The sequence below is a fragment of the Xiphias gladius genome, chromosome 19, assembly GCF_016859285.1.
Source record: "Xiphias gladius isolate SHS-SW01 ecotype Sanya breed wild chromosome 19, ASM1685928v1, whole genome shotgun sequence".
Classification (NCBI taxonomy): domain Eukaryota; kingdom Metazoa; phylum Chordata; class Actinopteri; order Istiophoriformes; family Xiphiidae; genus Xiphias; species Xiphias gladius.
The window spans coordinates 6,052,311-6,196,489 of NC_053418.1; the positions used below are offsets into that span (position 1 = coordinate 6,052,311).

General features: G+C 40.7%; 1 protein-coding gene and 1 long non-coding RNA gene across 2 annotated transcripts; one reads left to right on the forward strand and one right to left on the reverse strand.

Annotated features, from left to right (window-relative positions):
- The first annotated feature begins 22,245 nt into the window (after window positions 1-22,245).
- On the forward strand, window positions 22,246-64,255 carry rtn4r (reticulon 4 receptor). Its single transcript, XM_040154527.1, has 2 exons — window positions 22,246-22,765; window positions 62,263-64,255. The coding sequence occupies exons 1-2, from the start codon at window positions 22,744-22,746 to the stop codon at window positions 63,642-63,644; spliced, it is 1,404 nt and encodes a 467-aa protein (XP_040010461.1). The 5' UTR covers window positions 22,246-22,743; the 3' UTR covers window positions 63,645-64,255.
- LOC120804848 lies at window positions 34,193-87,867 on the reverse strand. The gene is made up of 3 exons (XR_005709487.1): window positions 87,759-87,867; window positions 40,191-40,321; window positions 34,193-35,708 (listed from the first exon to the last, which is right to left on the reverse strand). It is a non-coding gene; the product is annotated as an uncharacterized LOC120804848 (long non-coding RNA).
- Between the last annotated feature and the right edge of the window lie 56,312 nt (window positions 87,868-144,179).

Below are 144,179 nucleotides of genomic sequence, written 5' to 3' on the forward strand. Positions count from 1 at the left end.
GGTCATCAACTTTAATTTAAATAGAAACAGAAGAGGAGTGTAATCAGGAACACATAGTTAAAGCTGAAAAGCCAGCAGCTAAATTTCTCAGAGTAAATAACAAGCTCTGATAAAAGAAAAAAATATATATATATGTTTATCTTTATTGAAATTGGTTGACTACAGGTTTGGTGCTAAATTCTGTGATACAATGTGGAAATCTATGCTGCATTAACACTCAGTTAACTCTAGTCTCATCCAACCAGACCTTGGTCCTATTGGTTGTTCCACATTCTAGGAAGGGATCTGCCATCTCAGGCTTCACTCTGACACATAGCATGGCGCCAGGACGAATACCACAGCCCTGTCGAGAGGGCAAGGAGACGAGAGAGCTCAGCATTTCAAGCGGCTGATTAGAACCTGAGCCCTCAAATCTACTGGAGCCTTGTGTGGGGAAGAGTGACAACAGATCGATACTTGTGATTAATTAACTTCTAATGAGTTCATCTGAGCGTTGAGAGACACAGAAAGTTGGACACATCCCATCATCTCTCTCTCTCTCTCTGACCTATGCTGTCCCTCTCCCTTCCTCTCCTGCTCTGCTGCATCTATTGATCTAATTTGAAGGCAAATGAAGATCATCTTTTGGTTTTATTTGTGATGTCAATACTTCCTTTTTTGGACTCTTTGTTATCGAATAGTTAAATAGAAATATTTGAAATTATAAGGAGTGCAATAACCTGATATGGATTATTGGTTTCCAATTCAGGGTCGATAGCTGTCTAAGGTTGCATTGCAGGTACCTCATTGTTAACCATTGCTATTATTGTGCATCAATAACAAATACCACATTGAAGATCGAATGCAATTCAGCTGACCTGATTTGCTCTAGCTACTAAAGTTAGAGCTGCGTATGCCGTGGTAAAGACAGTGCAGCAGTGGCAGACACCTAGGTTCCCACATGTGATTACCCCGGTAGTCATTATGATACTTTGGAGAGTGGGACTGAAAGCTGGGAGTACAGAAGCAATAGAGATGAATGGTCATGTGAATAGGGAAGTGGATTGGGGAGCCAAGGCTCCCCTTGTAGCTGGGTCTGCCATTTTCTATCTCCATTTTTCAGCTCTGAGGGCCCAGAGTTATTTGTCTCGCAGTGAAATTAGTAATCGTGCCTCCATCCATCATGGGTTGACCTGCTATTGATCGCCAGTGCACCCTCTCTTTTCAACTAAATTATATTACGAAAAAAGAATAACAGATGCCTGCACACTGAATGGTCCACACTTTTGCGTGCCTCAGCAAAAGACCCAGAAAAAGAAAAAAAAAAAAAAAAGCAACGACTTTTTCTTTGTGTAACGTTAGTGAGACATGTCAAGCAGTTCTATGATGATGATGACAAGTGTGGAACACGTTTAAAACGACAAAGAGTGTGAAACGGGGGGCCTTTCAGCTAGCACAGCTTGTTATACACCAGTGACACCTCAGTGACAAATGCTGTATGCTGCTCCCTTGTCCTAAACAATACACAGAGTGGAACATGCTGATGCAAGCATTGACTTTTAAATGTTTCAGAGGTGAGGTACGTGCCCTCTCCTTAGAAAGATTTTTGCACATTCCGTATCTAAATATAAACTTTCAATTTCAAGTTAAGCTATCAAAATGTACTGCAGTGCACCAAAATGAGGTCAGGAGGAGGATTTTTTTGTCTGGACTTTTTCCATTACACAGTCAATAACAAAGACAGGCACTGCGCTCACGATTAGCCTGCTATTGATCACTGATGCTGCGTGACTACCAAAACACAGTACACAGAGGTCGCTTGTCCCTGCCTATTCACTCGTGTCCCTTACAATGGTATGCCTACAATAGGATTTGTTGCTGTGAGTTAGATTATGAGCTCAGTGGCTTGCAGACAGTGTATGATACAAATACTGACATGATGCAGACAGACTATTAGAGGCTGGCATGTGTGGGAGAGAGCTATACACGGCACAAAGACAGAGAATGGAAATGTCACTGCGACAGAGAGGCCCTTTAAAGCAGTATCAATTACAGCTTTCTAATTGCAAACAGCGAAAGAGATTGTGGGAACATATTGGTAATATCTGGTCGCAGCTTCCAAAACCTGCAAAGAGGCAGATTAGAGAAACTGAGATTACCATAAAGTACTGTTTACCAGGAAAGGGGTTAATACCTAGTGGTGCATGACACACAATCTCTGCATTAACTCTGTGTATTTGTGTGTGCACGCATGTGTGTCTGTGTGTGCAAAGCGACTGGATGGGATGGAAAGGTTCATGTATTAAATCCCCCTTAGGAGCAGATCAACACCAGGGCAAAGCACGTGAGTTACACGGCCATCTACACAGAGGTCACTGTTTCGCATCTGACCAACAGGCTTCACTCACATTTACCTATTTACAAATCCCTAATCCCTGAACCTAGAAGTGGAACATTTTAGCAAAATTTCCCGCCATATAATCACAATACAGCAAGCTGTCATCTCACAGGCTCCACGTTCTCTCAAATGTTCTGTACATGTGTAAAAAAAAAAAAAAAAAAAGTTTGTCTCACAACACAACTTATAAACCTTGATGAAAAGATGGTACTCTTTTTGGCTTTCTGTCTCTTGAGCCCTCTGACAGTCCGCGCTCTGCCAGACACGTGAACTTTCTCCCTTATCTCCTTCTCCATCCTTATCTCAGTCCTTCCATTCCTCCTCACCGTCCCAACCCTATATCCCCATGGATTCTTTCACGCACACTAGATAGCCTCTCGCACATCCAGCGTCGTCTTCTTCAAATGTCTTTGCGCCGGGGACTTTGAACTGTGGATGCTCAAGGCACCCTGTAGAGACCTGAGAGGGCTTGCGGTTTGGCCTCCAATCTATCCTATCTCGCCTGCAGCTATGAAGAGACAGACTCCCTCGAACCAGCACAATGTTATATCACTGCACACTAACACACATCACGTGTATTGATCCCATCAGCAGGCCACTGAAGCCCAGGGCTTCTAAGAATGCTGTCACATTGACCTTCTGTTTCGAAAAAAGACAATGTGACACCAAATCAAAAAAGTGTGGTTTGGCCATGTGGCAAATCTGAGGCAGCATTTATCAGTGTTTTTGGAGTTCCTTGAATCAGAAGCACTAAATTGGAATTCCTGAATTTATTTTAACAAAGGATTAAAGGATTTGCTTTTCTTTTCCAGGTCATTTTAGCATTTCACTGGTTAATTATAAATGAACCAAGAGCTGTAAACAAAGTCAAGTAAGTCATATGGACTGACGGCTAATTCATTTACTAAACAGGTTTGTCAAGTCATACTTGTGCTTTTAGGTACTACCCAAGTTCATAAAAGACTACAATGAAGTATGTAAAATATACTTTATATTAAAATAAAAGATTTAGAGGATGGCACAACCTCATATGAAGACAAATATTTAATTATTCTGTGCGTGAGAGCTGTTGTAGCTCAGAAAGCTGTATTAGCTCAACTGATTAAGAAGCAGGTTTGCAAACACAGGTTGTGGGCTTGACATTACATTCCAACTTTACATCCACGCACTTGTCTCTTGCAATTCTCAAACCTCTGTCAGCAAATCAACTCATTGTTAACAATTACACTGCTCCCTTTCAGCACTGCATGGAAATAAAGCCTTTTTGATATTGAATCATTCCTTTTTTTAAACTTTGCTGCTGGTAGAATCTCAGCTCTCCCTGAGCGATGCCAACTTGACCACTATGCTTTCAATTGTATTCAAATCTCTTTTGGGGGTCTGAAAAAAAAGTCTTCCTGAAGAGACACCATCCTTCCCCCTTTCCCCCCTTTCAGAGGATGGCTTATAAATGGTCTGAAAACCTCCATTAGTATCTGCATGCGTGATTTATTGAGCCCGTCGAGACTTCCGCTGAGGTCTAATGTAACAACTGGACAGTCAAGGCCGTATTTAGCCCCGATATAATGGATAACTACAGCGAACAGCAGTCAGAAATCTGCTGAAAAGCAAGAGATTAAAATGCAAAAGAAGAAGACAGTGTTCTCCAGGAGAAAGAGCGCTTTCATGTCAAGTTGTATACTCTATGCTCCGAGATGTACAACTTTTTCATTCCCAGCCAGTAACTGAGATTGTTATATATAAAAGTGTTATTGCCATGTGAACAATGTTTTAAGGTTTAAGTGTCACCTTGACATTTTGTGCCCCAATCAATCACATGCTAATTAACATAATACTCCAGATTTATGCATCTGTGAAGGTTGGCTTGCCCTAATCACAAACTCCCAAAACTCTGCACTGCTCTTCTGATCATCCATTCTGGAGGCAGTGCTGGGCATTTGAACATCAGCTGCCCGTAAACCTTCCTGACAGGAGAATGAGGACATATTTCCCTCGTCTGTCCGCGTATCCCAGGTGATTGTCTGGGAGGATGAGAACATCATCAATAACGTAACGTTAGAAAGCGGGTGGGTGGCTGTCGCAACCGCTACAGAAACCTCCCACTGACACCTCCACGGGACGCAGTGAAATTAAATTGCTTAAAAAGGAATCACTTTGCCCCTGATGCTAGTGCACACAGAGTCTCTCTCACACAAATGTAGCATAATAATATTACACACACAATAACAGAGTCTGGGACAGGTCCATCTGGTCCTCCTGCGTTCACTCTCCAGTCGTGTGTTGTAAAAAAAAAGAAAGAAAGCGAGAAGCGCCCTCCAGTTCCTGAATTCATCAACACAAGAGCAGGATCCATGTCTTTCCAGTCTCCATATATGGACGAGTGTACGTTTACCTTTTCAGGGCATCCTCTGAGTCAATGCCGGCAAATTACAAAGAGAAAGAGAGAGGCAGCAATTGAAGGCTTAAACCATTAATTTCCCTGGAGAAAGTGCGGACTCTGCTTGGAGGGCCAGAGTGACCTTTCACTGACAAGACAGGAGCGGCAGAGACAGGAGCAGTGGACAAATGAGATATTAGAATACAGCAGTGAGAGGGGATGGAGGAGAATACAGACAGCTGGGCATAGATACATAATCACTGTTAGCATGTCGTTTGGCTCATATGTATCCAAGGGGAATTAATATCATGTTTTTTTTTTGTGTGTTTGGACTATATCACTGCTAAGTTTCCGTTGCAATATGTTCACGAACCTGATGAATAAATATTAGCTGGCAGACAAATTGCCTTTCATGCTCTTCTTTCACTCAGAAGCATTTGACTGAAAACAAAGAAGCTTTATACAATCTCTCTACAAATCAAATTTTGTGGTGTTTGCATCGCAGCGCATGCCATACTGTATGTCAATCACAAAGCCACTGAGTGTGCTCAGACGGCTTTACAGCTTTGAACAGTACAATTTAAAAGCAGCAGATGGAGTGTGTGCTTGCCTTTTTTTTTTTTTTTTTTTTTTTTTTATGCACTATTTTTCTGGTGTTGAGAACAAGGTTTTTTGAAACTCACTTAAAAATGTATCCAGCAGTACTGATGGCTTGTCACTCAGCATGATGAAGAAGCTGAATTTAAGTTGTCAGCCCAGGTCGTACTGAATTTATCAGCATTAATAAAAATGTAATTGCACTGCTGTATGCATCTTTTTAAAGACCACTCAGCCGTTCACTCCAGTCTGGACCAAATTGGGTGTTTCTGTTTCTTTTTCTATTCTTTTCTTAAACTGGTGTTTTTCTTTTGTTTTTCTTTAACATTTTTGGTTCAAGATAATTGTCGGAGGATGACTTAACTAAATGCATTTAGAGGAAGGGAATTTATTTTCCAAGTTCAAGAGTTATTTCCTTTTGAGGCAAGACACTGACTGAAATGACTGTCTAGTGCTCCCGAAGAAATCATGACTGTTTTGTCACAGTCTTGGTCAACTTAGTTCCAACCCTAGGTTCTCTACCCAGCTCTCCGGTATGTTGTAAATTGAGCTTTTATTTATGTAAGCATGTGAAAAAGATAAAACACAAAAAAAAGGAACAGATTATGCAGGAGAGATAAAAAAAAAATAACCCGAGGGGGTTAGAAAATTTCCACACCTCAAAATAAACAGACACCCACAAGTTAAAAAAAAAAAGCACGATGATAAATAAAAATACACCCCAAGTTGGAGTGCAACCACTGTATGGCTCAAGTTAGAAAAATAAGACAAGTAAAAACAGTGCAGCCATATAGCTGAAATCCGAGCCCATGACTGTTTCTTGGACCATGAAGCAATTTTATGATTGCTTCATTTTTCCATCAAAATGTGTCAATTTGAAGGACAAGGTCACCCTAAACATCATGCGAGTCTGTTTCCAGTTTCCTTCAGTTTTCTCATGGGGAGCTCTCCTGTGAAATTTATGTGTACTGTTTGCTTTGAGACCATATTTACCTGGCAGGGCTGAAGCCGAAGAAAAGTAATAAAGGTAAGAGGCAAGGAGCCATTGTGAAAGTTATAACCAACCTGTGAGTGTGGGCAGAGCTGTAGCTCTGGAGTCTGGTCTCAAAGGTGGTGTCTAAGACGTCTGGTTTTATTTGGACATTTCTTGATCTCAGTAAATTTTGTAAAAAGTGTCATATACTTGCACAGTAAAGGGAAATTATGGTTTTATGCAGTCTGGGTTTTATTTTCATAGTTTTGGCCATCATTCCTGCTGGTGATAATAATACTGGCCTCAACAAGTTAATTGCTGAGATCTGTGAACATGGTGGCTTTGCTAAAAATCAGTCCGACCGGGGGAGAAACATGAACACTCAGACAATCACTGATGTTTTAAACAAACGCTTTGTGAGCCAAACTTATTTGGATAAGAAAATGAAGGCCAATGATTAGACTTTTAGTTACAGACCGACTTCCTGGTTCAACTTTGACTCAGCTGTGCATGCGCGCAGTGCACTGGGGGATTATTACTGACATTTTGGGTGCACTAACTTTCAGTTTCACTTACTGCAAATAATGAGATATAGATCCCAGGGTCCAAGGATATGCCTGAGGGGCCCCTTGATGACAAAAAGGGATGAAAGGGGAAAGGAAAATTCTTCAAATCTTTGTTTTTCTTATCAAATACTGGATACTTTCACTCCTTCTGGCCTCTAAAAATCTTTCAAATGAAACAATCTCGTTGAACAGCGTGCAACTTGTGTCCACACAAAGGCTGTGGTGAGAGGTCACGAGCAGACACTGTGTTGTTTATAGGAGACACAAACCAAAAGGTTGGGAACCACTAGATAATCTTAGCTTGTTAACAGCCTGTCTGGTTGTTTGACAGCTCTTGTAGGGATGTCGCCTTTTTCTCAAATCTCAGCAGTTTCTTTGGTGAGTACAAGGTTATCTCAACTGAAAAGAAATAATGGCCAAAACTCTGAAAATAAGGCTCAAAGGGTAATGATGTAGAATTTTGATTGCTTACTTTACATGTCTCTTGGTCCTCAACACCAAACCTCCCCTATTTTGGGATTTATTCCATTAGCAGACCAAAATATTGATGATGATGATACTTACGTATGTGATACATGACATGCATAATTGCATCGCGAAAGCTTATGTATCTCTCACTTCACTTCTCCTTCAATGTACATCGCTCACTTGTGAATTTTAATTCAAAGACATGAATTCACCTTTAAATGCTGATGGAGGTCTATGGCCAAAACATAGCCTCTGTAATAATCACAGCACTGACAGTGTTCAAAAACCCACTACTTTCCTTTTTAAGACGGCAAGTCACAAAACTTCAGGAGGCTAATCAGACAAAGAACTGTCACATTAAAAGTACCTGGTTCAAGGGTACATTAGAGAGTTTTCATGGACTAAAAATCCGCAAGCTTTCAGCAAACCTGAAGTCCCGCTTTAATTATAACTGTGACGATGTGAGGATCAGGGCAGTAATCTCGTAATATACATCCCCTACCCACACAGAGAGAAAATCCAAAAGTAACCCCAGCAGTGACTAATGTTTAACACCCACTTGCTTGGTCTAAAGAACAGAGTAGCCACTTCAGTTCAGTGCATAAGGTGCACTAATACACATTGCTATGCTGTGTATTGGGAATATATAACAGGCATGTGCAATGGTAAATATCTGAGTGGGTACTCAGGCCAGAACGTCTAAGGCTACATAGAACAGAAATCAATTGGAGAGCAAAAACACAACAGTGCCATAACAAGAGTGGGAAATTATGTTTTTGGTCAAACGGGCACAGCAGCTCGCAATTACCTCGGATCTACCAGTCACTCATGTTTTTACCATTACATCGATTTTGTTCGTCAGATGTTTTTGACCAAAGCGCACACAGTTACTGGGAGCAATTTAGTGTTCATCGTCTGACGGACACTTCAGGATGTAGACTGGAAGAGCCAGGGATCAAACCGTTGATCTTGTTGAATAATATAATCTGACCTGCTCCATTTGAGCTACGGTCACTCAGGTGCATATAACACAAATTATATGTATTTTTGAAAAGGATTGAATCTTTTGTTTCAATACTTCTTATAGCATTCACAATTATATTTAAGGAGAATACCTCCACACTGATTTCCTCATGGTTATGTGAATACCATGAGGGAGTGTTCCCTATTAGAGGTTAGAGAAAGTGTGCATGTGACTGGAAAGTCACTAGTTCGATTCCCAGACCAGCAGACTGTGTCTGGGTGGTGAAAGCGCTGAAAGTGCGGTGCTTGTCATTAGAGAAATCTGTGCCTCAAATTTACCAGCCAATTAATGTTTTAATAATGTTGTCATTACCATCGCCGAGGTGCACTTGAGCAAGACCCTTAACCTCTGACTACTCCAGGGGAACTGCGCAGTGGCCAGTGGATTAGACTGTGTTTGTAGTGGGAAGCCTCCAAGTGTGAACATGTGTAGTCTACTGGTGAGATGGCCCTGGGTAAATACATATTTTAAAAGCGACCTCTCCAAAATGTCCGGAAAGTGTTTTTTACAGGTTCCCTAGACTCACTGTTCATGAAACAATGTTCTAAAAACCATCTTTTTAAAAACCACCATGAGAACATCAAAAATTATTAAAGGGCACAACAGCAGCCATTAAACATTTTCTTTGTTGGACTACAAATCAATAGTGACATACTATACGTAGATTATTAAATGAATAAAGTAGAAATGCTCTGAAAGCAGCAGCATATACTGTAAAAGAGACTGTGTTATCAGATCACACCTCCGCACGTACATATTGCATGTATGTCAGTTGTATGAAATACTTATAAGAAGGCAATGAGTATACACCTCTGACTGTGTTCAGGAAGGAGCTTTTAATTGGGTCGGAGTGTATTGACCACTGCCTGCGTTATGGGCGGTTCAATACTAGTAGTGGTCAGAGGTGAGACAACCTGCCCTCCTGCCAACATCCTCAGTTTCATGTTTCTGCCTCTGTGTCATGGGTGAGTCTGTCACTCATGAGCAAAGGTACAGGAGTCCAGTGAGTTCCCTTGCGAAGTGAGACCGCACGTGTGCGGCCGGGCCGGTTGAGTTCTGCAGCATTTTCTACATCAAAAATTCAGTTAGGTTAAGCATGAACCAACTGCTGATTGATTTGCACTTAAATGCAACGCTGAAAAAACAGATACATTTGCTCATCTGACTTGCTATTAAATGGTGAAAGTTATACCTGGATCCAATAAACAATTGCAAACATGTTCAACCAATATATTTTCCAGATTTTGCACTTTTAGATTTAATTTTGAACTTCATTTAAACATTTCAGAAACTGTATTTTGTAGAGTTTAATTGATGAGCAAAGTAACATAATCCATCTGCAACGTCTTTTGAAGTTGTCAATCTGAGAAAAGCCTCCCAAATAGCAGTAATTCTTAGATTTGCATTCCTTAATTACAATTGAATACAAGAGAAAATGCTCCAGTTAAAGAGCACACATTCCACCTAAAAAAGCTGTAGGTTGTATTAATTAAATGCAATCACAGGAACACGATACACCATGAATGTAGTCGTCTGTGACACCCTGTCTACAAACATTCAAGATGTTGCAGACATACCTGTGAAAATCTCGGCATGTGTTAACATACTTCTTTCTTTGATGTCATGGAAAAAGATCACAAAGCTAGCACTGCTGTTTACTAGCCCTAACAATTACATGGAAATGTGCTTCCTCCATGTGTTCAAAGGGGATCTGAACTGCCATTTTGCATAGTATCACAGGAAAAAAAAAACAAAAAAAACCACTGCTTACATGAATATAAAGTAAAGACCTTATTTTACATTAAAAAAAAGTCCTTAATTATGGGATCTGCAGTATGACATCTGAAATGTACCAAAACATGCCTCACATGAAAAGACTACCATGACAGGCTGTGAGTAGTCACCATGCTATGGTAGTCTGTTTTTGTTTTTGTGCAAGAGGTTGCCACTAAAGCAGGGTTATGTCATCTTGTGTATCGGCACATTTAAGCAGCACATTTCTTTGCTCAGCTGGTGTGAATCCCGCCTGAAATAACCTGTTTCATTATCACAGCTTAATTGCAGTCAACGACATAGCATGATTAATCAAAGTGTTTTTCTGAACCGGCTGGAATTGCCTCTTTCTCATTTAGAGGAGCATATCCAATCATGACATCACAGGCACATCACAACAAATTAGACGGGGCGGTTTCCATCTAATGATGTTCATCGCTTGATGTGTAGATATACGGACTTAATCACATTTCCTTCACTTGGTGTGAAACTAAGTGTTTATCCTTGAGCCGGGCTAACACGTTTGTGTTTAGTGATGCTGTAAGTGCATCATGACTGGAAAGTTATCTACAGAGGACGTTCAATTACATCCTGACAAGAAGGGAGGTTTTTCAAGCTCCACGCAAATGCTTTTCTCCTTTAAGCCAATTAAGGGCTTTTGACGAAAACACTTCTTTCATTATTCATCAAAAAGCGTGTCGGCCTTGTCAAGTAGGACTGCTCTTGCGCTGATCTAAGTTTTGTTAAACACAGCACCGCTGTGAATAGTGAAACGTGTCAGAAACACAAAAACTGACCCCGGGTGTTACCAGTTTGTTTCCACCAGCCCCTGCCTAGGATTTAGTCCTGTGAAGATGGCCTGCCGAGCTGACGGTAATTAAACTCCACATTTCCATTGATCTCCTTCATCTCTTCTTACATCCTCCCTGCCTCCTCCCTCATTCCCAATCTCATCCTAAGGAGGGATCCTGTATAAATAATGCAGGTTTCCAAGTGTGGGTGTGTTAATTGGCCTGTCTTTACGAGCCCAGAGGGTTTCTGCTGACCTTTTGCAGAGATAGCCAGTAGCCCAGGCCAGACGCCTGCGGAGATACAAAGTAAGAACTGTTAAAATTGTCATAGATTGTGTGGAGAAACCTGCCCAGATCCTCTATTCTAACAAGATAAAGTCAGGCCTTTGAGCTCATTACTCCAAGTCTAATATCACCGTACCTGTCATCATCCCATGATATCTATGATCACTTCAAGTCTAAATGGCAGCCATATTTATTTGAATCTTTATTTTTGGCTGGACTGCAACAGTGAGGTGTCCCATTAGTCGTTGCTCTTTCAAAATGGATAGATGCAAACCAGTTTCTATTACGTTATCAGGGGGGCCGTTTACAGGCAGTGTTGCCAACTTAGTGCCTTTGTCGCTAGATTTACCGACTTTTCAGACCCCTTTAGCGATTTTTTTTTCAAAAAAGCACCTAGTGACAAATCTAGCGACTTTTTAGACAGTCACCAGTATTGACCGTGAGCAGGAGGGTTGGCTTTCCCGCATGGCAGCTGACATAGACATGAATGACTTTCCAACTTTCTTTCTGAGTGATCATTTTACGTGTAAATATAGTCGAAATCCCAGCACAGCTGTTGTCTTTACCTTATCTGTACAGTGATTATATATAATCAGGATTTTAGCAGTAATCAATCATTGTGTTTTTTTGATTAATGCAACAAATGATCAGTACCATCTTTTCAAGCAGTAAATGTTCTTTAAGTGCAGAAAATAGTATCCTTAAGGTTTGCTTTCACTTGAATTTCCAGCATACTGATGTTCTAAACTTAAATCTTGCTACTGATGAATAATGCCTATTCTTTCTTACTAAGTTGAGATGTTACAAGAAATGCCCCCAATGAGACACAGAAAATTCTAAGAGATGGCCCACCCCTGTGTGGTGCCTTGCTCTCAGATGGCAGGTTCAAGGGTCAAATCTGTTACTACAGGAAACATGTCACAGGCTGACATGTGAGCCATCAGTCACTTATTAATTCTTCAGAAATTGTTTGAACATTAAGAGGTGGCAATAGACTACTAGCTGACCCTAGGATATTTGGACCATTTGTCATTGTTTTTTTTGTTTTTTTGTATCTTTTTTGTGTGTGTGTGTGTGTGTGTGTGTGTTAAATTGGCACAAGTCTGTCCATAAATACTGGTGCCTGTTATGAGTAATGTAATGGATTCAATCCTTTGTCCATTCATTTTTGTAAGTGCCTTGTGTTCAGCTGATAGAGCGCCACGTTCTCCTTGAGAGATCATGCTAGCATGGGTAGGAGTCATTATTTCACTTAGAGTGGATTGTGTATTGGTTTTTAATGTGATAGCCATATCAGTCTTCGGATAGATGCTTATGCCCACTGGGAAAGACATTACCGCTGCCTGTTGTGAAATGTGTACTTGACCAACCAAACTTGATCAGCAACATCAGTAAGCTTCTACTTTAAACCAAAACTGAATTTGAAAAGAGACCTTGGATTTACCACCATCTTGTTTCTTGGTAGTAGAGAATCCTCAGACTAAACCCCTTGTGATTTTCCATCAATTTCATAGGCAAAGCTGGGAAAGTAAGCAGATGCATCCTGCCAGGCTCAGGGCCACCCAGCTTCCTCTTTCACTTACTGCTCAGGGCTACTTTGAAGCCCCTTGTACATGGGCAAGTTCCTTTAATCAAATGGACCGCCTCATCTGTAATTCATTTCTGCTGAGTACCTGTGAAATGGATAAGGAAGATTTAAACTGTATTTCTAGGAAAACAATGTATATTTATGTGTTCCACTAAGAGGCTTTTAGAGGGTTTTTTTGCAGGCAGAGGAGATTTCTAAAGAAAATGAATAGTTGTGCAAGCCAGACAGGCAGATTACTGACAATCTGAGAAATATAGCATGTTTTTTGTGGTTAATCATTGTGCAAGGGTCATTCTTTTAGCGGCCATGGGGCTGCAATCTTGATGCTCATGTCTTATCGTCTTTTGTAAGCTTAGAGAAAAAAAGATTTAGATTCTATGTAAGATTGATTTATACATTCGCACAGAATCTCAATATCTCACAGGAAACCATATTATTCTAAAATATTTAACAGCAGACCAAATTTAAATTCGAACATGGACATGCCATCAGACTGTACCCATCTGATTGTATCACTGTGCAGCACATGTATACCACACATTACTGATGTTGTAGTATGATACCATCTATACATCTGGGGAGTAAGAAGATCTCATTATATGATTTCACATTATAAATTCAGTAACTGTGGCCAGGGACTGCATTTGAATTTTAATGTTGAACTCCAGTGGATTAAAAGATCACCAATTGATAAAGCTCTCTGAAATGACTTTGTGGCATATCGCGTAACATTTACTGAAAAGGAATGACTTTAGATGGCAATTGTCATGAGGAATACAAAAAATCTAATTGTGCTGGGAAAAAGCACTGCATCACTGCATTCCTTGGGATGCTTTTCCCGAGACTAATACAATGGGAGAATGGAAAAAAATAGACTAAGCTCATAATCCAATCTGCTTTCATTTAGTTTATGAACAACAGAAGCCCCAAAACAGCCTGGAATTTGGTGGTAAAGCTTAGACTCGATGAATAATTTGATAGGTGGAACTGAGGCAACCGTTTTAACCAGTTTCCATTAATAGTACGTAATGAGTGTGACTTGAGCTTTTAGAAGATAACTAGCTACTGTGTCTGAATTAACAAACTCTGGGCATATCCCCAAACTGTCAGGTTTCAGGTTCTAAATTTGATAATAAAGGAAAAAGATCAAGTCAAGTGAGCGAGCAGTTGAAGTGAGGTTGGTGGTGGAGATTACACTGAATGAAGTGAGGCAAATTACCTAATTCCATTTAGAGACGGTGTGTAATCGGCTTTATCTACTGTGGCGATGGTATTAGACCCCTAAATAATCTGGAATGAGAGGGATTTAAGAAATAAAGAACTGAGAAAGTAGTGCCTGAGCTTGTGCCTGTCAGCTCACCTTGTAGGTTTTTAATCTGACCTGCATCGACCTGGAATCCAAGGCAGTGCAATATGGCCTCTTTATGTAAGACTCCACTGTTCTGAGTTGTTGCGTTGTTCAGGGCGAGTCAGGACAAACTGTTCTGATGTATGGCTGTTACACAAAGCAGACCGCATAAAAGGCAATTTTTAAGGGTGGTTGAGTTGGCTGTTTTTTAAAATGCAATGACCACACACTCCTAAATAAAAAACAATAAATCCTTCCCCTGTATGAATAAATAATGTGGAATTTAAGAGAGCCTTTCAAGTGACAAAAGGAGCAGACAGAGATATGTGCAAAACAGAAAATTTAGCAGCTATGGAAATTGCCCTTCCAAAATGGTGTTTGTTTATTGTCTTGCTACAAAAGGGGGGCTAAGGATGATTACTATGCATGTATGTCTGCCAGTCAAGGCCACAGACGTCCAAACCAAGACATTTTCATTTCGGAGATGTCTTAGGCCAACATTTCAATTCTTAACTATGCTAGCACCAGTCTGTTGGTTCGTCAGTCCACCTGTTGGTTTGTCTGTTGGTCCAGACCGATATGTCACAAAAACTACTGGATGGGTTGCCATTAAATCCATCAGTCTCAGCTGTACTTTGTGTTTAGTGCTAATTAGCAAACGTTAGCACACTAAACTAAGGTGATTAGCATGATAAACATTACACCTGCTAAACATCGAGGTTAGCATTGCCATTGTGAGCATGTTAGCATCCTGACATTACCATTTGGCTGAAAGCACTGCTGTACCTAACTACAGCCTCACAAAGCAGCTGGCATGGTTGTAGACTCTTACGTCATGTCCATACTAACAATGCAGTATATACTACGTACTAATCATCATTACATGCTGTTTAACAGTTAGTGTGGAAAAAAATCAACATGCTTCACCATTTCATACCAACAGGAAATGATGCAAATTGCACAAAATTAGACGTCAATCAAACTTTGAAATACCACAGCCGATTAAACCTCAGAAATCAAAAATAAAATATCTTAAAATTAAGGACTTATTTTTTGCTTTCCAAGATCTTTCTGAAGGTGTCTCACCACAACCAACAATTTATTTAAATGTTTTCCCAGCTTTGAGCTCAGTATTCATGCTGCATGGTTTGAGCGTTAATTTTTGTCACTTTTCCAGCGTGAACACACCGCACACCACCATTGCTATGAAACTTACTGAGCACATTCATGCTCCCAAGGGAAAAAAAAACACCGGTGTTTAAATGACTCCATGGCCTTCCATCCCCTGTAAACCTCAAGAAAAATGTAATAGTTTAGCCCTAAGGCAAGGTAAGAATAGCAAAATAATGAGTGTGTCGTTCCAACCTTACTGCACCTTTGCATGAGGGGTAAAGAATACTGCACTCTCTGTGAACTGTTGGACCTTAAGCCTTTTTTAATCCAATACAAATTTCGTAAGTTCCAAAAAGTTTATTTCAGTAACACATATATCCCTCATTAAGAGATTGCTTACTAACTAAAAGCCACCCAGAGATGGTCAAATGTCTGCCAACGGTGAATTACTCTTAACTGTACGACTGGAGATTTGATTCTAAATTTCAAATTGATTTATTGATATCTTCCTTTTTAGAGCTCCCTTTTCACTTGGAGTTTGGAATCAAGGGGCCTGCTTTTAGTAGATCTGTGGAAATAACAGATCTGATTAAATGTTCCTGTGTCCAAAGCCTTAATTTATTTGCCAATGCATGTAGGTTTTTGAGATGTCTTGCTGGCAAACAGAGACGCAAACCAAAGTGTGAAATCATGATCTTCTTGCTTCAGGTAATGAGTTGTCATCAAATACAAACCCATATTTCTCAGTCAACTGAGAGTGAGATAATTTCCCTGAAATGATGCGGTCATATGTTCATGAATTGATTCTAAAGTAAGTTGGGAATCTTGTCCTACATAACTTTTGAACATTCTCATTTATTTCAGGGGGAAATTATGTGCGGTTACACTGCTGTGGACTGAAAAAGACAGCAGGAAGGAGTCTTGGCTGACATCTGCTATCTGTGTCCCTATCATCCAGTAGACAAGACCAAATCAAATCCACATGAGGCAGATGCACAAAGCCTGTGTTCATCCAAGCATCACTCTCTCTCTCTGTCACTCTATCTTTCTCCTGTTTTCCCTCTCTGGCTCTCACTGGGAAAGACGGAGAGAGAGAGAAAAGAAAAAAAAAAAAAAATCAAGGTCAGGCCACCAAACACGTGAAGTTGCAGGAGAATAAATTTCCACATACTTGTCCTTTCCGACCCACTGACAGTCTCAAGGAATGTAGCCTTGTCAAGCCAGGTAACATATGACTGGTGAAGACGTATGACATGTTTGCATGTGCTCCTCCATTACTGTCTACCTTCCCCTTCCTATCTCATTTTGCTCTGCTCTCACACACACACGACACGCAGATCCATATAGGAAGTGATGGGTGGGTGGGTGCTTGATCCATGTGTCAAAAGCAAGTCCACATTGTCAGTTTTTGAATGGAGGAGAATCTAATTAAAATGGCAAATAGAAAGAGAAGAGAGAGTGAGTGAGAGATGGAGAAAGTGAGTGAATCCGCATAATTACAGCTTAATGCAAACAACTCCACATTGTCTTTATTCCAATGAGTTAATGAGGTTACAGACTGGAAAAAACAATTCCATCACTGCTATTGTCTTCTGCAGGCCACCAAGGAAAATGAGCTGTCACCCGATCTTAATGGCAACAGGGTTTTCACCCAGGCCAGAATTAATATCTGACTCCCAGGCCTAATGAGCAAGAGCTGGGAGAACGGAGCGAACTCTTTGTCCTGCACGTTTGGAGAAGAAAGGAGGGGAAAAGCAAAAAAAAAATAAAAATACGAAATGGATGGTGTATAGAGTAATGGCACTTGTGGGGGAATACATCTCTCTGATTGGATTCTCGTCCTCAAGGGCAATTTCAATTCAAAGCTGCCCTATCAGTGTGACGATCGGAAAGTTAACCATATTCTCAAAGTGTTTCACTTAACACTGCAAAACTATATACAAAGACATAATTAGGTGGCAGTAGTAATACAGCTGATTACAGCTAATTTCACTGTTGGTGTCCAGCACCTGCCCCTACTATCCAGTACGTGTAATATATATACTTTAACCCTGTTTTCACAGTATAGTTATCCATGCATACACATCTATTCACCAGAATTGTACTGTATTGCACACTGCTAATACTTAGGTGTAAGGATTTAGGGTGGTATCATATGACAGCCGATTTCTCTCTGAGCTGATGGAGCAGCTGAGATCTTCCCGTATTCTCACTTAATTCATACGATCTTTGTTTTGCTTTTAGGTAATTTTGCCTCCTATATAAACATCTCAGTATTGATATGTTTACATAGTAGGCAGGAAACAAAAAATGCTGCAAGTCTTCTATGTGTCTTTACCCTAATGCTCTGTTTGGGGTCCTGGGATCCTGTGCCCACTTTAACAGCTCAAAAATACTTAACTTTTTTTTTTCACTTTGACACTTGATGGTTTTTCCTAATATTATGATCATTTCAAATAAACACGCATTTAAACGCGTTACATGTTTCAGAAGTCTGCCGCAGAATATGACATATTAGGTCTGTTTTGGGCTCTCAGAGGCCTCAGCTGTAAAACAGGGTATAATTATAGAGGATATTCATCTGGTGTATACCTGTGGCCGGTGTTGACAGTCATTTTTATGCAGTACTTCCCCTCCCAAACTCCCAAAAGTCTTTTAGGGTTATTGGAGTTTTTATTTAGAGGTCTAAAAGGAGAGTAGGCCTCACTGGGATCTAACTGACCCCCCAAATCAGTCACTGTGTAAGATAATATACCGCACGATGTTTTTTTCCAGTGGGTCTGTAGGACGCAAGTGAGCAAAGTAAAGAACAAAAGGGCTAATTGACAATGACACACCTACTTTATCTATACCTGTACCTATGGATGCCTATATTTCTATTCCGTTCATTTTAGGTAACGCCCCATTAATACAATTACTCTATACAAAGGAGTTCTTTAAATGTGTCGTGTTGCTTTTGTCTCTTCTCGTCCATTTTAAATAACACTTTTGTGTGTCTGTTGCGTGTGTGTTTGTTTTGTTTAATGTCGCCTACAGGAGCGATCCACCAATTTCTTTACTACGTGCAGAGTTACAAGACCAATATAAAATAACTGTTATTACAACGGTTAGTGTAAAAAACTACAGTATTGCTCTGAACTGGTTTTACCTATGATACTTCACAAACACATACTGAACTAAACCAGCAGGGATTCTCTCCCCGAGGAGGATTTGCATTTTATCTCCTTTTTCTTTACACAGGTTTTTGATTTTTTTTTGGTTCCTTTTATTAAATTAAATCTTTTTATTTTTTTTATTTTTTTAATCCTAGGCACCCCATGCTGCGTGTTTGGGTAGAAAGTTGTAAAAATAGTTGTATTGCCTGGAGAAACAAATGTACTATTCCAGCTCGGTTTTGGACCAGCAATGCCCAAATGCAGCAGAGAATACAGTATGCGACAGAGGCGAATGCTTGCATCTTTTGTGCCATTCTTGAATATTTAGAAATTTTGGAGGGCTTTGGAAAAGATGAGGAATGCTCAGGAGGAAAAATGAATATGCCAGAGTCATTCCTGATGTGAGTGTGTGATGGATTTATGGATGGGTGACCCCAAGGAACCTTCATGACTTTTAACAAATAGATAACATGGACCCCCCCATTATATTCTGCCTTTTTCATTCTGTAATCTAAACTGAGTAAAAGCCTTAAGTTGTACCTTGCATTCATACACTGTAATTAACGCTGGTCCCACTGTAGCTCCCGTGGCGGTGGAACACCTAACTTTCCCATTACCAAAGGAAGTCATTTATGCCCCCGTCCTCCTTTTGATCCATCAGACTCGTGATGAAAAGAATAGTCGAGCCTCAGCCTAGGGATCTGTTGCCTTTGAGACTCAACAGCTTGACTCATTTCATTACTGTCATGAATTAAAGATCCCCAATCTCCTTTTTTTCCCCCCCGTTCGCATGGCAATGATCCGCCCTTAGTTAATTTATAGTCGCTCGTTGTGGAAGGCCTCCAGCCTCAATCTTCCCATGACAATTTACCTGTGTCCTTTTCACTTGCTGGCGCATATCATTGTGATATACCATAATGGAATGAGTGGAGGACTCGGGAGTGGGTAAGGATGTTGTATAATGAGCTGGGGGAGGTATAGTAATCAGTTACAGTACACCCTTCACTCCCTGGCACAAGGAGGCATCTTAAACAGCCAAATGAGTGTTTTTCTCGCCGGGGATATATTTAGGAAGGGTTATACTGTGGGAATGCCTTGTTGTGGCCATTTTTTTTTTTTTGATCATGTCAACACTGTGCGCTGTGACTTAATTAAGATCATTTTTATACGCAACTCGTGCTCTTGTCTGTTTAATGATGGTTCTGTTTTAAGCTGAGAGTTTTTCTTACCACATCCAAAAAAAGTTATTTCATAGCAAGAATGTAAACATGTCTACAGAAGTGGGTTACTACAAAATACATTATCTTTAGTCTAGAAATCTGTGCAAGATATACAGTGGATTACAGTAAATATAATAGAATGGCTAAAAAAATGCAACATTTAAATGTGTACGCTGTCTGTTACCCTCCACCCTTGTTAGTAGTGGTGGTAACAGCTCATCATTATTTTTTTCTCTTTTGAAAAGCCCTAAAAAATAAAAATACGGCACAGGAAATGCTACTTTGCCGGTTACAGTACATTCCAGGCCAAACAATCAAACAGCATTCAAATGCATGACAGGATAATGCAGACACATGAGTTTGTCCTCGAGAGACAGAGACGACTGCGAGAGGTGACAACATTTCCTCTTTTCCCGGGGTGACCTCGTTCTCAGTGGGTTGCTGCGGCGGCTTTGGACTGTGTCTCTGCCGGCCATCTGGCCCTGCCGGTCCCCACTGTGAGCAAATACCGGCCGAGTGGCTCTCTGACATATTCCGATGGTGTGATTCAATATTGGTGGTGGTTGTAAGCCTGGGATTAGCCCGCTGCACATACCTCCATTTCACTCAACTACACCAACCACCTGGCCGCGGTTTCCATTCACCTGCTCCCTATGGTAATCTCTTGGCTTTTTTCTTTCTCAGCGTACGTACTATATTGTAATTAATGCAAGCATTGGATCCCGTGCCAGTGTGCCTCAGAATACACACAAGCTAGCGCTGTCTGTATGTGTCTCTATTCAACGGCTAAGCCTCTATTCCAAGTGGAAGATTTAGTGTGCCAGTTGGAAACTTTCCCATATTTCATTATGAACGTACATGCCGGCAGATGGAAATATTCCAGATTCCCTTATAGAAAATGTAATGTGTGTGTGTGTATATATATATATATATATATATATATATATATATATATATATATATATAAATAAATATATAAATATATACACACACACACACACACACACACACAATGTAGTCTCAAACAGTTAAAAACTATGATTCAATGCTGTCTCTTAGGGAGAGCAGGGAATCATCTTCCACAGATGAGGCTTCTCTGTCTCAGCCCATAGTGCTGAAAAGCTATTTTTCATGTTCACCGGTAGGGGGCGTGTGGTACCTAAAGATAACACTGTGAATCCAGTCCCCCTGGGTTTTAGCAAACCTAGCATAGCTGCAGACCAGAACGGGGATCGAAGTGGTCTCCGGGCCGTTCAGCATTGCCAGAGTGTTTCTTTGCTGCTCGGTCGCCTCGCCACCTTTTCTTTTTTTTTTTTTTTTTTTTTTTAAAAGCAACCACTATCACATCAAGGACATCCTTTGCTTGCAGGCACTTTGGTTTTCCATGTGCAGAGAACACATAGACTGTGTTCAACATGGCTGTGTTTAGAGAAGATAACAAAATTAATAATAATGAGAAATAATAAGAAGAATAATAACTAGAAAAATGCAGTCAGGAGAGGGCAGACCTCTGCCAAGGCCAATGTCAAACAACATTCACCAGACTTCAGAAGGGGGTAAAAAAAAAAAAAATAAATCAAATTCATAGTAAACGATCCGGTTCTGCCCCAAGATTTACTGGCTACTTCTCTGGATCGTGCCTCGTACCTCAACCGAGTTCGGTGCAAATCGGTTCCGAACCTTCTGCGTAATCCCGCTGACAATTAAACCAACCAACAACCCAACAGACAGAACCCCCCCACCCCCCGTCGGGGGTAATGATGATGGTGATAATCTAAAATGCAAAGTTAGAACTGTAGTGGCCGGACAATGTCCAGGTGCGAGAAAAAACCCCAACAGACCCAGGTCTCAGGTCAGTCCTAGGATTTAAACTGTTGTTCCGTCTGCCCAGTTGCCCAAACCCGAACTGAAATGTTTGTTCTCAACAACCCCGCCTAGGACACCAGGGTGGCCGGACCCGTCCCTTCCCCGGGAGGAAGCGCGGGGTCCCCACCGGCGGGCCCGCGCTTCTTACCGCCCTTGGTCCGGGGGTGTCTTTCGCATGCATGTGCGTGCCTGGCCGTGTCCGGTCCGAACGGATTCGCCTCACGTCACCTCCCGATCCCACCCAGCCACCCGACCACCACCACCACCACCCCCCTCCACCCGCTGCACATAAAACATTCATTAGAGTGCAGCCCTGCGCTGCAAGAAATGTCTGCCTGAATAAATCACCAAGTCTCAGTGTTGCTCTTAAAATCTTGAAAGTCCATCAGTGATGTGAAATTACTCCTACTCTTGTTTGTGTTGGGGGTTTTCTATTAATAACTGTAGGCGGTGAGAAACCAGGCAGACAAAAAACCAGCAGGTTAAATAGATCAATAGTGTTTTGCTTTGCCTGGACCGAAATGAAAGGTGCGCTTTGAGATTTAAAGGGAATATTTCTTGCAGCGTGATACAGACCCATGAAACATTCATCTCCGAATTCTCTCTCTCCCTCTTTCTCTCTCTTTCTCTCTCTTTCCGCCGAACGCCCCCCGCTGCCCCGCCCTCCCCACCTCCCCGTGGCAAACGCACACTGACGCGCGCCAGTGCGGCCGACATCCGTGCGCATCCGCCACACACTTTTTTTTCTCTCTCCGCGTACTTGGGGGAAATATACAGCGGGGGCAAGTGATCGGACTGGATATGTGCTGCGATTTCGAACGATGGATCCAATTCTGCTTCTTCGCCTGTGGCGCTGATCCTCCACTTCTGCCTGCACACTTCTGAGCCCTTCTCCGGAGCCGTCTGCTCGTCCTGTATTCTGGGGAGCCGTCGAGTCCTCTGATCCCAGTTTGGATGTTTATTGATGACTATTTTTGAATCCCTCGTCCAAATGACTGAGCTCGGGTGCAGCCGGAGACGTGGCTCCCCACTCGGGAAGACTTACGGCTAAAGTTTGAAGGGTGCGGGGGTTGCTTTGGGCTGTCCGTCTCCCACAGTGCACCGGATTTTGCAATTACCCAGAAATTGCAATAAACAGCGGATATCCTATCTGTCTCCGCGCACGCACGGATTCATTCGACTTGGATTTATACAGCTTCTGGATTTCAGCCCCGTCTAAATCATGAAGACCGTTATTATTGATGGTGAGTATGCACTAGACAATAGGACACCTTTGTAAAGTTTTCATATCAGGCAGACGGGATGGTTCTGCCGGGCTGCTGCGCACCGATTAAATCAACATCGGGCAGCGCCGCTGCTCTGTGGAGAACAGACAGCCGAAGATAAATCACATGTCCTGATGGGAGTTACTCTGCCGGCTCCTCCGGGGCTCGGTTGAACCGGTAACACGGCTGACGATGTGCGCAAAAATGCACTGAATCTGCACAGTATCAAATTATTCCTCCTTTATTTTCCGAGCGGACTAACAAGCAGAGTCGATGTCGGTCCTGGATATTGCGGCTGTTAACGACCTTGACTCAGTGGCTCTTAATTGAGTCATAATTCAGAGCGGATTTTGTGCGTGCCCTTCTCTCTCTCTCTCTCTCTCTCTCTGTCTGTCTATGCCTGTGTGTGCCTCGCTCACGCGCGCGAGAGACCGTCTAGTGTTTGTGGTGGCCAGTGTGCACTGCATGATATCGCAACTTAACCCGGGGCGTGCGCTTCAGCCCCCCTGGACGCTGCAGGCTGAGCTTTTGATGAAGTCCGCAGATGGTCCGCTTGGCGGCCCAGTGCTACCGCCTCTCTCTCTCTCTCTCTCTCTCCAGCTCCTTGGCTTATAATTGGTGTTTTTCTTTTTCCTTTTCTTTTTTTTTGTGTGTGTGGCATCGCCCCACTCAGAGTGCAGCCAAAGTGACAGGAAATTGGGCCTCGTAGCTTTCACCAATTGGAGGTGGACTAGCTATTCTAATGAGGACAGGGATGCGCTTCCATTCCCGCCGGAAATGGCTTTATTTCTTGGCAGGAGTACGCTTTAGGCCCTGTGCGTGTGTGTGTGTGTGAGAGAGAGAGGCGGCGTGCGCGATTGTGTGTGCGCCTGCGTGCACGAGTAGTTGGCGGGAGGAGGGGCCGAGGGGAGGAAGCACCTGGCGTGTCAGTGTTTTGTGTAAATATGTTTAATGCAGTGCAGGGAGAAGAGCACTGACACGGAGCGCGATGCCTGATAGGCAGCGCCACGATGAGATAAGTGCATGTATGTAACATCCAATTTGTTCCATCACGAGTTAGTGGAAAAACCCTCATCTCCACCCTGCCCCACCCCTGCACACACACTGCCTCAGCGCGCACACACACACACACACACACACACACGCACAGTCCTTACGCAACATGCTGTACACACTCCCTCTTCCTCACGTTGTTCATTACTTGGCTAAAACCACAGGATTATGGTAAGAAAGCTGCAGATTATTGTGGGGCCTACAGAGTAACTTTGATTTTCCTAGTTGTGAAATGCAAAGAGGCAAATCTGCCTGTGCATACGCTTTGACATGTGGCGTGGTGATTCACATTCAAGTGCACATCCCTTCGTTGGCACCGAATGGCTCTGGGTCCCATGGACCCCACAGGCAGGTTTTCATCATCCAGCTGCTGGTGTGATTTAGCACCAGTCTCCTGACACACATCTATGTCTGATTTTTTCCTTCTTCTTTCTTTTTTTTTTCTGCTGCAGCAATTATAATTGGTATCCATCTCTCAGGCTCCTGATTCGGTGGAGAAAATACGGCCTGTCGTGTCTTGTGTTTAAAGTGTCGGAGTGAGGTGGGACTTTAATTTACACTCTTTTTCCACCCAGTCAGCATATGATCAAATGCCTCTGTGGGAAAGCTGTTGCTCGGGGATGCCGTCGCTCCCTGTCTACTGCCAAGCAAAGCCAATAAAGCCCAAATGAATGGATAAGACCATTATGGTGGAACTGAAAGCTTTCTCTTCGGGAGTTTTTAAACCAATACACAATGAGGGCCTTTTTTCAATTAGTTAACATTGTTATTGTTTTGGCGGTACCTTGCCAAAATCTCTGCCCTATTTTCGAAAACAGGCCACAAGATGCAGCGTCTTAGGTGGCGAGATAATTGTTTAGGACATATCAAGTTGGCATGCAAAAAAAGAATAACAATAGCCGATTTGCATGGCAGCATTAGTCGGGATCTAACATCATGCCGCAAACTGGAAATGAGACGCGGCGTCTTTCCGCACTCTGAAAGGGAATGTGAAATTGATCCATCTTTGTGTTTGTATGGGTGTGTATATATATATGAGCACAGAGGGAGGGCTGCGAGGGATAATGCGTGTGTGTGGGCGTAATGTTCTGTGAGTGTAAGGGGAGGTCTGAGGGAGGGAGAGGCAAGTGAAGGGAAAGAAAGGCAGAGAGAAAGGAAGAAAGAACGCATGTAAAATTGAGAAGTGGGAAGATTATGCACCTTATCTCGCCGGCCGTTTGTCTGACTTGCTACCAGTCAGGGTGTTTCATCACCTGTCAGCGTGTCAGCTGCACGGAAGCTGCAGCAAAGAGAGAGAAAAGGAATCAGAAGGTCGGCCTTTTTCCTTAACAATGACTCAGTGAGGAGTGTTTACATTCTTGTGAGCGCTGGTCGAGGTTCGTTTCTTCTTAATTGGCTAAGATCAGCAATGAGACCAATTAAAGCACAACAACTCTACTCTTGAGGTATTCAAGGGGAAATAAGTGGGATTTTTACATCCCCATAGCAATAATGACTATCATATGCCCTGTAGCTGGGAAGGTTGTTGATCGATACAGCTGATTCATTGATTACTCTGCCAGGTGCAGGGGTTTCTCGCTTTTCTGTCTAGGCCTGAATTTCAAGACACTCCCAGTGTCCCCGGTCTCATTTATTCACTTTTTCCAAGTCTTTAACAATTGAGGATGGTGCTATATGCAAGACCTTCTAACTATGAAGACTAATAAGCCTCATTAACTGTGCCAGAGACTTGTTCAGCTCCAAGAAGAAGAGATTATAAACTCTGCTAATGTTGTTGCAATTCATCCTGGTCACCAATAGAGGCCGATAACGGTCACAGATGGGGTTATTCCACCTTTTGGAGGGCATCAGGAGTCGGCAGAGCCAGCACGAGTGCAACATGTGGTTTGTCTGCAGCCCAGTTTTATGCTACCCAAGAGCAAGTAGCATGGAGGGAGGTAAACAGGGGAATTTTGCTTGGGAATTCAGTTGTGTGCTGCTATGCATCAGCTCTGTCTACTGGACTGCCACCGGACCCAGGAGTCAGTTGCTGCAGTCCAACGCACACATTCAGCCTTGGTTCCACTGGTCTTATCTGCGTTACACTGCATTTTTTTCCCCCCATAGCAGCAGAATCTGTTCATTTCCCTCACAAGCCTGTGATATTCCCATCCAATTACACATTCACCTGTTCACCCAGATTCATAATTAAGGTTTCTTAGCAACAACATAGTGTAATAACTGTTTGATAATGGTGGTTAAAATTTTTGCAAAGAGATTTGATTCTTCCTCATAAAGTATCCACAGTGTAACTGTTCCCTTCATGTAATGCACTCCTGGAGGATCTAATAATGTCTGGTGCGTTGTTCTTGTTGAATTTAAATAAGAAGATATAGAATTTACATGTAATTATTAGAAATTTTTTGTAATGCATGACCGCTTTTGCGATAATGCTGTATATCATCAATATAAAATAACATTTTATATTGATGAGTATCACATTTTAGTCTAATGACCCATTTTATGGACTTTTGATTACAATATGGCCTTTTTTGTTACCAATGTATTATTTAGATATTATTTCAAATTTGGGTTTTGTAATGATGATTTCTCATTCAATTAAATTAGGGCTATATTTGGATTCTCGGTAACAACACGTGCAAGATACAAGAGTTTGTGCAAAAAATGTGAGTTATACACAAAGTGTTTTGGATTCCATATACTTGTGTGATCCTGTGAGACAGTGTATTCCTGTTTTACTGACTGCTCAAAGTTTAAAAGATGAAGATATCAATATTTCATGCTACAGAGCTGTGGTGGTATTAATGCCTTAGTTACAGTGACAGACTGCAGCAGGTTATGTGAGGGTGGATCCGTTATGTTCACTGCATCCTGATTAGCACACGCCTTCTGGGGCTTCTTTTAATTGGCCGCGCCCTTCAAGTAGCACTGCATTTGTTTATACAGTACATGCTCACACACAAACAGACGCACAGACACACACACACACACACGCACACACACGCACACACACACACACACGCACACACACGCACACACACACACACACACAGACACACAGAGATTCCCATTGATACACGCACAGGCTTGTTGGCCTCAGATATCCTTGGAACCATCCGCATTAGGTTATCCCAGTCTCCCAGCTCTTCACTGCTAATCAGCAAGACAGAGGAACTAAGTGGATAAACGAGTAAAATTCTATTTGTTTAGACAGAGGAAGCTGAGGGGCGAGAAAAAATACAGAAAGCAGTAGAAATAGAATACACTATTCCCCCAGATTACCAGTCCTTAATCCTCTTTGTGGGTTATTATTGTGCTGTCAGAATATTTGGAGGGACAATGAGCATAAAACACGCTGTAGATGCAACCCTACCCCAACCACCATTCCCTACACTGCTTTCCTAAAATAAAAAAAAAACAAAAAAACCCAAAATAAAACAATAAAAGTTGGCTATGGTCTTGAGGAGGGTATGGGCAAAGACGGAGTAACCAGGTGAATCAGCATTATGACCCTATAGTGGGGCAGTGGGTTGGGTGGAGTCTTTATGGGGGATTTATTTCTGTGTTTTTACAGACACTGTGACACTGTATCGTAATCTTTGAAAGGCGCCGACACATGACAGATCAGAGCAACTCTTCAACGTGCCTAAGCTCAACCCTTAAAAATTTTTTTTTTTTTTTTTAAATGTAAAATTTGTACACAATATGCAGTTGCATCAGCGCTGCGTTCACACCAGAGTTTTGATACAGACCGCCCGGCTGAGCGGGGAAGCATCACGAAAGCCTCTCCCCCCTCCCCCCGGGGGAAAGAATATGCATCTGTTGATGCCTTTAACACGGCAAAAGCATCATACGGCTGCAGCTCCCAGAATGCACCAACAGAGCTGGCTAATTTGTCGAGCAAGTTGCCCGTCTCACTCCACCGCACAGTGTCATCTTTCAATCTGGGGTTTCACAGTTGTTCTTGTTGTGTCCTTGGAACTCACAGTGCCCACTTTTCTGTCTGCGTACCCATGAAAGTTGCATGACTGTTCTAACCCTATTGTAGATGCGGAAGCATGCACCGAGCTCCCTGAACGTTGATGACGCTGATTATACCACAATAGGGAGGCTGACTGATGGTCTACTAAATTATTAATTAGACAGAGCAGAAGCCGCTCTTAAATTAGACGCATGAATGGAGCCGTTGTCATCCTTATAAGTCGACCCTGGTCTGCTCCTCTTCTTCTCGCAGGCTGCAGTGCCGCTCAGATAGATAATGCGGCCGACTGATCCGAGTCGCGAGCCCAACTACATTGTCATTGATCACAGTGTTAAGTGGAGGGTTAACGCAACTGTGCAACACAAAAAACATACACAGGGAGATAGATAGACTTCTGCAGTGCGCCAGAAATATTCATTGGGGGTCAAAACTTCTGGAGATAGATAGACAGATAGGTAGATGGATGGATAGATGAATATGAAATGATATCATGAGATATCATATAATATTATATGTTATGATATCCTACAAGTCTAAAAATCTTTGGGAAAAAAAAAGGTTTTTTGGTTTGAATGGAGGTTGAATTTTTGAGTATCAGTGCTGATTCAGAGAATAAAAAATGGACTACTTGTGATATGAAGAGCATTCAGGTCATATTTAGACTGCCATTACATAGATATAAAGAAAGACTAAAAGGTCTATAGAGTATACAGTATCGATATGTACGTGTATAACAAAAATTCTGTTCTCGTAGATCTACAGCAGGGAGCCTGATTACAGCAAAGAGGCAGCTCCATCAATACTGGGCTTCAGTAAACACGCAAGACAATTTGGTATAATTAGCCACATTTTGCTAACCTACAACCTGATCTTAAGGCTGCACTCAGTCCGTTTTGGCTGCTGCGATTTCAACAGCAGGACTGTCAGATGCTCAGCTGATTTTTTCTAGAGGGAAGATATCCTGAGTAAGGACCTCAGATTTTTGTCCTCGTTGGATGGATAAATATTCTCTGTTATTTTTAGCCGTCTTGATCTCATTAGCGTTAGTGACGCAAAACGGACTCCCTACCAATCCTTCTGATCATCCTCTGCTAGTCTGCCTGTTGTTGTGATTAGTTTCCAAACTCGACAGATTGGAGTTGGTGTTTTGATGCTGCGTCTTACTCAATCCCTGGCACCGCGTTGTTGAGGCATTTTGAGCCTAGGGGGGGTCACCTTTCTCTACTGTATGCACTGTTGCATACCATTCTTCTCATTATTTATCTTCTCTGAAGGCAAAGTTCTAAAGGACCACTTCAGAGGGACTCTGTGACTTGCATAAATAGCTGCTTATATGGGGGTTTTTTTTATGTGAAGGACAAATACTGTATGCTGAATTCAGAGACTGCATATTTTAGCAAGCTTTTACAGTGTGGGGATGAAAGAAAAAAGCATGGATTGAAATGATGGAGTAAGGAGCTCATTTGATGACAGAGAGGGCGGTTTACTCAGAAAGAAAGGGCCATAAATTAGAGAGACTGCCATTGATATATTTATCTCTCTGGCATCAGAACCCTACCATTACATCCAAAAATCTACTTAAATGAAACAAAACAAAACAAAAAGAATTGCCAATATAATCAAGATTTTTCCTTCGAAGGACCCTGCACTCAGAAATGTGCTTTGCTCATTTTTTCTTCAGCTGGATGTTTGACCTTCATTGTGCAGAGAGATGGGAAAAGTTCATCTGTGCTCGCATTAAATCAGAGTTTAGGATGTGTGCTTACACACATGAAATTTGTGACTCACAACCGGTTTTGAGGGCAACCGTGGTCTCACACGAGTGTGATGTGGAAACCTGAGACCTCCAGCGTACACCCACTGAGAATAGACCTTTCATTGATGTAGGAGAAACCTTGTGTCCAGCTGTTAAACTTTTGAAATAAAAAATATTCATAATTTCAAGATTATTGAATTCTAAGTTTTTTGTGTTTAAAAAAAAAACCATATCAGACAGAAATTATTATGTCTAGCAGAGCATTTTTGTATATCTAAAACATCCAGTGGAATTATCTGACTTCTTTGGCAGGATGCATGAGCTGAAAAAAGTGATTTTTTTTCTTGTTTCTGAGAAGAATCGAGTCAAAATTTGGCAGTTTTCTGTAGTGTATCAGAAATAGTCATTGGGGGTTCAAATTTGTGTAGGTAGATAGATAGACAGATGGATTAAATCCTGAATTTTACATTGTGCCATGCTCCAATTAAAGATTGAGGTAGAACAAAGCCTTTCCGAACCTCAGTGACAAATTGTACTTGCATACAGTCACATTGCAATACATTCACAACAGTAACGTGTCTCTCTCTGAGCTTGGTCCGTAGTTCACAGCTGAAATATGTATGGGGAGCCCTTCAAAGGAAATAGGTCGTCACTCCCTGGCTCAGGGGAAATTGATCTGTTGTGGATGTGAAAGCTTGTTCCGTAGGTGCTAAACATATATAATATGTACAGTACCTGTTCTGGTGGCTTTATACAAGAGTTCCACAAATTTTAGGGGGAAGATAAAACTTTCTTTCATACACAAATCAATGTCCTCAACTGCAGGTGGGAGTAAAATGATTTTCCTGAGCAGGAAATGCATAAGCCTGCAAGTGCTGCAGGAGCAAAGTAAGACATCCTAAACATTCTCAAAAGCATAAAAGTGGAATCAATGGAGATCCTTCTTGTCTGCTACAGTAAGAGTGCCCTATAACCTCCACTTTGAAAGAACAACGCAGTTGTTTGTCTGCATTTAATTGGACGGGGCTACCCCCGCAAAGCAGAATACAGTATGAAGGATAGGCAACTCTCTCCAAGCTAACATGGAACATCTGTGTTCAGGGACATCCATGTGAATCAGGTTCTTCTCTCAGTTATCTCAGGGGCCAAAAGTAGGTTATTCTTATTAAAATTCAAATCTGACAAGTGTGCTACATTGGTACTCTCTTTTTGTCCCAGTGGATTGTGTGCCGAATACATATTCCTCCTGAATCTTTACAATCTTTCCTTCACTCTCGCTTTCTCCTACTCCTCTCACATTGCGTTGGTCATTCTTTTCGCTCTAATTCTATTACTGTCTCACCCACATAAACACTGTCGCTCATCTTTCTGTCTTCACTCTCAGGTGTAAATGCTGATTATCTTGTGTAGATATCAGACCAAGGCAAATTAAATGTGACCGCAGCTAGCCTGCCAGGACATCCATTATAATGATATCTGTAATCTACCGTCTCAGGGGAGGCAGTGGGGAGGGCCGGGAAGATGGAGGGATGATGATGGCGGGGGGTTCAGTATGGATCCGGTGGCTAGCAGGAGAGTAGCGGACATGGATTTTCCACATCTGAGGAGGCTCACGTGGACTACCTGACCATATGTCAACCAATGGTTTTAAGTTCCCCAAACCAGGCTCTACCATCCGAGGCTGCAACCGCGTCCAAAGCTCAGGCCGTGAACCTGCTGCTTGAATCACAAAATGCATCACTTCCTCTTCCCTAGAGGATTTTTCCCAAAGAGGATTTAAACTGGGTGTTAAGAACAGCAAATATACTGTAAATGCCCTTTTCTTCCTAATATGCTATATCAATCAGTGACAAAGTCTCAGATTGGAAATCTATCCACCTGATAATATGGAGGATGATTGTATCAGGGCACTGTGCAGGATCGAAGCAACAGCCTTTGGATCCTGCAGTGCAGCATTTTGACACGGCTCTCAGCGTATTAGAGCAGGCGGAAAACTCATGTAAAAAAATTCCCATTGAATCCCTTTGACATTCAGGATTGGAGAGCACAAAGGAAGGACTAATCTGATGAGCAAAAAGATTGTGGTGGCGACGTGTCGCTGTCGCGGACACGTCACCTTGGCTCGGTTTCTAAAACCTCTAATCAGGAATGGTGCTTGTTTTCACATGCCTCTACGTGTTCTCAGCAAAGCCTATCATCACAGCAATTACTCCAGTGAGGGAGATGAGCACTGCCAGCACTCCATCTCCGAGCTGTAAACAAATTATGCTGAGGGGTCTTGATGATGTCTGTGTGAGAAATTAAATAGTCCGATACCAATTTTGATGGTCCTGCTGTACGGATCTTGAGTCCTCAGCCAGCAGATACTCATTGGGTGAAACTGTGGCGCCACTGGAAGGAAGGTGGTCACAGTGGTGCCTCCCAGATGCATGGTGTATCTGTGATATGTTTTTTTTTTTTTTCGTTTTTTGTCTCTCCAAGCTGTATTTACCAATTTTGCATCTCTCATCAAAAGTACAGACCCCGCTCCACTTGTTTGGATAATGAGTTTTGATAGATTAAGCTTTTTCTCTGTTAGCATAAATCAAAGCCCGGAATTTCCACCTGGAACTTTCAAGAAATAATTAAAGATTGGATAATTACAATTGCCATATGCTTCTTTAAACATGATGTAATTCAACTTGTTGCCATTAAGTCAGAGGAGGTTAATTTTACTGACATGATTTTGTAATTAGTCAAACACCTGGTTTCTTGTGTTTTGATCTATTGCATGTTTAAGCTCTTTTGTCTTGTGGAAATTTCTGGTGGTTTTCAATAAATCTTTCAGCGGTTTTGCCGCGGGTAATTGACAGGTTATGTTTTCTCGCCCTCGATCGCTCCCTTGGAAGGCATTAGCATACCGAGTTTCGTGCCTGACTGTGAAGCGATTCCCACCATGGCTTTAAAAGGCATCGCATGAATAGGCGGCACATTACACTGCAGAGAAATATGAGACAGGAGAGAAAGCACACTCTCCCTCCACTTTTTGTCTAAGCTCATATACACTTCAGCTGGACGAGCTTGACACCCGTGCGCCCACAAACACACACGCCAGCTGCTAGAGCCCCCTGCTGCTTGCTGACTCACAAAAGGTTTAAGAGGCGATTTTCAGGAGGGGCGGGTACATGTTACAATCCCATCTCCCACAGTTAACTCCAGGGAAACAGCCTTGAAATAGTTATACCTCTCCCTCTTAGTCAAAGACACCTGAGCCCGTCCGGATTTTCGCCTACGCTAGCATGACGGTGAAATTAGTGCTAGAAACGCCGCAGAATCTGATCAGAAGTTCAGAATCGCACCTAGGAATTCACCTGGACTGCTGGAAACACAGAAATCTTTTCCTTCAAAAGTCAATACCGGATTTGCGATCTAATGTCAAGAGCCCAGGATACAATGAAAGGCTTTTCTGAAACACCCGATTGATAATCTGTAATCTCACGCAGTATTTATTTCATTAACAACCTTGATTTTTAAGGTTTTCACTCACATACATATATAAATAGTAGGACCAAAGAAAATCTTGGTCGACTGAAATCGTAGCTACTCTTCAACCAATCGATTGGTTGCAGGGGGAAAAAAAATCTGCATGTTATCACTAGATTAACTAAATCGGCCACAGTGCACTGAGTGCACTCTACCTGGCAGCCTTATTAGCCTACCAAGCCTATCAAATCATTTTAACCTAATTATTTTATACTGAAATGATAAAATCAGACTCAGAGCCGACGAGCGTGCACCTGCCGATATTCATATGATTTCCGAAAATAGAACAGTATCAACTGGTGGTCCCGGCACAAGAATATACACTCAGTTATATATTGGGGAATACACACTCAGTTGACAGAGCATCCTTACGCAGACAAGTTAGCCTACCGTTTTTGGGTGATATGCCATGTTGGTTGTTGAGCTATTTGCACAGTTTACGCACGACCTTTTTGGTGATCCGTCTTCACCGCAGACTTATTTGACATGGAGCCGACTCCGAGTAAACATTCGGAGAAGGAATTTGGTCGAAGGAGAGCATATCGACCAACCAATGGACCAGTCGACCGGGAGACTACATCCCTAATAAATAGAATGCATGAAGAGGTCAAGAAAGGCCTCTAATGTTCATATGTCTACATTACAGCTATTCTAGGAACCAGCAGGTAACCAAAAAATCACATAACAAAGATTATAAAGTATAAAAACATGGTTGCATACATTTAAATGGATTAATAAGGGACAAGAGAGTACGAGGATGCTTCACAATCAGGATCACAAACACACATCTAATGTGCAATATTTAAAGTTAAATAGCTGAAAAGCAAAAACACTTCGGTTTAATTGTCCTTTAAATAAATGTATAAATCAATGAAATTGAAAATCGGGGTAAAAGTTACAGGGCAGAAAATATTTGGATGTAGGCATTTAAATAGATATTTAAAGTGAATACAATAAGGCGTTTCAAGACCTCGCTTTCGACAGTTTTCATTCAGTAGTTTCTTTTTCTGAACATAGAAAACACCGACAAGTAAGACATGGTTTAAATGTTTTAAAATTGTTCTTCAAAACATTCTGAAGTATACAACAGCATTGTTCGTTTTTCTTCCTTTTGTATTTCTATTTTCATCTTTGTCCTTGAAAAAGTTCAGATCTTTATTTCAGATTTTCTCCATGGGAGCTGGTAATCTGTGTTTTCAAGTAGTCCCGTTGCGTAAATTTTGATGGAATCCGTGTGATATTACAGTTTAAGTCAGCTGTTTTTAATAGATCCCCTTGATTCCTGTTCGTGACTGTTGATTGGGGAGCTTTGGGGGAAGAAGATGATTCCTGTTTGTTGCTTCTTAAAGAGGTATATTGTAACTATGAGCACATCCTCCAGGTAGCCGAATTTCATTGGGAAGTACTGCTCCGTTAAAAACCGTTGGTTAAATGAGTTAAGACATATACATCCAGAAATTCTACGAGGTCATTTGCGGTATCACAGTATTTCCTATCAATGGATTCCATCTGCACACAACGTTGTAATAGAGACCTGGTATTTCAAAAGCTATAGCATCATGCATTAGAGACCATAAACAGCCTTCAGTGTGAGAGCACTGCACTTCACCACCAGCCAGGAGAGGCATTATTCAGCAAGTGGAGAGACTGGAGACTGGAAACTCTATTGGGATGAGAGCAGAGACGGTTTACTGACATGGACTTTATGGGCCTCACTTCCTCAAAGTAGCCTCATTTACTGAATCTGCAGGGTTTCTATTGGGGAAGCGTTTATTTGGCAAACATTGTCAACTAAAGCTGAAATAACAATGATGTGTTTGTGCTGGCAGTATCATTTCAGACATCTTTTAGTCTGGAAAGACTGGAGGAAATAGGCTTATTGTAGCTTTTGTTATTTTTTTCCAATTTTGCTGTATCCATATTTCTTTCCACTCATCCCCAGGACATGTCTGCTTTATTATGACAGGATGATGACTCCCTTTCCATCTGCTGACAATAGACCCAGTTGATGTTTCATCTGCTCCAGTGGAAACTTTCTTTTAACATTATGTAACTGACATTGAAACAACTCCACTGTGAGGACTCCTCTGTCAGTACAGCAGCACTCTAATTATGTCCTTTTCATATCAGAGCAGTGAGTGAGTACTGCCTGATATAGTTGTGGAGTATGCGATACCTTCTTTATTACTGAAAGGGGTTATCCAGCCCGCCCTCTGCCATTGCTGTGCAAACTATCCTCCTGTGCACCTCCTTCTCAGTGAGATAGAGTTGGAGCTGTGCATATTGGGACTGTAGAACAGTATCGGCTCCTCATCCACTTAACGGGAGAATCAGCTCCGTTTACGACTAATTAAAGCCATTAAAGGGGGCACATGCTAATGCATTTTTGCACAGATAACATAAACACGGGCGGCGGTGGCAGCCGGGCTCATTTTACCGGCAGGTCAAGATGAGAGTAATTAATTGGGTATTAAAGTCGTAGCGTGACGTGTTTGCCAGCTCTTACACAAGACAAAATGGAGGCTTGGGTGCAGAGTGCTGATACGGATGTCATCAAAAGTCTGGCGGATTGCTTCTCACACATCACAGTCTTTAGTTCAAAAGCCCTCCTCGAGGATCCACGGGAAAGAAAAAAAAAAAAAATCCATGTCAGTAATGAAACACAGAGGTGCACAAAATGTTGTGCTAATGAGAGTATTAGATGAGAGGAACTCTCATAAATGCAAAACTTGCAGCAGGTCAGTGTGGAAAAACTGTCGTATTAGGCATCTGAGGAAGTGACAAGAAGCAGTTTCCAAAAGGTATTATTACTACAGATGCAGCTAGACACTCATTTGTATTACAATATTTGCTGAAACTCTGCCTCACTTTGGAGCAATTCTCAAGAGCAACTCTTGGGAAAAATTATAGGTTACATCATCAAAATTTACATAAAATTGTCTGGCGATTAACTGAGTTTTGCACCACAGTGTACCAGGTTGTTTCTACGTTATAACATTTTCATTATCTGCAGTTCTAATAGAGGATTATACAGGTTAATGCATGAAGGACTTGCATAATGGCTATGACTGCACACACGTAGTCATTATTACTCTGCAGCCATTATTCCAGAAACAGTGGTTGACAACAGCCTGCAGCCTACGAGCAGAAAGTGTTCTACTTCCCCTACTTGATAAACACACATTCCCGTCACATAAACTGTGGTGGCGGTTAAGCTATACCTTTGAAAATCCAGCCAGACAGGTGCAGTCTGTGTCTCTCTGCAGGGAAGGATGTAGGAATACGCAGAAATTACGTAGATAAATATTCAGTGTCCAGATGTAGATTAGAGAAAAAAGACAAAACAAAGCCTGGTTTCTGCCACAAGGAGCAAGATGAAAGCAGAGGGCTTTAGGAGTTCCTCCACCTAAGGTAAGCTGTTGCTAAGCTGAGTCTGCAGTTATCTCTTATCCACTGTGCTGAATACAGGAAGAGGAGAAAGGGAAGGGAAAATAAGGGCCAGGCATTCTGTTGCCAGATTGACTCCATCTTCAAAGAGATATTAACATAGCACCAGTTTCCCTTTTATCTTCCTTTAATTTCAAGGATGCCAGCCCAAATTAAAATGCAATGCGACTGAAATGAACCTAAAATATCAGAGATGCAAAGGAAGGAGAGACGGAAGGAAAATAAAAAAAAAGAAGACATGCAGGTTGCAAACACTGATCTGCATGAAAGACAACATCTCTCCCAGTCACTGCACCATCTCAGGTCGTATTTTCCCTCTAACCCATTCTGGTACTGGTCACGTTTTATTGCATTACACCAGAAATGTGAACCCATAATGTAAACATCAAATACCAATAGACTCTTGTAAATACGGACTGATTACAGAGAAAACAAATTTTTAAACCATGCAAGCTACAGTAGTTGCAGGTTTAACAAGTCAATCATGGTACTCTCAGGTTCATTAACATTCAACTAGAATAAGATTAGATATTAATGAAATTTGAGACATGCTTAATGGGAAACTTTGAGCTGTACTGTTATTATTATTATTATTATTATTATTATTATTGGTTGCTTAGAGAAATTTGTATTGAATTTGTGGTGATAGCAGCAGGTAGTAAATCTAATAACACTCTAATAACACTGAATTTCAATATTTACCAGAGCGAGCTGGTTTGTGAATTTGCTGGATTCCCAGGAGACAGTGCTATTTCATCGGTACGCAAACTGGGCTCCACAGACACTCCAAGTAACTGCTTTGATGACTGTTTTCCATGTCGGCGACAAAAACTCCTGACTTGCAGCTGTTCCCCACTCAGTTTGTTAAAAAAATGAGCCTCTGATGAGGCAACGCTGCCACCCAAATGCGTGGAAATTAAAAAGAGTCGAGCCAAATGCAACTTGTTCTGAATACCAAATAGAGCTTTTAGATTAAGTCCATACAAGTCAGCACGGGTCTCCTATGGGCTATTCAGATCGGCAGGGAAATGGAAATACTCTATTCTAGTTTGACTTCCATACAACAAGTACTGTGACTGCAAGACAAAACCCTCTCTCTCTCTGTCACCCCAGCTCCATATATATTTCATTGGCTTTGCGTTTCTTTGAAAGTCTCTTTGCCCGCTGCGTTTGTATCCCGAAACTTGTAGTAAATTTTAACCGTGTCCCCTTGGCAGGAGTATTCATCTTTCTTCCTTCTCTGCAGAGCCAGCGAGCAGCATAACGTTAGAGATCGAGTGTCACAACTGCCTCCTTGGCTTCTCAAAAGAAGATTTCAGCTGCTCTCTCCCTATGCGACATCATAACCATGCTATGCCAGTGACATAGCATGGTTATGGTGTCGAAATAAAGGATCTTGGAAGATGATCTAGCGGGGCTGGTGATGGCACAGAAGATCAAACTGCATTAGAGAAATCCGAGAACTGAGAAAGACAGAGAAGGAGAGGGGGAGCATACTAATGCTGTCCTCTGCATTCTTCTCTCTCTTTTTCTACTTTGCATAGGGGGTCTTTACTTCAACTTCAGAATTCACTGTCTTCATGCTAAGATGCCTCCTACACAATATTCCTGTTTCCATATAACTCGCCCCTGGAACACTCATGAATCACCAAACTGAGGCTCTTTCCATTCTGTGCTGTCAAACTGTCATCCTGATTCGCATGCAACTGCCTTGACCTTGGTGTCAACCTCGATGGAGGTGCCCGCACTGCATAGAAGTAATATACCTATGGTGTAATGTGGGTAATAACTGACACAGCATATTGACCAGGCTAATTGACTTGGAAATGATGGTAGTAAAAAGATAAATGGCGGGATATCTGTAGTATATTTGTGTCATTAACTTCGTACTGTAACACAGTGAATGCCCGAGGAGGTGCTGAGACGGGTTATCTGTCTGAGAAAAGGTGATGAAAACAGATGAAAGGGACTGATGCTTGCATTCTCTAAGCATGGAGGAGAGGCAGAGATATAAGGGGTGAATTTCAAAGGCCCATATGGCCAACGTGGCCCCGGTCATATGTTGAGATACACTGCAAAGGAAAATTTTGATCTCACGCAGTTGTGGCCATCAATCTTGGTTTTAATAATAACATGGTACCCACCAAGTAAATTGCCGAGTTCTAGGGAAAAGAAGGAAGAGGGGTCAAGACACATTAGCAGTCAGACAGTTACGCAGGCGCGGCGAACAGTAAAAATGATTGCCCAAAATGTCTTGCAAACATCCATCACAGTTAACAGATCAGCTCCCCGGTTCAACTTTGAGCTGCCGTTCTAACCGTCGTATGCATGCACACGTTTTTCCTGTGCGCTGAGGAATTATCGTAAACGTTTCTCGTATGCACACCTTTGGTCTTCTGTCCAAATGAACTGATGCCTCGTTTACAGCCTGTCTGATCCACTGACGGCTCTTGCCCTGTCAGGCTGTGTGGTAGCAATGTTGCCATAGCCCCGGAGCTCAGCAGTTAACTTTGCTGAGAGTGTCAGTTGTTTCTTATGGTGGTGGTGTTGGTGAGTGAAAACAAAAAAAAATGCCCATCACAATTTCCCAGAGGCCGCAGCCCATCAGACATCTTGTTCTGTCTGACCAGCAGAACAGAGCAAAACCTGAAGATATTCAGTTTCAATTTACAATAATATAGTCAATTTATAATGTCGAGAGATTGAAAAGCAAAATATACTCACAAAAAAGATGCTGGAACAATCAAATGTTTGTCATTTTTGCTTAAAAGATGACAAAGGATTACTCGGTTATCAAAATCAATCTGGATTAATTTTGTGTTGAAGGACCTGTTAATGAACTCTGATGATCACCATGACAGCATCAGGGCTGTTTTTTTCCCCCGCTTCAGAGCCAAAGAGGACATTGTTCCACTGCTTTCACAGGCTGAATAGTGCTCCTCATGGCGAGTTAACTAACCTTGGTAAAGTTAAATTAGTGGTGCACACCTTTCAGCCTAAAAAGGTTTCCTTTTCTTTGACACACTTTCTGCAGCGCTGCTGGACTGACAAGAAGAAGTCATCACACTGAGTAAATACCAGAGTTCTTCTTTTATCCGGTATTTCCTACACTTAGTAACTTTTGGTTCATCTTGAAATCTCTTGGCTTTTAAGAAGGTGGCACACGGCATTAAGATGGTATTTTTAAAGAAAAATGTGCAGTGTGAAAAGATTTGACTTGACTTGTGTAAAATACCAAATGGCATTGTTTCACTGCAGGGTTCGACGTTGGACAGAAAATGTCAAAATACGGTTCTGAAAGGGAAAGTAGGTCAGAAGTCGGCATGGGACCTCTGTCTAAATACATTCGCACCACCAACAAAATGCCTCAAAACAAGTTCCAGGATTCCCCAGTAATATAAAGACAGTGTGCTTCTTAGTAGCTCACTGACATGTGTTCATATTTCAGGTGACATCCGTAGTCAACAAGTGCCAGAACACAACAGCTGCTGCTGCCGTTACTTGCCTGCTCTGAAGTTGCCCTGGGGAGCCCGGTGCCAAAGCTGGTTTGGGTTCATCGCGCACCTCGTTTCGCATTTCTGCAAAGTTTGTTTCGGCAAAAATGAGACGTGACAATGAAAAGGCTGAGGGGAAGTAGAAGTTACCTTGGGAGGGCGAGTGAACTTGTCTTTTAATCTCTTCCTCTTTATTCCGGAATGCGCATGGCATTTGGGTTCTTTCCTGAAGGTATGGGCAAATCTTGCTGAGAGAAATCCCTTCAGAAAGCTCAGCATGCCTGTAGTGAGAGTGATAAAAAAAAAGAGAAAAAAAGAAATGAAGTCAAAAACAAGGCGAGCTCATTTCAGTATTCACAAAGTGTTTGGTTCTAAATCAACACAGCAGTGAAAAACCCAAAAGTTCTTCAGGGTATAATGACCTCTTGACCTCGATTAGAGGGATGGATAAGGTCCCCAGTCGGCTCCTTTGGTGCCTATTTAAGGAGCTGCCAGTCTGCGCTCCCTATTTTATATGAGCCACAGTGTGGCTATTGGAGTCCACATGATTGATGTGGTCTCATCTCTCAGGCTGTCACGCTCTCCTGATGAGCAGATACTTTATTGACTCAGTTTTGGGGAGTGTGTCTAGTCTCACTACTCACAAGGAGGTATAAGCTCTTTTAGGGAATAGACTCCAAATGGTAACCTCAGCCCTAATCTTTAAAGTGTCGATTTAAGTGTAAGGTCCCATCAGATAAGTTGTAATGATAGGATATTAGTCTCGAAAAGAGGGCAGAAATCAGCAGACTGTTAGCGCTCGGTGCCAGATCCTGTTGACAGAACAGGAAATACTGGAGATTGAATAATGGCATTAGCTAAGGTGACAACAGTCCATTGATGTTTGCTTTGGATCTTAAGTCTTTTTTCACCCTAACTTTTGGCTCCTTTCTGCAGCCAATAATGTCGAGCTGTCTCGCTCAAGTTGCAGCGAACATCAATCCTGCAAGCTTCTCGGAGAAATAAATCCCTTCGCGTTTGCACACATATGGAAATGTCAAAGAAGAAACTATCTCAAACGCAAACAGGCCTGATAGTACATTTAAAAGTACAAGTGGATTTCCTGCTGTTGTTTGCTTATCCCTGCTTTGTGCTGTGACAGTCAGTTTAGGAAAAAAAATATATTAAAAAACTGTAATCCACCAAGTCTCTCTTTCCTTGCAATAAGGTGATGGCTTTGCATTTTCTCTCCTAAGCTCCGCTGGCTGTATCAGAGGGCAGCCTTCACAAAGGAGATTGTACAACCACATGTAATAGGCTACTTCGGTTATCAAGGGCAGGTGCTTAACTTGTCCATATAGAACCTTTGGTCATACTGATCTGGTGTAGGGACATTGGGTCATAAACGGCATGTTCAGGATTGTGTTGTCCGACCATCTCCGGCCTGGGAACACACTCTCAAGTGAAAATCCAGGGGAGATAATGTGGAAGAATCCATTGTATGAGATGCTTTCTTTTGTGAGAGAACTGTGCTTTTCTTCCCGTGACCCTTTACACGTTTGTGTAAGGGACACGGGGTTAAGACAACCAATTTGTTCCAGTAAAAGAAGCAGAGATGCTTAAATAATAGGTCTATATATCAAGAGGTTGTCAGTGTAGTTTTTCTATGACCTGTTAACTGATAACGAGAAGAATTGTTAAATCATGCACCCAAAATAAGCAGCTTGTTTTAACACGCACTCCTGGTGCATGCAGGTGTTTCCTGCCCTAACCAAAAATCAGCCCTCAACAAGCACGAGTTTTGACTGGGAGCCAGAACTGTAGACAGGCAGGGTTTCCAGTGTTACGATTCCCAGGCTGGAAAGCCTGGGAAAGCGAAGAAGAAGAAGAAATAAAAAACACCAAAGGGTAACACAGTAATAACACTGCAACATTCAGGCCCAAATGCATATGTGTTAACGTAGAATAATATATAATCGAAATATGAAACTCTGAAAGAACTGACAGATGATGTGCATTGGTTAAGTGATGAAATTATTAGACAACTAGCGGATTAGTTTATTGAAAATTAATCACATTACTCATTTGTCAAAGAGAAGTGCCAAACATCATCTGGTTCCACCTCCTCAAATGTGAGGATTTGTTCCTTTTCTCATTCTTATATCCGTTAATAAGCTGGATGTCTTTGTGTTTTGGACATTTGGTCTGTGAGAGGCATTATTAGCTATTTTTGACATTTTGGACTATGTGATTTATCAATAAAAAAGAAAAAAAAAAAAAACAACAACTCACTATTGGACAGATTAATCAGTAGTGAAAGTGTTCATTACTTGCTTCTTTGCACTGGTCCATAGCCAACATTTTATGTTAATACATTTCCTGCCACCATTGTTTTCTTTATGATATGTCATTTTTTTTTTAATCCTTTTTGCTTCACGGCCTAAAGCATAAAGGGGTAAACTTTGGTTCTTACACCAGATATATATGCGGTTTCTCCAGTGCATCCTTGACATACGGTAAATTCATGTAACATTTGAAAAACAAATAAAATCCATGCCATCTCATAGCTTGGCTTGTTTTTTCAAGCGACTTTTTTCTTTACAAATAGACTATTGATCAGGCTTTTGTCCTCTTGTGAGCTACTATAATCACCTAACCGGAGGATAAATTCTTTATTGACAAGGTGTTGATTATAGGAATTTACCTTAATTTGGACTATTGACACTGTTCACTGATTTATTTATTTATTTAAAAACACCAATGAGAACCATGTCAAGCTGATAACGGCAAAGCTGCTACAGTCACTTGCTTTTTAGACCATCGGCTACTCGGATTTGAAGTCTCAAACTGCAAAGAGATCCAAGAGACAAAAGCAGTTTAGAACATCTCTTTGGTGTACGGCATGGACACAAGGGCAACATTTCTCATGAATAGAATTATTCACACACACACACACACACACACACACACACACACACACATACGCGGACACACGGACAGATATTGCCTGGGCAGCTGGAAAATGTTAACAAAGGAGGAGATGGACTCCATGAATACTAAGAGCACTGCAAACATTTCTCTGCAGGGTTTGCTCACTGGAGATGATCACAGTTTATGGTGATACAACAAGTCCCTCCAAACTGAATGACCATGCAGGTCGTTTGTTCCCCGCCCTCTGATACGACCCACAGGAGTGTCTCCTGAAATAGCACCGCCAGGGCAGCGGGCGTAGCGGACTTTCGTCACCACGGTTACACTGATAAACATGTGGTTAAGCTTATGGGACGGTTGCAGTTTAGCTACAAAAACCACTTGCTCAGGTTTAGGAAAAGAAAAGAAAATAAGCACTTCCTTAAGGTTAGAGGACACTTGTCGTTATGGCTGCAACAGTAAACACACGGTTAAAATTGTGGAACATCCTAGTTTTAAAAAAAGCAACAGTGACTATCGGTTTCACATGGGAAACGAAGAGCAGTCCATCCTTCTAAGCTCTTGTCCTCCTAAAACATAACTATGGGTTGTGATAAGCTGCCTGCGCAGACAATCTATAGGGAGGTTTTTTTACATGAGGACAGCCTCGCTGATATGTTGTATGATACGAATTTTTGTTCAAATAAAGTTCTGGACCCACTAATTCAGTGTTGGGCTGTTTTTCATGAACTTCATGATTATGGTAGTTGAATACTAGCAATCTTACAGTGTCTCCATCCGATTTTCATTTTCATGAAATAACTTTATGTCATTTCCTTAGTTCAAGAATGTTAAATGTAAATGGTTTTGTGTGTTTTCTTCGTTTGGCTTGCCTGGTGCTGGCATTTCAGTGTTGAATCATTGCGCATTATTAAATCAAATCTGCTGCTGGCAATACAAAATGGAGAATTTCCAGAGCCGAGCAGAAAAAGGTCTAGTTAATGGGTTGCATTCTTTTTTATCTTTCAAATAATGAATCTTTCTATTAAAGTAGTGCTGACTTTGATGTCGATCCACAGGCGTAAAAGCCATTAATCATGAAGCTGTCTACTTTTATTTTCTCTTTTTTTTCCTACTGTAGGACATCCTTTTTACATGGCCTTTGTTGCCAGACTTCTTTATTATTCATCAAAATACTTGTAATGCAAATATTCATACACCGGATTCCCTATCTGTCTATCTATCTATCTACACAAGTTTGAATCCCCAATGACTATTTCTGATACATTACAGAAAACTTCCAAATTTTGACGCAAATTCTTCTCAAAAACTAGAAAAATTCACTTTTTTTTCAGTCAGATAATTCCACTTGATGTTTTAGATATACAAAAATACCCTGCTAGAAATAATAATTTGTGTCTGATATGTTTTTACACAAAAAACTTAGAATTAAATAATCTAATAATTACAGCCATTCCTCCCCCCTCAATGAAAAATTCAGAATCTATCAATATGCAAACATTTTAACAAGTTTAACAGCTGGACACAAGGTGTCTCCGACTTCAATGAAAGGTCTATTCTCAGTGGGTGTACGCTGGAGGTCTCAAGTTTCCACATCACACTTGTGTGAGACCATGAGTGCCCTCAACACTGGTTTTGAGTCACAAAATCATGTTTCCTTGAAAATTCTTTTTGTTTTGTTTTATTCAAGCAGATTTTTGGATGTAATGGTAGAGGTCTGATGCCAGAAAGATAAATATATACAATGGCAGTCTCTCTAATTTATGGTTTTTCTAGCCTCTCTCTCTGCGTAAGCCATCCTCTCTGTCATCAAATGAGCTCCTTACTCCATCATTTCACTCCATGCTTTTTTCTTGCTAAAATATGCAGTCTCTGAATTCAGCATACAGTATTTGTCCTTCACATAAATAATAAAAAAAAAACATATACACAGCTATTTATGCACAGAGTCCCTCTCTCTCTCTGCCTGTTTGTCAGGATACCCTGTCTCATTTGTGAAAATACCATAGGGCAATGTATATTCTTGTGACAAATACAGTAATTATTAAAATAGGAGAAATGATGTTTTACCAGATAAAAGAGATCTGAACATGCAAATTATTCTATGAAAACAGTAAAAACATTAATATTATCACTTAAACTATTAAAACATTTTAACCATTAAAGGCAAACAAAGCCCCAATGAGGCCAAATAGAGCTTGCATTATTCCCAATGCAGCTCTCCTTGTTTAGTAAAATGTATTGAAATGAGCATCACTATCTTGAAACAAGACTAGAAAAAGCAGATAGCTGCATTAAAATCAAGAGCATGACACTAGGTTAAAGAAAAATATTGAAACAGTGTGCGTGTGAAAACAGGTTAAATATTAATACCACCCTATTTACAGAGCTTTTTGTGCTTATGTTACGAAAATGAGCTTTTAGGCTGTTATAACAGACGCAGTGGAGAGGGAGTCCTTTGCACTGTGTTGCTCTGTTGCCATGAAGGGCTGGGATGAACACTAGGGGGCAAGCTTAAGCCTTTCTCTCATGCCCATAGCAAATATAGGCAATTAGATCTCCTCTCTCCTCCTCCATGCTTCAACACTTTGAATTGCGTGTATGTGTTTGCTTCGCAGTGGTATACACCTGTGACAGACGGAACTCACATATTGTTCATATTTGTTCGGGGCTGGGCTTGCATGTGGTGAGCCACCCCTATTCGTCCAAAACTAACGTTCATGGGGCTACTTAGCATTCCGATTGAGGCGAGTTGTGTAGACGTCTGGCATCTCGGATTAAAAATGGATTGCATCTGTAAATCTTTCCCTTTCCTTCTATCTCTCTCCCCTTGCCTCCTATATACCCTGTCAAGCCCCTGTCGTTGCAGGCTGTCTCTTTAGATACACTGGCCTCTCTCTCTCTTTCTACTCTACCCTGCTTTTATGCTCTGCGTTGACGCTCCCTCATTGTATGGCGGCTACATTCTCTTTCTTTCTGTCTCTCCTTCGTCTCTTGCCCAAGCCCGTCGTCTCCCTTTCTCCCGCTGCCTCGCTATCGAGTCTCTCTCATCAAGGCGGCTCCTTTGCAGTGTCTGCCTCAATTTGCCTCATTCCTGGGAGTGCAGTGTCAGCTCGGGCCTCCTGATCAAATCCTAGCAAATGATGACTGCTTTCATCCCACATTTAGCTGCCTTGCGTCTGTGTAGCTGCCTCCCTGTTTCCCACAATTCTTTGCTGGTGCGGGATTGGTGCCCGCCTGTGTGTGCTGGTGTGTCTACTGTGTTGGTCTGTCTGTTGTTTGTTGCCGGGGATTGGGGAACAGATGGTGCGCTACGTTTCCCCCTGCAGAGGGTGAGTGCTACAAAGTGCAGCATCATGCAAGATGGGTTTTACTGCAGAAATGACTACCACAGTGGATCTCCTTTATTGTGTTAGTTAGTTAGATCCTCATAATGCCTTGCTAAAAGTTTTCACACCAAATTAAAGCTGCAAGATTGAAAGGATTTTTCTTGACTGTTTTCAATGGATAACTGGTGAAATATTAAGAGCTTTGTTAGGAGACCTCTTTGCACTATAGTAGTCGGAGATCCACAGATGTTTGACAGCTCTTGAGTTCTGTAGAGATTATGGGCTTCAGCAGAACCCCATGGGCATTGCTACTGTAGCTAGAAATATATTTGTAGGAAACTAGCACCAGTGCAAGCGAGTAGGCAGCACAACCCCCCGGGTGGATGAGTCGGCAAAGTACGGATGATACTTCTCAAGAGACCCCTCTTTTCTAAAATATTAACAAGATGGATGAATTCATTTCACATAAAATACTTAATTGAATTCATTGCCCATGAGTGTCGCCGCTGATATTACCACAACACATGAATTGGCAGATTGGGTGGGAAAAACCTTGTGGCCCCCACCATGCAGCGCTAAATTGTGCAACTCACAGAAGAAGTGCATTTTTAACTGCTAATGAATCAGTTGTGTTTGGGCCAATGCCAGACACTCAGAGGCCAAGATTAAAACTCTGCTCTTGCTGATCATAACAAAAGCCATGGGATTAGTCACTGGAGATAGAGCCAAGGTCCTTGCCCACACAGCTAATTGAGCTCTTATCTTAGGCCAGCCGGTAATGCCATTAATCATAAATGGCATGTCGTGTTCATGAGGAAGCGTGGAAGCTCCATAAGCTCCTGGTGAGCTCTGAAAGTGCATAGTGCTTTGTTTTCAAAAGCCCGTGCAGAGCTTTTTGGATACAGTATCAAGATTAGCCTATTAGATTGTTCTGTAAATTACCTTTGACTCCTACAAAAAGGTATTAGAAACATACTGTGATTTATTGCTCTTCTTTATGACCAAATCTGTGTTCAATTCATTGTGGCAAAGGCCTCTTGTGTTGCGTTCTGCTGGGTAGTGAGACTAATGATAATCTGCAGTGTGATTTGTTGCTCAGAGCAGTTATAGGCCCTTTATTTTCTTGTTTACTCTACTTTACCGGAGGCAGTTTACCATAGCTATAGCCAACAAAAGAGGAAGAGCAAACATAATCTATTGTTAACCACTGCAGTTGCTGCACAAGTGCTATTTCAGGATGCCCTGTAGAAATGCACCGGTATACTTGTGAAGCTACATGTAGCTACAGTAGTTCTCCTTGCATTCTGTATTATCTGCCTCTAAGCTATTTTACTCTTTGAAACGTGTGTATAACCAAGCACTCTTGTCTTATGACCTTTGATTGAGCAGATTTTCCCCAGGAGAGAGCAAAATTATAGTCGTTTGTGCTCCAGTTTCAAATTATGCATAACTTTAATTGCTAACTCATGATGGGGTCTATGAGAAAGCTCTAAAACGTGAGTGCTCACATGAGTGTGCACTAGTAAATTAGTATGACAGTGGCGGGTGGCTGCGTTGGGAGTAAGGGGAGGAGGTGGTGGAGACGGGGTTACGAGCTCAGCAGAATGACTGAAATCCCTGCTGTCAGGTGATGGCTGCTCAGGTGATGCGGCACAACGCCAGCGCCTCTCCAAGCAGAATGCAGACGGAGAGGGAGGACTTAAGATGTTTTCATATGAGAAGGGATCAAGAGGGATTTGGTTCAGTGCTGTCTGTTTCTTTCTTGTTTCACATCAAGGCCGCGTGTCACATGCAGCCTGGATACGTCGACGCATAATGTGAAAAGTCACATGTACCAACCGCCAGCTAATACAAATGCATCGCATGGACAGAAGAGTATACGTCCCGTCGTACATATTAACACAAATAATCAATCAAGGATGTTACATAGAAAAGAGGATTAATTTGGAGGACTTGATGGCTTTTTACGACGAGTGCCTCGGATGTGTCCATGCCAAGTAAGCAATATGTTAGAGGTATTAGAGCTGACCTGAATATGTGAACAACTGAGATAACAGTGACCAAAAAGCTTTAACAAAGTGGATGTTGATAAGTGAACCAGGACAAGGAGTAGAATTTTTTCTTCTCAGAACTGTCCTACTCATTTCAGGATCAAAGATCTTCTATCCACTCAGCTAATGATATATTTTACCAATGGCTGAAAATAACAAAGTACATTTATAAAGTTAAATTCCATCACTGGGGTTTTTCCATTTTGTGCTCCTTTTCACTTCTATTCTATTACATTTCAGTGGGCTCCTTCAGAGAGCTATAGTTACTAGTTACTTCTTGACATAATTTACCTGCCACTTTTAAAGAGGCACAGTATTTGTTGTAATCTATAGTTGTGTTTCCTTTATTCTTTTGCACTATTAATCACTACTCAGATGCTTGTCCAGTTCTGTTTAGCTCCTGAAATCAAGACACTTGGGTAAATGGGAAGGAAGCCTTCTCACACTTAATACTAATACTATTTCCCTTTTTTCAGCATTCAAAAGATTTGAGTGTTATAACTTGACAACACACTAATATCACCAGTCTACTGCTTAGTTTCTGAACTCGCACGTATACTGTATGTGGTTGCATTGTGAAGCACATTAAGTCTTAATCATTGCATGGACGGACCAAGAGTACCATCAAAAGCACTGTAATGCATTTGTATTATTCAGACATATCAGGACCATTAGTACAGGCACTAGAAATCGCATTCATAATACAATCCACCAAGAGCTTACAAACTAGAGCTCTGGGGAGAAAGGAACAGCTGAAGGATGCAGTTTAAAAATACTAGATTGTTTTTCTCCAAGGCTGGGATGACTCATTACTCAGGCAGCTAAGCAGGAAGTCTTGTCAGTTGGGTCGTCCCACAGTACAGTGACACGCAAATTGTGCCAGCGCATCACTTACAGTGCTACAGTTGTTTTGGGACTGTGACAACAACAGCGGTACACACATACAATTGTACACAACTTCGCATAAACACATACACCTGTGCTGGAATCCAGGGAAGGGATGTGTGCAGATTGGAGGATATTTTTGTTTTCTGGGAGGTAGGGGAAACTCTCAGGTGGCTGCCATGTGCTGACGTGTTTATCCCGTCTTCTCATCTCGTGGCTTACTTGTTCAGAAGCGAGGTGTGTTGGGAGATAGCCCGACCAACCCATTGCTCAGATACTACAGCCCCGTGACAACTTGCCACTATTGGATCTTTACTCTGGTCTTATCTGATGGCCGCTTTGCCGTGAGGTGGTGCGAAACCCGCGCTCATGCGTCACCAGCTCTCCTCCTATCTCGCTGGATGCAGCCCAAGGAGGTGAGAGGGGTGTTGAAGGAGTTAGAGGGCATATTGGGGGCAGACTGGCATGGCACTCAGCCTTGGATCATCCCTCACCTGGGAGATAAAGAGCAGGAATGATGACTCCCCAGCATGAACTGAGCTTTGGGCCGGTGCTCGACCTTTCCAGTAAGAAAGGTGGCTGATCCGTGGAGGCCTCTGATGTAAAGAACTGCCCTTATCAGGCCGACGGGGAGGAAGTGGAGCAGATAGCAGACAGGCTGGTGCGAAGAAATTTAACTGATTCTAGGCTCGGCTGGGTGGGGATGCTATTAATGTGTCTCTGTATTCATCCCCTCCTTTTCTTTTTTCTATCCTTTCTTTCTTCTATCCTTCTTATCGGAGCTCCTCTGCAGAAAAATCCATTTTCCTGCAGTAGCCCGCTTTGTCTGTGCAGGATGCAGTGGTACTGAGGCGGGTGGTAAATAATGCACAAGTCATTCTCCTTTCATTCTTCCAAAGGAGTGAGCGCTCACTATAAGACCCTCTCTGAAGTGGGCTTATTAAACCAACAGGCAGGGCTGCAGCGGGGGTTTTTTTTTCCTTTTTTGTCAGTGACAAGAGGAGAAAGTGAGAATGTCTCTAAAAAAAATATCTACTGCGATGGTCCATTATTCCACTCCCTCAACCATTACCCATTGAAACTAAAAGAAGAATCCAAATGGAAGATACACAGAACTCCCAAAGTCACTGAGTGTGCCTTTGCTGTGGTGCAATGCAGAGATCCTGCAGTCGAGTTGTGCTTGATCCCTTGCTGAAAGATAAGATGGCCGACCTGCTTGTGGATTCTCAAACAGTGCGTCGCCTTGTGAGTTTTGGTTTATGACATTTACAACAGAACATATTAAAAAGTGGTGCAGATGCCCATTGTCTTATGGACAAGATTCAAAGCAAAGGTTGAAGTATTTCAAGTTTGGAAAGCTTGCTCACCTTTCCTGACAATTAGCACCGTAACCTTGATATGAAAGTGTTGAGGCTTACTCTGGCATGTGCATTTTTGGCTTTTCGTCCCTCCTCTGAGTATCATGAGGCTTTTTCTTTTACCTTATTTTCCATTTGTTCGACATCTAAGAGATAAGTGGTTTTGTTGTTCACCTCCTACTTTCACCCAATTCTGTAACTGCACTCCGGTGGCGTTTCATTTTCAGTCAAGATGCTGCAAGGTTGTCATTTCTCTTTAAAGCACAGCGGAGAATACAGACCTTTTAGCGTGCTTGAAGGTCTCCTTTCTCTGCTGTGCTTTAAAATATACAGTAAATAGTGAGTCGGAAGCTGTCCAAATTCAGTTTCAAAGCTGCAGCTTCACATGCTTTGGGTTTAAGTGGAAGGTCTGGGATAGAGAATGAATCAGATGTATGCGGAGGCAGGGAAAGATATAAGATCCTATACCTCACTAATGTCAAAAACCCACCTACATAGGCTCACAGAGAGTATTTCAGCCTCCACAAATATTTACCGGATTTTCAATAGTTTTCATTGCGCAACAAATCCTAACATATCCCTCTAACAACACTATTTTGGAAAGAGAGGCCTGTAAAAAAAATCCGATGTGATGGGAGCAAAACACTGCTGAGAATACAGCTCTTGTTACAGGGCAGAGCAGCAGAAGTAGGCCTCGTGTTATTGGCCCTAATACATTTGCTTGCAGGAACTGACTCGAAAGATGAAAGGAAAGGAGAGGTTTGTCTTTTTCAGGTCAGCATGCCTCCAGGGCTGCCCACACATCCAAAATAGATGGATCTACAGGAAAGCTGGCCAGAATTAGTTAACGCTTGCACAATGATCTATCTAATTTATGTATTTATTTTATTCTTTTCATTTTCTGCTAGTCTCAGGATGTCCTTCTTCTTCTGGCAATTTCTTACAGATGCTCGTGGGCACATTGTGTCTCTGTATTCCTTCCACTGTGTGTCTGATGAGTCATGCACAGGGACCGAAAAGGAATTACACAGTCTTAGTTTGAGATAATGGATAACTAATGGCTACCTTATGAGATGACACTTTAGAGCATATGTGTGGTGTGAGATGCGTTAATTGAATGCGCTGTAAATGAGTTGAGAGATTACACACGCTGACATTCTGATGTGATGAGACAGACCATGTAAATAACACCAGCACGACAACAAGCCAGTCACTACAAACTGCAAACTGGGCGCCACCTGCCCACCTTATCCCAGTTATCTGTCCCATTCATCTTCTTCCACTTGAGATCTCATTGACTTCCCTTTCTTAGACAGCAATCCAGCCGCTCTCTGTCATAGACACATCATTAAAATGTCCAGTTCTTTTAGGGCTGTATATCCCACGAGATTCCCTTTTCATCTCCTCCAAATGAATCCTCTCCCATATGTCACGGTGTGGCTGAGATGCTTTGTGGCTAGCAACGGAGATAACAGCTGGCTGAGCACTGTGCCGCACTGCATTTCAACTCATGGTGCGCTATGTCATTCTATCTGTCTGAACTTTTATTGTAAAATATAACTCTGCAGCACTAAGTCTGTACTTTGTTCAACCATTGCGTTTCTCAAAGAAATAGAGAGGAGAGGATTTATGACCTAGGTAAATATTAAAACCTACAAAATGAGAACAAAAACTACAAATCCTTCTTTTTGACAAAGCATTCTGGCTGAATAAAGTGCAGTCTACATTTGCTTATCTTGTTACATAAACTTGCATTAACTGATGTTTAATGCATTTTTAGGACAGGTGATGTCCTATAGTCCTTTCCAAACTACTCTGTTAAATTAAAAAATGTCTGGAAAATCATGCAATGCTAAATGTAAATGTGGATGTTGGGGTTGGAGCTCCAATCGCATGCTTACATTTTTTAACCATACGGACCTGTGTGTGTGTGTGTGTGTGTGTGTGTGTGTGTGTGTGTGTGTGTGTGTGTGTGTGTGTGTTTGCGTGCCATAACATATGGTCATTGTATGAATTGTATCTACTTCAGAGAAGATGAGTTCAGTGATGTTTGCAGTTCTTCCAAGACACACTTGCTGGTTAAAGCATGTCTTTCTTGGCTTGCCCAGTCTCAGTCAGGTCTCCTGGTTTAAGGTGATTGCAGATGACACATTTGTGGCCAGTCTGCATAGTCAGTTGGCCAATCGGGCAGAGTGCAATATTGCGAAACTGGAGAAGACTGAGGAAGGGTAAATGACACATTATGACGGTAAAAGGAGCGTCAGTAATGGTTTTTCTTGTGAAGTATTCTTAGGCTCCTTTTCACTGCCTCTCGTCCTCAGGCAGTAGATCATTGATATCTGTATCATCCATTGCATTTTCACATTGACTGACAAAATCTCCCTACTCAAAATACCTCTCTGTGCTGTACAGTACATTCACCTATGCATAATGTTGGGATGACTAATGTGTGTTCTTGCATTTGTTTCTATCCTGGGCAACAAAGGCTTTGCAAGGTTAAATTGAGCGTCCATGTCAAGAACAAAGCAGCAAAGATGCTGGCAATTTAGAAATCCTTTTTGGTTTCACCCACAGCTACTCTTTCCTACAAAGCAATTCTCTAAACCAACTAAATGGATTACTCACAGAAAGACTTTGGTTTAGTCTATGCCAGTCAAAGATTAAATGCTCGTTTGATGTATTTTTTCCCCACTTCATCCACAGCTAGTTTATCTTCAATAAGCCCAACAGGTGCCGGTCTAAGTTCCAAACACGGGAATTTTGCAGTAATGAAGCTGTCAGAAAGATGAGGAGTGGCTAATGTTTGCATCGATTCTACTTCCAGGCCTGGAAAACAGAAGAGACCGTTCTTTGAAAGCTCAGCTATGCCTACAGCAAAGACAGGCTACAATAACATCAAACTAGCATCAAACTGTGTAACCACCCATTACAGCATATTCTCTGCTCAGACCACCTCAATGTGTTTTCTCATCGTCATATTCCCAGATATATGCTGCCTGTGGGTGTTGTCATTGCTCTCTCCCTCTCCAGCTGACACTTCACACGAGGAGGTGTTAGCATTATATGAAGCTATCATCCAGTGTTTACTGGGGCTGTTATCCTTTCTGGGTAATACAGCAGTGATTCATTAGGCCTCATCTGCTTTCAAGCCAGGGCAATGCATTGATTGCAAGGGCTCGCAATCCTCACTAATTTGAAATTGTTGATATGAGGGGCCCAGAACTGAACGAGAGACCATGACTCCGTTTTGGGGGTGGTGAATCATGTTTTGTTTTTTTTTTAGAAAACCTGAGTAAAAACCTCATTCAAAATACGTTACAGCTGTTCTTCTGTAAACATACTCAAATGGGAACGTACATGTACATATATCTGGAATCCACTTACTCTTTCAAGTGGTACCAACATCTGTTGACAATTAATGTCTCTAAACAACCCTGTTACCTAGAAATTACCTTCATATACAAGTAAACTGTTTTCCCAGTTACGTTGTGGTGGCCATGCAATTGCTGGCTGGATCTGGATTATGTTCAGAGTCGACTTTTTTTTGTACATTTGTACATTTTTTAACAGCAGCAGAGTCGCCAGGAGTTGGTTGGGGTGGAGTTGGCGTGGGGTTTTTCCTATGTTAAACCAGACCACAATCTTTTCCCGAACCAGGTGCCGTGAACGCCTAAAAATTACCATAGAAAAAGTTTAATGCTGTAGTCTAGTCTACATGTGAATATTGTACCGCAAGGTTGGATGTTTTAGCGAAAAACAAGCACGTGGTCCGTGAGCATTTTACTGATATGTTCACCATCAACATATTTGTAACTTGCCAAATATGTAAATTTTACAAACATATCCTCGTTACATTCGTAGGAAACGTAATTTGGTCACAATTACATTTTCTACAGAACATTTTCTATTGCAAACTAGTTGTACACAAACAGGGTTGCACTGAATCAATTTATAACTAAATTTATTCATTGATTATGGAGAAAAAAAGAATTGCCAGTACGTAATGCAGACTTCTATGTTGCAAAATGTAAACAAATATAAGCAAAAACAGGGCTCAGGTATAGCCCACAGTTAACTCAGTGATTCCGAGGCAACATCATACTTTCTGTTTAAATTACCCAAAGCATGTTGGGGACTGTAGTGAGAAAACACAGAACATACTCAATGGAAATAAGAGAAGACAAAATCAATATAGTGGATGTACAGAAAAAAAAAAAAAGTTATTTGTAGTAGCATTCACATGCCAAACAATGACATTAGTAGCTGCCTGAAAATACTCATATGTGGCACATCTACCAAGGACACTTAGTAGATGTAACTATGGTGTAAGCCTGTAAATAAATGGAGTGAAAACACAGTCTATAATTCAATCAAAGCAGTCAGTGCGGATATGGATTCAAACCTGAACTGATTCAATGTTGTTTCCTCACACTTGTGTTATTCTTTGCAGCGCAGATTTTTATACAACCCTCTAAAGAGGAGGAAGACACTTTCTGTTTTAAACGAGAAAGGATGCCTCCTAAAATGTTGTTAACACCTGTGCTAAGGTCTACCTGAGAGCTAAGCAACAACTAGACACATGGGACATGTAATGTAGCAGCTACCCTCATTTATTTACTCTCCAGTCACGTGTAGATAAGATAAAGCCTTATACACTCTGTTAAGCCAAAACGCTTGGCTGCACACTATTGGCAGTCCGTGCAGCAGAAAAGCCAAAGTAGGGCATTCTGAATTTTTGCTTCTCTGTGGCTTGAGCAGTACATCTGGACACCCCACACACTCATGCTCAGTGGATGCCTGCATTATTTTCAGCTTACATTATTCGAATTATGCATTATGCATTTTACATGGTTTCACATGTGAGAATTTGCCCATGTCTGTGACGTGTGGAGGCGGGCACAAAGCTGGGTTTGAGCCATTCTGCAAAACCGTATGGTTAGACTTGACTCCAAACGCCTTCCATGAAACATTTAATAGTGAGCTGTGGCAGCACTGAGGGCAGCTTTGTTTGCTGCCAACTATACAGTAGAGTTGTGAGGAATGTGCCATTTTTGCTGTCTAATCCATTAACACTATGCCACCACATTACAATTAATCCACTGAAGGGGCATTAAAGCATACCTAACGCTATTTAAGCTATCCTTAATGCAACTAAGAAGAAAAAAAAAATTGCCATTTTAGCAATTAAGTTGATTGATAGTTGCAGGAGTGCTGCAGTCACCGGTCTAAGACGTATCCATCCTTGACTAAAAAGGGACACTTAACCAACTGTACATGTCATAGATTATTTAATAGTAACGAGGAGTCCGACACAGCCTGTGAAAACAGTTGAATAATATTTTCTGTGGCTCTGGAGGAGCTTTTTCAAGTCGGAGAAAACGATTCAGGTGACAACGCTCGAGTATCTCCACCCCGGCTTTTAGACTACAAATTTGTAACGGAAAGCCTGGAATACAAACTGACATGGGGTTGGTAAGACATGGGCATTTACCAGGCAGGAAGGATCTAATAAAGGATAGATATCGATTGGCAGTAGTGAGTGTGGGATCAATCGTTTGTGGAGCTTGATCGAGGGACTAAATGTCAGAATATCTTAGCCTCTGCTGCATCCACTTTGACCGCTGTTTTTATAAATCTTTCTCAGTCCCCCACTGCAAATTTGATAAAGGAACTAAATCACCAGTGTACTTAAAAAGCATTAAAAGCACTCAAAGTATCGAAAATACCCATTATACAGGCAGAATGTCAGTGTTAAATTACTATCGATTAGGAATTAATATGCAAGCAGCATGTTGCAGCTGGTTAAGGTGGAGCTAATTTGAACCATTAGTTTTCCTTTAACCTATGTTAATAGGTAATTTAAGGATTTAACCATAGCTGCCAAAGTGGAGTAAAAAGAACCATTTTTGGCTATGACATGTTGTGAAGAAGAGGTCTTAAGTGACACAAAATTAAAGTACAGTACAGTACAAGTACTTAAAAATGTTGCTTAAGTATAGTACCTGTGTAAGTTCACGCTATCATGTACTTTTCACTGCTGTAGACAGTAACGGCAGTTTGTAAATGTTGAGCACAACACAGTCTAGAATGATAGCCCACTGCGCAAGGATTTGAGCAGCTGGGAGGTCAGTACATCACTCAAGGGTCGATGGTAATTTGATTGGCAGTTGTAGCAAGGGAGAACTCTTCACTTCCACTTTCCCTTCCAATTGTTCACCAGTCGAGCAGGGATTTGATCCGACAGCCCTCTGATTGCAAGCTCATTCTCTCACTGTCAGGATATTGCCAGCCCACTGCCTATTGTTACTGTTGTCACTTCTCAATAGTATGACATGACAACCTATCTGCCTACCGCAGTTGTGCCAAGCCAGAGGTATTTACTGTATGTACACTGGTACTGATTTAATTTTTCTCACAGACAAGAAGAGACCTCCATGTATGTGCACACACATGCGTAGTCTATGTACACTGTCTTTTTCCACATGCACACACACGCACACACACACACACTGTGTTTTTCCTTCTGCCAGACGACCTCCGGTTCCTTCAGTTATTCATGAGCCATCTGCTTGGGCAAGTGCTGTGTCAGATGTGTGTCAAACAGAACCTCATCTGTCCCCCCGTTCGTCTTCTAATTGTGTCCTCGTCTACATGCTGATGATGCCCCTGCAACACTCCATGGTCAGCCGAGGGACTCTAAGCTGGACTCGCCTGTCCATCGTGTCCTAAATAACCTGTTTGATCTGATGTGTGCATCTTTATTTAAGATCATAGCATCTGGTTCATCAATGTTGTTAGGGCAAGCAAAAATCTGTCTTTGTGTGCTTCTCTGTTTGTTTTGTTTGATTGTGCACCTTCTTCTAGGAAGTGGGTTGAAAATGAATCAGGTCTGCAAATATAGGCAACTTTTTCAATAATAAACATTAAATCTTCTTCTTACTTAAGCCAAAGGTAAATGTTACAGTCTTTATTAAAACCAGAATCATATCATAGTCACTAGGACACGGATAGGAAGTGAAATTCGACATCATCGGGTTGAAAAAGTACTGAAATGTATAAGCGAAGAAATATTACTTGACCTAGAAGTAAGAATAACTACGCTGAAACCAGGTAAAAAGAAGAAAAGTAGCTCTTTTGAACACTATACTCTAAGTGACAAGGTAAATATAGTTGCCATAAAAGGACCAATGTGGCTTTCTGATCACAACCTTTTCCATATCAATATGCCCTACCAACCAATCCCTCTGCAATTCAGTGTTGCTCTTGAAAGTCAAGACCGTTTCCTCTCTGTAATACAACTTTTTCACAGGCTTAGGAGGGAAAAGAGGTTCAAAGCAAACTTAAATGGAATATTCTCCTGTTCTGCCATGACAGTGTAACTGTAGGCTACTGTGTGATCCTTGGCTTTCAAAAGCTACATAAGTGAAAGTAGAAGTGCTGATTTTAAGATGTACTCAAAAAAAGTTAAAAACAAAAAAGGGATTCTTCTATGGTAACCAGAGTACAAGTAATTATTGCTTTACATCCAGGACAGCGTCACTCAAACCCCATCAAGGTGAAGGCTTTGAGAATCACTCAGGAGTCGGGAACATGAACCTATGTCCATTTTCTCCATTTTTCAATTTTCCACTGTGCCTCATAAAAGAGTGCTGGACTGTCTCTGTGTCAGTTTCTACAATGGATGAAGCCTCAGGAGAAATGTCTGACGTATCGCACTTATATGAGAATGAAGTTAGGTTAAAATGCTGGTATTCCGGTTGAGTATGAGTGAGGAACATTTTTACACAGCTAACTACCTGCTTTATGCAAAATGTAAAAGTATTTAACTATTAGCATGTAGCTCAATAGCTAGTTTAACCACGTCACGTTTGCTTCTGGCGGAGAAGGGCAATGAGCACCAGATTGGAGAGCAGACGGAAGCAGAATAGTCAGCCATTGATGATAGGCTTGAGATAGAAAACAAATAAACAAATTCAACATAGACAAAAACAGTGGGCTACTATAAATGATTCAAAAAAGGTGGTGGAGTCCCAGTCACCAGCCTGTCTAGCAAAGGTATACAGTAAATGCCAAGCTGGAAGTCAAAGAGCAGTTTAAAAACAATTTTAAAACAACATAAAAAGGAGAACTTTCTAAAAAAAAAAAAAAAAATCTGTTCTTAGTGGTAGAGTATAATCTTCCCATTTTTGTATTCTTGCTCATAACAAAGTTGTTTCTGTGAGTTTGTGCTGCACCAAGTTATTGCCCATTATTACCCTCGGCTTGCAAAGTCATTTATAGTATAGCTGCATAGGCTGTGTTAAAACTGGGCTTCATACAACTGTCATATCCTATACAGTTTCTCTAAGTTATTCATTCCAACATGATATGAAAATAATTTTTGTATGCATGGACGGATTCACACAAGATACATGACCTTACAGAGAGGGATCATGGCTATATTAAATGCAGGTCCGCCTCTTAGCAACACAATAATGTATGATTTCAGAAAGAGGCCAGGAGGTCCCTCTGGAGAACTACTGTGATTCATCTCTGACAGAGACATCACTTCCACTTTGGGCCAAGGGGATAAGACTGTCATGTTAGCCGTGCCTGCCCAATCCCCAGCCCTTCAAAGTAAAGCCACCGTGATGAATCTCAGACCCACTGAATGCGCTGTCCCGACATGCCCTCTGTGTTCTTTGCAGGTTTCAGAGCTTGAGGATGGGTTTAAATGCATGTCGTATTTTTCCCAATAAGACAAATGAGTGCTGAGAGTTTGGTTAGAGCTCCAAACATGCCAGGGACAATTGCAAATGAGCAAGGATTCTGGTTAAGTGATACGCTCATACAATAAGCAAACAAAGCTGTCTGTGCCCACTCATACCACTCCTGTGGGCATCTCTCTGTTTTTGCAGCTGAATGCAGTGTCCTTCAGCTACTACTAGAGCGCTGATACTGATATTTTTGGACTGAAGTTGCTGTTAGCTGTTATTATTTGTCTACAACACTGGCTGCTTTCATGCCCAAATTGTTTTCTCAAAACATTTAATTTTCCTTTTTGACCACAGAACAAAACTTTACTGAAATCTATAGTAATGAAATTCTCTTAGGTAAGCTGTTAACAGGTTTCATTGCAGGTCTTACAGATTGTTATGCCTGAGGCTGGCTGAATGAAGTCATATCTTCACCTTCATTGGACCAGCAAGGGAAACTGAGAGGCCAATAATCAATTTTTGGTAGAAGACCAATATAAGCCCACTTTAATGCCCTAACCAGACTGCCTTCAGCTGTATCACATGATTTTGGAAAATCTGTTTTGACAGAAAATTGAATTAGTCAAGCAAAGAAGCTGCATCACCAAAGAAAACAGATCAACTTCAGTTCACTTCCCTCCCATATATTGTCAGGCTCCCATTGTAAATAGAACGGCTTGTTTTGGAGGGGGGGGGGGGTTAAATGATGTACTTTACTCAAAGCTGAAGGGGCCACAGTGTCAGTCAGAAGGAAACAAAGAGGCTTGTCTGCTCTTAAACAGAGTGATGATTGCTATTGTACAATAACATAGCTCTCAGAAGAGAGGCCACTTGCAGGGTCTGAAACAGGGAGGCAGTGCTCAGAGCCATGTTTTGACACAGCAGATAGGGGAAGATTAAGTGTTGAAACCAAAGCTGGTAGAGGACGATAAAGAATGGATTTTTTTTTTCACAACCTTGTAGTATTTTAAGATATTAAAGTTTGTGTCAACAACTTAGAAACAGCTATGAGGACAAACAGTCAAATATTAGTTGCTTTTGGTGTAATCTTTGCTATGATTTAGATTTGAAGCAAAAGTGGAAAGACCAGCATTGTTGGTTGACCAATCAATAGACATGTTGAACACATCTCTTACATGAGCTGTATATAGATACAGTACAAGTCTCTAGAGTGGAAGGTGAGAGGTCTAACTGTGAAGCCATGCAGAGGTTACTCAGAAATGTGATTATGGAAGAGTGAAATGGTGCAAATAAAGCCACGACTCCAGGATTGCTGTTTGTAACTTAAGGTAATGCCATCAGTGTGATGCAGATGTGAAAATGCTGTTAGTGAGCAAAAAATAATTGGGATGGAGTTGATGGCATTATGTGGCTTATGCTGTCATTCAACAGATGGTTAGAAAGACAAGACATATAACGCCAAGAGTTGATGAAACTAGGCTTTGACATGCAACGCGTGGGTGGAAATAGCCTGTCAATGAATAGACAGCAGAGGGGGGAAAAATGAAGTTGGCGGAGGAGAAACACGAAGCGTGCTGTGCGATAAAATATTGCTATTGTTAGGCAGTGCTGTGGGAAAAGTGCTGCGATGCAGAAAGAGCGGAAAGTCTTGACAGCAGTCTGACGGCTAAGTAGGAAGATCGGAGCGAAAGTGCAGCAGAGGGCTGCTGTCAGGCCACACCAGAGCTCAGTTTAACAAGGTCCAGAGATGAGCTGCACCAAAACACATTGCGGGGGAATAAGAGGAGGGAGAGTTGGGATAGAGGAAGGGCTGAGTGAGGCTCATGCATTTTTCCAGAGCCTCACTACCTGTCATGCCTGCGAGCCTGGGATTCCTTACATGTGCCTGGGAGCAGAGATTGGAAATCTTCACTAAAGACCAGAGCTGAAGAGAATTCATAGATTTGGATGAGTACCTGCCATTATATGGTGAAACCAGACATTCCTACAGGAATGACATTCCTACACGAAGGAATGTGTGAGCCCCAATACATACACTTGATCATTCACATGTGGTAATCCAGCCCATTTCACTTATCATGGTACTGTGCAGCAAGATGATCTGAACCATGGCAGAGGACAGACAGAAATAATTAATGTGAGCAAATGCAGAATACGCCTTATTTTAAACATGGATGCCTTCAGGGGAAACACACACAAGAATCTTACAAGCCCCACTCTGAGTGCTAACATACCTCTTGTATATCTCATCTTCATGCTGCACTTAGAAAAAATGCTTCAGTCATGGCCGCACAGTGGAAACTCTAGCAGGGCCTCTGTAGCCCTCTTTCCACCTTGGCCCTAGGCATCAATCTCTTTGCCTGGCATGAAAGCTTATCTCCCAGCGCCAGGCTAAATGTCAACCTCAGGAACGCTGAAACACCATTAGTTATGTCCGCCCTATTAGAGCAAGCTAATTCCACATAAAAGCCACCCACCCAATTCTAAATGAGTCTGCCTTGACAGGGCTCTCTTCAGCTCCTTAGGTCTTCACATCAGCAGAGGCAGCAGAGAGGAGATGTACCCCCAGATCCTAAAAATACCACTGTTAAAACAAATACTGAATCATTGTTATGAAGAGGATTCCCTGTTCTGTCGTAATATGATAAACTTTACAATTTATGGATTTTTTGGATTTTGTCTTTTTTGTAATTACATAGTGTGCGCAGTGTCATTGGCTTAAGTTGTGAATTTAACTATTGCTCATATAGTAACCTCATGACTGTTTTAAGAAACATCTATTTCATCTATAGTTTTCATCTATAGTTATGGATAGCTATACCCACACGCTCTTATATTAGCCTATTTCTCAGTTCTTTTAAAGGTTTATGCATATAAAATCCTGACCTGAATTCATCCATTTGTATAGATTTCTGTGACTGTATTAGAACTGTGACTTTTAATATCGACATACATTATTTACTTATCAACTGTCTTGTTTTCTGTCTTCTTAGGGGGGCGACTCCTGTTTCTGGTGATGTGGCTGAACCTTGTGCCTCAAACTGACAGCTGCCCTGCCAAGTGTGTGTGCTACAGTGAGCCCAGGCCCACTGTGGCCTGCCAACAACAAGGACTGTTTTCCATCCCTACTGAGATCCCTGTGCGGAGCCAGCGGATATTCCTCCAGGCCAACAAGCTCACGGTGGTGAGGTCCACCAGCTTCAGCTCTTGCCACAATCTCACTGTTCTCTGGCTCTACTCAAACAACATTAGCTACATTGAAGCTGGAGCCTTCTATGGCTTGGAAAAACTGGAGGAACTGGACATTGGAGACAACAGCAACCTCCGCACCATCAGCCCTACAGCCTTCCGGGGCTTAACTAAGCTGCACACCCTCCACCTGCACAGGTGCGGTCTGTCAGAGCTCCCAATTGGGGTTTTCCGAGGAATGTTCTCCCTACAGTACCTTTACCTGCAGGACAATAACATACTCACCCTGCATGACGACACTTTTCTGGACCTTGCCAACCTCACCTATCTCTACCTTCACAATAACAAGATCAAGATAGTAACGGACAACATGTTTCGAGGCTTAATCAGTCTGGACCGGCTACTGCTACACGAGAACCGGGTTATCTATGTCCAACCCAGGGCTTTTAGTGATCTTGGTAAGCTGAAATCCCTGTTCTTGTTCTTCAACAATCTTACTGTGTTGTCAGGGGAGACCATGGACCCGCTGGTGTCCCTCCAGTATTTACGTTTAAATGGTAACCAGTGGATCTGTGACTGCCGGGCGAGGACCTTGTGGGACTGGTTCAAACGTTTCAAAGGTTCCAGCTCTGAATTGGAGTGCAATGTTCCTGATTTCCTGGCAGGAAAGGACCTGAAACGTCTTAAGAGCGAAGACTTGGAGGGATGTGTCGAAACACCTCAAATCCAGACCAATCTCTTCAGTTCCAAGGCACAGTCTGGGAAATTCCCTTCCACCGAAAATCCCTTGGGGGACACCATCCCTAGGTGTTGCCTTGGAGATAACGATAAGTCCTCTATCCTGTCTGGCAAGAGCCGCCAAATCACTAACAACCCCCTTAAAGAAAAGGAGAACATGTCCAAGACTAAATTTAAGGAGCCGGAACGAACAAAAAACGAGACCCAGAACAAGCAAAATGATGGACCACTGGGAACCTTGTCCAACACCCTGGACAAGTCTTTGGAAAATCTAAACCCTGACCTCATAGACAATCTGGAATCATCTACAGCGTCAAACAAAAAGAAAAAGAAGTGTTCCAAAAAGCCCAAATCAGACGCCCACTGCATCAAAGGCCGGGGTTCTACTTTGCGAGTGCTTCGCTCTCTCTTCATTCCCATGATCTGGATATCTCTAGCCATGTCTTAGGACTCCTGATCTCACTCTGAATACAGGACTCAAGATTGCTGATGCTCATGACAATGATACAGAAGATGCAGTGACATCTACAACAGGCAGTGACTGAAAAGCGAGGAGTCTCACTGACCCATCGAGGGTGAGGACAAACAATAATGAAGACGTTAGAGTACTTTTATCAAAATGGATGCCTTTACAGAACACTACAGATTTAATGTATATAATGAATTGGTGCCCAAAATTGTTTGTTCTCTATGTACTTAACTGTACTCTGTCTAAGCTACACTTCTGAGATTCCTCCCATTTTCCCTCCCAAAGCTTTTACTGCTTAGACAGACCACCAGAAGACTAAAAAAAAAAGAAAAGACAAAAACAAAAAAACAAATATAGGAAATCAGAGACAGAACGCACACAAAGAATGTTGGGTCCGTTTAATGAGGATAAACGATCTCCCCCTATTATTTATTCAAAGTGATGCATTTGTTGGGTAATGTTATGTTTTTTTTATGTTTATAAAAACAAATGTTTTATCTCCCCCAGTTTCAGTTCTATTTTCATGACAGAAAGGGTATATGGGTAGCATTTACCAAAAAGAATGCTGTCGGTTTGTTTATGAAAATTGCAAAGGAACCATAGATATGCATTTTATTTTACTTGTGTACAAGTATGAATATATTATGAATAAAAGTTCTTATTTCGTATATGTTGTCGATATTGTGTGATATTTTCCAAGAAGACAGAACACGTGGACTTCACAGCTTCTCAAATGTGAAGTTTTGCAGCTTTTCTCTGTTTTATAGATTGTAAATTTAATGTTTTTAGGTTTTTAACTATTGTTTAGGGAAAAAAAATAAATGAAGACTTTCCTTTGGGTTACTGTAAAGTTTTTATGGACATTTTCACCATTTTCAGACATTTTACTGACTGAGTAATCAAAATAATAATCAATAGATTACTGATTAATGAAAATAATTATTTGTTGCTTCCCTTGTACCTCAAGAGAAATAGTGAAGAAAATTACCAGTCTTCTTGCATGCATACTCTCAGCTCATGCTGATCTATTCTGCTCTGTTGCTGGTGTGCTGTTTTAATGAAGTGACTAAAAACTAAATTAGAGGGGACTTTATTTTAAGATTGTGTCAGCAAAACTGTTCTAAATGAGTACCAAAATGCATTTGAATTTACAAATAGCATTTGCATTTAGCATTAACAGCAGCTCATATTATATCCCACTAACCATATTGAGAGCCAAACAACATTCCTCCTCCTAAACAGATGGTGCGTCCACTGTGGCGTGTTCATTGTTTTTCAGGATTGTTGGGCAAGTGATGACCAACTGTTTAGTCAAATCTGGCCTCATCCCAAACCTCAGACGTCCAGATTCTGTTTGTTTTCCTCCTCAGCCTCTCCAGGACATTGGCATCACAATGCTTGGGACACTACAGAGAAGACCTGCATGAGCTCAGTGAAATAAAGAGCAGAAATAGATTACCCTTTCATTGATATGCATTTTGAACTTTTCACCTGTGCTTTTCAACTGATGTAGCCAACTGTTTTAACTTTGATCTTAATTTGGTCAAGGAACCATTGGTCTAAGAATAACTCATTTGGGAATTAAATTATCAGGCCTTTGTTTGATCTTCAGTGGTTACAACCCCCGTTCTTGGTGCAATCTCCTTAGGCTTTAGGAAAGATCAAACAAATCAATGATTATGCGATAATATGCAATTTAAAAAAAGGTCAACATCCCACATCAACATCCATCTATGCAGTATATTTACAAGTCTTAAGTGACTGCTGCAGTATGATGATGTTGAATGAAATGCCCCAGGCAGCTTAACAAAATTCTGCATCGAAGGACCTAGTTATGTATATTACAAACACAGCCACATTCACCATAATTTTGAGTGAATTATTAAACAGCGTATGAAAATGTTGAGGGAATATTTAAAAACTGACTCTTCAAATCCCAACCTTGACTTTGAGAGCTTTAAAATGCCCTCAAGGCATCATATTAAGCACTGTTTTGCTTTCTTGACATGAGAAATACAGTATAAAACCCTTCAATTCAAAATAATTTTAGCTTTGAAATGTCACCTTGTCATAGGGTGTGTTGTCTGTGCTAGGTCCATGCTGTGGCGTGTCCACAGGCCAGGATAATGCAGGAATTAAATTCTGCAGCAAATTAAGTCAAGATCTTGTCAACAGCCCTCAATATATCTCACACAAAGTGAAAGGATTAGAAGGCAGGGTCTCCACAAATCCCCAGAGCTTTCCATTGTTGTCGATTAACCCTGAAAAGTAAGAGGACTGAAGGGGACCTGAGAAGATATTGATCTTTGGTAGGATTCAACAGAGAAAATAAACAAGGCCCCTCCAACAGAGTTGAACCACCCTCTGCTGATACACAAGCAGCTTCAGACTGAGAGGATGCAAGTGATGGTGTCTGATTCAGTCAAACCTCTTATGTATATACTGTATCTGCTCAGACATGCAGACAGCCACTATGGCCATCACTTTTTATTTTTGTTGTATTTTTTATTTTTGTATAAACAGTCCTCTGCTCCTACTCTTCCCCAGTCACATTAAACTTGATGAGAGATGCCTGAGATGTTGTTAAAACCTGCAGAAAAAGGCTAGTAAGTGAAGAGTTGAGTTGACTTGACTTGAGTTCAGTTACTGTTTTATACAAGTCGAGAAATATATTGCTGGCGTACAGCAGAAATGACCAACCATTGTCTTTCAAAAAGAATTCCTTTGTATTTTACATGTATTGAAAATGCAAATATAGGAAAAATGGTTCAGGTCATTATTACGGCTTCAGAGTCTGCTTTAGTTCAGTTTGCTTTTTAGTTTTTTTTTTTTATTGCTTTTTAGCGGGATAGCTCCAAATATTCTAAAAAAGACTTAAACAAAATTAATAAAATTTGGTGGAGGGTTGTGGCATCGGCCAACAAAAAAGTGACTTTTTTTTCTGCCATGATGTGTGTTTTAGTAAAGGTCCGAATATGAATTCAGATTAAACATTTGTAAACATTTCCTGCTGTGACAATAACAGTTTTGGTACAGCCACATTTTTTGACCAAGAAGTTAGGGTCTCAATCAAAAAATTAATTTCTTGTATTGTTTCCACCAGGCTTAAAGAACAATTTCAATACTTTGTCCTGCTATCACTGCTCATGCTACCATGCCATCGTTATCCTTCTCTTAATTTTAAACAAATCACTGCTGGTGTCTCTCAGTAAACAGAAATCAGTTTATGCTATCACAAACACAAAACTTAATCTACTGGAAGGAGTCACCTTTGTGTTCTGTGATACAAGTACTGGTCCTGGATTATTAGTTAAAAGGCATTCCTGCGATTAAAATATTAAGAAGTGTCTTGACTTCATGGGCACACATTTAAATGAGCTTGATCGTGTTAAGTATTTCCATGGTGGCAAAAAACAAACGCCTGTGGATTTCAGACTTTGAAAAAGAGACTCATGCTGAGAGGAAGCTAGAGTTCCTCCTAGCATGAATAACACTGGGAATATTTGGCAAGAAACACAAATCAGCCCTCATGAGTACATCACGTCTCATTCACCCATTGGAGTATATATTTTACCACTACTCTCACACATAAATAACAATTACATTTCATGGTCCCTCTCCCTCTCCACCTCCCTCTTATCTCTTTATTCTCTCAGCAGATGCCTGGTTTTCATGCATCCCTCCCTTACATTTTGAAAACAGAAACAGGGCTAGGTTAGTAGGAGGTTTGGATCAAATGTGCATATGATGGTTATAGGTACATATTGTATAAAAAATGTAGGCCCGGATTGTACAGAACTAGCCACTAGCAAGCACAGGGTGACATTTTTTGATATGATGATAATTCGAGACTCCCCAAAATCAAGACATAACAACACACATTTATGGAAATTTTGAATTAGAAGATTTTGAAAGGCTATTAGTCACTGTTCCACGTGGGTTGTATGGATAAAATTGCACTGACTTTGGATGGCTAGTCCCCCCTTCATTGTGATTCTCATCACTGCTAACTGCACTCTTAAACTCATTAAACTCACTCATCAACTTTCCCCACTCCATTGTGGTACATTTTATCAAATTGTATACTCCGACAAACATGTCTGAACACTTCTACCTACGCCGATACCCAATGTATAAGCAAAACATGCAGGTCCACTGTCTGTGTTCAAGTCCATTTTGGAGTATATGCAGCCCATTATTACCCACGAAACATATAGGGCGACCAACCACTTCTTTTCACCTGATAATGGGTATTTATAAGTCTGAAGGTATATTCAGACAAACATTTGCACTGTTTAAAAAACTTGTTGCCCTGGCAGTGTTATTTTACAGTTTACCTGACAAGATGAAGGATAAAATGATTTTGGCTGTAATAACTATTCATATTCTTAAAACTGTGTCATATTATAACACGTGTTTATAAAAGTCTTTTTACATGTAATAAACCTTTAAACTCAGGGCTGTGACTCAAACTGGACTTCCTAAATTGTATTACTTCTTCTCCACAAAACCTATAGCAACCACTAATACTTACACAGCTTCTTTTTAATATTATGCTATTTTTGGTCCGATAATGAGGTCCAGACTATTCTCCCCCAGATCTGTGTCCCCTCAGTCACTCTTACCAACCATTTTGAGTCACTAGTACATTGACTTGGACACGATCCCTCACTGGCTTCCCACCAGCAAACAATGCCAGTTGCGTTAGTTGGAATGTCCAACTAAACAGAAGGAGGTATTATATATACACATACATATATACATATATACACATACATATATACACATACATATACATACATACATACACATACATACACATACATACAATACATATACATACAATACACACACACACACACACACATATACACATACACATATACACGTACATAAACATATACATACACATCTATACATATACGTACACATCTATATCTATATATATATATATAATATACACACAGTATATGTATGCCATTATTTCTGGACCTTCTGAGTTGTTAAGCATGTCTTGAGTCACAATAGACTTTCACACCACATACGGTCTGCATGCACACATACACACATACACACACACACACACACACAACATGGAAACATTCCAATTTTCTTCCAGCTGGCCACCCAAGGAGACTAAAAACCCATCAGCCCTGGCCTCTTTACAAGCCCCTAAAGTTACTGACAGAGGCTGTGAGGTCTGACAGCAGTGCCATACTGGGGCCACAGCTCCATTTAACAGTGTCCAGAAACATGATAACCTGAGCCTGCAGGCCCCTGCTGAACGTCAAGAACTTTCTCATCAGTTGGTGCAACAACTGAAAACGGCTGCTCAGTCAGAGTGTATTTCTTCGTCTCAGGAATACTTTTACCCTCCTTTTGCACCGATAAAGGGAAATTAAACTAATTATGGGCCCTCCATCTGCAGTGAGGGTCCGGATGCAACATGGATTAGCATCTTGGCAAGAAAATCAAGATAACTACAGGATATGGAAAAAACTCTGGTAAAGGAAAATAATCAGCATAGAAAAATGTTGCATTTTGCAGCTGACATCCATGCGCATCACAGTTAAAACGACAAACACCAACAGCCATTTATTGTATTTCACTGGTGTAAGGGTTAGGTCTAAATTTAGCATTATTTCTATAGTTCAACATTTACAGGTTCTGATGTGAATATTTTTGGATAAAATTAAACCAGTAATCAGTCTTATCTGACTAACCAATTTAATGCCAGAAAACTGAAAAAAAAAAAAAAAAAAGTTTTCCCCATCACTGTAGTTGTTGAAGGGTGTAATGTTTTAGGAAAACTGATGGACCTCATGACACACTGAAGCTCTTAATGCATCGTGAGAGCTTTAAATGACTAATAGATATCCTAAGCTTTTTTAAGCAGGGGTAAAGCAGGTATTACTAACTGCCACTACCGAAGGAGGTTGAGTAACACTGACTGATGAATTGTAAATGGAAAAGTCAAGGATATGTGAACCAGCTAGAGTAGCTGTACGCTTACAACTGTAATTTGTTCAGAATCCATGTAGTACAGCCCAGCTGCTCTAAAACAGAAAATATTAAATGCATAAATACAACATGAAATAATCATATTAATACAGAAATGTATGTATAAATTTACCAATACATTTTGAGAAAATTGAATAAATTATTAACACTCAGACTAAATGTTATTTCTTTATTATTTCACTGTAACAAGAAAGACAAAAAGACAGTGGCGAGTCTTTCTTTTTGGTTGCCCTAGTTAACATGAGCTTGTTGACGGCTGCTGACAGTCTGGGGCCATGTGATCGGCTGAGGGGCGAGGGTGTGTAGATTGGTGACAACACACTCATGAAAAGTCATATGAAAAAACAACTGCCAAAATGTCATCAAGAAATAACAGTGCACCACCTCAGACCATCTCATATTTAGATGGGTGGCACTTCTTCCCTATACATGGCAGCTGGAGTGAGAGGATTTGGGGCATTCTTGTGGATCTGCCTGGAGGAGGCAGCATTGGGGAAAGAGTGGTATTGGATCAGTTCCCTTCAACAACAAGTCCTCCAAATTCAACTTAACCTATTTAATTTGCCTTTTGTAACCGTCCTCCAGAACGACAAAAGTGCTCTGCGTCCCCTGACATCTTTGTTTGGGCTAAAATTTCTCCTTTGTTCAGGTTAGAGGACCTTCGTTGACATGGTTACAATAAATAAAATCTATAATAAAAAATAATAAAATCCACTTGGTTATAGATAGGGAATGATAATGGCTACGGTTTAAGAAACCCAACATTAACTGTTGGTTGGAAACAGGAAACAAATAGCTGTTTCCTTTGGCAAAGTTCCGTGTTTTGTTGAAAACTTCATTCACCCCAACCTCCTCCCTATATGCAGACTTAGTGGCTCTTCGATAACATCACCTGACTTCCTACTTTGCTCCTGATGGACTATAGTCATAATTCCTATGGCTGCTGGAGGGCTTTGGCACTCGAATGTAAAGGGATCTGTTTTGGAGCATTTGCTGAAATGACTGATAGGAAGGACAGTCTCCCCTCCTGAGGGTCTGGCTGGTCAAAAGCAGGACCAATATCAAGTACAATACAATAATGTAAAGGGACTATTGGAAAAATGGTTCCAGAACATGGGGTCATGCTAATGTTGATGAGGGTAAATGATAATTATAATATTGTTGACCAAGTTGACCAAGCTGTCAAGCTGATTTTTTTTTTTCATAACAGGTTAGGAAGTGATGTGGCTTGACAGGGAGAAAGAGATTTAACTCTTCTTTCCTAATACTGTCATTCAGATTTTATGTAGCTCTGTTTACCCATGTAAACTTTCTTCAAAGGAAGTGAGCTTAAAAGCAGGGAAAACAACGAATCACTGCCTGTTTCTGGATGTCTCTCTATTTACTGAAAATGACCCGCCTTCAACTCCTAATGCAAATTCTAGTAGACGCTCCATGTCTCCTCCAGAAAACACCAGCCTTTGATCATAAGTAATAAGGCATTTTTTTCCTTAGCTTCAGTGAATGTGACTGAAATATTTAAGTTCATGGCTCGAGGCGAAGGCTTATTTGAGAAAGTTTAGACCGCTCACTGCAGAAGAGTCCCAGACTTCAACAGAGGGGCTAAAAAGTGAAGTACAAGTAATACAAGTCATTTATTATTTTTTTATTTATTTATTTATTTTTTTAAATCAAGGTGTGTTAGAATATCAGCATTTCATTTTGAATTTCTAATCTAATTTGTACACAGTTTTAGCTATGCTAGCTGCGCTTAAGCCAGTTATTTAAGTAATGTGCAAAAAAATAAAGTCAAGATAACCCAGGTAAACCCATACTCTCATAAAAAAAATTGTAGTTAAAATGTTCTCATTTGATATTCAGACAGCACAGCTTGCATAACTAAGATAACATACGAACTGGAATTATTGTAGTCTTTTTCTTTGCCCCAGGTAGCCAATATATTGCTTGATGTTAACTGAAAGCTTGCAAGCAATATAATAGCTTCGTCTCAGGGCTGCCTGTGTGACAGCCCAGTCTCTGACTGATCTCAGAAGTTACCAGGATGCAGGTTCTTGTTTTTCCTTTTTGTTTTTGTTCATGAAGCCGTTTTATCAAAGTGCTGGAATAAGCGCAAAATTTTTGCTCAAGTTGAAACAGTCCCCATTCTCAGACACAACTTCAGTTATCAACACCTGGGCTGTCTTTTTGCATCTACTTGTGTTTATTCACATCCTTCCGTTGACTTTGGCTATTGCACAACATCTAAAATTGGCTCTGTTCTGTCTGAACACACCTTTAGAGACATGTTGCATTCACTCCATGTCAGCAGAATAAGGCTTTTTCGCAGAAGAACTTTGACCAGACATAGTAAGAAAAACACAGGTGCAAATACTGTATTAAATGAATGATGGCTGAATTCCATTTAGCTGCTCAAGGTCCTGGTATTGTGTATGCAGCTCACTTTGGGTCACCGACCTTCACCAATTTCAGTGGTCTCTTGAGGCAACTCCGGAATTGTTATTGTATTGGTTTTAGCCCCCAGAGTGCACTCCAAAAGTCGTATCTGCAAGACCTTCCCCATGATCCTTTTTTAAATGATGAGGATCATGATTCTGTTTCTGCCATTAGTGCTATCTCAACATTAAATGCTGCTGAGGGAAAATCTTGAAGCATTTTAGATGTAAGTGGACTTAAAATGTAGCTTTCACCATCCAAGGAAGGTCAAAATCTACAAGGCCATAACAATATGTGAACAACACTGAAAATGATGCAGAATTTGTGATGCACTGGACACAAGGTTGGAAAACATTCTCCAAACATTATCCAAATATATTTAATAAGATTTATTAAAGAGTGGAAGAATTATGATTAGATTGACATCAATCCTGAGGACCTTTGCCTGATGAGGATAGCCCTATCTGACTCACACCAAGGCTCTATCTAGGCTTGTTTTTTGTCAGAGATAAAACAGTATGTTATGAAACCATTGGACTTCCTGGCCAGAAAAGAGGTGAGCTGTATAATTCAGAGAGGGATAATCTTGTGAACCATTTATGTGGGCTGAGCTGCTCATTATTTCTGAATCACGTCTGGATTTGGGAATGTAGAGTGGCAATTTGTTTTCAATCCTAATTCAGCAAAATTTATGCTGCACGTATGTTCATACCCATGCCTGCACCAAGGGACACACAGTTCCCACTAAAGCTGAAACTGGAAGCTGCAGAGCTTTTGCAGTAGATTAGGCCGATATCCAATAGGATTTGGTCCCATACACCTCATGAAAGCACTGTGTAAATGGGTCCATCTAATGATCCAACTTAATATGATTAAAAAGAATAAAGCTGCCCATATACAAATGCTCCCTCTCTTGTGCTCTCTTGCCTTGTTGTTCTGTTTCTCACACACGTACACATTCCTACCTTACCAACAGCGGACTGTCAAACTAAGTGATCTCCACATTTCTAGAAACATTTTTTAAATTTAATGTCTAGTAAAGTCCAAGCCTGCTTTTTTAATTTTCTTTTTAAAAATTGTCGAGAGGATATGCAACCCTGACCAATGTCTACCTATTAAAGGAGGTGACCTCCACCGCAGGAGGATTGGTTTTGTCGCCCCACTTACCAAAAAGTAGCAGGATTTGAACCAGACCCTGCACCGCTGGTGCCTTATGGTCACAACCCACCACGTTATCGATTCACTTTGGGTGTTGGACTTCAGAATTCACTGAGCCTCATAAGAATCAAACCCACATTCTGTGAAATTCCAAGCAGTCCTCTAACACAAAGTTATTTGGTCCGAGACACTCAAGCTCCATTTCTTAGAGTCCTTAAGTTTTTCATTTGGGTGTTTGGACTTCAAAATTCAACTAAGATTAAACCCACAACCTGTTGAGGAATCCTGGTGTCTGTATCTGCCTGCTTGCTCACTGGTCTGCCTGTAAGCCTGATATCTTTATTAAAAGCAACTTCACCACTTCAGCCTGCTTGTGTGTCAGCCTTTGGTTCCTCGTGATCTGTGTTATTACCAGCAAACCCTGACAAAAACTTCAGAGCAGTCTTCTGACATGCTGAGCCATGACACTTCTGAGCTTTATTTCTTAGAGCATTTGAGTTTTTGGGTGTTGGACTTTGGATGTTGAAAATTTATTGAGTCTAATAAGGAAACCCATTTTCTCAAAACTTCAAAGCACTCCTAACACCCTGAGCTACTTGTAAAAAGACACTTTACCAATATTTCTTAGAGCCTTTGAGTGTTTCAATTAGGTGTTGGACTTCAAGTCTTTAGCGTACCACCTGAAAATTGGTCCCAAGACTTAAAAGCTTAAGAAAAGTCCTAACACCCTGAGCTGTCTGACCAGACCCACTTGTGCTTCATTTCTTGGAGGTTATGACTCTTGCCTTTGGCCATTCAGACTTCAAAATTTTGACCTCAAAACTTCTCAACAGTCCTCTGATTCCTTGAGCCATTTAGTCAAGGCTGTTTGCACAGTGTTTCTTAGACTTTTTTGTCTGGTTTTGAAAGTCATACTTAAAAATTCATTTAGCCTTATAAAAATCAAACCTCAGAAATCAGAACCGTAGTCCTTTTTTAACATGCCAGTCAGTTAAGGATTGTTTCACTCTTATCATTAGAGCTTTTGACTCTTTCCTTTGGTTCCTCTGTGAGGGGGACTTGTTAGCGTGGGGATTTTGTTCAGCGGTGCAGTTTTGTTTTAATCCTGCCCATTGCCAGTACCTGGGATATCAAAACCAATCCTGCTGCAGAGGGTGAGGGACCACAGTCCCCTCCAGAGATATAGAAGCAGGAGATTGTCATGAAAAACCACGACTGGCTGGCATTTTGCTTTAACATGGATGTGGAATAATTTTGTAAAGTATAACGTTAAACTGTGTCTCCACCCTGCCGCTATAGGCTTGGGCCTGCATTGGCTCTGTGCTGTGGACCTCCCAAAAGATCCCTTGTTGGATCACTGGTCCAACATTGGTGAGTATGTAATGTCAGGGGGGACCTCTGTTGGATAGGTATGAAGAGAGAGAGACAGAGAGACTTGTTTTACTGTATATATGGGGACCTGTCATTGATATAATGAATTCCCTAGCCCCTTACCCATCACAATTTTGAATGCCTAACACTTACCTAAACCTAATTTTAACCCTAACCTTAAAACCAAGTTTTAACTTTAAAAAAGCAATTTAAACTTGTAGTGTCCAGCATTTTGGTCCCCACAAAGCCATCAGAACCCCACAAGTATAGTTATATCATTAAGGGGTCCCCATAAGTAAGTGTTTTTTTTTTTTTTTTAAACCAGGGGGCTGCTATACATGTAGAGTGGAGGGCCCCACTAAGCTGTCGGACCCCACAAGTATAGTGGGCTGTCAGTTTTGGACAACACGAGTGTAGCAAAACAAGCCCACACCCACAGTGTATTACCCAGGGTGCTTCACATTATCCGGTTCGTGAGGCGATCTGTGCTGATGTGTGGTTATCCTCACAAGGCCAACAGCACACACACACAGTCACATAATCTCCTCCAAACTAAATTTCCACAATCCATGTGCAGGACTCACACCATGCCTTCTGAAACACACCCACCAGCACTTTGTCCGACTAATCCGCTGTGATGTAACACAAACCGACTGGAATGAATGCAAAATGAGATATAGATATAGATATAGATATATATAATTTTTTTTTCGTCCTTTTAAATTCATTTCCTTACACAGCATCTTTGGTGTTTTAAATACAATTGTTGGGAGGATTTGCACTGCAAATAGAATGACTTGTGTAGCCAGTACTGTGATCCATTTTTCCTTGTACTGTGTGTTGATGCATTTTCGGTTCCTGGAAGTGGTGCTCTTTTCCATGTCTGCTAAGGAATTAAAGGCAAAGTACAATATATACTTCTGTGATATTGCATGTCTCTGCGGCAGGACAGAGAGCGGGTAATCGTATCTTGCACATGATCCATAATTTACACCCATTTTCCTGTTGATTGTACCTCCAGTAACAACACTTATCTTTAGTTCTTTTATGATGCAGTTTGCAATTTCAAGTCATTTTAATTATGAAGCCCAAGATGGGAAAGGAGAGAGAGAGAGATTTCTTTTTGCATAGCATCAACAGTAATCCAAAACAGCTGTAAACCAAACCAAGGAGAATGGATTGAAGTACATACAATATGTACACAACTGGAAGGATGATATGCTGACGAAACCTTACTAAAAAGGACAACAACAAAAAAAAGACGTGAACAGCTGACATTAACAAGCTGACAGAAACAAGAAGTCAAGTACTGAAATGGAGGGTGAATGATTGACATTAACAGCCTGCTAATGGGTCTTTTCTCTACACATAATGGACATGTTGATTTTCCCAGACTTTAGATTGGTCTGTCACTATAGTGAAAGCATGTAAACATAAGATATTTCCTTTTTATTTAGAAAGGAAATAAATAATTTTACCCCCACTGCTAAACTTCTAAACTGTAGGAATGAAGAACGAATAAATCAGGCACATCATTGCTCATATGAGACTGTCCTCCTGTATTATTAAAAAAACAAAAACAACAGCCCATAGGTTGTCTGTACGAATAGCTTTTTACAAACCATAGTTCAATTTTTCTTGTTAGGTAACCTCTAGTGGCCGTAATAATCAAGAAAAGAGCAAAGGAGGAATTTCTACATATAATGAACATAGTACAGTATATAGAGACACAGTCTGTGTTAGGAGGAGGTTGGGGTGGACCTTTTTTTTTTTTTTTTTTTTAAAACCACGTTTATTATCGTTACCGTGATCATGATGGTTGGATACTCCTGCAACTGGTATGCTCCTTTGGGTCCTATCCAAGGGTAGGGACAAGTGACCTACTGTATATGGTTGGAGGAGTTGTTTGCTTTATACCTAAAACCAAGTTCTTCTATTAATTTTTGGTGTTCCCATTTACATTAAAATCTCTGTTTCTGACTAACATCACTGGATATTTAAAAAAAGCCAAGCTGCGGGATTCAAACTATATATAGGCAGGATCACTAATCGTTATCTCAAATCAGCAATAGTAAGTACCAAAAGTGAGGTCAAGAAATGACATTTTCAAAGGAATATCTCTTTAAGTAGGACTACTGGGTGGAAACGTGTTGGTCCTTTTATTAAGATCAGCCATCATCCGTAAATTACAGGATGAAATATAGCCGCAGGACAGCATGGAGTAACATGTTGCATTAATGTACTCTCTACTGTGAAGCCATCTTCACGGGCAGAACATGCTCTTTACTGGAAGAGTTTGGCCAGTCAACATTTCTTGATGTACCTCCGGGGCTTAGGGGGACTGATGTCCAATTCTTTACACTTCCATGGCTCCAATTTTCACTCTCTAATGGAGTGAAACATGCTTCAGTGCTAAGGAGTTCAAAAAAAAAAAAAAAAAAAAGAGCTTCCATTCCCTGCAGCACTGAAGAGCTGTAGAGTTGCAAGACAGTAAAAAGATAAATGGATGTATTTTATTCTGTTGACAATGTTCTTTTAAAGCCGTTTTGACTAGAGTTTCACCTTTTTTTTCCCACTCTTAAATCCTGTTAATGTCATCACTAATATTTTTTTAATTTCTATGACATTTAAACAAAGACCTCTTTCTGTCAAAAGGAGCCAGGACCTGTTTGTAATTGTATTTTTTTTTCCTTTTTTTTTTTTTTCTTTTCTCCTCTGTCTCATCAGGATTGGTTCTCAATTCTGCTCTTCCACTGCCAATAACCTGCTAGTGCCTCACAACAGGGGAAATCTGTCCTGCTGTTCAATCCTGTAAATATGACGGATTTCTTTTAATCTGCACCATTGTGTTCTCATTCGTCGCTCCGGTTCTCCTAAATCTCTTCATTCTTTGGTTTAGACAGAGAAGAATGCAGAAAGAAAAAGAGAGAGAGAAATGGAGGGAGGGTGGGAGAGACTTGTGATGCTGTTTATTGCTGGAGTAACTCCAGCCCAACCTATCTCATTAGTCTGTTTTTGATTAAAAACTACTCTCAAGCTGATATCATTAACCTGCCCACACAACCATACACTCTCAATGGGGCCTTACAAACAAGCAAGAAGGACTGAGCTTGCGCCACGTGTGAGCTCTAAATTCACTCATTTTATTCATAGCTACAACACCATAATCATGAGGGCTATTTTTTTTCTAACAAACTGGAAAATAAACAGGTTGATTTACCAGTTATTGGGTTGGTGTATACACTGACTAGCCTGTGTTGGGGTAAAAGAGGGCATTCGCTATGTATCAGCGATTAGTGTGGAATCTATAGCCTTTTCCCCACTGTCACCATTTATAATCCCTTCCTATGTTCCCTTATCTGATTGCGGCCCCAGTCACAAGCTTCTCGGTGTGAGATTACAAACATCTGGCGGGTCATCTACTCTCAAGCTGTCATGATAAACTCGGCAGCAGAGAGGTCTTCTGGACAGCAACAGGGAAATTTAGTGATGGAATAGCCCACACAACTGAAGTCCTAATGTAATGCCTCGTCATTGCAATGAGATCCACCAGCTAATGCTCTGCTGCTGTGGATATGTGATTTAAAAAGCGTAATCTGAGAAGTTTGTATAGACTGATATGCAGTATATAATCTCAGCCAGAGTTTCTCCTCCTAGCTGCATTTTTATTTCCTTCAGTATTATCTAGTCTTCCATTGTGTCCAATGTTGTATCTAGCTGGCATTAGGGGGAAAAAAAAGAAACTGAGAAATATGCAAAATTGCTCCAGGATCTATAAAGAAAATAATGAAGTTGTGATGAGAGGAAGAATGATAGGCTCCTACTGAATTTTCTAGTTTATATACAGCCATTACCATCTTCAGATCAAAAAGGCTGTTGAATCCCATCCAAAACATCTGACACGCAGGGTCTGGCAAAAGATCAAACCAAGCACCAAGTGGAGAACTAAAGCTTGTTGGAAAGTTCTTTCAGGGATGGGCTGCTATTGAAAGTTAACGAGAGCGTTAGTAGGGTTTGTCGCAGCTTGTGCGCTAAAAATTAACATTTTAATCTTACTCCTACACTCTATGACTGGATTTTCACAAAGTCTTTTTAGCCATGCTAGGGACATGGATTTAGAACTGTCAATGTTGGTAGTAGGTGGTCTGTCCAACACTTTGATCCAGACTGAAATATCTCAACAACTAGTGGATGGATGGCCATGGAATTTGGAGACATTCATGCCCCTCTCAGAATGAATTACAATAACTTATTATCCCTTAACATTCCATCTAGTGCCATCATCAGGTCAAAATTTTCCCAACTTTTTTGTACAATTACCTGTAAAAGTCATGACGTTAACATGAGCCTCAGCTGTACCTTGTGTTTAGTGATAATTAGCAAATTTTAGAATATTAACACTCTAAATTAGGACGTTTACACCTGCTTAGCATCAGTACGATAGTCTTATTGTGAGCATGTTAGCATGTAGCTCAAAGCACTGCTCTACCTAAGTACAGTGGCACAGAGCATGGCTGTAAACTCCAAGTTTTGTTTCCTCCAATGACTCAAACACACATTTCCAGTGTTAATGTATGTTTGTTTGATTCTGAATTATATCTAAATCAGTCAGGCTACATGTCTAGCAATATATTTTTTGCATTGCCCCCAAAATCCAAAGGGATGCAGATTTAAATTACTAATTGTTTATCATTTTAATTAGAGACGATAACAAGTAAGCAGATGTCCAAACAGCAACTGTGGCTTTGAGCTATTAATCACTTCCCGAGTGCTAAATCTGACTCTTTTAATTCAATTTTCCATCTACTTTCATTAAGGCTGAAAAAGGACAGATGCATCATTAACTGAGATTTTACACTTTGGGCAAAGCTGTTACTCCAGCCAGGCGAGTGTACTTCAATGAGCACCTGAGATACAAATTATGCAGTCATGCTCTCAACCCACAGTGCTCCGTCTCCTTATAACAACTTCATAGACATTCAGGAAACAGAAATTCACAAACACCAAATATAACTCTTTGAATGTGGCAGGAGACTCAACCAAGGAAGCTTTCAAATGAATCCACCTGCTAAGGCACCCTGCAAGGTCTCTTATCAAAATTTTACTGTTCCCTCACACTTCGCATCTGCACTGCAGTGCTTGCTAAGATTTTTCTGGAGAGGGGAAATGAAGGGAAAGGAGGCAGACACAGGGTGAGAAGGAAAGTGATATCAATAAACAAATTGTGACTCCTCCATGTCTCTATCATCCAAGACCTTCTTTTTCTTATTCTAAGCTGGTGGCACAAAAAGGGAGAGAGGTTGTTTTGATGTTTTTGCAGAGTTGAGGCAATTTATTGGACAGGGATTTAACATATCAAAATTCATTGCAGAAACTTTCTGATCCTGGAGGTTCAAGGGCTCTGGATAAACAAGACTGATTGTTTCAGAGGCATGCATATATTGCCCCTATTTGAGCCCGAGCTATTACACATGGACAGCTATGGGAGCGTAAGCCTGACTCATATCGGAGGGATTTTGGAGAAAAACATGGCTAGATCAGTGGATTTCTTTAAGCAAGTGAAGCAGGCATTGAAAGACATTTCTTACAAAATGCCCAAGCCTTGATACATGACAGACATGATGTTAATATCTTGAGTCCTGCTCAAACAATACGCATGACAGAATAGTTCGTCACGGGCCTAAACAAAAAGAACAGCTGTCGTGTTCCCTTTTCATCACAGACGTTACTGACAATAGCTGATGGCAAATTACTGAAAATATTAAGAATAGACTCAAAGTATCACAGCCATCATCAACTCCATCCTTCATCATGACCTCAGAGTTCAGAGGGAAAAAAAGCATCTCTAATGATTTCATGCAGAAGGTGTTGATAGGCCGAATACACAACATTTTGCCACGCACTTCAGAGAACAAGAATCTTAATATCTATGCAGTTCACATAAGGAACACCCAGTTAGTTTACCAACTTTCCACTAAACTATCTTCATTTCCCAGAGAAAAAACTCTCAGTGAGGTTATTTAATTTGCAAGCATTGTCACTGGTAAAAGTCCCCTTTCCAGACTAGTGGAAACTCCCTTTAAATGGCGATAAGAACGATTTTTACTGCCCCTTAGCAACGAATGTTTGTAACACATGATGAAGGGGCGTTGATCAATACCAATGACTCAACGATTAGCAGGCGCTGAGATTTCTGGCCTTCAAAAATAGGCGTAAAAAGTCTGTGTCCAGTGGGATTTTAAGGCACTTCCAACGCCCCACCCTCTGCTGCAGTCTTACACACAAACACATGCACGCACACAGCTGTTTGAACTGCTCACTTCATCTACAAGGATTTTAAAGCCTCATTCTTAAGCCTTTTAATATACTGTATTACTGAATTTGGTCTTTGTTACTGGTTTGTTCTGTTGTGGAATAGTCTGAAACCATTGACAGGACTGGGAATTGCATCATCCACAGGGTCATGTGTGTAAATTTTATGTGTGCATGCACACAAAAAATTAAAATTGGGTCCCACTCATAAAAGGACAGATCCATAGTGATAGTGGGTGAGGGGACACTGCTGTTCATGGTAAAATCATGATAGCATATAGTATGCTATGACTATTTTGGCCAAAAAAAAAAAAAAAAAATGCGATTACAAGAATAAAACCTGACCAGTAGGGATGTGATCAATGTATGAAGGGATTGATCGATCCTGCCAATTAGCAAAGAATCTTTATCTCCCACTTTTGTTTTAGTTTTTGAAATGGTGATTCAGCACCTTCAAAGTTATTTTTCATTGAATCTCTAGGGGTCTTGCCAAGAATATTTACAGCACATATACTGTTCTGTATTAGTGCTGAAATGATTACTCAGTGATACATGTATATTGGTTCCAGGTTCTCAAATGTGGGGTTTTGCCGCTTTTCTATGATTTATATCATTGCAAATTACATATCCTTGAATTTTGGACCTTGGTTGATAGTAACAACTAATCTGAATATCTCACCTTGAGTTCAGAGAGTTTTGATGGGCATTTTTCCACAGTCGTCTTAAATTTAATAGAAAAAATGATTTTATCGGTTAATTTGAAACACGATCAAATTAATTGAAGATAAATCATTACATGCAGTGCTACTGTATTAATACTTTACAGGCTTATATAAAACCTACACCTACATACACTATAAGCATTTCCTTACTTCAACCATAATTCTCTTGTTCTGATTCTAACTTTCCAACAATAGTGCCGTGGGACTATACAGCCTCCACTTGTTTCCTCCTCATCTGTACCGCCAGTTCTATATATTGAATCTATGAGTGCATTGTGCAATATCAGCAACGCCTCTCTTCCTCCTATGTTTCACTGAAGTACATCTATTTTCTGTTGCAGCTGCTGATTAATCGGCTTGAGAACAAAATGTCATTATTAATAGCATCAGACAGATCTCAACCCCTGGGATGAGGGATCCAGTGGGAGTTCCACTACACTCTGCCAAGCCTCATCTACCACCTCAGTATACTGTTAGAAACAATCCATGTGGACGCACGTGCAACACAGCGCCATGTGTGCCATATCCGATTGGTTCAGTTTTCTCCGTGAATAACTTGCTGTAGCATATATACGTGTACCTGCAAAAGCTTCCAACAGTGCGTCTATCAGAGTGTCAGACTCTGTAAAAATTCCATTCACACAGTCTTAATGATTGTGGCCCTTTTTAAATACCCGAACAGGAAGAGAATCAACAATCCACTACTACAGAGAGAGAAAGCATCATGTTGTCGGTCCAGATTCCTATTAAAAGCGAAGACAGAGAGGCTGTTTTTAGAAAAACCAAAATGGATGATAGCTTAACTTGCACCTGACAGAACATGACTTTTCTGTGGGGTTTCTGTTGGAGGAATTCATCAGCTGGGTAAGGTCATCCACGAGGCATTCACCCCATGAGCCTTTCTTGGAATAGAACACATTAAAGAGGGATGAGCCGCCACTCAGGGAGGAGATTTGCTGTTTTCATACCGTAGGCTGAAATATCACCGTATGTCAGCACAATTGAGATTGGTCACCGTTTTACCCATCAGTGACAAAAAAAAATCTTCTTAACGAGTAAAATCTTGCCTTCAAACCACTGTCAGTCAGTCAACACTTTAATTTCACCAATTTTACAACAAAGTGCAAAACTGTTGCACAACGGCATTACTTAGGTAGAATGCCCCTTTCATGTCCGTATTACAGAAACACTGAACAAAATGCATGTAGTTGCTGCAGATGAACTACATTTGTTTTTAGGAAGTAAAGAAATATTTAACTTATGCAAGTCTGTTAGTGAGTAACAAATTTTAAACAGAAGGCAATGGTAAACTCAATAGATAAAGGAAGGTGTTGGACCTCCTGGTATCCAGATAAGCATTTTTAATGCTCCATACCTTTTTATGTCTTTAGAAATCACAAAACCGCAACATTAGTTTAAAGCTGCATTAATTGATTCCTTTTGGACCACCTTGAATGCAGAGAAACAAGCTGAAAACACAATCTCTGACACACTCACCATAAAGTATACCTGTTAGCCAACAATTGCCTGTTTACATATCCAGCCAACACAGAGGAACACGTATTGGCATTTGGATAGTATTTATGTTAAGTTGTGTTCCTGGCCACCTGATGAATTTAAGTCAAATATTACATCCTTTATAGCTCCATTTTGGGGTGTAAAATATCTGGCTCTACGTTTACTAGCTAGTAGTTCCCAGGTTTTTCTATTGTTTGGTGGGCAGGTAGTGGTCATCTGCTTATCAGAGCTTTTCCACTGAAAACAGGTGCCTGTTGCTGCTGGAATAGGGGTTGATTTTAGTAGCATAGTGGGCTGGAAAAAAAAAAAAAATAAAAATAATTTATTTACACTCACTACAGCTAGAGCCTGGGTGATGGGTGATGATAGGTCCCATCACTATGGGCAGCATCATCTTTTCCATTCCATTTCATCATTTCCCCATTGCTCTATGTCTGCCTCTTCTCTTCTTGTAACACAACAACACAATTTTTTTTTCACCTGAGCCTGATGGAGGTGGTGGTGTGGTGCTAACTATGCTATGGATATATATAATAATAATATATAAGAATAGTTGTTACATCTTCAATATAAAAGTGTGTGTGTGTGTGTGTGTGTTGATGAAGAGAGAACTAAAATGAAAAATGAATTACCATTACTTACTTTTGTTTTTTTTTTTTAATAATTTTGAATTTTTATTTTTTTGATTATTTGGATTGTTTTTTTTTTTTATTACAACACATAAAAATATAAATGACCCGAAATGGAGCTGACATGGCTGTGAAAATAGGTTAAAACTTTATTTGGTCATGACAAGCAGAATATTAATATCTAACTGTGGCTCTGTGCAGTTAAACCTCATTAGGTGGCTATTGTATTGGAACGTTAGCCAAATGACAAGACTTCATACTTCTTTATACTGTGCGCTCACAGAGAAAGTACTGTATGTGTTTTTTGTGTGGTAAAAAGCCATTCTTAGTACAGAATGTGAAGATTAACATAGTGTTTAAAAGTCATTTTTGTTTTGGCTCATCCAGGAGTGTAATGTACGTTGCCAAAAATGCCACCTGGAACAGGGAGCCTTTTGTGATTATGGAGAAAGCTGTGAAAGCTGGCAGGTACTGCAGCTACCATCTCCCTCAGCATATTGTTATGAAACCTTATTTTATGCCACTTTCAAAAGAAATGTCTCCAACCTTTTCTGAAGCACTGTCTCCTTTTAGGATATTGGTTTAAAACTAAATGTTTTGTATTTGCATTTTCTGGACCATTTGATAACTGGGCAACTGAGAAGACTAAGATTATATGCAATAATGAAAGATTTTGAAATTAAATTCATTTTTCTAACAATCAGCACACATGAAGAAAAAAGTGTCAGAATATTGAAACCATGAATAAGGAAATTAAGTAGCACATTGGCAAAATAAAAAATAAAAATTTTAATAATAATAATAATAATAATAATATAGGGAGAGATTTTGATTTAAAAAAAAACATTTATTAAACCCAGATCATCGTCACATCATCACCCAAAGACCAGAAAGAAAAATAACAAAACAAACAAAAAGAAACAAAGAACAGTCGCCCAAAAGAAAATTTCTGTCAGAAATCCTGCACGTTGTCCATCATTATATAATAAGCGTGTTCCACTCTGTCTCCCCGATACCCTGAAACCACCTTTTTAAAAGGTTGAACAGCGTCACCAGCCGAGGACACTGAACAAACAAATGTTCCAGGGTCTCCACCTGAGAAAAGAAGACACACTCCTCCCCCAGCTCAGGATCCAGGTGCGCTCTGTATCTGTTCGTAGCTATCGCCCCGTGTACAACCCTCCACTGGTGGTCTGCTGCAGGGAGAGCACCGCCCGCTGACAGGAGACTGGGAGAGATCATGTTCTGAGGCACTAACAGAACACCATGTAAGTCAGGTCCAATGGTATTCCAGAAATGCTTGCAGAGGTCACTGGAGAGACCATCGATCCCTGGTGCCCGTCCCGATGCCATCTGGTTGACGGCAACCGTCAACTCCTCCAGAGTCAGCTCCCAATCCAGACCAGCCTTCTCGTCTGGGCTAAGTCGAGGAAGTCCTTCTAGAAGTTGAAAAAGAAGGAGCTTGGAGCATCCATGTCTTTCAGCTGGAGGAAGCGGGACCTGACGAGGGCTCCCTTTACTCTCTCCTGCAGTAAGGAGCTCAACTCCAACCTCTTTTCCTGCAACAGTTGGCCCTTAGCAAGATCTGGGTCGCCATGCAACCTCTCTTCAATTTCCCTAATGTTGGCTTCAAGTTCCTTCATTGCTAACTTGATTTTAGCAGTGGAATGGCAGGTGTACTGTTGGCAAAGAACACAACCTCCCACCATAGTTTGAGTGAACTGAATTCAGTTTTCTTTTAATTTTCCACTGCTGCCAAAATAGCTCAAAGCAGTGGCAGAAAGTTCTGTCCAGTAGGAGTTTTATATTAAAACTCCAGTAGGATTTAACCCTTTCACCTGGTGAAATAAACAAATCTATGCTGACTAAGTGATGATCCATGAACCCAACTGGACTAATTGTGCTCTCAACCAGTCTGGAGCTGAGACTTTGGGAGATATAGATCCTGTCCAGTCGGGCTGCACTGACCATGTTGTCTCTGACCCTCACCCATGTGTACTGTCTGGACAGTGGATGTTTGACCCTCCACATGTCGAGCAGATCTAGTTGTGTTATGATGCTGTTTAGGTTCTGGGATGACTCTGGTGGGGTTCCTCGTTTGTCCCGTCCACAGTAGAGTCGACAGGACAGTTGAAGTCCCCACCAATGATGAGTTGGATCCTGATGATGATTCTTTAGCTCGTTCTGTAGCTTGTTAAATATAACTACTCTTTCAGCTCCTTGATTTGGGGCATATATGTTGACAAAGCAGAACACAATTTCTCTATTTCTGCTCGGATCATCAGCAAGCGTCCCTTCACTACTTCAGTAGAAGACAGAACCGTTGTATTTGTGGTTGGTTTAAACAAAACAGCTACTCCTGCACTAAAGTTGGCGCCATGGCTAAGGGCATATTAACCCTCCCACCATAAACCACAATCTACCTCGTCTGTCTGAGTTGTGTGCGTCTCTTGTAAAAACAACACATCAATCTTTTTGTGAGCAGAGGCTTCAGATATTAAAGCTCTTTTGTGCTTGTCTCTCCCACCATTGATGTTCAGAGACCCTATTCTGAGGCTCTGCATAGAGAGGTCAGAGAAGAGCATCAGACATGAGACAAGCAGGGAACAGCAGAGAGGAAAAAACACCTTGTGGTACATGATCATGTCGGCGACCTTCTAGTCCTTTTTGGCAGTTTTACTTTTTGCTTCTTTCCACAAAGTCGTGATGTGTTTTTTGAGACGGAAGCGTTTATTTTCATACAAAATGTTAAAGCCAACCAGTTTTTTTAAAATGCCAACAGATCTGATGAATTTGTCAGTGTCTCTGAAATAATCATTCACTTTAACAGATTTTCCAAATGTTTCACCCAGGAACTGATTTATTTCGTCTAGTGAGTAGAGGTTCGCGTTCCTGTTAGGAGTCTCACCAATAGATACAGCGTCTGACTCAGACTCATACTCCATTTCTCCTGCTGCACCTGGTACCTGGCTACTGAGCACACCTTGTCCTTTAGTATCATCTCTGACTGTAAGACTGGTGGAAGCGGCTCCTTCAGCTCTGTCTACTGACTGTTTTTGTACCTCAGCTCCTGCGGACTGAGAGCTGCTCAGGTTCTCTGCGGTCTCAGAAGCCTGCAGCTGCTTATTACTGTCGGGCCGTGAATCTGTGGCCCACCCCCTCAGTCCCGGCTGCGGGCCCCACCCGCCTCCCCGGCCCGAGCGGGGCCGCCCGCCGGTGACTCAGCCCGGACGGACTCATCCGCCGACGCCGCGGTGCGTGCGGACCCGCCCGCCGCCGCGTCCACCTGTTGTTGTTGTTGTTGTTGTTGTTGTTGTTGTTTTCTATGCGGACACGCGAACCCATTGCGACCAACGTCTCCACACTCGAAACATTTGAGCTGCCCTGACCTGGCGTAGACCAGGTAGTGGCCATTCACCGTGCTTCACCCTGAAAGACACCCCCAGTGTCTGGGTCGGCGAGTCCAGGAACATGAACACCTGCCGCCTCAGAGACTGGACGTGCCTCAGTTTGGGATCCTTACAATCCCAGGCTCACTGTTTTTTGAACCCGCGGGCGAATTGACCGAACCTGCGGAGCTCGGTCTCCAGCAATTCATTGGGAATAAAACGGCGGAACACCGGATACGGTGACCCGCGTGGAGGGCACGATAAACACACCGGTGAACCTGAGGCTCGTCTTTCAGGAACACAACCACCGCTCGGTTCATTCTGGAGGCAAAACACGGCAGGTTGTGTCCCACTTGTTCACCGGCGGCCCACAGAACCTCCTCCACGGTCAAGGGGCTATCCGGCGGGACTACACGCACCCCCTGCCGGGTAGATGGAGGTGGAGGTCTCGGAGGACGCCGTTACTCCAGACCTCCGGACAAAACCACCGATCGATCGGCAAACAAAATCAATAAACCGATTAAGAAAAATAAAGCTCACCTGATCATGTATAGAGGGAAAAGATGGAGAGATAATCCAGAAACAGACAGAAAACAATTCAGAACTCCCGCCACTCGCACGTCCACTCACGCTCACAACCGGAAACCGGAAACAGCGACAGAGAGAGATACATATACATATATACATATCTATCTATAAATCTATCTCCATATATATGTTTATCCATACACACTACTACTATATTACTACTAATATATAATATTATATATATATATATATATATATATATATATATATATATATTTTTTTTTTTTTTTTTTTTTTTTTAAAGGGCAGCTCGTACATATTCTGCAGTTGCGATTCAAGCTGCTCGGAGAAGAGATATGAGCGTGACTGACCTTCCCTAAATCTGTGAAGTAGGAAAAAAGCAACCTGATATTTGAAAGTTCTCTCTAGCAGGAATCGGGATAAACTCTGCTCTTTACCCGTCCTTCAAAAGCCAGGCACTAAAATCTGGCAGCACTGCACTCCTGCACACTTCTGCCCAACCAAGGATAAAGTCAGTCCATACATCTACAGTTACTCTCAGCAGTCACAGGTTCAGGTCAGATTTCAGTCAAGAGAGAAATGTTGGCCTGTAAGGGCGACAATAAATGTGGATTTTAGTGGGGTCTCATTTGTCATCTGTGTGTGTACACTGTGAAAAAAAGCATCAGTGTACAATAGCATTCACTGCAGGTGACATCCCTCCTACTAGATTAGAATCCTCCCTGGACAGGTATGTTTCCACATGCAGAACGGTGCGGAGAAAGTGAGTTACACATGCAGGTCATATTACACATAGGGGGGAACTTATCAAATGCGCTAAATAAATCTTCGTTTCTCAGCACTTTTAAGTAGAAAAGAACCAATAAGCAATTCCTTGATCCATTTTCTTGGTCCAATTTATTTGAATTTTTTTTTAATGTTTTTCAGATATGCTGCTAACTGACAAATAAAAAACAGACGATCAAATAAAGTAAAAAAAAAAAAACATTGCTGCACAATCACTATTTTCTTCTGTTTTAATAACAGAAAAATGTTGGAAGATTTTTTTTTTTTTTTTTTTTTTTTAAATCTGGATCCAGATCTGCATCAAAGTATAAAAAGGAAATCATGGGATACTTGCCATATTTTTTTTTTTTTCATTTAATTGACTGTAGCAATCCATGTGAAAAAATAGTTAAAATGTGTAAAAAGGACACATCTCACTATGTTATCAATCCTGAATCCATGCCAAATGTGTATGCGTGTTCGCTGGCCCAAGGCAAAATGTTAATAATTCTTTGATGGAAATTCATGAAGTAGTTTTTGAGATATCCTTAAAAAATTGTGGACAAATGGGATTCAAGGTCTGAAACAATGTATGCTCTAAAATTCAGAGGAAAAATAAAAGTTTTAATAAAAGTTAGGACATAGGTCTGTTTTTATACATTAGCAGTGTGAATAGCTATTATTTCGCCACTGTCAAAGTAAACCCTAGATACTGGCAAACAGTCCTGTATCCAAATGTCTACAGTATCCCACTATTTATTACATAAAAGCATACAGTATGTCCAGATATTCCTTAATCCGCCCTCTTCTTTCAAGTAATACTGCAAAGAGAAGCATCAATGAAATGCGTTTCCCTGACTTGTGAGAATGACCGGGGTATTTGATTTTAGCCACAGTAGCTGAGGTAATCAGAGGTTGGTGAGGAGTGCACTGCAGCAATTTCCAGAAAGGTCACCTTTCTAATGAGGAGCATTAGCCCACTCACCGGCCACAGAGGAGCTGAGAACCATTATGTGGAACACGAGTGGTGGCTGGTAGCTGAGCCTCGGAGAAAGAGCTTTTCAGGTGATTTCTTTGTGTGCGCCAACCACGGACTGAGCTAACCTCAGAAAAGCCAAATAAAATGAATAATGACAGGTTTTTAAAGCAGCTAATGTTCTTCGGCCTAATGTCAACTCTGTTCAAATAAATGTATGACTCTGTCCATGGTGGAAGTGGTTAACTTGGCTGTTGACTGTATCTGAATATCCTGTCGAGGTCTTTTCACATCATAACAGACCTACTCTTGAGAAAATCACTGCACTCATGAACAATGCTAAGATATTAGAAAGTCAAAAGAAATTAAGTATTTAATGATAAAGCCAAGCTTTTGGTCACCTTCATGAGGGGAGATGTAACTGATCTACTCATTTTTTTTACTTTAATATGTAGAGATCTTGTGACACAACAGACATATACTTCAGGCATATGTTTACGAACCCTATTTTGCCGTTTTAATTCCACACCAAAAAGATAATAGAGGAGGGGGGAGCACAGAATCCTTATGAGTAGCAGTTAGGAGATTTTTGGACATCACTCTACAGTTTTATTGCCATTTTCTGTGGGTTAGGAAGGGTACATATTCAACCCATATATTATCCTGCCAAACTGTGAACAAACAGGATTTCAAGGTCTGAAACAAGGCTGTGGGAATAGGATAGTTCTGTTTGTTGCAGGTCCACTTTGAGATTTACACTGATAAGACATGTATTTCAACAGATCTTGCTCAGCACAGCGGCAAATGTTCTTCACAAAGACAAAAAGGTATGAATCATCATTTGGGTTTTGTGTGTCAGAATCTAAAAACATGATTCTTAGAAGCTACTAAGAGTATGAGGTTCCCCTCAAGAATCTGTGACAATCAATAGAAAGGTGAGCCGCTTAGTCTGGCATCATTAATGTCAAGAGACTAAACCAAGAGTCAGCCCCTCAAACTTGAGCGGCAATCGGAGTGTAAACATTGCACCTGTCAACTCATTACTGGGGCTTCAGTGTGGCAGCAAAGCCGTTTGCAGGATGGACAGCAGTTGCCCTGCAGCCAAGGTAAATACCTTGCCCTTATGCTGTATTCCCAGGATTCATTATACTTCAAGCCAATACGAAAGGAGCTGTCAGGAGTTACCAGTTCCATTACACACCAAATCCTTTAACAGGGGCTTTAACTCAATGAATGAGACTAATATTGATTTAGGGCGGCTGGTGAGGTTTAGGAGCAGTAGATGGGTTGATTCAAACTACTAAAATACTTGTAATGGACCTTTGAAAATCAGATCCCTCTTAATTATCTACACCTTCTCACTAAGAAATTTCTGCTTTGCAACCATAACAGTAGGACTTTTCATAATTTCTATTAATCCAAATCACTCCTCCAGTGGTACCGCAAAGTTGCTTATTAACTGTTTTAAATAATGTGGCCCAATAAAAAGAAATCCCTTTTAATTGCAAAGCAGATAAGCTGCTTACCTCATCGGCAACAGAGCCGAGCTCGACCTGATGCAAGACTTTATTTTCTTTTATTTTCTATCCAGCTAATGAAGTGATTTACCCCAAGAGTGCAGTCACCCCCAGCCAAAACTGAGCTGTGTGTGGTTTATTTTAATTTAGTGTTTCTCGGTGGGTTTTGAAAATTCATCGTCATTTGATGTGTGGGAACCGGCCGCCATTTGATGAACAGTGGGGTGTGTTTGACTTGTTCACTGGGTCACCAAGTCAACAGGACAGCGGAGGATGTGAGACTCAAACTGTGACCAAAAATCACTCCTCAATTCATTAATTGTGTCATTGCTCAGTAATTTACTCTATAATGAGAAGTACAGTGAGATACTTTTGTAGCATCATATTACTGACAACTGTTGTGATGCGGGACTGATTTACAGATCTCTCGGGTAGGGCCAAACATTGTGAGATTTTTAGAAAAGGGTAGTGCATATGGGATATGGATAATACTTTTAGTTGTTCTAATGTCAGAATTCTTACATTTTTTACTTTGGGAAAGTAACACATCCCCTGCACCAGGCTAGCGTGTACTAGCTTGGTGCAAGGGCTGCAGGTATTCGGAGATAGTTATCCTCCACTAAAAGAGGAGAAATGTGCCTCCCAGTTTGTGGGAGGCACATTTTATGTCTTGTGTTCTAAGCCGGCTTGGTAACATTAGCCACCGGTAAGCCTACCTTTACGGGCTACCTGCTTTTTTTTTGGAGGAGTTGTAAAAGCCACAGCTTCACTTGGGCGGACCTCTGGTATGCAGTGCACAGCGATCTGAAGCTAACATTTAGCTAGTTGTTTATGGTCAATGAATAGCTCCAAAAAAATGTAGGCTGGCTGCTTGTCCACAGCCTTGTTTTGTTGAGTAACGAAAATAATGCAACTAATTACCTTTTAAATTAGAAACTGGTAAAGTACTGTAATTACTTTTTCAATGAGTAATATGTAATGACTAAATGATTACATTTTTCAACTTGCCCAACACTGGTGCATGATTGGAATGGTTTATTGAGTGTCTTCTTAGCTGGCTTGCTAACGTTAGCTACTGAAGCCACAGGGAGTCACCTGGGATTTGAAACCAAACAAAAAGTAGGTTTTACAGTTTTGCCAAAGTATTTTTTGAAAAATTCATAGCAGTAGAGACATATTAGAACTTTAGAACATTTTCACTGAAGGCATATGCATATTATAGCCATAGTTCTTCTTTAAAAAATCCTGGAAAATGATTAAATTCAGTGCTTGGAGTGATTGTCTCAAAAGGACAGCTTAGTTCTCTTTTTTTTGTTCCTAATGAACACTGTCACTCGGCAAAATTAAAGTGTTGATCTCGTTGGAATTAAGTATATTACAATGAGTGTAATAAACTTTATCACTTTAACAAGAAAAAAAAAACAAAAGGAAGAGCAACAGCAAAAAATATAGCAGTATGGAGTGTTTGATTTTTACAGTAAGCACAGCTGTAGTCGCTCTGTTGATAAACAAGCCACTCCAGTGACAAAGGGCTCTTTAAAACAATAAACCTTTTTTATATCTATTTATATTCACATAAATGTTATATAAATTCCATTTTCTTCTGTGTGTTTGAGAGGTGTACAGTAGCTGTGTGTTGTTCCTCCTGGAGGCATGTCTTTATATCACTGAAGAACCATTTTCCATTCTAACAGTGCGACTTTCCCAGGGGAATAAGGGAATCTTTTGTGTGTCTGTGATTTATGATCCTACAGTGTCTTGCCTTGAAGGAAAACTGACAAATTCCGGCAATAATTGAGGTAAATGATGGTTTTGTCTCTTTTTAATTGATCATTTTTACCCATAGTTCTTTGAGTGCACAGAGTATATTATGTGAATGGCAGCAGGATATGCCACGGGAGGGATGGTTTATGTGCTTGCTCTGTGTAATGGGAACACGTGCAGCTAGCTAAGGTTAAATTGTCCATAGTGAGATGTTATATAAGTGTTGTATAAATCCAATTTAGAATTACAGATGTATTGATTTTGAGTATACTTTGCTTTCAGTGACAATTATTTATCAATAAAAACTGCAATAAAAAAAAAGATCTACGACCTTGTGGAACTCAATATTCACCTCTCCGTCTTGGGCTCTTTTGCAGATTACCATCAGTCACCCTCAACATCTCTGCGAGGGGTTGAAATCCATTCAATACGGCAGCCTTAAGGGGCAGTATTCTGATTAGGAAATGATCAGTGCCAAAAGAGAAATTGTCCATATGCCACCTATCATTGGCTGACTCTCCCCGTGCGCATAAATGTGCCAGCACAGGTCTTTGAATCCGTCACTCTTGACGTTCCCAATGATCACCTCTCAGGTCTGTGAAGTCCCCTCTCCCGCTGGCTTTAGTGAATGGAAATATACACAGTTGCACAGGGTACGAGAAAGCTCATGGGATACACTCAAAGGCATTAGTTGATTCATGTCTTTGTCAAACATACAAACATTATGTTACCTCTGACAGTCATATCAGGTGCTTGCGGGGGATGCATGTCAGATTCCTGCCACACATTTTAGACCGCAATACCTTTCCCTGTCAAGTAACTGCATCAAAATGATAAACACGCTTCATCTGTGGGTAACATTCACTCAAGATAAATCCTGTGCAGTTATAGCCAGGGGAGGAAAGATTTGATATTCATAGAGGTTTCCAAAGTTAAACATTTTAAGGGCAAGGCAGCACTTATTCTGCAAATTACGGATGAGGTTTACAGCTCATCTGCTAGTTTACAAATGAATAGGGTCATGTTGAGATCAGAGTTGCAAAGTAGCTGCTGATATGGATTGTCTGAGAACAAAAACTAGGACAGTGTTGGAGCAGTGACAAGCATTGACCTGTGAACCCCTCATATTCATTTTTTTCAAGATCAACTAGCAGCAGCCACCAGTTGCTCCATGGATGTAGCACAGCATTTTAAAAAGTAATCATGCCTTTGGGATGGGGAAAGTGTCCCAGATTCACAGGGCCTCTGGCTGACAGATCAATTTGACATCACATTAATGGGGGCCTCACAGGATTTGGAAAGCAGTCTTTATTCCAATGTGCTACAGGGAGGGAAAGTGCAATGAGAAGCAATGCAAAAAGGTCTCACAACAAAGAGGACGGAGGCAATCAAGAAATTTAAGAGAGCTTATTAGTTCCCTCTGAAAGAATGAGATTGTTGTATGATACACTGTAAAAATACCCACACACCAAATTGTCCTGGACCAGGAAAGTGGATGTACGAGTTACTGAAGTTCCTTTCTTATGCAAACTATGTCCTTTTTTCATTATAAATTAATAGAGATAAGCATTACAAAGTGCTTTCACTTACTATACAATTGACTCTTTTATGACACAACAGGAATTGTTGTTAATTTTAAGGGGCTGTGAATTTGGAACTAATCTATTAAATCTTAAAAACACTACGTCATAGAAAAGGAATTAGACTTGTCATGCTGTCTCCAATGGAAACCCTTGTTATGCATTTTTGCAAACACCACTGTGGCCGCCATTACAATGAGGTTGAATGTTCTATTTGTGTAAAAACATAGCCTGGCTTCTGTAATTATTTTCCTGCCTATTGTGTGCTGATTGTTGTTGGCCGGCAAGGAGCCATTTGCTCTGTTCCCTTGATTTGCTATTGAGTACACCTGTTAATGCAAATGAAGACAATGCCACACAGCTGTGTCCACGTGGACTGAAACCTTTGCACCCTTACTGTTATTCAGAAATGCCCTGTAAGTTTAAGATATGTGTTTGACACAATTATTTTTTTTTTACTTATTTTTATCTGTAGTCACTAGATCCCTTGCATAAAGCATTTTTCCCTTTATTTAAGAAAGTGAAGGCCATAAATCCATCTTTTACATCTTAGTCACTGCAGGCTTAAAGTTGGACTAATCAATATTGTAAATTTTAATAATGGATCAGATTCATATGTGTAATATCAAAGGAGACACTCAAAATGATGAACCTACAGAGAATTATCACCCAACTCTGCAGATCTCATTAGCCTTACAGAGCGCCTGAGCATTGTAGCTTTAGGCTTTAGGTTTTCAAGCCTGCGAACTCAGCTTTCATCAACCCTCTTCCGACCCATAGCAGCCAGCTGTTTTAGCTAAAAGCTTTGATAAACTCACTTTACACTAACCGTCCAGTACCAAATGGCAGACAAACTTAGTGACTATGCAGTACTTAAACTTAGTTCAGTAACTTAGTTACTGGTGGGGAGTGATTTTCACAACATTTTCAAGAACAAAAGATATGCCCAAGTATAGTTTTAAAAAAAATTCGAAACAAAGAACCCAAACATGCTCTTCATGTTTAATTTATTTCCATGTGCAAACAGGGGGAAAATCTGAGTTTTAGCTGTTGAGACATTGCTGTAAGCCTTTTGACCACACCCAGCTAGATGATGATTTCATGGAAGACACATTCGGCCTCTCATTTACCTTCTTCTGATTGCTCAGTGCTGATTGCCAGTTGCCTTTTTAAGCCTCTAATGTCACACGGCCTGTAAGTTGAGCTGACAATGGTCACGTTTTACTTCACTTGTTGTCTCTTATTTCATTATGCAACATTCTGCCGATGGGAATACATTCAGCCTTTTTGCATCGGAGGAGCATTTTTAATTCACTGTTAGCTAAACATAGGATTTCTAATCATGCATGTTAGCATGTAGACCACAGTTGCAAGTCCAAACAATTGAGTGTGACATTTCAACTCCACCCTTGAAGGTCCTTTACAAGTGTGTCATCATGAGCTGCTGTTGGGTCATGGAAATGTTTCACTATTTATTTAAAAGGCTTCCAGTTGGGAGCCTCTGTTGTTTTCACCCCTGCAGTTCATTCACACCTTGATGTAACATGAGTCATTAACTGAGGTTCAGGACTGACTCCAGTCTCTTGAGTTGGCATTTGTCTCATTTTAACTAGTGCACCCGTTTCCTCTAAATAAAAGTGTTGCAAATCTGGGGCCAAGTGATGAAATGAGCGTTTTAGCTCCAAGTTGATAAAATCTATAAAAGTTGTTTTAAACTCTGGCACTGACTGGGTAGATTTTTCCCAGGAAAGATCTCAGACGAAAACAGATTGAAGTATTTTATATTAATTGTTGCTCCAACAATGATTTTTGGGGAACATTTAATTAAACTCAGCTATGATATTGTAACGTTGTGTCACATTGTGTGACAAATTAGCCACAGTAATATACACACAGAAAAATACACCATAAAACCACAGACTAGATCCAGATGTGCAACATGTATTCTCAATAGCTGTTTTAAACAGTGATACGGTGTTTTAGGTTAAGACTTCTCTTCAGATATACTTTTCTCCATATTGCATAACGCTGTGATGGTTGTTTATTCCTCCACAGTGCCTATAGTATTCATTCCTCCTGGACTTGCTGGTTCATTCTTTAATAACATGAAGTCAAAAAACATGCAATTAGATTTTTTTTTTGACACAATTCAAGATAAAAAATATATTTTTGATGTTAAAGTGAAAACAATGTGATGACAAATAAGGACAAGTATAAGACAGTGTGATGCGAAAATATTTATTTCTCATTTGATTATTTTCTCTTTTTCCTTTAATGTTTGTTTCCCCTGCCTGTGTAAACGGTTGACCCATGTCCTGTCAACTGAGGTCTATGTTCTGTCTTTTGAGCTAAGGTTGTTGGAATGAACTGTACGAACTGATTCTGGCAAACAGATGCAGGCCTGAACTTGCTGATTATTGAACTGTTTGTCCAAACTTATGCAGTGCCTACGTGACCACAACTGTATTTAAAGACAGGATTCTCCTATTGACAGCGTCACGTCTCTGAAGCCTCTGTGGTGGAGAGAGACCACACCCTATTTGGCCAAATAGTACTGAAGAACTCGTCTGTGTCTTTGTTTGATGATCATTGCTGATTATTGCTGTCCCTTCACTTTAATTTATTTAATATTCTGTAATAAATTCTAAGAAGCTCAGTAGACTCATTTTTGTCTTTACTTCCTCACCATAGAGGAGATTTTTGCCTCTACAGAGAGAAATGTTTTCACTGCTTCAGTATTCACCCCTCTTTAAATAAATATTTATTAGAAGCACCACTGGCAACGTGGAACATCTGGGATATTTTACTCTTAAAGTCAATAGAGTTTTACGGAGTCCATGGGTGAAAAGTCTTGCTAAAAATTCTGGATAACTGTCACTGTTTTGAAGCCATGACGTTATGTTTGTGGTTGTTGGCTTGCTGGAAAATAAAACTTCTCCAAGGCCACACTTCTTCTGCAGACTGCAGAAGATTGTTCACCAGAATTTTTCTGTATTTTGCTGCATTAATTTTTCAATACACTTTCACCAGTCTTCCAGGGCCTACAGCAGAAAAGCACCTGCATAGCATGATGTTTTCGCCACCACATTTTGTTTTGGTGATTGTGTCTGGCTTGCAATATGCCAAACATAGCATTTAATATATACCAATCGGAATGGTCAACATTTGAGGACAAAATGTGCTATCATACTTTAGATGAATTTATGTTTCAATATTAATATATAGTACATTTTTCTGAAACTAAGCAAATTAAGTATCTGACAAATCAATGTTGTTTATCTCACTGATGTAATTTTCTTCTTTTTGCAAAATTTTCCATGGCCTACTACACTCAGAGATTGTAAAACGTCTCTCTACTAATTCATGTATACAGTGTACTGTCAACCCCAATGGCCAAAAAACAAATTTTGGCCTTATGGGATCAGAAAACCATTTTTGGCTGGACCGTAAGAGTGGGGCCAGTCTTATAAATGCAAATGTGTGTGAGTGACTGACTGACTGAGGGACTGACTGAGTGCGTGATAAAGTTGCACCATTGGTCAGCAGAATGCTGTGTGACTGTGTTCTGACGTTATACCATTGGTCGGCTGGCTGAGTGTTTCCTCATTGGCTGTTGCTCTTTCAAAATAAATCGGCGCAAATTTTATACTATTGCGTCATCGGGGCCCGTTTACAGGCAGTTTTGGGAATTTAGCACCTTTGTTGCTAGATTCACCAACTTTTCACACCCATTTAACACCTTTTTTTTCAAAAAAGCACCTAGTAACAAATCTAGCAACTCTTTGGACAGTCCCTAGCTACTTTCCCTAGAAGAGAGTCGCCAGTATTGCCCCGCGGGCGTGAGGTCGGGCTTTCCCTCTGCAGGCACACCTCTCTATGTGTCTCATTCAATTCACTGCACCGCAGCTGACACAGATGTGAATGAGCTTCTAACTTTCTCTCTGAGTGGTCATTTTACAAATATATATAGCCAAAATCACAGCACAGAAACAGAAAACATGTAACTGAGAATGGCTTTATTGGGAATTGGGCTGAATTAAAATACTATATATATGTGCACAGAGAGTAGGAGAGAAGCAAACAGAGGATTTTTTCACACCTTCATTATCGACTACACACAGGTTATCTCCATTTAGCAAATACGTAACTTGAATTAGCCGGACAAATTATGATTTAGATACATCATAACAAGGAGAGTGGACAGTGCAATCAGTTACTGTAACACTGTGACCCTTCTTTTTTCTTTTATTAAATTTTTATTAGGCCTATTTTACTGGGTACATCGTCAAGCAATTAGGGAATCATCTCTCAGTGCATTGAAAGGGTATGTGCCTTTTCCCTTTATGTTATTTTAAAGGTTTGAAAATTTTTTTGGGTTTCTTCAATATGCTCCAAGGGATTGAGAAATCATCACATTTTCAGCAGTCCTTGTGAAGTATGACAAACATGTGACAACCAGACTCTCACGCATCATTCCCCCAACACGCTCAAGGGATGTGACAAAAGTATTCTGAAAAGTTTGGTTTTATTTAGCTCAGCATGAGCACAATTGGGACTTATTTTGAAAGTTTTGTAAAAATATTCAAACTAAGATGGTGGGCCTGTGATACCTAATCGTTCTATTCAAAAAGCAGCTGAGTGATTTGAATAGGAAACCACTAAACAGAAGCATAAAACATGAAATCCTTTGTTGCTGTTGAAACATGCCACTTTTTTTTTTCTTATATAAAATAAATCAGATGATGCAAAGCAAGTCTTTGCAGCCAACTTTAAGCCATGCCTCAAAGGCTTGATCAAAGACGGTTAGACTGGTATTATGTCCACCGTGTGCCCCTCTGAGGTGATGAACAGTCTTCAAGCAGTGTGGCCAATTTATCAGATGGCAACATGTGCACATTTCAGTAACAAAAAGAACAGCTCTAACACCTTGTTAGCCATCCCAGGGTGCACATGCCCACTTGTCATAATTACCACCTTGAGTGCAAGTGATTGGAAGCCATTGGAACTGAAATGGGTTCCCCTTTTCCAAATTATGTCTGCTGCAGTGGATACTCGCTTCCTATTTATATTTTCATCACATTAGTGGGGAACCTACATGCCAGACCTGTGAATGTAGCTAGGCAGCTGTGCTAATCACAAAGCATATGCAATGTGATTAGCTTGGTGTATGATAAGTTGACGTTTATACTGCATTTGTGCGCAATAAGTGCCGACCTCATCTTTGACAGAAATCCAAGATTTTATGTGCTTCCTCTGCAATTTATGAGCCTTTGAAAAATATGTGCATTTTATACGATAGAGCGAGAAAATTTGAATAAAACATATTTTATAGAAGAGCTGGAACAGTCACATACTGTGCCATTGATAACTCAAGCCATATTGTTGTAAGTTGTTTATAACTAACAGTAACTTAAGATTTATATAACGGATATGAAGGGCATGTCATTTCAGACCTGAAGGACCCCGACAAATCCTCCCGTCCTTCCTTGAGCCAAATATCCTTTTCCCAAGTACACCAATCTGACTTCGTGGACAACAGGGTCAAGCAAATCCCACAGTTCAATCATCTGTGTCCTCCTTATATACCACACTGCAACCTACAACCAATGTGTTAGGCTACAGCATCTGCTAAAACAAAAACAACAAAAAAACAGCCATTCTTCAGGCATCAGGCATTCTTCTGTGAAATGGAACATTTTCTGCAATAGTGTCATGGGACAGTAGCATCTGCATAATCTTTAGTCATGACAGAATGTGCTAAATCTTTACCTGGCCACCATATGATGAATGAATCGGTTCAGCCCAAAATTACCATCAGTGTAGTAAGACAAGCCATATGGCTTCTGAGTAAAACAAATGAATACCTCTTTATAGATCTGCATTAAGATATCTGAAGTTTGTAGGGTGTCTGAGGAGGAGATGTTCATTTGTAAGCTGCCAATATTTTTTTTTACAACTTTAGAGTTAGACACAGCTCAAGCAACTGTTTTTCTGTTTTTACTTTGATGGGGCACTTAAATTAGTGAGAGCTCAGTGACATTTTGACAGTATCTTGCCATTCATCTATTGTTATATGCCGCGCATAACACTATGGCTTTGTCAACTGGCTAATACCCAAGGCACAGCACAAAATGATATTATGATACTATTCAAACAGATACACAGAGCTAAACTTGTCTGTGCCCTCAGTTTACGTAGGACAGGGAGAGCTTCCTGACTCAGGTTGCTGCGTGAGCCAGAGCTTGTGCAGTTTCTAGACATTAGCTGGTCAGTATCCGTCATCCTCTACTTTTCGCAACATGTTATGAAATGATGGAACGACATTTAGAAGAGTGCATTATGTGTTGGCTCACTGTAGGGCAGAGGCAGCCTCCTACTCCTCCCTGGCGGAAGACGAAATGGGCAGAGACGCAGAGAGAGGACGCTTGAAACAGGGTATAATATCGGGATCTATTTTGAGTGCACTGTATATATCCTCCTACCATGATTGGATGTACAGTACTGGAAGAAATCCACTTATGGTGTGATTTCTGCCACATTTCCTGTGCGAAGCCTGATTACAGAAGGACTTAGCGGTTGGCGATTTGGCCACCAACCAAATCTGCGCACAGCTGAACACAGCAATGGCATCTTACACATTGATTGAGCTGCAGCAATTAAAATTTACATTAGCTTGTTAGCATGATGTGTAAGTGGCAATCCTGAAAAACTGCGCATTGGGCGACAAAAGGGTGGCAAAGTGAAGTGGCATAATAGATGCATTATTTTGTAAAGTCTCAATACTACTCATTTGTTAAGTAAGTCAAGTAAAAAGAACATTTCACTCGGGCCACAGAAAGACTGCCACACTTCCATTTTCATGTCAGGACATTCAAAATTTAGTCTCAGATATGAGAGATGGTTCCTTTTCCATTTAGAATATATGATATAACTGTCCATGGTCCAGATATTCTGTTTTCCTGACCTGTCTGGTCACCCTTGGAAAAAGGAAGGTGGATCAATTAAGTTGTCAGTATCAGATGTTACCGAGGCCTGTTAAATTTCAGTGTAGAGTGTGTGTGGTTCCTTTTGTACGGTAAGTAAGATGTACTGACATCAAGGAGCAGAAATGGGAGAGCAGTAAATGGTATTTGAAAAGTCACAGTGAGTGCAAGGCCCAGAAGCACAGAAGGACAGAAGCAGAGAAAATAATGTTTAAAAGGAAGCCTATATGTCACATGTATCCTGCATTTATATGAACATCAATCAAAAGCTTTTTCGCTGCTACATTTGGGGCAACATTGTCAACTTCTCCCATGGAGCCCCAGAAAATGCAACATTCAAAAGTTTACTACAATACATCGGTGCATTTCAGCGAGAAGAATTATTTGTAATTAAACCTGTAATGACTTGAAATTTAATTAAAAAATGTGAAACTTGAACTCGTCTCTTGGAAAGATTTGCATTTTGGACTTACATTATTAATATATCAGAACTTCCATGAAAAAACTGTTTGTACCTGAAGTCCTTCCTACAATGGAAATGGCGAGATTTATGTGGTTATACAATAAATCCCTGAAAGTTATTACTTGATGAATCCTTCACTCTGTGACATTAACTGTACAACATCAGTTTAATTCTTTTGCTTTTATTTCGGAAAAGGTGATCATAAGTGGTGCTGTCATCCAGACATTTAAGACTGATACATCAAAAATGAATCTCCCCTGGACTAATTAAAAAGCAATGGAAAGGGTAAATTGTCTGTTCGATTTTATGGGCTAATTTTAAGAAACTATTAATCACTCCCTAATTTATACCTAAAACCAATGGCAGTCTGATGTGCACATTAGCACCTTTCACATACAACAGATGTCTTCAGTCTGTCATTTACATTATATATCATAAGTGCAACTGAGATTAGACGTCATTATTACATGCTTAACTACCACTGGAATAGCCACATATGTTGTTCATAGATTACTGATAACTGAATGTAATTAGCGGCTTTATATCTAAAGAACAATAGAACACATTCGTTACTGGCAGTTCAACAGCTGTTATCGGTTATAAAGTCGCCATTGTCTACAATTTCTGCGGGGAGCCTGACTGAAAGGGGAGCAATGGCCGTAAGAATGAGACGGGTCATTTGGCCCACAACTAATATCGTCTCTGTGGCCCTGAGGACAGTATCCGGGTATTCTATGGATGCCCTTGCAAGGGTAACGTTTGGCAACGCCGTTTTAAACATTGTAAATTACCCCATCTGTTTGCTCTGGAAGACTGTTTCACATACGGTACATTGTAACATCAATTCCTTGGTATTTTCCCTGTGGGATCAAAGTATTGACCTTTTTTACATTAAACCAAACTCACGCAAGGTAGACTAAAAAAAAAACAAAAAACCACACAACAAATTATGAATTAGCCTTTTCAGCAAGGGAGTACTTATATCATGCTCATAACAATAGTGATTTTTTTCTGGAACTATCAGCACAAACTCATAAATTATATAATCTGTATTCCAGCTCTAAAGCTGTTCTCTTCGTTACCGCTGGCGGCTACAGAGTGATTGTTTCAGGATTTATTAATAAAACATACAGTGGCCTTACATTTTTCCAATCTTCTCCCTAACCAGTGATTATTTTTAATGACAGAGGTGCAGCCCTGTCCCAGGAAACCCGATGACAAAATCACATGACTAGAGGTGAGCTCAAGCAGCCCTATATAAACGTCCTCCCTGGCAAACACCCATTAAAACCTTCACTGACTGCAGTTAGATTGAGACTATATATCAACATGTACTGGCCAGATCAATAAAAGTGACATGCATGTATATAGCTAAAGCCAGACAGGGGAGGTGGAAACACCTTTTTATATTGTGATTCATTAAGCCATTAATGAGGCTTTTTACAACATGTCAGCTTGGCGATGATTGACGAGGCTTTATTTATTTTCGGACCGTACCTGTACGATTTCCCAGTTCCTGACTCCCCACTGTGAAATGCCTTTATCATAGCTGGAGGACACTCAGAAAGAGACAAGGACCAGTAAGGACTGGCTACTGCAAAGGAGTATTCTATACTAAAACAGTGAACTGTATGGAAGAGACACTGTGGCAGAATCATAAGCGGAGAATGAGTGAGATATTCAACTGTAGCCATCAAAATTAATAACTCTAATCTGTGTGAAATTGGACACGTTTGTTCAAAGGTATCAGATATAAAGCTTTCACCCTTAAGTGCTTTTGATTAATCATAAAAGGGCTAAGGCCTCTAATATGCCTTTGTATTCAACTGATAATGAGTATAAAAAATGTAATAGGGCCTTCTATGCATGATTAAGTCTTTGGAAATGGGTTTGCGTGTAATAGCTATGATCATTTCAGAGCACAGCAAAAAGGTAAGGCGGCAATCACCACATGCGAGGCAAAGTGAAGGATAATCTGGGGAAGAGGAGTAACTGTCTTGCATCCGTCTTCAGGCACTGAGACAAGCTGCTTGACAGTGCTGACATTCGATTCCTACCGCACCCGATAGGGCAAAAACCATCGAGCCGAATGAGGGTACCCAACCCAAACTGTATCAAGAACAGGAACGGAGGTAGGTGGGGGGATTAGAAACAGGAGACAAGAAGTGAAACTGATTGTGCATTTGCTGAGAGGAGGCAGTGCCAAAGCTTGGGAAATGCCAAGAAGTCTCAAAGCAGCGCAGGGGTAAGTGTATCAGTGCATCTGAGAACTGTTGGCGTGTCAGTGAATGGAGCTGTGATTATAGCACTGCGGATTGTGGCAGGAGTTCTTCATTAGACAACTTGCCCGCTGTTATCCAACATTAGGATCGATACTGCAACACAGCCTCATTCTCAGGAAATATCTTGAGTCAAGCACTGAGGTTTATATCTTAGAAATTTAAATTCTCATAAATAATGCATAAATAATCCTCCGACTTTTCAGTATATGAGTTGGACTGTGTCCACACTGTGCTCAAATCTAATTGTGTGTGTATTTCCAAACATGGGATATTAGAAAAGGGCTTTTGCACTCAGTAAAGGTGAGAGCAATGATTCACTTATTGCATTATAAGTAGAATAACCACTGGTTTTTTAGGGAAATGCATAGTTGTATGTGAGAGTTAGCACAGACTAACATACGTGATCATCCACAACAATAAAAACCAATTGCCGGCTTTAATGTTGTGGCTGAATGGTGTATATGCTGTACGCTTACAGTGCTTACAGCACATCAACTGCCTTTTTGGCATCATGCATATTACATATGTTGCTTTTATGTTCCCATCAATACATGCATGCGTGGAAGCACATCTAGGCATTCCCTGCTGCACGTATCTGGGTACAACACTTAATATTTCAAGCATGGCTTAAGTTACCCATGGAGACTGCCAGCCCAAACCACAAGGCACTTTTTTCAACCAACCTAATGCTAGAACACAAAGATGCCATACATTGTGCATTTTTTCAATGAAACATTCATTGATATTAAAAAATATTAAAGCATTAACTAATATAATTGAATAAAATGTCTATTTCTAACTAAACTCTGTACACATGTTGTAGTTAATACTTTTATTTGTCGGTTAGCCAACTAGTGTTGATTAATGTCTATACAGTAAATACGTTTGACATGTTTATTTGTTTTAAATAATGTCACATATCCATATAACCCTCAGAAGAATAGTTATGGAATAAAATCATCGCCTGTCTGAGCTCCAGTAATTTAACCTGGGCCAAAAGCTAACAGTATGTAGCACTTTCTGGATTTACTATAGGCAGTGAAATAATGAAGTCCTATGTTGATTCATTACTTCATTAAACCTTCGAGAAACAAAATGGATGACTGCTAACTATGCATTTACAATTCAGCAGCCTGACACTGAAATGTAATTGGAAAATGCATGAGCTGTATTACATGCCTTCAGAACGATTACGGTGATTTACTGAGAATATTTGACATTTCTCCCTGTGTATAGTCTGATCCATGATGTAATTTTGTGAAACATCTATTCGACGAAACAGAATTTTCTGTTTCAAGGAGAATTCTTGACTGTAGTGATCACAAAGCTCTTACACGACAAGAGTGAAAGCTCCAGAGAAGACTGACATCCTGAAGAGTTAGGACAACGTTTGATCCTGAAGATTTCCAAAATGTGTGAGTACTGCGGTAACTATTGCAGAAATCCTACCTTACTGGCCTTACTTACTGGCCTCTGCGATGGAAAGGAATGTGTTCTGCATCACCCGCATGCTTGTGCATATCAGGGTCTACTTCTGGTGGAAAGCTCCAACGCTAACGAAATCTCTTATTGAACCTTGTATTTCTTCTCACTCTTTTTTTATTCGCAAAGAGTGTTGCAGAAGAAATGTAGGTAAAATGACTAACGTGACCGGCAGCAAATCGTCTAAACTGCTGCCACTTAACATGAATTCATTGACGGCTAAAATTCATCTTGTTGTCCGGCAAATGTGCTGTCTGCAAGTCAGAGAGCACTACTATGACACTGAGTGGACCGTGTGATTTTGTAGTAAAAAAAAAGACCAATAGAGTGGCGACTCTCCCTAAACTTTGCATCTCATTTATTGCATCAACATTTTTGTACCTCCTCAGGGCAGATGGATGAATAGATTACCAGACAGATGCACACGATTTGATTTCAAAATTTAGCTGCAACAGATTAGCATTATCGAATGCATGCCTAAGTACTCTTGCTATGGCTCTGTGTGCCAGAGAAAATACCAGAAAAAAAATCCATAAATACAGTATATATATACAGTATATTCGGTGTTTGATGTTGGAGCACATCAGTTTTGCTCTAGAATATACTTCAATATAACTTTCAACAAAATATTTCCTGCAGCTATAGAGCACAACAGATGCATTATTCCATTCAAAGAGATCAGTCATTTTGCAGATTTGCATAACGTAGGATGACTGATACTGATACCCACTGTTTGATTTCTGGAGTTAGCACTTATCATCATAAGATAGTATTGGAGTTATGGCCAAATCACATAGACGGCCTAGAGGGTGATCCTCCATAATCCGAGCAGTCGATACGGAGGATCAGGGCGTCTGTTTGGCCTTTTTTTTCTATTTGGCCTTTTGACGGCACTTGATTGATCAGCCTTGTCTTGCCATTTCCCAAAATGGATGATGAGCAAAAAGGGCTGGAGTCAGGGGTATCAGTTGCCTTTGAGAAGCTGACCTTCAAGGCTGTGAGGTTGCCAGGTGCCAGACAGCTTTGACTCCAGAGGATTGCCACAGCATTTTACACTGAGCAAATGCACACCTGCCTTCTGCTGATACAAGTTAGTTTGTTTGCCATCTGTCGAAAGCGGAGGAAACTAAATTAATTAGTTAATTAATGTAAAACGTCTCCCTCTTTCGTTCCTGCTACCACCTCATTGAAAAGGTTGGCACTGCAATTTTTGGGCACATCCAAAAACCTGCTGATATCCCAGTCTTTTATAATGTTTAAAAACAGGTGTGTTTTTCCTTCCATCCAGCAATGTGGGCTTTTCTTTTGGACTGGCAAACTGTTGTCCGGTTGGTTCGTGCACAACGCACAGAGCTGTCCCTAAACAAACAAGAGGCCGTGTGTTGCGGACGGCAATAAATAGCCCATTTGAGACGCATATTTCAAACGCGCCGTATACATGTGCAACGAATGCTCCTAAAACCAGGAATAATATCGGCATATCCCACGCGTCTTAGTTGGAAAAATGCTAAATTTCGGAATGAGGCTAAATTCGGAATATCCAAACAAAATATGATGGTTACATGCTACGGATCAGATTCTGAATATTATGGTCCAAATGTATGTCCCGGTATTGAGAAGACTGGCTTATAACCTGGTAGTTTCAGTCTTTTCATGGGATTTGTTGACAATAAGAAAAAGAAAGAATACACTGAGATTTATCCGTTAAACTGACAGTGTTTCATCTTTTTACTATCTACCAAAAATTTTCCCACCAGTGTACATTTGCACAAAACAAACAATAGTGTTGCACAACCGATTGGCCTACAGGCTGATGCAACTGTGAAGCCATGAATATTGTGAACCATATTTTCTGCCTCACCTGATATTTTATTCAAACATTCTATGTGTTTCATGGTGAGACTTTAGGGCAAACAAAGAATAATTGGTCCTCCAGGGACAGGCGACAGCGTGCCTGGCAGTAAGTGACTCACGCCTTTCTCACAGGTCCAAGGTGTATTAGGGCTGCGAATATCTCCCACAATGCATCAGCTATGTTGTGCTCGCAGCTGTGTGATGTAACTGCCCTTTTTTCTGTAAGCAGTAGCAGAGAAAAAAAAAAAATCAATTACAGTCCTATACTCTCTCTTTTATTGGTGTGTACATTAAGATATTAGCTGCTGCAGGACAACAATACGAGGAAATGCATTTAAAGAGGAAGAGTCGCTCTTAATAATGGCAATATTTGCATGACAAGAGATTTTGTAATGCAGCAGGACTCAGCCCTCTTGTCAGCAAAAACAACACAATAAGCAAATGTGGGTATTGATATTTAAATGTGAAATCCAATAATGGAGTAAAGCGTCTAAAATGGGGCTCTTCATTTCTTCGCACCTTAAAATTCAATATACTTTGAATCCCCAATATGTAACCTTTAAACAGATTTGATATTTAATCATTTCAACAATAAGACACTGAGTTTGTTTCGCTACATGGTTTGCCTCTGTAATTGCCTCATTAAGGTTTCTTAAGTTGGTCGAAATTTTCTTTCAGGATGCATCCATGCCTTGAGGTGTAATGGCAAGTATCTGCTCAATACTTTAGTAACTGAATCCCAGATTGCCCACATTTTTATCAAAGATCTCTTTCTTTTTAGTGAGAGGAAAATAGACGTTAATTGATTCCTCTGCAATTAAACAGGAAGACAGCGGTTGTTCTGTAATTGAACCATTAATTACAACACAGTCCAGTAATAATGGCGGCCCCGACACGGAGGGAAGGTATAGCCAACCACAGGGTGCACTTTTTTTTTTTTTTTTTATCAAAGCAGCGCTGTACCTGTTTGTACTGCGCAGCGAGACAAGCTGGCAAGCCTCTGTATGTTTCACAACAGCACTGCAATTTCAACAAATGATCTCGGTAAGAGTAAAAAAATAATTAAACTGGCAGTGATGCCTCAAAGCAGGCAGAGCCGGTGGCAGCTTTTGCTGCAATGCCTTTTCACGTACTATCGACAGCTACACCTGTTGGGTTTCATTTCTAAGTGTCATACAGTACCGTTGTTCAGTGAGTGTCAAGCCAGCACCCACGGTTTGTCTACAAGTGTAATAGGATTGCTGTGATGGCACATTGTGGAGGAAATCTGCTTTGGTCTACAACTTAGTGTCAGCCCAGCTCTACACACTTTATTCAACATTCACCTGCACCATCTGTCAAATATTTTTCAGAACAGTTGGATAAATTGTACTGTTTGGTCCCCCACTGAGCGTGGCAGAGCAGAGGTGCCTGAAAGCTGCAGCTGCCCTTTTCCCATACATGACTTTTTTTTTTTTTCCTTTTTTTGAGCATGCGATCAGACAGAAGGGGTGCAATCTTTGGAGCATGTTGTGGTGGATGTTTCCACCTTGCTCATCCTTCAGGATTAGTGTGTAAACCACGACCCAGTAGCTCAGCGATGATGAGAACACTGTTCCAATCTCCTCCTCCTCCTCCTCCTCCGAAGGCTCGGCAATCCTCCGCCTGGACACGGAAGACAGTGTCCGTCAGCAATGACTCCATCCTCCGGCCCCACCACCTCAAATTAAAGTTTCCTTTTTTTTCCCCCCTGGAGCCAGCAATGATCTTTACCTGAAAATGAACCGAAAATCACAATTTCCTATTGAGATGCAGAGTGAAGTAATTCAATACATGTGACAGGGTATAATGAAGATTTAAATCTACTTTACACAGACAAACTCCAGCTTAGGCTCCGGCTCTTGGTTTCTCGCTTGGATATATATACTGCAATTAGCATAACAAGCCCCAGCCTTGTTATGGGGAGAAGCTCTGCTGTCAGTGGCAGCTAAGCGGGTTATAATTCACTTCACTTTCTCTCTTTCCCTTCTTTCTTTTCATGTAAGTATCACAGTTTCTGTCGGTTATTCTGGAGTTTGTCTCATTAAATGTAATTATGGCACCCGAATTGGTTTCAGGTAGACATTCCTCTGTAGTTTCATGTCTTATGTGTTGATGTGTATGTCTGTGAAATTTGTACCACCGAGTTAAACTTAACATAGCATAGCGAGAGTAACGGTAAATTTCTCAGTGCTATAAAATCATGGGCCTGTGTTATCGTGGGTCTTTTTGCCCACAGTGAGGTTGTTAATTCTAAGTGCAGTCTTATCATAGTGATGTTCATCATGAATTCAGTAAAATTGTCTGCCCACCCATCAGCAGGCGTAATTCACTCAAATGTTTAAATATCTCTTAAATTGAATAGGCATGCTGCATTTGCTCAATAGTACCTTTATAGAGCTAACGAAAGACAAACCGGTACCCTGCTGGAGGAGGATCAGCACCAAGATGTAGTTTTTACAACCTGGTAATCCCGAAGTTGTTTTATTAAAAGCTATGAAACTATGAAACATTAGTAAACAATTATTAAGCATTTATGAAGCTCTTAGTTAGAATGAATAAACTCTTTTTTAAATGGTGCCTTTTTTAGAAAATGGGAGCCTTTATTTGATTAAAGGCAGCCAGATTTCACTCTAGCGTAGCGGAATCCAGGCAGCAATTGCATTTCCTGACCAAAGCTCATAAATACACAGACCTTGAAGCTAATTGTGAGTGTGCCTCCAAGTGAACGTGTGTTGCAAAGTTTTAGCACACCGATGCGTAGTGCACACATTTGAGGAAGTTCATTAAGCTGTAGACTGAAGTGTTACAGTGTGATAAAAGTCCAAAATATGCTTTATGCCTTCTGGAAGTCCACAATGAGTTTGGTTAAATAATGTATTAAGTTATCTCTTTTATCGTTATAAAAATAATTTTAACAGATCTGTTTCTTAGATTGCACAATGTGGTTTTTTTTTTATTTGTTTTTGTTTTTTATAACTTATGAAAAAATATGTAGTGGGTAAATTTGTTTTTCTCAGTTCCCTTTTTATGTAAGTTCTTATAACCCTGAGTTTTTTTCATCTGAGACTGTTTTGGTTGAAGCTGAAGACCTTGTAAGAGGAAATTAATTCAAATAGAGGTGTCTGAGGATAATAAGACAGCCATCTTCAGTGCTTACAGTGCTTGCTCAATGATTTTAAAAACATATTTCTGCAGGCAACATGTGTGTTTATCTTGAGATGAGTATTTAAATGGTCTCGCACAAAGCTCCGGTTTCGCTGGACTGCTTTCCGAAGGCACTTGAGTATTTTTGTGCTTCAGTTGCCTGCCCTAAGAGCATAACATTTCAGTCTTATTTACTAAGAATTTCATTGAAATCAAGCTGTGTTATAAATAAGGACTTAAGAAGAACACCGCACAAGCAAAAACCCCTCTCAAACACTAATTGCAAATACACATTATGTACCTCCACTTTAAGACTAATCAGCCAACGGCTGGAGCCTCATTACCTAAAAGAGCCCTTTATAAATGGAGCATTGTGTGATCAGATCCGAGATTCCAGCATGGAAAACCTTGTTGTTTACTTTCCATGATCATTGTGCAATGATGGCAGCAGTCCCCCTGAATGGCATATCACCATTGGCAAAGACTGAATGTGACCACTCATGTAAAGGATGTTCTGTGTGGGGTAGGTCAGTATTTCAAAAGGATGAATCGAATGCAGTCGTACTTTGCATGGCCTTGCCTACAATTCATTGATTGACCATAAAGTGCATGTAGAGGCTTCATCTCTAGACCAGCTGCTACTAGACAACTTTCCATTCCTTAATCAAAGTTATTGAAAATTTGATGGTCGTTGTTGGTGACGATGGAGTACATGCTCTTCCCTCCATCAAGCCCTGAATCTAGACCCCAGTCTTTAGTGCTCTTCTCCTGCCCTTTGTATAACCTTAGCTGGATGGCCTGTTCAGCCCAGCTGGTGATAGTTCAGAGGCGCGCACAGCTGTGCGGGAGTTGGCCTAGAAGGCACTTGTTCAGGGACCTGAATACGATTAGTCCATCGCCCAGTGCTTCCTGCTTCAAGGCCGTCAAGGGGGTGCCAAGGCCACAGAGCTTCCTGTCTAAGCTGCTGCTTCTTTCCATGGTCATGGAGGGGAATAGGCAAGCTACTGTGCTTATTTTAAACAAGGAGAAAACACTTCAAAGGACCACTGATCCCCTCAGCCCCATTTCCACCACTTGTTTACTGTCTTGACAAGTAAAAAAGAGTTTGGTCCCTGGGAGCAGTGTTCCATGTGAGTAATTAATTTTATCCGTTGAAAATTGTTTCCTTTTTTCACTAAATAATGAACACGCCATATTGAAAAGATTGCATTTTGATCACCTTCCTTTTCTCTGAGGTTTAATTTCATGCATTGGAAATGAACTATTTAGGTCTTAGGGGGGCCACAGATTACTATGTGCAGTTTTGGGCAAACAGAGCTTCATTAAGCAACTCCTTAATATGTATAAATGTGGGGTAATCTGCTCTAAAAAGTCTGGATGCAATAAAACAACCCAAACTTTTCTCACGTGGAGGTTAGCTTGTTTAGAATCCAGTGTCTTACTCACGGAGTTTTGTAATCTGCTAAACTCTTTGCCAACAGTGATACCACTCATCAAACATTCCCATTGTTTTCATTTTTTTAATGACCCACATCAAATAGACAGTTTTTAAAGTTTAAGAATGAATAATTGACATCACTTTAAAAAAGGAAAACACAAAACTCCATGGAAGCGATTCTTCTACAGAACAAAAAAGTCTTACGGCTCTCCTTTGAAAAAGGAAAATACTGTCACCTCAGGCAGATTTTTAAAAAAAAAACTTTAATTGAACGCTATGAAAAGTGCTGTCAATACTGCTCACTGTATATTCTGCAAAGTGGGAAAAAATTGCTGTCAGTGTCCAAGAGCCCAGAAAAAAAAAAATTCTTCTCATCTCCTCCAATCGGAGGAGCACACACTTAGAGGAGGGGACGGGAAGCTGGGGGGGGGGGCAGAGATTCTCTTCTAATGAGTATCTGGTGGGTGTTCTCCTGGAGTCGTGACTTGTTTGTTCTTCTATTATTCCCTGAGTCCTCTACCCCCCCATCCCTCCACAAAGTGAGGACCCAGGCTCAGAGAGTAAGATGTGCTGCAGAGTTAGGCTTGTCATAGCCTCCTGTCAGAGGCAGCTAATTGGATCCAGTCGGATTGACCCCAGATCCTTTCCCTATCTCAACTGTGACCTATTCCCTCTGAGTGGCCCCTTTTGACATGTATTTAAATGCTATCCTTCCATATTAGACTAAAAATGACTTGTCAAAATTCAGGATACCGGTTCCAAATCAGCCTCTGTGACACTGGAGAATGATGTCCCTGTAGTTAAGTGTCCACAAAAAGACGCCGAGTGAAGAATCAAGGGTACTCGAGCATTTTTTCCTATTAATATATTCACTATATAGCCAAATTATTAAAATGCTTTCCTTTGGGCGTTCCACCAGCTGCCAACTTTCCACAGGAGCTGTGCAGTTAATTTTTTTTTTTTTGCTTTATCTGTGATATACAGTCAGATTACTGGTTTTCTTCTTTTGGTTCGTCCATTGTGTGACTTCAAACTTAACTCTTTTGAACTCCAAGATAAATCTACCTGACCCATTTCTCTCCCCACTTATCTGTTCCACTAGAAAGGCTGGATTCAGGTATCTAAGAGAACAACAAAGGGAAGAGAACGTTGTGTGAGCATATAGCATCATCTCACCTAATTAGCAGGCAGGAGATAAAAGGCTGTCATTCATAATTGAAGCTGGCGGAGGAACCCTGTCATCCCTGAATTTGCAAGTGAGAATGTTGAAGCTGCAAGATTCCTGCCCTTCTTTCATCTGTACTTGCATGGGGAAGATAATCTAAAGGGCTAGATATCAGTTTTTCTGGGTATGAGTGAAGGGAAATTAAGCCATTGTGCTTCATTTAAATTAAATCCTCACGATATTCCCAAAAATACACCATCTCCCCGTTTCTTTTCAAACACAGCTGTTGTTTTTTGTTTCATTGTTTTGCTGCCGAGGGGCAGTAAACACGAAGAGCCTCCGATGATTCGGTTTGGTGCAGAGCAGGTGAACCCGCTCTGTGGAGTTATGTGGTGTGTCAACACTTTGCAGAAGGATGATCAATATATACTGCTCAAGCGGGGCCGGTTCCCCGCTTCCCACAACTCTACAGTGTTGTAGCAGTTTTTAACCATTTTCAGTCTGAGTCACGACGAGACTTCTGAGATCTTCTTTCTGCAGCAAAATTAGTTTACTGCAGTGTGGTCCAAAACAGTGCATAGCCTAATAATGAGTCAATGGGACAAACAGTCTCTCTATTGCCTTCCCACTCATCTGCACCTGGTCCTAATCCTGGCTTTCAACGATAATTCGATACTTGGTTCATTGTGTGGGGATATTCTCAGGTCATTGGCCCCCTCCAGGGAGAGCAGATCCCAGGTGACCTACAAAATACAGATCCCAGTTGAGGTGTTCTGAATGGATGAATTGATTATACATACACACACACATGGCTGAGGTATGATCCAACAAAATGCATTAAATGGCTGCTTGTGGAACTGTAGTTTACCCTAAAATTGGAACATTTGTATTGGTGATATAGTGCATGATCACAGGTCACTGATAGCATCTAATCCACTAATCTTTAGTTGTTCCATGGAGTACAAATTGTGAGACAACAGAACGAGTATGAAGTAGTGAATGAAACATGAAGCATTATGACTACATGTTGACCAGCAGTCACTTTGAAGCCATTTCCAAGCTGCTGCTCGGCACTGCTAAAATCTTGATTTTCTAACTGCAAAGTCGTCTGACAAAATCACCATACACCTAAGTTACAGGCAACAGCCGTGCTGTGATTTCAGCTATATTTACTGCGGGCAGTTGAATGAGATGCATAGGGAGGTGTGCCTGCGGAGGGAAAGCCCAACGTCGCACTTGCGGGGCAACACTGGCGACTCTCTCCTACGGAAAACGGAAAGCAGCTAAGGTTTGTCCAAAAAGTCGGTCGATTTGTTGATAGGTGCTTTTGTGAAGAATACGTTAATGGTGTAACTTCATTACTCACTCGGTCACTCACTCACTCACTCACTCATGGACATTAGCGTTTATAGGGCCGGCCCTGCTTTAGCTGTCCAGCCAAAATCTCAGAAATTCTCTGAGATTAAAGTCGAAAAAATTGTGTTTTTGTTGGCCCTAATACGCTGTCGTATGCAGTATAAATGCAGGATGGCAGAATAAAAGCACGCAGGGAAATCACTGTGTTCTGCTGTATCCTGAAGTTGGCACACTACGTCAATGTGATTCTAGTTGGTCTGTGCATATACACTGACTAGCAAGCGCATACACTCATACATGGCCATCCATGTATTTTTACTTTAACGAAAGGTATAGAGACAGAAATACTTCAGCTTTTAATGATTGAGCTGTTGGTCGGCTGCAGTTTTTAAATCAGCATCACAAAGACATTCTTCCTTTTGCTGCCTCCCTCACCTCTTTCTGTCTTGCCCTCTGTCATCCCTTTTTAGTGAGCACTGTGACTGTAACAGAAAAATGTACAGCAGCCAATATACAGCTTGATTTATAAAGCTACATTAACCTTAGCCGGCCACAGTCAATAATCAGTGACACAGTGTTAAGCAGCCGTGTGCACCAAGATGTCTAATGCAATCTGATCAAATCAGTAATAAAGAGCTTTCATAATATGGGCATGTTTTCTTCAAGGAGATCATATAAGCACTGTAAATACCCCCTCAAAATGTTCAATGTTAATACACAGTAGACGAAAAACAGGAAAAAAACAAATGAATAAATACATTTTTTTAAAAATGGTGTACTGTCACTGTGCTTCAAGAAACAGGCCACACAACCAAACACAGTTATAGCCACCTTGCAATGAACTCTATGCTAATGAACTGTTTAATGAGAACACTTTTAGAGCAGAAATTGTCATAGGACATTAATTTCAGACAAACCAATCATAACTGCTGAGGAAGTTCTTAAAGAACTTCATGTTCATTTTTGGAAAAGAAAGAAAGGGAAAGTTGAAATGGGTGAAATTAGTTCTGAACTGAAAGAAATGAAGAATGGGGAAAAATAAGGGCTGGCATTTTTCAATATTTCTATTATGTCAACCAATCTTATGAATGGACCAAAACCGAATGTGTGTCAGCCATCTCTCAATACTTTCCAACTTTGCCAGCTTGTCTGCGGCACTCAGCCCCAGGTCCCTTACAAATATGTAAATCTTCAAAAATGTGTACCAAAAAATATGCTTTTTTAGAAAATGTCCCCAAACAACTGGGCAGTTTAGTTTTTTAGTAAACACAACTCAAAATTAAGTGAATACTGCATTTGTTGGACTATGTTCATCTACTTTGTGCACCAGTGAGTTTTTACACCACCATTCTGCATATGGAACTTGAAATAAAGCACAGTGCCCATGTTCCTGGCAATGAAAGAAAATGCAGCGGTGTGGCTCACTAATGTGTTTTAATCGGTTTTGTGCGACACTGGAGCTCTGTGGCAGAGGAAAATCAGGCTTCAGTTACAAAAAAACAGTACTTGGTAGTATTTTTCCAGAAAATCACTTCAGCCAAAGAGGATGACGGGTCAGAGGCTTAAGCTAATAACTCCACTGTACTCTGCACATCCCTGCGTAAAAGCAACCAAAACCTTTTTTTAAAAAAACCCCTCAGTACAGCACCACTGCACCACTGCTGCTCATTCTGAAATTCTCACACTGAACCCATTCCATCAAGCTCTGCCTCAAGACTCTCTTGCTTTTTACTCATTGTTACCAGTCCTGGGCGATGCATTCCCATCTAAGTGGTTATCCCGAGTCTGTTTGCTCTGATTGCACTTGAATGATCCCTGTGGCCAGCGGTGGTGTAATGGCTGCCTCCCTGTGGGACAAACAGCCTCTCAGGAAAGGAGGAAAGAAAATTATTAATCAATGTGTACGGCTTTCCGATGACACCCAAAGGAGTGGTGTTGAGCCTGCGTAACGTTTCACCCCCAAGGATTTCTGGGGGAATTGATATTCCTGCGAGGTTGAGTGGATGGTTGGCTTTTAACGGATTGGCTTTGCCACAAAGTATTACCAGGGAGTGATCGAGTGTACAAATAGTTGTTTTTTTACTTGTTTTTTTCCTTTGTTTGACACTTTTTCATGAATTGTTGTTACACTTATCTCAATTTCTGCCTGTTATTTAATGGTTATGCTGCTGTTGAAAGTTCATAGTGTCCGTCAGTTCCATAGAAATCTCACTGATTAGTTGGCTTGGTGTTCTGTAATGAGTTATAATATTTGCTACTTCCAGAATTGCAATAAATGTATTTTATTACTAGATTTTTTCTACTGAAACCTAAATTATGCATGCATAATCCAATCATAAATCTTGATTGCATCTAATCATATCAAATGTTTCTTCATTTTCAAATAGCTCTTGTTATTGAGAAAAAGAAAACATGCAATACATGCAGATTTAAAGCTAATAACAGACTTTAAGAAGTAGATAAATGGAAGTAGTACAGAACTGATTTTTTATTTGTTTTGTTTGTCTTGGGACTGGAAGGATTAAAACTCTCAAATTAAAAACCTGAATTAAATACCTCTTACCAAAATTAAATTTCAAAGGCACTGAAATATGGACTGGTGTGTCCTACTGTGAAATGTGATATTGCTTAAAGACTCTGCGGCTTTGTTTCTCAGTAAAATACAGTCACATGTATGCCACTGTTTTCCCTTTTACCTGCTGTGCATGAAGAACAACATTTGACAACAGAAAACATCCCTCTTCCAGATAGTGTGGAGGTGCAAACTGTCTGCTCTTAGTTTCTGTCAACTCTTTCATTTTGGTTGTATTACCCCCTCTTGTCTAAAACACCAGAAATGAACAAATATATTATTTGGGTTATCTACCTCGGAAGGTGAGTGAGGTGTATCGTCTACAGCCGATTACATCAATCTGTTAGTGCATCTGTGTGTGACAGGAGGAGCTCCACCTCCCACAATGAAAAGACAAAGCGCTGGAACAATCGGATCTGATTCACCTGCAGGAGGTGCACTGCCGTCACAATCTAGCGACAACTGCCTTCAGACAGGCATGTTGATGACTGACACAACTAAAAAAGAAAAACTCAGGGAAAAGTCAGGGTGTCTGTCTGTCTGTCTGACACTGTTAGTGTCCACCTCCTGCAGTGTCATCGAAGACAAGATGTGTGGCTTTGGCACACACAGGCTTCGGCACTGGACCTAAAATCAGCAGTGACCCCGTAATGACTTACCAGTTAGTTCCTAACCTTGTCTGTCCGATGTTTCACATCGGGCACAAAGCGTACAATGGGATTATCAGTTCATTTTCACCGAAAACAGATGCTTGCTGTAGCTGCAAACAAGGTTGAGAACAGTGGGAGTTAATACAAAACACTGAGCTGATAAGACGCTTGGTAGATCTGAGTGGAACCGCTGCGTTGGGTGATAAGTCCCTGTGGGTTTGTCACTACGAGCAACCCCTTTCGTATTATGTTTCTTTTGAACTACTATTATTATGAATATATTGATAACTGTAGCTTTAAAATCAGTTAATTTTTACAATAAAGCAGGCTACACAAAATCCTGAGTAGTTATCAAAGAATGAGCAGAAGCTCATGAGGAAATTTAATAAATATATGGCCAAAAGTACTTCTGCACTAACTCAGAATTAAGGATTGTAGCAAACCCACGGTGCACAACTGGGTCATCCAAAGTAACTCAGTTTGAAAATAGCTCCAAGCCCTTTGTTGCCACACACACATCACCCCCTTTGCAACAGTATACCACAAAACAGTCAAAAAACGGCATATAAATGATTTGTTCTCAGCTGGCACTGGTGGTCAGCTGGACACAAATGCTACCAGCCCACTGTAGCTGTCAGTTCCCTTCAGCTAAGCTAACCGCTAGGTGGCCGGGCAGGCCACCTTGCCAAGTCGAACTGGCCGCTATACCTGAGCAACTGCAACAGTCGCTGGGTATCGGCATTCTCAGCAGCAGCTTGAAACCGTGTCTCTCTGTTCTTCTGCGGTGGCCCCTAGCTCATGTAAATCCGAGAACAAGTTTAAAGTATCTACTGAGGTATTGGTGATCATATGTGAGAAGTGCATTGAAGAAAGATAAAGTTGTAATGACTTACCTAGGCAGAGAATTTTTTCTCAGCAAAAGTGTCCCTGTAGTTCTGGCATCCACAGATGGCAAGTATTTTGGAACTTTATAAACATATTGCTGCAAATGGAAATACAGTGAGGTTCATCATCACATTGTTGAAACTGAAATTACGTAATTCTTTGCAGTGAACTGTTTGGTTTAGTATTAACGTCTGTCAAAGTTACATTATTCAAAACATTTGCAAAGGCCAAGTGTGTTTGAATTTTAAACCAATATGTCTGGCTAAATAATGTCTTTGAATACACCTTTTCTCCCTGCTCTATGCAAGACTGCCTGGGGAATGCAGTGCAGACTTTTCAGTTCAGCAGGCTATTAAATTGCAGTACCACAAAATAGCAGTGTAATGATAATAACAGTACTGAGACTGTTGTGGATTACACAAACCTAGCCAATTTTAAGAGTCTACTAATTGATCATTGATTATTATTAAATGGAAACCATTGGGGGAAAAAAAATTGTAAAATGTAAAATGGCATTAGGCTGCGTTCACAGACCAACGAAAATGTAAAGTATACATCAATTGTAGGTGGAAAGCTAAAAAATAAAAGATGTGGCCAAAAATGTATTGCACTTACCATTTATGTTTTGAGTGTGAAGACATTTTCCTAAGTATGTATCGCAGTGTTGCGAAGGTGTTCATCGGATGGGGCAATGCTTGTCAGGCACCATCTGTGCAGTTTATTCTAGTTTGGGGTTAATTTTTAAACACCAATGTCTGTCAAGCAGTAGAACACATAATGAGGCATAAATACCACATTTTATGACTTCAGGGTACTCATGGCAATGCACTTCACTGAGAGTGTGTACTGGAGGCCACAGGGCTCTCCCTCCTTATTTTTCTCTTTTTGCTTCAGTAAAAATAAATAGGCCTAATGGCCTTCTGATTCTACATAACACTTTCCAGCAGATGGCAGCTCCATGTGAGGCTTAACAAATCATAAACATGTAAATAATGAAAGGCACTCTGGCTGAGAGAACTTGTTTTAGTGAGGGAGACAGAGGGGACTCTAGGCTTCGCCAAAAGGATCAGCCAGCCTGCAAGCCAGAACATTGCAGAAGTGCTGATACCGCTCCTTGGCAAATTCTGCCATTTGAATTATTTACATATTGAAAGAGGTCATTCTCATGTTGGAATAATCAAAATCTCATGTTTGCTCATACTGTCATGAATATTTACTGATGAATTTGGGCTTAAGGCCGTGATAACACAGTGCAGGAGGCGTCCAGTGCTATTAAGGAGATTCTTTACAGATGAGAGACGGGAGCGTTGCTGTAAAGTGCTTTTGTTCTTTTATCAGTTTGTGTCTGCCTACCTGATGAGTGAAATAATGTCCAAGACTGCAATGAAACAATACCTTCCCCTTGACACCAATCATTATCTTCAGGTGGTCCTTCAGGCTTGTTGATTTTTATCTTCACATTTTTTGAGTAATTTGTTCCTCTTCAAGTGAAACCCACTGATAGAAAGGCCTATAACAGAGATTCGTCCAGTGTTTGAAGACATATTACCTCATTTAACAGGAAAACATCTCGGTAGAAAAGGAGGAGGTTAATAATAGGCAAAGACTGAGTCTGTCTGTCCATTTATCCATGTATCTATCTCTGGCTACCTGTTTGTTTCTTTGCTGTGTAAAAACACATGCGCAACACAATACTTAAAATGATAATAATTAACGTATCAGAAAAGATTTTCTGTTTTTTTGATTATTTTATGTCCTCCATCCATCCAGATGTCAGTTTTTGGGACTTTCTGACATGCACATTCAGTATAATGTAACCTGCTTTCAATCAGAGACCAATCGTCTTTTAATGATGTCTGTATTTGTTAGAGCAGAAATCTTGTTATAAAGGTTAGAGAAATACAGGGAGGTATTTGAAGGAAAGCGATGACCCGTGCAGGTAAACAGCTTTCGAAGGATGATGTTTTGGTTCAAGGACTACACACTGATAGAGGGCAAACAACTTTTTCTGAAATTGAAGCACTCCCCTTCACCTTGAAGAAAACAGAATGTTTCCTTCCTGGACAGAGACCTGCAGCTGAGCTCCATTATGACAGCCTTACATGGTTGCAATGACATGCAATGAAAAGTGTAGTGAATAAGACCTCGTGCAATGAAAAGAGAAAGGTTAGTAGAGTTGTGAGGTGGGCCCCCTCTACTTGATGAGTTTCTGTTTCTAACCCTGGCTCAAACTGTGGCCACTGCTGCCAGTATTATGCCTCTGATCACGGGTACCAAACTAAATATTTAATGTATCTAAGCCAGCTCCAAGGAAAGGTTTTGTAGACTAGCTTTTGGAATTCAACAAGAAGAACATACATTCAGTAAGTGTTGACAAAACAGAAACAAAAGTTTCTGAGGACAGAAACATTAATAATGCATGAATTGTGTAAAATTGCATGGAACCTGTCTATACCCCGAGTCTGGGAGCAGTCTCTTTGTTTCTCAGAAGTCTGTAGATGCAAGACTGTAGCACTATATCACAGCAAACATGCTCAGCATTGCAACACGGAGCATCTGGAGTGTGGACAGAAGAGGATGACGATTCTTACCAAAAAATCAACACTACACCAGACGGAGTCTTGGAGTGTATCCCTGCACATTATTACCCACGTTAACAGAGAGCAATCCGCTTCAGATATCTGCCACATCAAGGTAATTAGGAGATAGGACTAGTCGCACCTGAATCACAGCTCTACAATGTTGCTTCTAAGAATCTGCATATCTGCAAGCAGCAAGCCCAGGGCTGCAGAGTCTACTCCCTCCAATCTCAGGCACTACGGATTCACTCTATTAGCCAAAATTTAATTCCGATGATGGATAGTACAACTGTCTGCACAGGGAAAACACACCGAAACTTTTCATTTACAACGCAAACTTTCTTTTAAGCAGCCGCACTCAGGAAAGCTGGCCCCTCAAACATTCCATTACTTCTGTAAGGCCCTTAGTGTCCTCTGGTATCAAGCAATCTCACACGAGCCATATTGGTAAAATGGAGTGTGCAGTGTACCGTACAGGATTTCTGGATATTGAAGTTCAAGCAGTTTTCAAACAGTTATCTCTCTTTGTCATTTTGAGCAGCCAGCAGTATTAAGTACAAAGAAATCAGAAGCCATAGTTCACTTTCTCTGGTTGATATCATCTATCATCGATCAGAATGTGTCACTTCACTGCTGTTATGAAGCCACAGCAGAGACTTTCGTTTTGCAATAGAGAACATCGTCCACGAGGATGTAAAATGAGAATAAGCTCACTCTATTTTGTAATTATTTCATGCGTACTGGAAATTAAACTACTTAAAGAAGAAGCATGCGGGCTTGTTGAGATATAAGAAACTGCAGTAAAACCTTTACCTTGCAGTAAAAGCTATTATATATATTTGAAAAAGCAGACTTATGTCGTGGTCCTGATTTTCCTTTTTACCATTTCCTCCAGTGATTTTTAGTAATCATACACGCATGCCATCTTATGTATACCCACACTCACCACTGTAAACAACACCTTTGCAAAACTATGACAGCCATTAGGTTATTGTGGCTCCGTTTACAAGAGAGGAATTACTGCATATGACCGAAATTGTATGTAGCGATCCATTAGCTGCTAACTACTTATGGAATGGAAATAAGATACTGAATAGACTCACAGTGGCAGCTATACCGAAATACTCTTCAAACAACAGACATTTCAATTGACTTCAGTGAACATAGTGATGAACAAATTGGACTCTTGCCACCAGGTCAATCAAACTTTGTATAATAATAAAGATAGGTGAGGCCCACATGAGGAAAATGATAAATACACAACTTGAAAATTCTGACAGCTACTCCCACAAAATAATTGCTGCCACGAAAGTAGCGAGGTTTGGAGATTTTATTCTTGCTCTGAGTCATCTTCAGACATTCAAACAGATACGTGTGTAGGGCTGAGGACAGGCCTGTCTGTCTTTTTCTAATGTTTCCTGGAGAAATTACGAATACATTTTCAAAATGGATAGGACATGTTGGTACACAACATTCGGGTCTTTCTGTTAGATTAAATAACAGTAACTGAAGATCATTACCATAACAAAACAGAGAGGATGGGTTGGAAAGTACCCAGTTGCTTAAAATCCCAAAAAGGATAGAAAGACATACGCTGTATACAGCAAGGCAGCAATGTGCACATAAGCACAACTGAGCATTCCCTAAACCCCTCCCCCAAATATTGATTGTCCAATCATTACTTAGCAACCATAAGGAGGCCATCAGGCCCATCAAGCTTTGGATTTTTCCACATGTTGAAGCCGTCTGAATGGGGTTGTAACAAGAGAGATGCTTGGCATTTAAAGTCTTTAGAGGATGGTGTCTTTTTTGTGGCCTTTCCAAAGCCAAACAAAAGCATATTTATCCGTGCTTAACGCAAGCCGCAGTCGTTAGCAGCCCGGCTAAATGGATTAATACAGTAACCAGGAGTTACATTTAAAAAAAAGCCCCAGTTATGATGACACATCCACTGTGTAATGTTCCTCTACTGTGTGGATGCCGGCCATGGATGCTATCAAAATTTGAGGTAACATTAGTGGCTCTGTCCTGTTCTTTAACAGACTTGGTTAAGTTTGCACTGCAGCAACCTCAGCCGAAGTCACTCGACACAGTGTTACTAAAGTAAAAGTAACTGAAAAATACGACGAAGTGGGGAAGCGAGGCAACCCAGCAGGGTACATTACACTTAGCCTACATTTTTACTTATCACATCCACATCTTCTATATTGATCGTTGCCTGGTATGCCGACTTTATGCAGCTATAGCCTCAGTCTTTTAGCACGATATCATACTCAGTTATTAGCCATTTCTTTTTTGGTCTTATCTGTGTTTCTTCCTCATATGAAGCAAATTGTTAACTTAAGCAAATGTAAATTGTTTGGCTTTTGTTAATCATTTAAAAGTATATACTGTATATATACTGTATATGGCCTATCCATTTGAAACCGTTGGGACTTTTTAAGGTGCATACTTATCGTCCCTGCTCTCTCACAGCAGCAGGTATGTTACGTGACCATTCAGACCATTCAGTCAAAATTTCTGTTACTGTGAATAGTTAAATGAGTAGAAGATTACTGACTCCGAAAGGGCATAAAGTTAAAGGTGAAATGTTCCTTTTCAACATTTTGGGTGAGATTAATGTGTTATTTTTGTTTTGTACAATTTTTAGAGTGAAAAACAGGAAAGGAGAACCATACAAAAGTTTGGGCATCCCAAGAGATTGGAGCTCTCAGATAACTTTTACCAAAGTCTCAGACATTAATTAGCTTGTTAGGGCTATGGCTTGTTCAAAGTCATCATTACGAAAGGCCGTGTAATGCAAAATTCAAAGCTTTATAAATACTCTGACTCCTCAAACTTTGTCCCATCGATCAGCAGGCATGGACTCCTCTAAGCAGCTGCCTAGCACTCTGAAAATTAAAATAACTGATTCCCAGAGAAGGTAATAAGAAGATAGCAAAGCATTTTCATGTAGCTGTTTCCTCAGTTTGTAATCTAATTGAGAAATGGCAGTTCATAGGAATGGTGGAGGTCAAGTTGAGGTATGGAAGACAAAGAAAATTTCCAAGAGAACCGCTGGTAGGATTAATAGAGAGACAAATCAAAACCCTAGTTTGACTGCAAAAGACCTTCAGGAAGATTTTGCAGACTCTGGAATGTTGCGAAAGCACATCTGAACAGACCTGATGCATTTTGGAAACAAGTCCTTTGGACTGATGAAGTTAAAATAGAACTTTTTGGCAGCCATAAGCAAAGGTATGTTTGGAGAAAAAGGGTCCTGAATTTCATGAAAAAAACACCTCTCCAACTCTTAAGCAGAAGATTGATCGATCACGCTTTGGGCTTGTGTTGCATCCAGTGGCACAGGGAACATTTCACTGGTGGAGGGAAGAATGGATTCGATTAAATACCAGCAAATTCCAGGAGCAAACATCACACCATCTGTTAAAACGTTGAAGATGAAAAGAGGACGGCTTCTACAGCAAGATAATGATCCTAAACACACCTAAAAATCCACAAGAGACTACCTCAAGAGGCCCAAGCTGAAGGTTTTGCCAAGGCCTTCACAGTCCCTTGACCTAAACATCATCTGAAAATCTGTGGATAGAACTCAAAAGAGCAGTACATGCAAGACTGCCCAAGAATCTCACACAACTAGAAGCCTTTTGCAAGGAAAAATGCGCAAAAATCCCCCAAACAAGAACTCAAGACTCTTAGCTGCTATAAAAAGCCTTTACAAGGTGTGATACTACTACTTCCTTTTTTGTTACTTTTAAACTGTAAAAGAAGGAAATAAAAAATTAATTTCACTTAAAGTGTGTGAATGTGTGTGTGTGTGTGTGTGTGTGTGTATGTATGTATGTATATATATATATATATGTGTGTATTTATATATATATATATATATATATATATATATATATATATATATATATATATATATATATATATATATATATATATATATGTATATATATATATATATATATATAGATATATATATGTGTGTATTAAAAAAAACAAAAAAAAAACAGAAGAAAAATTCCCAGTGATAGTTGTCATTTCAGACAGAAAAATCAACAGTCAAAGCTAAAACCTTTTTGTGTCTCCCTCTGTCTGAAATTACTGACCCACGGTTTCAAAAACTATTAAGAATCTTGAGTGTTAAATCTGCCACTTTTATCATGGTAAAGAATGGAAAGATTGACAGATGTGGCAACAGTAACTAAGCTTAGCAAACAGTCAATCTCATCATTTCTATCCACAGACCAATGATGTAAAATCAATTCATTAATTAAAAAGAGCACCACACATGCTGTCTATCTTTTAAAATCCCTGTGAGGGATCAGTCATGTTGGTCAAATCAAAGCGTTCAGTTTAATTAATGGTCAAACTCAAGAACAGAATGTATTAAAATTGTGTAGGCCTGTGTTTGTGTGTGTGTGTGTGTGTGTGTGTGTGTGTGTGTGTGTGTGTGTGTGTGTGTGTGTGTGTGTGTTTTCTAAAATTTTAAATAATCACATAAATAATGACATAAATAAGGATCATGTTTTCACAAGGCCACTGCTCTATGTGGGTTATGTAAAGTATGTAGAGCTACACACTTAAACACTGAACTACATGAGCAGTGAACCATCATATATTTCAGGTATTTATTTTAGTGCACTGTGTGTCTTGCTTGATTCTCAGAATATCGTTAAGTGTGTGATTTTCCTCGGTTTTCTCTCAAACTGCAGTCCAGGAGAGATGCCATGGCCATGATCAATGCAAAGTTCCCCTCCCAGTCAGTCTAAATTCCTGCCTTATGGAGCAGGGGGGGCTTGTTCACTCTTGAGCCAGTGAATAATGTTTAAAATCTGCCTGCTTCACTGCCTTCCTTAGACAGCTGCACAGAGATACTTATCTGCTAATGTGTCCTAAACTGAAAATAAGGTATTTACTAACCTCTTAAAGATATATTGCGATACTTTTGAGCTATTTTTCAGTAAAAAAAATTACCAAATGTTTTAAAGGCCACAAGAAATACTAGTAACTCATTTTGAATATTACCTGAAATGTGAAAGCACCAAAATTGAGGTGTGTCGCTATTCGTTGCCTCCTGCCTGTTGCCTCCTGCCGGACATGCAGATGTTCACGATAGGCGACTTCAAGGCTTTCTCTTTGAACTCCCACTCGCTGCTGAATGGCCCCAAGCCCACGAGCTGAGGGGAGGAAACAGCACGGAAACATTGTGGATGTAGCAGCAGCAGGTCAAAAGCGCTGTGTACCGCTTGGCCGTTCGATAAGCTTGTTTTGCATGCTGACCATGTTGGACCCGGCCCCGGTCCCATTTGCATTTCACAGGTGGAAATTGCAGCCACCTCAAGCATGACACATCAATATATCTTTGTTGCTAAGTGAATAAACCACTATTCTGTTCAGTAAAAAGTGGTCTTTGCCACCTAAAAACACACCAATGGAAAGGAGTTAGAGGTGTGTAATTTGCTTGTTTGACTGTGCTGACAGGAGTTTGTGAAACAAAAAAGGTGGCAGGGCACTCACTCTGGAATAACATCAAGGACAATTGTACAAACCGAACTGAAATGTTCGACATTTATCTTTAGCAAATCCTCCTTTTCCTGTCTGATCCGTAATGGAATTCACACCCTATTTGATTAAGTAATTACTTGAGGTCACAGATACACTTTGATTAATAAAGAATGCAATCAAACCAACAATTACCACAATAATGTTGGGATATTTGGTCTTAATGGGTCTTAAAAGGAGTAATTGCAACAGAGGAACACAACACAGTTACATACTGAGCTCTAGCTCCGAGATAATTATCTCAGTCTAATTATCCAACCTGTTTATGATTCTCCTCAGTTCTTTTGTGTTTTGGGCCCTGAATGCAGCCATGATGCATGCTGAGAAATAGCAAGGGTGTCAATGAGCTGTCAAATAATAACAAAGAGAAATGTGGTGCTAATCTGATTCAGTGTGATTGTCCAACTAAATGTCAACTAGCCGAGGCCCATCAAAGGAAATCCCTATTTCGAATCTGAATCTGTGCCTCAGTAATATGAACATGGAGTAGATGACTTAAAGACATACAGGCAAGGTGTTTCATATATTGCCATATTAAGAGGATTATCAGCAGGGAGAAGATAAACAAGACAAGGCTAGAGGTATGTGGCGAGCTCATCTGCAGCAATGTGAAATGTATTCAATCCATGTACCTGTCTTTTAAAAGCATATTTTCACCTTGGTTATGAAATTGTCTAGTCATTTTGAATTGAAATGCATGGGCTAACCTCTAAAAGGGTAATTGCACTGGGTAAGATTGTTGTCCTAGCTTGAAAATGTAATCCCCTCTATTTCTTTAATCTATGGAGAGAACTAGCTCCTCCATTTTTGATGTGCACTCTAATAATGCAACGATAGACTGCCCTCGCACCCACAGTATAAACACAATATAGCTATTTGAGGATCACAAGTTAACTTGTGTTAGTCTGGAAGATGTGGTCAGTAAGCACTGTGGCCCTCAAAGATTATTACCCTCACCGTCCATTGTGAGCGACCTCATCTTGTATACGTGAATCTCAGGGCACAGATTCGATTTCTGCAGCGTTGCAGGTTTCCCCCACATCAGCACATCAGATCATCACATCATCTTTAAATTCACAACACATACTCTATGAGTTTCACAGAGGATTTCCACCCCTGCGAGGCGTTCCTGTGGAGACAACACAGGACGCACTGGAGTCATCTAGCTCCTTTGACCCCGTTTGAAGCCTGTAGGTCTATTTATTTCCAGAGAGGAATTGCTTGAACTTTTTTATGGAAGGTCACCAATTGTGCATTAAGACAGAACATCAGTGCTCACAGAAAGTACTGATGTATGAACAGCAATGGACTTTTCCATTGTGCTTAGGACTTAAGACAACATTGCGCTTAAGACAACAATGCCATCCACCACATACAACACAGATGTGATCAGAAATGAGGTGCATCATCTCAGCTAGTTGTAGTAAAAATGTGAAAGGCGATCATCCTAACGGGACTAGCAGGTATGACCTTTTAAAGACTGAAATTTTGACCTGTAACTAGGGTGCCTTCATCAGTCCAAATAGTAAAATGTACATTAATAGCCTCTGTCGAACAGCTTCCTTATTCATGCATCTCACCTTGACAATAACTCTAGCCACAAGCATTTTAGCCTTAGTTAGATTGGAGACAGTAGAGAGCTGACAGGAAACAAAGGTGACAATATGGTGGATAACATTGTGACTACATTGGAAGCATCTTAAACCTGCAGCTCCAGGGCCCCCTCAACCAGCGATTTTTAACAAAGTGCCCTCATGACAGAAAACAGTATTAAGTATAAGTAAGACTCAATATTATTGAATGTGTTTTGATATTTTCTTTAATTCAAAATGTAATGCCAGAGTGCATCAGCCCTCCATGTTTGGTCAAAATCAGAACAGTGGTGTAAAATATTACCTCTGTTAAATATCATGTGCGACAGAGAGATAAATAGATAGACACATCACAAACAGTGCCCTACCAGTTCAGTTGCAAACTCTAGGTTTTCCTAAGTTAAACCTATTTGTAAATCTGTCACACGGTAAACCTATAATCAGTACAGCATCTTAGTATTATCAGTTTTACAGCCACACTCTTTTCTTCTCTCTGTGGAATTGATTGAGATCCAAAGTTAAACAGCAGGGTAAGGTGCACAGCCAATAATCGCAGCATGCACAACCTTTCTTACCTCGCTGTCTCTTTTGGATGCTCTACAATAGCCATAAAGAAGTATGTAAAACAACCGCCTGTCTCCGTGACCTCCTGCTGGAGACAGTCCACGGGGCTGACTCTCTCACCTAGTGGGCATGGCTATTTAATCTCCATGGGAAACATTGAGAAGTGAATACCAAAACTGAAAGACTGAGGATGAGGAGGGAGGTGGTTGAAGAGTGTGACAGACAGAAGCAGACAGAGAGAACGAAATGGGTAGTGAGACAGCATAGGAAAGAAAATGACTTGGCAGTCACCCAAGTGGATCATTACCTTCTGCTCCACAAATGTGATGTAGTGGAGAAGGTGAAACTGATAGTTTGGAAATGAGGGGAGCACGCTGGACTGATACTTAATCATTACCACCACTGCACCACGGCAGATAGCGGCTGCGGGCCTCAAGGTGTTCTCCCCTGATGTTCACTGGAACAGATCGACAAGCTTGTTCTCCGCCTCCAAATGGAGGAATGTAGCATGAAGTGATTAAAGCCACACTGCCCGCTTTGTAACTGTCCACTAAGCGCTTTGGCCCAGCAAGAAAATGTTTGCTCTGTTTTCTCAGCGTTAGTTTGATTTATTGGTGCTGCAGTGTAAACACCACATGCGGACATTCCACTGATCTTTTCATATACATGTCCAGTTTCTGTTCTGCTAAATTTAGCCTGTACAATTCCAGTGACTTATCAGTTGCATGTTTACATTATGCACGGTCAATGCACAACCAAAACGCACTTTCATGCGACTGTTCTTGGATTGTCAGAAGCAACGATCTCATGAAACTCATAGAAAGCCCTGGATGTTTTATTAAGACAGAAAAAGCAGTGAAGTTACAGTGACCCGGATATGCTGCTTTTCTGGAGAGTTTACACACAATGATGGTTGGAAATGGGACAGTGGTGTATCCTGACACACTGATATGCTTCAACCTGTAGTGACATGCAGTAAGACAGTTCTGTCATGGAGGCTTGCAAAGAAAATAACATGCATGGGTTGATGGTTGTCAGTGCCCACAATATGTGTTGCCCTTTAGTGAGTGGAAGAAACAGCAGCATTCAAAACATTTTAGTACAGTTTACTAGGAAGAATGAACCAATACCAAAATAACATCTGGAATGCATTTAATTTGAATATTATTTTTATTCTAGCATCAAAGTTTATACCTTTGGAAATACACTCACTGAGCACTCTATTAGGAACACCCGTACCCCTGCTTATTCATGCAATTATCCAATAAGCCAATCATGTGGCAGCAGTGCAATGCATAAAATCATGCAGATACAGGAAAGGAGCTTCAGTTAATTTTCACATTAGAAACATTACAATTGGGGGGAAAAAAAGTGATTTCAGTGACTTTCAGTGGCATGATTGTTGGTGCCAGAAGGGCTGGTTTGAGTGTTTCTGAAACTGCTGATCTCCTGGCATTGTTAAACACAACAGTCAGAGTTTACTCAGAATATTGCAAAAACATCTAGGGAGCGGCAGTTCTGTGGACAGAAATGGCTTGTTGGTCAGAGAGGTCAGGGGAGAATGGCCAGACTGGTTCAAGGTGATAAAAAGGCTACGGTAACTCAAGATGTGAGCACAGGTGGGTCCACCTGCTGGGGATTTCTGTCTGACGCACCTCCGACAGTGCCATTGTGACAGCTTCAGGGTCGTCAGCCGGGAGCCATCCCTCACTGATGTTTCACTCCTCTAATTCTGGAACATCTCAAAGTGGTGGAGCAGCGGCAGGGTTGTCTCCCCCTGAAGCCAGCTCTAAGATCCTTGCTTTCCCCACACCTTGTCCTTTCTTCTGAGCCAGAGCCAGAAACTTCCTTGTTCTACCTCCTCTGCCAGGTCTTAGAGAGTCGTCCTCAGCTTGGAGCCTGTGATCCCAAAAGACTTCCGGAATTGCTGGGTAGATGTTCCAGTGTAGCCTCTGCAACCCACTTCCACTGGATATGTGATTGCCCTCCACCCTGCTTATGAGCACACAGCTGACAGCTCAGTGTACTTTTCCTTTCTTTCTCTCAATGACAGCCTCCCATGGAACAGTCAATTTGGCCATAATGACCATCCTAGTTGTGGTGGACCAGAGCACGATATCTGGCCGTAAGGAGGTTGTGTTTATCTTTTATTGGAACTCCAAGTGGTGGTTGAGGTCAGCTCTCATGTTCTATTCACTTCCAGGGGACAGGGGGGGCCACAACCTTGTGTTGCTGCTCTGAGCCTCACCCCTTGCCTGACAAACTGCATCAGCTTCTCTGATGTTGCTGTGCTGGCTATGCTTGCTTCCAGCCTGAGTGCCTCCAGGATTTTGACTAGTTTACGCAGGACCTGGTCATGGCACCATCTATACGGGCACTGCCCACAATGCTGCCTTGGAGCCAGAGAGGATTTTCTGCAAGCTTGGGTTATGGGAGTTGCAGCGTTGGCAGGTGTCCTCTGAGCCATACCAGAGGTCCAGGTTCTGGGTACAGGGAAGGGTATTGTACATGGCCCTGAAAGCTCAGCCTCTGCCTCTGATATTATAGGTCTCCTCTTCCATCTTCACAACTTCAGATATAACAAGGTCGTTCCTGTCCTTCTTTGTGGCTTTGTACCACATCTTAAGTGTTTTCCCCAACCAAAGCCGGCCCTGCCGTTCACAGCTATCCAAAAGTCTCCTGGTGTTTCAGTCAACTGAGGGCCTAGTATACAATCTGCATCGTATTCTACTTGCATCCTGTGTAAACTTAAGCTTTGGTGTTTTGGAAATACAGGTCCGGTGAATCTCTCAGCTCAAACAACAGCCTCAACTCATCTGTTTGTAGCCCGTTCTAAATTTGGAATCCAGGAGGTTTTGCTCACAAGACCACTTAGCTTTTTCTGTGATTCATCAGCCGAAATAAGACTCCAATAAGATGTTGTTGAATTCACCATTCTTGGATTACCTTCCTGAGAAGATGTCGATGATAAAATGAGAGTAGACACCAGCACTGGCCCCAGTGTGGAGAAACAGATACACTGGACTGCGCCATAATGGGTTTCTCAAAGCAGGTCCTCCCCTTGACACAAGGTTGGCTCAATGTGAGTAATAGTCAGATAGCAGCAGTAGACTCACTCATTTTGCTGGACACTGAAACTAAATCACAGGTCAATGGAGGGATCACACCCATTAAAAACAAATTTAGACTTCTGAGAAATGGTTAATGTAATTCTTTAATACTAAAGCAGAGCCTTGTGACACAGGTTGTGCCATTTTTATGTTTTTGTTTTTCCATTGTAGTGGACAAAGAAATGATAGAAAGCCTCTATAAACAGCATTTTGTATTTTTATGTTCATGTGCCTTTCACTGAGAACTGGCTGTTTTTGCTGTTCGAGTTGTATGTGCGCTATCCAACGTGTCTTACAAGTGCAGAGGTGTTGCAATTTAAAAAATTCACTTAACATAATCACAATCATTTATGCCATCAACTCTGTTGTTGTGTTCTGAAAACATTTACAGTATGTTCATGGTGTGATCCAGGATACTGTATTGTACTAAGTCTAAGCCACAAGAGCCACGATTTTCTAAAAATATCAGTTCACCAATTTCAAATGGTCACATGTTTACATTTTCCAATTCAAAACATGGAGTTTCATCATCTTCACTTGCAGAAACGTAGCTGATGATGCCATCCGTGACACACTGTATCTGCAGACTTAAAGGTTTTGCAGCTGTGGTCATGAAGCGAACACAGAACACACACAGAACACACTCCATCGCAGTGCTCCATCTTACATTCAACATCAAAGCTGTACCGTATCAATAAACAATGTAAGATACATTACACATTTACTTTGCAGATGAATGCATGCACAACTGAGAAAACACAGAGTGACTAGATAGACTATTTCCTGAGTCGTTGGCCTTTGATTCACAGAGACGAGGGTGGTTCTCCATTTCTGTGCAAATTCTTTTCATCTGATCTAATCAATGGTATTTCTCTAACGGTGACAAGAATGATGACTTAAAGTGCACCAAGGCTGTATTAATGGATGCACGGGAGCCCTCACAAACACTGATCAATACACTATAGACACTTCAGAAAATGATTTGACCCTGGCTACCCAGGGTGTTGTCATCGCTCCTGTTTAACTTGCCTTTGGTTATCTGTTTAAGGGATTCTTGCCACAGAAGTCAGAGACACTCTGAAGCTGTGTCGGGATTATTATGTGGCGCCTTGTGTTTGACTGGGAACTGGTGTTAAAGAGCACAAAAGAACAATATTTCTCTCTTAAAAGTCAACTTCTGCTGACGGTCAGCTTAGAGATTATTGCAGAGAATCTTGGACCTTCATAATATGCCAGGAAAAGGGCACTTTGCACTTTGGATACACTCACCCACTGTATTTTTAATGCACTCTGTCCCAATTGTTTTCTTTTTACATGTTTACAATTTCAAATGCTGTTTCAAAACAAAATGGCGAAAGACAATCTGAATCAGTATTCAACCATAGGCTCTCTGGGGCAGCCATACGTGGCATCTCCACTGGGCTGTCATGCAGGAAAATTACAAACTGACATCTACTGAATTGAAATTAATTTGAAATAGAATCATTAACCATGGAGACTTCCATTCCAGATGTTTTTAAGTTCTCATCTACAGCATTTTGAATCTTTCCTCTTGTTGTGACAACAAAAATATGTAAGACCAAGATTTCTGTAGCGCATTTTCATTTTATTAAGTTATTAATTTTCAACTATTCGGAACAGCTTCCTAAGGCAAAGTAAGGCAACTTTATTTGTAAGACTTTTTAAACACAGAGGCAATTCAAATTGCTTATAAGGCAAAGACAGGTATTAGAACAACATTTAAAAATACAATACAAATGAAAATTAAATCAATTGAAATAGAATAAAATGAGAATTATTGAATGGATATTTAACCCTTATCCTTTACTTAATACCCCCAAACCCAGTGCTTCATGTTTTCATGCTGTACTATTGTAGTGAGTATTGTGTGTCACTCCATCAGTGCTACTAGTGGTGCTAGTCAGCTCCACTTGCCAAAAGATGATGGATACTATGGATCTTTAAAAAATCTCTGTTGATAACATACTATGAAAAAAGCCTGAAGTGTAATAAGTAACCTTTTAGCTCTCTCTGTGCTAGAAACTTTTCTTAACAAGACAAACCTCCCTCTTATTGTACTTCTGTGACCTTGTCCAGAGTGCGAACATTTGTACAGTGTTTTGAAGATGTAATTTGGAAGGATGATGCCACGATAAAGCCAAAGCAAAGTATATGAACGCTGTGTAAACTATTCGATGCACTGAGCTGGCACTCTAACCTGATATCGCTGGTCAGCCAATATACAGCCTGCATTGTTTTAAACATCAAAAGAAATTTTTTTGGTATGAAGCTTGAGGATGCTTAGGATTTCTGCCCACCAGTGGGAGGACACTGGACTTTAGAAGAGAACTATCGAGACTGTGGAGTCATTTCCCTTTTCAGCTGCAAATATCTATGTATACAGAAAGTGAATAATGTTTCCTAAATACCACTAAAATGTATTGGTGCAGCTGTCCATGACCCTTTTTAAGGCAATTTTTGTTGCAGGCAAGTACCTAGAGTAGGAATCTGTTTTTTTGTTAGCAGGGCTGATTTGATAGTTAGATTGAAAAAGGGAAGACTGAATAAACACCTGCCGCCAGTCTGCTCAGAAAGAAACACTACATTTCCCTGAGACTGACAGCTGACAGAGTCAATCCCAGACAATTTCCTTACCTCACTGTCAGTCGACTTAAAAAAGACAAGGACACAATCCCCAGGTAATGGTTTCTTTACCCGTTATTCATGTAAACTTCTGGACTGATGAAAATCCCATTTAAAACAAATGTTGAAAGACATCTAAAGTGGCTTTGTGTGTGATGGTCCTGTAGGGAGAGAGAACCGACTACACTGGGTTCATGTTCAGAATATGCCCTCAGCGTAGCATCGGTGTTTTATATTAAAATGCAGCTCGCGGGGAAGAGAACGGTGCCTTTTTTAAGTATGAATACACATTTTACTCTGCATTTGTTTAGTCCTGGTGCGCACCGTTATACTATAGCTGAGCCATAGAATCTTGAGTCACCTAAAATTTAATTTGTAAAGTAGTATTGCTTTGCAGACTTCATTTAAGCAGCATGACACTGAACTAAAACATTCACTCATCTTTTTTTTTCACTCATCGTAAACCTAAGGATTCAGATCACTGTATACTCAGTTATCATTGCACCGATTTTATTTTGTATTTCACCCATTCGTAATTAAAAAAAGAATTTGTGCAGCAAATGTGACTTTAAGATGTAATGAAATTGAGTATCAACTTAGAAATCCAGAGTGTGAAGTTTTTCTCTTCCCTCAAAATAAACTAAAATTGGCTCAATTAATCTCCACAGCCACATGTGCATGAAGACATCTGATGAGGTGCACGGAGGTACTGAGGGATAAGATTGACAGATAAGATGGATGGATATGAGCCCCCCTAATGAAACAGATGTGCACTTTAATTGGTTCAGTGATATTTGTCGGGCTTTTGGAGAGTCTGGCAGTTTACAAAAATTAGATTTCAAAAACCAATATTGCTTTTTCAGTCTCCCATCTTGTTCATCATAGTTAAGTGGTGCGGCATGTCAAAGTGTGAGTAATTTGGTGGTGGTGGTGCTCCGAACCACACCAGCACTGCGGTTTTAATCAAGACAGATTTTTACACCTGGGAAAAGTTCATCACAGCACAATGCCGTGAAACAGAGGAGAATATTATGAGTCCTTACAGTTGTAACTGCTTATTGCAGGTTTTTGAATGGAGTACAATTGAATACAAGTGCAGTAGTAATATAAATGGATATCGATGGATGTCCGGCTCAGAATATATCGTCTGCATGTCTTTGAAAGTTTCGTAATGTAGCACATTATGAAAGACATCTGATCATTTTCATTCTTAGTCGTAATGATTACCAACCACGAGAATACCTACATTTATTTATATTTAGTTCTAAATACAAAAGTAGTCCTACACATACACTTCTACACACAGCAATTTAATATTGTAAAATGTAAGAGATGATAAAGTTTTTTACATGACATGATTTTCGTTGTTTCCATTGAGGTTAGTGTATTTGACTTCATCCACAACAGAAGAAGCCTAATGGATATAAATATACTCAATTTCTCTGTAGAAATCTATAGTAACCATGATCACTAATAGATTCCATGGTGAAACAGTTGTGTAGGTGTACATGTAATTAATTAAATTAAAGGTCATATTTAGCCATAAATATTTACAGTATATGTTTCTACAAGGTCATGTTTTAGAAAAGGTTGTAACAAGTTGTAACGTCTAATGTATCTTTGTGGATGATATTTGCTTTGTGCGAGGTGACTTCAGGCCACTGGTGCAAACCACAAAACTCTCTTCATTCTATACTAATAGTTGTGATATCAGGTTAGAGTGTAAGTTTAGTATGACACAGCAGTGGAGATAAATCTAAAGAGGAAAATAACTTGGTTGGTTTTTTCTTACTGGATTACACTGCCCAAACGTCATTGGTAAAGGTCATTGGTAGAGATAAGGGCTCAAAACGGCAACATTTTTCATTCACTTCATGTCGAAGTACCACTTACGCACCATTTAACAAACATGCTCATACATGATACATTCTCCACGCTAGGACCCGAAGTTTCCAAATAGAAGCAAGTAAGAGTTTTCTCATCTAACAGCGTTCTAATTTTTGTATTTTTTGCTCATTTACAATGCAGAAGAAAATTAAGTACAGACGTTTCAGGTAATGCCTTCCTCAGTGTGCAGGCTCAGTGAATTTCATGGTCCAACCTCTTTTTGAAGAGGAGGAGGTGAGAACAAATAAAACAAATCAAGCACTATCTTAGTAATAGGCACATAAACTAGATTTCAAATAAAAATGTGAGCATGTCATAACCTAATCACCTACAGTATTAGAAACGTGTTAACCATTTGCATAAATCCTCTTGCCAGCTTGCCAAATGACCCCCAGCCTGCAGGTTATTTGGTCCCGGGTGGTGACAGAGCGTATAGGAATGACTGCACAATTCACCTTTCAGTCATTTATTGTCAAATTTTATGGTACAACTTTGCTGTAAATATGAAAAGTCATTGCGTGACATCACAGCAGGGAGTCAAAGGAGAATTAACCTTAAGGCACGGATATAACACCAGGTTGACATTTTTGCAGCCTATTATCACATGAAAAGGGTTGGGGTAGAATAGAAGAGTGTGTCCGTGGAGATCTGTCTATCAGGCTGTTTGTCTGCTTAATGCAGCACCAAAAAGTGTGACAGAAAGGCAGTGTTGTAAATAAACAATTGTTAAGATCATATATAGTAAGTAAGTGAGTAAAGCTTTATTTATATAGCCCTTTTTTAAGGCATACAATTATAAAGTGCTTCACACGCACACGAAAAATATGAATGAATAAACAAATGAAGTAATAAATTACAATATAAAACGCAGCACAGCCAGAAAAGGCTTGCCTAAAAAGATGGGTTTTTAAAACGGTCCAAAGACTCAGCAAATGTGATCTGACTGGGGAAGATAATTCCAGTGGTTTGGGGCTAAAACAGCAAAGACGCGATCGGATGGACAAAAGGCTGACATTTGAGGAGCGGAGAGGTCGAGAAGTGGAATGAGGAACGAGGAGACTGGAAATGTAATGCGGGCGAGGTCATGCAGTGCCTTAAGTGTAATCAACAGAATCTTGTAGTGTTTTCTGAGTTTTCCAGGAAGCCAATGGAGGGATGCAAGAACAGGATTAATGTGAGACCAACGGCTCGTTCCCGTTAGTAGCCTAGCAGCTGCGTTTTGAACCAACTGTAAACAATATAGAGCGGCTTGACTGAGGCATGTGTAGAGGAAATCACAGTCATCTAGATGGGGGGAAAAGGAAAGTGTGAATTAATAGTTTGAGATCTGTGGAAGACAAGATACATCGGATTTTAGCAATATTTCTTAGGGGAAGAAAACAGGACTGGACAAGCTTACTAACATGATGGAAAAAGTCATATACTGATCAAAGCTGATACCAGGATTCTTCGCTGTAAATTTGATATTTGAGTTTGATGGACCAATCGACTGTAGTGGCAAAGTTACCAGGTTCACTAAAAAGAATTTCTGTTTTATCAGGGTTTACGTGGCAGAAATGAAGGGACATCCGGCTGTACAGCCTGCACAGCAGAGTGGAATGCAGAGGCAGTTTTGGGCAGCATACCCTTGGTGAAGGGTACCTCAGGTTTGAAGGTTGCACAATGTGGTGAATATGGGGAGATAAAAAAAACTTCTCACTTACTGTTTCCTAGGAAACTTTTTATGGTTGTGTTTACAAAGTTTGGTTTGAAACCATCGTTGTGAGGACGTTTTGGGGGCTGTTTGAGGGTTAAGACTTGGCTTTAGGGTTCAGGTTAGAATTAGGTTTAGATTACAGGGGTAGGGTACATTTAGTTACGATGGTTAAGGTTAGGGTGAGGGGCATGCACTGTCAAAGAGTGTTCTGAGAACTAGTGTGTGTGTGTGTGTGTGTGTGTGTTCTACACACCTTTCAATTGTTGTTTGCGTGAAACCACACCCGTCTGTCACCTGCCTGCTTTTGTTTCTTGTGTCCCTTTTCGTATGAATACATTCACCCTCTGTGCGTGACGCCCATTATCTCCTCTCTGAGTTGATCCCGCGTCTCTGTTCATGCTCAGTGTACATCTGCAGTGCGCTCCAGTACTACGCTATCGCTACTGCTGATTAACATTAACACCCGGAGAGAGAAGAGAATAGCAGACATAAGGCTCTGCAGAAAATTCATCTTAATGAATCTGTCGAGAGAGAAAATCCCCAAACTCCCCAGGTGCATATGCAGAAATTCTAACCACGTTTTGAGTGTGGAACATATTCACAAAAATGTCTAAATGAAGTAAAGTTCAGAATTGAAGCATGCAGAATAAAATGATGTAGATAGTGCAGATGATTGATCCTGATGAACATTTTAGTCCACATATTTCGGTTGGTTAAGAATCAGGTATTGTAGCCATTCTGTTTGCACTGCATTAAATGTCTGCTGTTTGTCTGTTCGTCTGTTGACATGTCCACATGTGCCGACTGCTAATGCAGTCCGCCGCCCTTTGGTAGTATGTGGATAACTGCACAGCGTCCGGTTGGGCCTATGCCAAACAGGTGTGTCGCCCACACCCATTACATCTAATCTAATTATTTACAGTTAGATGTCTGTTTTCAGCTTTTCAGAAAACAAATTCTCACACGACCTATTTGGCTTGCTAGATATCACGAACCAGCATGATATTCGAGAAGCACACATAGTTAAAATGTTTATTTCATACATGACACAAACAATTTTTAATTATATTTTTTAAGAGGAGGGAGGCAATCAATATAATTGGAAGTACATTATTTAGATTCATAACTCTATAGCTATCGTTCTCAATGTGGATGAATTTATGAATTGGCCCTCTACACTGTATATGGGATTGAGGTCGGTGTAACATTCATTTCCTCAACAATTATGTCCATTCAGTGCCTACTTGTTTACATACTGTGATTCAACCTAGTTATAACTGATTAAGTCATTAAGACGTTCAGGCCGTCTTATCTCTAATTTTGCAGCAGTCATCCTGTGTTGCCTTGTTTCTAATAGCTCTGTTTCATTTGTGTTGTTCCACTGCCATCTGAACAACATTAGGAGTCTTGGGACGAAGCGCCGATGGACAGCTTGCGATGGTTTCTCTCTGCATGCGGCTTGAATAATTGATGTCCTGATTGCCTGGGTATTCGCAGACACAAAAAGGCTTTTCCTATTCTCTGTCTAACACACTGCTTGAATCTTAAATAGCTCTCCCCAGTGGCACAATGCACAGGGAAGCAAGTTATGTGCCTCAAAGACAGTACAGTATAGCCAGTGTCCTTCATTGTCTGATTACCTCGAGCGGCTGTTATTAGACATAACGACAGTATGACAAATTTATTTTATTCAGCGTGTGCTCCTTTAGACTGTAGAACTTCACAATCGCCGCTCTGCACGATGACTCAACCTTGGCTACATCATACAGTATACAGTATAGTGTATGTACATTTTTTAAATCAGGATGGCAATTTTGCAACTGTATCTCTTCCCAGTGAAGGATACTCTATACACTTAGCTGCCTGTTAGGAGCAAATGTTTTTGCTCTACTTGAGATGCATGCCATAAACCGAGCACATTATCTGTGGTGACCTTGCAGACTCCCACACTTCATGGAAGCATTGACTGGATGTGTTTTCCTCTGCTGCTCTAAAGTTATTTATTTATGTTCGCACTCCGCTGGTGTATAAATCCCATAATTAAAGGGGATTTGTGTACAAAGAGCAGCAATGTGCTGGAGGCTCTTAATGGAGAGAATTAGTGGCGGAGAGTGCCATGCTGCATAAGGGGCCCTTTACAGCGCTCAGAGACAGCAAATGCTTTATGTGACCAGCAGCTCCGCCGTGATAACAATCTCGCCACTCGTGTCGTGGCGCAGTAGGCTGAATTGTCTCTGTCAGATATGAACATGGTTGATGCCCCATTGACTGAACATTAAATTAAACTGTCAATCCTCTGTCCTTAAAGGCCAATTACCTAGCCCGACATTGCATAGTCCATTGACACGTAATGGCTTGCCTTTCAAGATCCTCCAGGGTTCAGATGACTCAGTGTGACACTATAAGCGTTGTTGATGTGACAGCTTTGGCGCCTCTGTGACCTAATGTATGTAATTATTGCTTGGAAACAGGAAAAGTATTTGATATACACTACACAGTTTTTGGATGATTTTCACTTCTTACAAATGGAGATTACAGGCTCTCCAAGCATGATTTCTGAGCTCCCCCTTTCTCTCTCTCTCTCCCAGTGCGAGATGTTGAAGCTGATTTTCAATTCTTCTGGCTTTTTATTTTGTTCTGTTTTGTCTTTTGCTTATTCCTACTCCGACCTCTTTGCTGAAAGTAGTGAGGGATAGTAACAGTGTCTCTCCCGATCCAAAACCCCAGATTCAATTGTTCGAATTATGATAATAAACACAGGACTGGAAACTTCTCAGCCACCTTCAATATAAGTGAACTTAGAATCCATACTTGAATGCTAAATTTAGAAGCTGTAGGTAGACATTCACAATCTTTTGAATTATACTTGTTGGTGAAGGACACATTAAATGAAAAATCTGCTATTGGTAAAGCTCATACCATGTTTGGACTCATGTTGCATGTCATGTGTTTTTCCTAATAGATATCTGTTATCTATAGATATCTGGTCAAATATAGAAAATGTAAACCAGTTTTCAGATATTTTTTCATATCATCTATAAGGCTCCTCATTAGCTTCATTGAAGTAGAAGCTATTCATCCTAGTGACCACACAATCTATACCACATAATACAAACTATTATGGCTAAAATTGAGCTGAACGAAAATGTTCCAGCTATCAAAATTGTCAGTTACAAATTGTCCAGTGCTGGTGTCTATCCATTAGGTTTAAAAAGCAAAGGCTTCTTTCCATCGTCCATTTTGTAATCACAGTCTTAGTCTTACTCAGGAAATCCACAAGACAAGTGAGCCAGCCCTGGTCAAGCAAGGCCCTCATCAGTAAATTGCATTTAACTCTTTTGTGTGTCATGTCAAATGCTGGCCATTAAAATGCCCATTAAAATGATACAACATTTGCTTGGAATGCCATGTAAATAGTGTTTTATGCCATGCGCGTTTCATGGCTCTACCGATGGCAAAGTCAGTCGGTCGGTCGGTCGGTGAATTTAGTTCAATTCAATTTTATTCATATGGCGCCAAATCATAACATGTATTATCTCAAGGCACTTTACAGAGTAATGTCAAGACCTTGCGGTATTATAGAGAGAAGCCCAAGAGTCAAGAGTTGCCACCATGAGCAAGCACTTGGTGACAGTGGAGAGGAAAATCTCCCTTTTAAGAGGTGGGAACCTCCGACGGAAGCGGACTCAGGGTGGGTGGCCATCTGCTTCAAACGGTCGGGTTGAAGCAGGCACTGCCCGACCTGAGTTGGGTTTAGAGGAGAGAAATGGGGGAGAGAGCAGAAAGACAGGGGAGAAGGGGAGAGAGAAGAGAGGGATGCCAGGAACAGCTGTATATACTGTTGTATTCAAGCGCTATCAGACTGGTTGTTATAATGGTAATAAAAATAGTGATAATGTGTAATAATAAGTGTAATAATGATAACAGCTGTTATTATTGATAATGTTATTGATAATAACAGTAGCAGTGATAGCAGCACTAATTAATATTGATAATAATAATAGCAGTAATAAAATTATTAATGATGATGATGAGTATTGAATAGTAGTGGATCTTGCAGCCCCGGAGTCAGAGATACCTGCAGAGCGAGGACAGGGAGAGAGAGGACACAAAGTTAATGGCATGCAATAGTGTGATATAAGTGCATCGGGGGAAGTGAGAGAGACAGAGAGGGAGAGAGAGGGAGAGAGAGAGATAGAGAGAGAGAGAGAGAGAGAGGGGAGAAGTGCCCAGTGCAGCAGGGGAGTTCCCCCAGCAGCCTCAGCCTATAGCAGCATAACGAAGAGACGGTTGAGGACTCACCTGAGCCAGCCCCAGCCATAAACTTTATCAAAGAGGGAAGCCTCATCGAGAGGATGTCTGCCTCTCAAACCCAGACTGGGAGCTGGTTCCAAAGGAGAGGAGCCTGATAGCTGAAGGCTCCCATTCTACTATTGGAAACTCTAGAAACCACAAGTAAGCCTGCATTTTTAAAGAGTGAGGTGTTCTATTTGGATAATCGGGTACTATGAGGTACTTAAGATGGATGGAGCTTGGTCATTAAGGGCTTTGTATGTAAGGAGAAGGATTTTAAATTCTATTCTGGATTTTACAGGGAGCCAATGCAGAGAAGCTTACACAGGAGAAATATGATCTCTTCTCCTAGTTCCTGTCAGTACTCACGCTGCAGCATTCGCGATAAACTAGAGGCATTTCACAGACCTATTGGCACAGCCTGATAACAAGGAATTACAGTAGTCCAGCCTAGTCCAGTCTAACAAATGCATGGACTAGTTTTTAGCATCCTTTTTGAGAAAGGATGTTTCTAGTTCTCATAATATTGCGCAGGTGGAAGAAGGCTGTACTTGAGACCTGTTTTATGTGTGAGGCAAACGACATGTCCTAGTCAGCAAAGGTTCCTTACAGTAGAACTGGAGGCCAAGGTAATGCCATCCAAAGTAATTATATGAGTAGATAATGTTTTTCTGAGGAATTTAGGGCTAAGTACAATAACTTCAGTTTTGTCTTAATTTAGAAGTTAAAAAATTGCAGGCTATCCAGGCCTTTATGTCTTTACGACGTGCCTGGACTACCTGATTGGTTTCATCTGGCTTCATAGATAATTAACGCTGGGTGTCATCTACATAGCAACCGGTAATATTGTCTGAAGTAAGCATACATAGGGTGACAAGTATCAGTCCTCGCACAGAACCCTGTGGAACTCCATGACTAACTTTTCTGTGCATGGAAGTCATTGTTAACATGAAGAAACTGGAATCTCTCCGATACATATGATTAAAACCAGCCTAGTGCAGTTCCTTTAATCCCAATGACATGTTCCAGTCTCTGTAATAAAATCCTGTAATCAATGATGTCAGATGCAGCAGTAAGATCTAGCAGGACAAGTAGAGAGATGAGTCATTGTCTGAGGCCATGGAAGATCAATGGTAACTTTCCTATGTAAATAATTACATTATTGGTTTGTAACAGCCTTTTCAAGGATTTTAAAAATAAAGGGGAGGTTGGATATAGGTCTATAGGTTATAGATAGGTTATATAGGTTTGCTAAAACATCTGCCTCAAGATACATTGATCAGATCTAATATAGAAGTGTTAATTTAAGGTAAAGCATCCTTGAACAGTCTAATTGGAATAGAGTTTAAAAGGCAAGTTGATGGTTTAGAGGAAGAAACAGTTGAAGTTAGCTCAGAGATCTATAGGAAAGAAGCAGTCTAAATACAAAACATCTGTTACAGACGACTGTAAGACCACGGTACTGGACAATACATCTGTGCCAGTTGTGGGAAGGAGGTGATGAGTTTATTTCTTTAATAGTGACAATTTTATTTGCAAAGAAGCTCATGAAGTCATTGTTAATGAGAGGTAAAGGAATACGT

Coding starts and splice junctions, on each gene's coding strand:
- rtn4r (XM_040154527.1), top strand. CDS start 22,744: ATGAAGACCGTTATTATTGATG. Junction 22,766..62,262: donor GAAGACCGTTATTATTGATG/GTGAGTATGCAC, acceptor CTGTCTTCTTAG/GGGGGCGACTCCTGTTTCTG.